Genomic DNA, 144,179 nt, shown 5'->3' on the forward strand with positions numbered 1-144,179 from the left:
AGATAATATCGAAGGCGTATTTCATGATGCGGGTCTGTTTGAACGTAGACCTTTTTCTCTTAGCAGTATTAAGTTATTAGGAACGTTCTGCCATCTGTTAAATATGTTTGGAAGCTACGAAAGGTTAGAGAATCAAAGAGTATCTAGCAGAGAAGAGTATTCTTCCGTGATCAAAGGAAGTGTATACTCTCTGGCTTGACAGGTAGTAATCATCACATGCTTGCATGCAATGACATTATTAAGGATGAAAATCACATATCCCAGAATATTAATGAAAGTATTGGTCGCCTAGCAACCTGCTAAGCACAGAATGTATTGCGGGTTAGTGTAAGCGTTCGCCTGCAATTATTGGAGTGATCATTTAACGACTTGATGTTATGATTACTCAAAGTTGGCTGAACTTAGAAACCTATCAACGCCTCATGATTCACCGGCGGATAATTCCGGAGATAATAAAACCAAAATGAAGCAAATCGGTCGAGCAGAACGGACGGACATATTTGCCGAGGCTGTTTCTAGTAAACTCTAATATATTGATTAATAAGAAATATTAAATGCGAGGGACATACCATGGGATTTTTTGAGCGAGTATAGGCCCTGCATGTTTCCCATGGAATAACGACAACTGTTACAAATTGCACCAATTACTGCCACTCGATGCATTACCGGTAGTTACATTTTGCATCATTAATGTAGAGTTTTATATAGTTTACATACATCTTCAAAAATGTTCGCCGAGCTTGATATCTGCAGTCACTTAAGTGCGGCCAGTATCCAGGAGATAGTACGTTCGAACCCCACTGTCGGCAGCCCTGAAAATGGTTTTCCGTGGTTTCCCATTTTCACACCAGGAAAATGCTGGGGATGTACCTTAATTAAGGCCATGGCCGCTTCCTTCCCACTCCTAGCCCTTTCCTGTCCCATCGTCGCCATAAGACCTATCTGTGTCGGTATGACGTAAAGTAACTAGCAAAGAAAAAAATATTATGGTCCGCTTCGATACACTTGCCCACACGGTCCCGCGCGCAGCGCTCTGCGAAATGTACCTATACATTTCTATCCGAAGGAAGTAGGGATTTCAAAACACATTTTGAGGTCCAAAACCCGAGCCACATTAATAAAGATTTATTTGCGACGAGTTTCATTTTCTTCTATTTTACCCTTCAAACCACAGGAACTAAAGACATCCGGGTGAATTGGTATGTGGTTTGGGTCGCGTTGCTGTGAATTTGCATTCGGAAGATCATGGGTTCGAATACGATTGTCAACAGCCCTGAAGATGATTATCCGTGGTTTCCTCTTTCAAACCTGACAATTAAGGCCACAGTCGCCTCCTTCCCATTGCTAGCCCTGACCTATCTTATTGTCGCTTTATGAGTCTGAATTGGTGCGACGTAAAACCTATAGAAACATATGAAGCAAAGCGTTTTCTAGAAATAACTTTCAAATTATTGTAATTTTGTAAATAATGTGAAGTGGGCACAGATGAATACACTTGTTTAAATTTCACTTTTTGCTTAAAATGTCACCCGGAATCAGCTCTGCAAATGACGGTAACTTCTCATTAATCACCCTGTAGTGCAGTAGCTAAATAAATAATAATATAATAATAGTATGGCCTCAGCTACCATGTGCAAACATTTCAATTTGACGCCATCTGGCTGTCTGCTCGTCAACATCGACGTTCCGTTTTACTCTAGACCCATTAGATGGCAGATCGAGTAAACCGAAACTCGCTTGGGTGTCTATGGCTGAGATTTAATGAATTTTGTCGGGTAAACACCGAATGTGTCACCAGAGATCTTTTACATGTCGACATCGTACGACATGAAATGTCTAATGGACTTTCTTCCGCCCTTCAAAAATCCGACTACCTCTGCCGGGTTTGAACCCACTATCTTGGGATCTGGAGGCCGACACTCTACCACTGATACTCAGAGGCAGCTGATTTTTATTTTATTTTAATACATTTGCTTCTTTATTGTTGATCCACACAGGTGTTCTGCTCTATTAGGTATTAATGCACCTTTGCTGCTTATCTCCTTACGCACGATTGTTCCATCAGATACCGTTGACTCTTAACGTAGTTGAAGAACTAGATAAGATGCCCACCACTTTCGCAGTTGACTGGAGACACTAATGAGTTTTGTCTCTATTATGACATAAATAGCACATAAAGAAACATCATAGGCGGAATTTTATTTCTCAGCAAATTTTACGATGCTTAAAAGTTTCACTTCATTGCACTAGAAAAGCTGCTTCGCACAATTCAGCGCCACATTCCGAAGTTGCTTGGATCATTCGAATACGTCTAAATCAACGAAAGGTGAGTAGGTATTGCTTGGCTTCTTGTACAGTACAATAGAGTCAGGTTACTTGAAAATACCGGCGCTTAATTTCATAGCACTTTATTACTAGTAAGTTATTAAAACTAGAGATGAAAAAAAGTAATAACTTATAACGTGAGGACTATTTATTATACGCTAAAATAGTCTCCTCAACTCATAAACCGTTGAAGATATTGCAAATCAGTCTTCTCTTTTGGTAATGTTAAAAATGGGTTCACAATCGAACTTGCAGTATTATACCTGTCAATATCCATAGAATTGGGTGCAGTATAGTGGCTTCGCTTGCTGAAAGACAGGTTGAAGTCTTGGGGAAGTTCAGTGGTCCCCCGATAACGGGAATACATGACGTGTTGATGTCTTTGTAATTGACAAGAAGAACAAGTCAGACTTCCCCATTGACCAAACCATACATTTTTAAAATTTTTTTTTTTGCTATTTGCTTTACGTCGCACCGACACAGATATGTCTTATGGCGACGATAGGATGGGAAAAGCCTAGGAAGGAAGCGGCCGTGGCCTTAATTAAGGTACAGCCCCAGCATTTGCCTGGTGTGAAAATGGGAAACTACGGAAAACCATCTTCAGGGCTGACGACAGTGGGGTTCGAACCCACTATCTCCCGATTACTGGATACTGGCCGCACTTAATCGACTGCAGCTATAGAGCTCGGTAAACCATACATTTTGCTATTGGCTCGTCGTCCAAGGAAAGAGAGATGAAGTACTCCATACGGACAGTTACTGTTACCAGGCTAACGACTGACAGCCCTGGAGCAACTCCAAAATCATTTCTAAATTTTTGTAAAGTTTTTTAACATCAGCAAGCAGTTTTAAAGGGATCCATATAGATCTTGCGAAACCATCTGTATGGTCTATGAGTAAAGAAAATATCTGTAATCTGGTTAATTATAAAAATTTTAGAAATAACTATTGACTAAATTTGAAATTGTTCCTCTTTTTACGTTCATCATTACTTCATGGCATCATAAGATATTTTTGTCCTTGGTATTCTTGGGCTTGTGACAATTTGCAGTGACAGAAAGGAGAAATAAATAAAAATAAGGTAGGCCTACTAATTTTGTTCTTTTAAATTCAACTGCACTGTTTTCTACACTTACCCTCTCGCTCTCTAAGAATACCATGATCTTAGCGTCGGTCTGAAGGCTTTTTTGCTTGTTGATCCCGAGGATTACCCATGCTGGATTGGCCTCGGAGTGGAGACAGACTAACAAGATGCCCCCCGAATTGCCTGACAGGTCTCTACGATCTCTTTCTTCATTGTTATTTCTTCCTTTTATACTTTAACCTCCTTAAATTTAATTTCTTTTACTGTCTAGCCAGCCCCTGCTTCGGGTGGTAGTCCTCTGTTCGTGGGGCAGTGGAATGCATCCGCGGTGTCGCGGGAGTCGACTAGAGAGACGAGCGACTCTCAACTCCGGAGCGTTGGTTGGCTATCGCTGCTCCTGTAGTTGCATCTGGCATTCTTTCCACTTGCTTTTGCCAGGCTCCTCCTGTCTGACCTCTCTTGACCGACTCATGTTCTTCTCCGACCGGGACGGTATTAGGCTTAAGAAGCTTAGGGATTTCACGCCCTTCGTAGCCTTCCCTTTGCGTTGCCGATACATTCATTCTTCGAAGTGTCGGACTCCTTCATTTTCCCTTACGACGCGGTATTATTATATTTTCGTGTAATATTAACCAGTTTTTGTTTGCTTATGTTATGCTATCCTATTCGTGAATAAATGCAACTTTAATTTAATTTCAAACATTCAATGACATTGATTATCATTTGGTGGCCATGATCATTAAGGCAACAAGCCTACATGGTCGGTGGCGGTGCTTGGCTCGTTCAGGTCACGTTGGTGGAACTACTTTTACCATCGAAATGTTGGCCGGCAGGATAGAAGAGGTGGTGGTATAGAATTTATATTCACTATATTGTGTGCCTAAAGCCTGGGCAAAATTCCAAATCGTTCATGTGGAGTGGGGGTATAATATAACGCTGTTGATTGTGATTCGTCTGACCGTTGGATACGTAAAGCCTTGAGCAGAACCCTTGGTGTTATTTGACAAGTAGATTCTGTGTCGGCACTGGGTTTCACCCTCTCCCTACATCATCATCATCATCATCATCATCCTACATCCTGACGAGCAAGTCGCCCATGGGAGTTAAATAGAAAGACCTCCACCAGGCGAGCCGAACATATCCTCGGGCACTCGCGGCACTAAAGGTCTTACGATTAATACAGTAAATAAATAAATAAATAAATAAATAAATAAATAAATAAATAAATAAATAAATAAATAAATAAATAAATACATACATACATAAATAAATAAATAAATAATACTACGTTAAACAAATCGCAATAGTAAGTTTATGGTTTTATCACCTCCTGTGACAGTTGAGTGCGTTCTTAAATGGAAGTGTGGTAAGTTATAACAATTCTCCTTGTGCTCTCAACACAAAATATATGTCCACTGTAAACATAGCCTTCTTTTGACGACGGTTCGTACTAAAGTAAGTGGTCAGATCAACACTCAAGCTGAGTGGCTCAGATCGTAGAACGCTGACCTTCCTAGTTGAAGGTAGGGGGTCGAACCCGACTCAGTCTGGTGGTGCAATATTGGAAATGCATTCAAGAAAGCCCCTAAAAATACACATGTCTGCTCTAAAATCGGTACACAAAATAGAGAAGTAGAATGTGGGACTGAAAGACATCGGAGTCCGTGAGACATCCGGATCATTAAATGCAACACTTGCAGCAGACGCAAAGAGAGTATCCACCCACAGTAGTCACACATAGAGCGAACCTGGCATGTAGTCCGTTGTACGAACGCTGAATATCCCACGATCGTTATACTTCTTGACGTAGTTGCGCGATGGTCGTTGCCGAGGCTGGGCTGGACGTCAGGCGCCGCCCATACGCTCAATAGGGTTAAGGTCTGGAGATCTGGTGGGTTCAGGGAGCATTCATACACCGACTAGAGCACACGTTTTAATTTATACAAAGTTATCATAGTGTATTTACGTACGCACTGTAGAAGCGGTGAAGGATCTCTGTATGTTATTACGCTCATGTTTCATGCGTAACGTGTTTCTTGGCTGCCTGTAGGGCGGCCCATGGTTAGTGAATGAAGCATATTTCAAAAATAATTGGACAAATATTCGTTTAGAGAAAGAGGAATTTAGAGATTGGAATAATTTACCAAGGGAGATGTTTGATATAATTTCAACTTTGATATCACTTAAGAAAAACTAAGTAAAATATTGATGGGTATCTGCCACCTCATTGACAGCCCTAAATGCAGATCAGTAGTGATTGATTGATTGATTGATTGATTGATTGATTGATTGATTGATTGATTGATTGATTGATTGATTGATTGATTGATTGATTGATTGATTAAGTTCAATTTTCTCCAGAACTACTTGTTGGATTTTGAAAATAATTATACCTGTGAACTTACAAAGTCCAGGACTCGAGCGCTAGGTGAAGAATATAAAGTAATTCCATTTAATAAAATTAAAATGAAACCATTATTTAGACAGATATTGACACTGAATAAGAACTACAAGTTCGATTATGAGCCCCTTGGTAACATTACTAAAAGTGAAATAGATTTTTTATATCTTAAGGGGTTTGGGAGTTCACTTATTAATTTGTCTCAGGGGCCTTAAACATTATATATACACAGAGACATGTATACAGATATAATGTTAGAGAATAAAGCAGTGCATTGCACAGACCAGTTTTTCATATCAGATGTCTTTTGTCCAAAACTGTACCACTTCTATGGCATTATCAATAAATTCGGTTCCCAACTTGAAAATGGGCATTACGGTCACTGGCACGTGGCAAAGCGTATTTGCATGATTTATCACAAATATGAACAATTCACGATTCTAATTTTACCGCGAATTTTCGAGGAAAATGTTCGTTTCTACGAAAATAATCATTGTTACGATAAAAACGAAAAATGGCATGTTTCTTAAAATTCATTTGCGTATTTAGAAATAATATTCGTTTTAAAGTTATTATTTATTAGCCGTAAAGGGAAGGGAAGGCACGACTCGACTACAAGAACTTATATTATTTTTGGGGGGTTTCTCCTTTGCTTCCGTACCCAATGTTACTCTTTTGTTGTTCTTATAGTTTCATAAAGCGCAGATTTGGTGAGTCGAGAATGACAGTCCAGTCCTGTTTACACAATACACGACGAAGAAATTAAATCTAATTTCCAAGAACATTTCCAACATTTCTGACAAGTTGAGAATTATTTCTGGTCAACTTTATTAGAACAGTATGCTCCCGTCTTTCTGGCCGAGATGGGATGAAATCGTGAAGTTAGTGTTACCTCTCAGGCTAACGAATTAGAGAAATATTGTTTCGTGCAAGTGGTAATTACAGTACCAAACACTGCAATGCAAAAGTAGAGTGGATAAAGCGCGATTCATGTGATAAACATATTCAAGTAAAGAACATTTAAATCGTATTCAGTTAACGAGTTCACAGAACTGCTCCGAAAAGATAGTAATGTTGAAGAAAGTCTTCAGGCGCAGAAAAGTTTAAAAAAGAAGAAAAATACGAGTTCGTAATGGACACAACAAAAATGTTCCTCAAGGTGTGCTGCATGTTGTCTTTTTTTTTTTTTTTTGCTAGGGGCTTTACGTCGCACCGACACAGATAGGTCTTATGGCGACGATGGGATAGGAAAGGCCTAGGAGTTGGAAGGAAGCGGCCGTGGCCTTAATTAAGGTACAGCCCCAGCATTTGCCTGGTGTGAAAATGGGAAACCACGGAAAACCATTTTTAGGGCTGCCGATAGTGGGATTCGAACCTACTATCTCCCGGATGCTGTTGTCATTTTAGAGTTGTATATTACGCCATTTAACTGTGGCCTAGCCAAGGGGAGGGGTTGGGGTCAGAACCCTCTTTGATACAAAAAAGAAATGCAAAATTGAATATCAAAACGAGCTTCTTTTAGGTTAGTGGGAACGAGATACTTCCTAATTGTACCACTGTTAGCGCTATATTTACACCTCGTGTATCTGTAATATGATCAAAAGTAATTGACAGCGACGGTCGGTTGAACCCCCCAGCCCCACCCCCACCCTTCTTACTTTTCTGGCTACGTTACTGGTATTTGATAAAGGCCATTTTAAAAATAACTAAAGGAAAGTGCAGAATGGAAATAATAAAAAACAGTTAATTAATATTTATCGCGTAATTTCCTGCCATTCAAGCGATAGTTGTTATGCGACCAAGGACAAACAGACATAAGAACATTTTTAAAAAAAACTTACCTTCACAATCCAAAAGGTCGCGAATGCGTGTGAGCGAACAAGGCCCAAGAGGTCTGATGAACCATCAGAAGAAAATAATTCAAATATTCTGACTTAAATAAGAAAACTATATGAGAAAGTAATAACTTTAATAGAATGAAATAAATTAATGAGGTTTCCAGACAATCTTAAGGTTCAAAAGAAAAAACTATCATGAGTTCACTTAAGTTCAAATTGAACCTTTACGGTTAGTACAATAGAAATAATAAATTATTTCCCTTTTTACACACCCACTTCTAAACTAAACATCAAACAGATGAAACTAAACCATAATTACTTGAGTTACAACCCATTTATCAATTATCAAAATAACCGAGATTTATACTTTTACAGTTCTGTGATCTTAGATCACCCTTGATTTTAAACTTTGGGAGCCGAAAACAGTCTATTATGGCTATCTCAAAACGAAATAAGGCATCCCAAACACAACGGTCAGCAAGATGAAGTTCCACGAGAACAAGTCTCAGAACAATAAAATCAGAAGAAAATTCAAGCGATCTCCAAACGGCAAACTCTCCAGAAATAAATTATATTTAAACATCAGTTATGCAGACCACAGTAGAACCAACAATTTCCAACTTACTCCCATTGGCAGTTACACAATTAAGCTTCGAGGTTACAATTTCGGGAAATTTACAACAACTTTTCATTTTCCGATGCTAGACATCATTCACAAGAGAGAAAACGCTCCCAGAATCAATTAGACCCAGTACAGGTTCGTTATTAACCTCGATCTGAATCATAGAATTCTTTAATTTCATTTACTAGTCACCGTGAATTATTCGTGTTGAAATCAGGACACTGTCTTTTTACATGTTGTCTAGAACCACAAATAAAACAACAGATGCTCTAATTCTGTACTATACCACTTCCATTTCTAGCGGAAGGGCACTTGTTCCTGAGATGGTCCCTCGATCCGCACGCTTAACATTTGTTTCCTTGATCGTCGGTAGAAGTATGAGAGGAATAATACGTGGAGTTACCGGGAGGAAGGGGAGGTGGATAGTTAACATGACGTGATTCATCACCATACTTAACATCTTCGGCAAAGGAACACGCCTCCTTCAACTCGGCCAAAGTAGTGGGAGTCCTAGTTAACGGCAAGAAGGATCTGTACCGTGGAGCAATTCCCTTACGAATTCTAGCCACCATTTCATCTTCACAGACAACAATTTGGAAACTTCGCAAAAAACTTAAGGTCTAGAACGTATACTAACAAACTCTCATGAAGAAATTGAGTCCTGAAACAATATTTAGGTATTGAACTCTGTAATGCAAGAGATGGGATAAATTTAGATAAAGTCAGCTCATGAAATTCAGTTATACTTATATTGCTACTAATGGCCTTAGAAATTTCCTTCTTTAATATTCCCTCGCAGTTCAGGTCCAGGATTATACTAGAAATCCTAACAATTTCAACAGGGCTATCAATTAAGTAATACCTGGTTGCCAGCCATTGAGAATTTACACTGTTAGTTCCCTTCCCTGCCCCTTCACTATATTTATTTTGTTTCGGTGTTTTCCGAATTCGCACGTTCCTGATCGCCAGATGTTCATTCCAGGCTTGTGTCAAAGTCTTACACCTGTCGATGTCATATGTTACCTACACATGTTATGTGAACCTCTTACACTGATTCTGGTGGTTCGGTCATCTTCCACCTCGAATGCTAGCGCTATGCCACGTCCGGGGATCCATCTGGTGGCGAATGAACGTACCATTTCCACTTCTATTATAACGTCTAAATTAAAAGGGTCATTGTTTAAGAAGCCTTTCTCGTGGACAGTCGATATTTTCTTCTCATGGCTCAGAGCACAGTTCTCTGCGAAACGTAAAAAATTGCCTTATTTCCTTGACACGGCATAAGCCCAAACAGCCTATACAGTATCATGTCTGTCTTACTTAGTTGTTAACCACAACGCTGTAATCATTGACAGGAGGGCGACTCCAAGTCTTAAGAGGTAAACGCGTAGTCAGCGGTACGATAGACTTGCAGTATTGATAGAGGATAGATGTACAGCTGTACTTCCTCTTAAAACAGTATCACCACTATTACCATTGATGTGATTAGCGCGCAGAAGCTATATGCCAAGAAATACGATGATTATTTTTACTACTGCAGATAAATTCGAATAATAAATGACAGGCATGAGGTTACAGATCAGTTTACTAGATTGTGCCGAATAAGTGTACATGTTTCGCTACTGGAGTGTAGGGAATATCTATTATCGCTAATCCCCGCGTTGCCCTAAAGTTAAGAGCTCTTCCTGGCAACTGAGCTTGAAAAAAATTTCAATCACAGAACCTTAAACAACATAAAATATTACTACGATCACTGAACACATTTTAAACCGTAGATTATATTGAAGAAAATATTCATACACTTACCCTTGAAGAAAACAATTATCAAACAAACACACACACGAGTTTTTAATTCACTGCACACTTTATTCAAAGATATAACACCTTAGCTTTGTCTTCTATAATGTAAATTTAGAAAACTATGTTATTGTCTTTACACACGGGTAGTAACTGTTCTTTTCCTACTAGTTTATAGTCTCTAAGTTGTTTTCTACTGCTACACAATTTACAAATTGAAAAATTACCTGAACATATCATGATTACACACATAACAGATTTATAAACAATAGGCTACACGCGCTAACATAATTTGACTGTGCCCTTTTAATGTTAAAATTTTCTTTCTACGGACTCGACGGGCCTAGTCCCCACTCGACAAATAGTTCATTTAGTAAACTCTCAGTTGCGACTATTAATTTCCATTTTGCAATAAGAGCTCGGGCTGCTTTTCCCGTATCCCCTTTATATCTGCGAAGTCTGTGTACTGTTCTTCCGATACCTGTTTCTTCTAAACGCTGCACAGTAGCAGTTAAGTAGTACAGCTAGCCGATGTGAAATAGCAAACCTTCTAGGCTGTCTAGATATATTTCTATGCTCATTTGATGACATCTTACAGCTTCTTTAACGTCTGTCATTTTCTCTTCGTTTTCTTCTAAATATTGTTACTATTCTCGCCATGTACAAGACTTTAACAAGCTGCAGGGACTTAACGCAAGTAGCGGAGATACTTCATCGACATTGTATATGAGTAAATGTAACCGCTGAGTCAACTTCCGGATGTGATTTGTCAGCTTTAGTCTGACCTTGACGAGGAACATGCAGTGCACTTTTGTCTTACCTACAGTATCGATTCTAACAGTGTCACCTTGAATAATAATAATAATCATAATAACAATAATATGCACCCTCTGACAAGCGTTTGCTGGGGACGGGCCTTGGCCTACCAAGTGACCGCTGCTACCCCACCGGGGTCTTAGATAAGCCTCGAAGTGCCTTGTCCTACCAAGTGACCGCTGCTCAGCCTCGACACATCTCTAACCGCGTAGCCAATTCGCTTGGTATTACAACCGTCCATAGTCCGTGGATATTGAGGATTCGTAGGTGTTGTGAATATGCCTCGGCCAGAGTCAAGGGTGATACATGAGTTTCCACTCGAGGCATGGGCATTCGGTGAGAATCGATGTTCTATTTATATTTAACACAAGGCCCTTATTATCGTAACAAGTAATCGTTCATCTAACTATGTAAGGCTAAAATATGTCTCAACTAAATAAAGAAATATATCAAAATGTTAGTTTCTTGAAAGGATCTACCCAATTTAATGAAATCATAATAATTAGAAGTAAATGACAATAATATTTACATCGCAATGTGATTGGATAATATTAACATACATACATACATACATACATTATCATTATAGACTGTTATGCCTTTCAGCGTTCAGTCTGCAAGCCTCTGAGAATTTACTAAACGTCGCCACAATCCTCGATTTGCAACTAGTGTTGTGGCCTCATTTAGTTCTATACCTCTTATCTTTAAATCGTTAGAAACAGAGTCTAACCATCGTCGTCTTGGTCTCCCTCTACTTCTCTTACCCTCCATAACAGAGTCCATTATTCTCCTAGGTAACCTATCCTCCTCCATTCGCCTCACATGACCCCACCACCGAAGCCGGTTTATGCGTACAGCTTCATCCATCGAGTTCATTCCTAAATTAGCCTTTATCTCCTCATTCCGAGTTCCCTCCTGCCATTGTTCCCACCTGTTTGTACCAGCAATCATTCTTGCTACTTTCATGTCTGTTACTTCTAACTTATGAATAAGATATCCTGAGTCCACCCAGCTTTCGCTCCCATAAAGCAAAGTTGGTCTGAAAACAGACCGATGTAAAGATAGTTTCGTCTGGGAGCTGACTTCCTTCTTACAGAATACTGCTGATCGCAACTGCGAGCTCACTGCATTAGCTTTACTACACCTTGATTCAATCTCACTTACTATATTACCATCCTGGGAAAACACACAACCTAAATACTTGAAATTATCGACCTGTTCTAGCTTTGTATCACCAATCTGACATTCAATTCTGTTGGATTTCTTACCTACTGACATCAATTTAGTCTTCGAGAGGCTAATTTTCATACCATACTCATTGCACCTATTTTCAAGTTCCAAGATGTTAGACTGCAGGCTTTCGGCACAGTCTGCCATTAAGACCAAGTCGTCAGCATAGGCCAGGCTGCTTACTACATTTCCACCTAACTGAATCCCTCCCTGCCATTTTATACCTTTCAGCATATGATCCATGTAAACTACAAAAAGCAAAGGTGAAAGATTACAGCCTTGTCTAACTCCTGTAAGTACCCTGAACCAAGAACTCATTCTACCATCAATTCTCACTGAAGCCCAATTGTCAACATAAATGCCTTTGATTGATTTTAATAATCTACCTTTAATTCCATAGTCCCCCAGTATAGCGAACATCTTTTCCCTCGGTACCCTGTCATATGCTTTCTCTAGATCTATGAAACATAAACACAACTGCCTATTCCTCTCGTAGCATTTTTCAATTACCTGGCGCATACTGAAAATCTGATCCTGACAGCCTCTCTGTGGTCTGAAACCACACTGGTTTTCATCCAACTTCCTCTCAACCACTGATCGCACCCTCCCTTCCAAGATGCCTGTGAATACTTTGCCTGGTATACTAATCAATGAGATACCTCGATAGTTGTTGCAAACCTTCCTGTTCCCTTGCTTATAGATAGGTGCAATTACTGCTTTTGTCCAATCTGAAGGTACCTTACCAACACTCCACGCTAATTTGACTACTCTATGAAGCCATTTCATCCCTGCCTTCCCACTATACTTCACCATTTCAGGTCTAATTTCATCTATTCCTGCTGCCTTATGACAATGGAGTTTATTTACTATCCTTTCCACTTCCTCAAGCATATTTTCACCAACATCGTTTTCCTCCTCCCCATGAGCTTGACTGTTAGCAACACCACCATGATGATTTCCTTTTACATTGAGAAGATGTTCAAAATATTCCCTCCACCTTTCCAGTGATTCCCTAGGATCTGTTATGAGTTCACCTGAATTACTCAAAACACTGTTCATTTCCTTTTTCCCTCCCTTCCTAAGATTCTTTATTACTGTCCAGAAAGGTTTCCCTGCTGCTTGACCTAGCCTTTCCAGGTTATTACCAAAATCTTCCCATGACTTCTTTTTGGATTCAACAACTATTTGTTTCGCTCTTTTTCTTTCATCTACGTACAAATCCCTGTCTGCCTCGGCCCTTGTTTGGAGCCATTTATGATAAGCCTTCTTTTTACGTTTACAGGCTGCTCTCACTTCATCATTCCACCAAGATGTTCGCCTTTTCCCATCTTTACACACAGTTGTTCCTAGGCATTCCCTTGCTGTTTCTACTACAGCATCCCTGTATGCCACCCATTCACTTTCTATATCCTGAACCTGCTTACTGTCTACTGTTCGAAACTTCTCACTAATCATATCCATGTACTTCTGTCTAATTTCCTCGTCCTGGAGATTTTCTACCCTTATTCGTTTGCAGACAGATTTCACTTTCTCTACCCTAGGCCTAGAGATACTTAGTTCACCACAGATCAGATAATGGTCTGTATCATCGAAACATCCTCGAAAAACTCGTACATTCCTAAAAGATTTCCTGAATTCAAAGTCTGTTAATATATAGTCTATTATGGATCTGGTACCCCTAGCCTCCCATGTGTAGCGGTGAATAGCCTTACGCTTGAAGAATGTATTCGTAACAGCTAAACCCATACTAGCACAGAAGTCCAGCAAACGCTTCCCATTCCCATTAGCTTCCATATCTTCCCCACATTTACCAATCACCCTTTCGTATCCTTCAGTTCTATTCCCAACTCTCGCATTGAAATCGCCCATTAGCACTATTCTATCCTTGCTGTCGACCCTGACCACGATGTCACTCAATGCTTCATAAAACTTGTCAACTTCATCCTCATCTGCACCCTCACATGGTGAATACACGGACACAATTCTTGTCCTAATTCCTCCCACTGACAAATCTACCCACATCATTCGCTCACTTACGTGCCTAACAGAAACTATGTTCCGTGCAATGGTATTCCTGATAAAGAGCCCTACCCCAGACTCTGCCCTTCCCTTTCTAACACCCGTCAAGTACACTTTATAATCTCGTATCTCTTCATCCTTATCTCCCCTTACCCGAATATCACTTACTCCTAGCACATCCAGATGCATTCTCTTTGCTGACTCAGCAAGTTCTACCTTCTTTCTTCCATAAGCCCCATTAATATTGATAGCTCCCCATCGAATTCCATTTCGTTCGCCAAGTTGTTTCCAAGGAGTCCCTCGCCTGTCAAATGGGAGTGGGACTCCATTACTCCCATAGGTCCGAGGCTTGCTTAAAGTGTTCTGAGCTCGGTAAATTCATGAAGCAGGATGCTGCCCTACTTGCACATAGTCCAAGTGAGGATCTCTCCTCTAACGGGTTATGGACCACCGGTGAATTGTGTAGTCCTAGCCGCCTGAGCACAAGGAGGGCCACGACTCAGAATATGTCCGAGATGCCCACTCCCATTCCATAGCAACTGGTATCCCGACTCTCAGGACCACTTACTAGGCCACTCAGCCGTTGCCCATGGTTCACGAACTAGGACGTGACTACAGTAACCCACAAACATGAACCATGATAATATTAAAATGAAATCAAATTATTTTTTGGCTAATATCATTACAATTCACCATCATTAAAATTTAATTTAAAATCGAACATCCTATCATGATGAAATCAAACATGGTACTTGCTGAAGGCTTAGTGTCACTTATAAAATTACTCCATTATCATTAATTGTCCGTCCGTTATAAAATAAAATGAAAACCTTAAATGTCTCACTTATTTTTATCATTAATTTTTCCAAGATTTCATCTTTCAATGCCCTATCAATCTTATCGTTCTTCTCATAAATTGCCTAAGTGCTAATCAACCTAATCATCTTGAATTTCCTAATTATGACCTCTGATCAGCGTGGCCATCCTTAAATAAGCAATCATACATTATTTAAAGACATTATAACCGGATTAAATATTCAATCGAATAAGAATAGCAATTCCCAGGAACTCGCAACCGCCACCTAATAATGCACAATATCTAGCCAATACCATCATAATCAACGAGATCTGGAAATGATTAACAGCATCTGGTCACTCGCCGGAACTTTCCTCCTGATAGAAAATCGTGAAGATCTACCATCTACAAAGATGCATGCTACAAGCAAATACACAAATGAACACAACTTACACTACGCCAGGTAATAATAACTTGCTTAATATGACATTCCACTACATCCATGTTAGTGTTATTTAATGTCGAAGACCTTTTATCAATGGTCATCCGTTCAAAATATTCAGTATTCCTACCGCATCATGCCGCAAAATAATGTCTTGATGATCGTACATCAGTCTACACTCATGATCTTCGGACGTGTTACACGAGAAACATTAATGACAACCTTACTGCTTGCCTATCTCTGGATTCTCTCAATTTGCATGATGAACACTTAAATCTCCTTCTCAATCCTAGATTCATTGAAAATCTCGAGGATTGCTTATTACGTTTCCGTAATACCTATTCTCAACGAACCATTTTCTACAATAACTTCATTTCACCATCCAAACACTTTACTGACGAACCTATCCTTTATTATTCACCATACTTTCAGGCGCACCATGCTCATTCATAATTACTTACCACAAAAAATTCACAAGCATCTATCCGAAGAACTATTACCATCATTGCAAGACATATCACAATCTTCACGGCACCAATCTCACGAACTACTCGCAATTGTACAACGTACGCACATGGAATTATCACACAAGATCTTTTAAAATATATATTAAATCATATCACCTCACAAAAATATTCACGCAGTACTAGTATGATTCAAATTGTGAAGAAAACATCTCTTTATATTCACGGTAATTATAAGGAAACCCCGGGTAACTCACGACAAATATCCGTATTCTACAAGTTGAATCTCGCATAGGACAAATTATCTCAATACCTTCACATCAAACTTAACTGTAATCGCGAGTATCACTGGGCACTTGCGACGATCGCATTAGGTCATTCAAGCTGTTTCAATTAATGTCACTTCATTAAAAAATTAAATAAAATCTACTCTACTACTATGCGTTATACAAGATAGAATAAAGAAGATGAAATCTTGGGTACTTATCAGTGAAGATCACGTAACACTGCTCTCATCTCTCCATTTCATCAGTCTCAATTTGGCATCCATCTTAGCATCGTTCCGGACCTATTAGGACGCTAATCCTATTACGCCCACATGTCGGCTCTCATCATTACATTGTGGGAATAATCTTCAATCATTGTGAGCCCAAGGACCTGAAACTTGCATAAATAGAATTAGTACAATGATATAGGAGTTATATAATATTCCACTACTATCCCAAAACACTCGCCTTGTTTTAACAACAAATAATGAATCGTTATTTAATACAATATTATTATCTCCCTAATATGTTTTTCAATGTTTTTCCTTTAAATTCTACTACTCGAAATAACTTCTTAATGCGTGTTAATCACTCTTGTATCAACCTTCAATCTCAGTTTAGCTCTTTTTTTCTACAAAACAATCGTTCATAAAAACAAAAGTCCATTAAACATTGTTACATTCATAATATTGGTCCGTATTTCATATCTTCTGCTAAGTTCGTTAATTTATAACTTCTTTTCCATATGTTTTTGACATTTGAGGAATACACTCTGTGATAACGTCATCTCTTCTAATTAGGAAGTTGTACAAAGTAACACTTCACCATTTATTTGTCTTCATGAGGTATACAATCGATTTATTTCTTCAGCGCCTTCTTTATCATTTAACCTATAATGTTAAGTCATAGCCTCCGCCGCGTTATTGCTGGACCTAAATGTCATATGGTAGACTTGCTTCTTCTTGCTGTTGACAATGTAAACTTTACTTGCTAGCCTCTGCTTATATATTAAATGACATTTCATGACTGTAGGCATCCGATGATCACGGGGTTTTAAGCTTATTAATCTCAGTCCTCATTTTGTATCCATCCAATTTCTTATTTGAATGAGCGAGTTATTCCGGCTATTAGACACAATTAGACGTATGACAACTGGACCTGCAGCTGCTAGATGTATTTTCCGAGTAATTTCAGTTGATCTCTTCCTTAGCATAACCTTCAATGGCTCAATAACTGACTCGCATGCCATTGAACGGTTATAGTATAGGTGTGTTGTAGTAACATCAACACACGCACAGGTGTTTAGAACACAGAATGTTTGATTGTACTGCCCGACTGTCGTCCTAGGTACAGCGAAGTGGCTTGCCCTACAAATATGTGTTGTTGGTTTTAATGCCATTGCGATTCACCATAGAAAGCCCTAGTTATCATTATTCTGAATATTATAACAGCATTCTTTTATCTACAATGGCTTTCGGAAGTGGGATATATGTCTATCTGAATTTAATGGATCAAATTTACAGATATTAATCTGAAGATACAACTTTGCAGGTTCAATCCGACACAGATAGGACTTATAGCAACGATGAAACAGGGAAGACCTAGGACGGAAGCGGCCGTGCCCTTGATTAGGGTACAGCTCCAGGATTTGCCCGTTCCGAGTTCGATTTGTAAGCATCATCCCGCTATGGAATTAAACCCGGAGACCCTCTGAACTGAAAACTGCAACGCTGTTCATTTACCAAGGAAATAAGGCAGTCCACTCCATCGGTTTAATTCACGGTTCTTAAGAGAACAAGAACGGTGTTCGCTCCGACACAGATTGGTCTTATGGCGACGATAGGGACAGGGAAGGTCTAGTAATAGGAAGGAATCTCGTCACCTGGCTAGGAATAGGCTGCTAATAATCGCCATATTGCGCATTACTCCCTAGGCCGTCAAAGTAGAAAAATAAGTTTTGAATAAGCCAGGATCGAACATGCTAAGTTGTAGACAGATGACGCTGAGGTAATGGAATTTTGTCCTGCAGCCCCTCTAGATAATAATAATCTCAACTCGGTAGAACATTATTTTATCGGATTACATTTTTACAATATTCCTCTTTCTAATGAATGTATGTTAGCGAGCCAGTGAACAGTGCAGTGGAACGAGTGCGTAAGCAGAAAATTGACACCCGCTTTCCTGTGGCGAGGCACACATGTGCTCGCTCGGAAGGGGTCTCAATGCTCACCCCCGATATATATCATGCAATGAGCAGAACACTCTATTTATCCACTGAATGTATTTCAGTTTTAAACTAGATTACTTCCCTTTACATGTATGTATTGATAATCTCAGGTAAACTAATAAAAGTGTATGCGTGTATGTGTATCTAAGTTTTACTGTGCAGAGTGGTGATTATTAATGTTGTTTAAGAATGTAATCCATGTGAAAAATTCCAACACCTCAACGTCTTCGAAAACCGTGTAGGAACGTAAAGCCGATATTATCGATGTTTTCTAAACGTGATTGTAAATAGAAATACGACAGTTAGCAACCTATTATGCAGTTTTATTTAGTTTCTCGTAAAATGTGTGATTTACTAAAAATGTAAAAGCACGGAGTACTTTTGCTACCAAGCGACTGATGCTCAGCCTATGAAGGCCTACAGATTACGAAGTAATGTGTGGTCAGCGTACATCGCTTCGCACCGGTCCTTATCACGACACGCCACCGGGCAAGTTGGCCGTGCGGTTAGGAGCATACAGCTTATAAGCTTGCATACGGAAAATAGTAGGTTCGAATCCCACTGTCGCTATAGTCCTTATCCAGGAGATAGTAGAAGCTGGTTACATGATGTTCGATACCGTTGGGATGCAGATCTTGACGTGCTAGTAAATCTACCGACACGAGGCTGTCGTACTTGAGTATCTGTAAATACCACCGGACGGAGCCACGATCGAATCTGTCAAGAATACACGTTTTTTCCTCGAATTTTCATACGTTATCTAATGCAAAAATGCGGAAGCACCTAAAACTATCTTGTTAGTTCGCAACATATCGTTACTCCTAGGCCTTTCCTATCCCATCGTCGCTAAAAGACCTATCTGTGTCGGTGTGACGTAAAGCCACTAGCAAAAAAGGATCCCGTAACTGACCGAGGAAGGGGCTGCGCGGTTTGGGTCACGTAGCTATCACGTTGCATTCGGGGATAGCGGGTTCGAACCCCACTGTCGGCAGCCCTGAAGATAGGTTACCGTGGTTTGTCATTTTCACACCATGCAAATGCTGGGGATGTACCTTAATTAAGACCACGGTCACGTCCACTGCGCGGTTTGGTTCACGTAGCTATCACGTTGCATTCGGGGATAGCGGTTCGAACCCCACTGTCGGCAGCCCGGAAGATAGGTTTCCGTGGTTTCTCATTTTTCACACCAGGCAAATGCCGGGGCTGCACCTTAATTAAGGGCACCTGCTTCCTTACACTTCCTAGGCTTTGCTATTCCATCGTCGCCACAAGACCTATATGCGTCGGTACGACGTAAAGCAAATAGAAACAAAATATTATAATTCTCAGTCCCGCATAGAACTGTATAGTAAGCGTAAAAGTGCTTTGTATGCTAAGTCACATCTTGTTAAGTGACGAGCAGGCAGAATCTTACAGTGTAGCAGAAATGCGGACAGATATTGAACTTTGTTCGATACGTGGGTTATGCTAGCGACGTGCAGGCAGAATGTTCATATTATTTTTCTGAATGCAGTCTATCACTCACGTATTAGAGATTACATTTAAAACATGGAAATTAAAGTATACGGTGTGTATAAAAATACGATTCAAGTGTATAATTAATATTGTCGGGCTACTGTAACATATCTAAGACCCCGGTCGGGCTGAGCAGCGGTCGCTGGCTGCGCGGTTTGGGTCACGTAGCTATCAGCATGTACTCGGGGCTAGCGGGGTCAATCAATCAAGAAGATACCGCGCGCCCTCCTCCTCCTATCATGTAACCGATGTATGTTTTCTGTTCAGAATACGATAGGATATGTATGCTGTCTATTCAGATCTTTACTGTAAGATAAAAACTGTCCTTTGTAACAGGATTGAACCTGTACAGATGGTCAACATTCATTGACTTGTCAGATGGAGACATACAGCATTTGCTTGTCCTACAATAATTTCCATATTTTTGCGTGTGTGCTGATTGTATTTTGTAACAGGATTGAACGTGTACAGATAGTCATCATGTTTTGTCTTGTCAGTTGTAGATATACAGCATTTGCTTGTCTTTATTCAATTCTATATTTTTCCGTGTGTGCTGATTGCATTTACAACTTAAAGAAGTGCGTTTGTTATCATGTATGGCCTGTTTTAAACGAAGAGATTGGTGTTCGAATCCCATAATGCGTGTATTATGAGATTTTTCTAATGCTAAGTAGAAAAGGAACGGAGTTCGAATCCTAATCTTTACTGTAAGATAACAATAATATGTTCTATATTCTCTGTAACAGGATTGAACCTGTACAGATGGTCAACATGTTTTGTCTTGAAGGATGGAGACATACAGCATTTTCTTGTCCTTCATTCAATTCTATATCTTTTGTTGCAAGTTGTTTTATATCGCACCGACATGGACAGGTTTTATGGCGACGATGGGACAGGAAGGAGCTGGGAGCGGGAAGGAAGCGGCCTTGGCCTTAATTAGGTACAGCATTTGCCTGGTGTGAAAATGGGAAACAACGGAAAACCATCTTCAGTGCTGCCGACAGTGGGGTTCGAACCCACTATCTCCCGAATACTGGATACTGGCCGCAATTAAGCCATTGCAGCTATCGAGCTCGGTATTCTATATTTTTGCGTGTGTGCTGATTGCATATATAACTTAAAGAAGTGCGTTTGTTATCATGCATAGCCTGTTTTAAACAAAGAGATTAGTGTACGAATCCCATCATGCATGTAATAGAGATTTTATTATGCTGAATAGAAGGGGAACAGAGTTCGAACCCTACGATTTTTAAAATTATTTTACGGTAAATATTGTGTTTGCATTATAATTCAGTTAAGCTTTTCTGTTCATAACACGATAGGAAATGTATAATGTCTAATAATCAACATGTTTTGTCTTGTCGGATGGAGACATACAGCTTTTGCTTGTCCTTCAATCAATTCCGTGTTTTTGCGTGTGTGCTGATTCCAATCGTAAAGGAAAAGTATGAATATATATAATTGAAGAGGGTAAAAATATTACATTCTCCTTCCCGCATCCTCCTCCTACCGCTCCCTCCTCAATTGAAAAGACTAAAAATGTTTGCGTCACATCATATTGGGAGGTAAAAAGAACAAGAGGACAACGCTACACTATGCTTTCTAGATTAATACCATAACGTATGTCTGGTAAAAGGTAATATTTGACTAATCCTCTTATCCGTTATTCTTTGCAAACTAGACTAGGAGATCGTCATCAGTTAACTCTTTAAATGTATTATTTAAAATGTAATTTCTGATGTCGAGAAGGGCAGCTTGCTTTAAAACTATAATCCTCTCTCAAAAAATAGTGTCGGGAAGGGACGATGTCGAGAAGGGCAGCAAGCTTTAAAACTTTAATCCTCTCCCCAAAATGGTGTCGTGGGAAGGGACCATGTCGAGAAGGGCAGCTTGCTTTAAAAGTATAATCCTCTCTCTAAAAATAGTGTTCGGAAGGGACCATGCCGAGAAGGGCAGCTTGCTTTAAAACTTTAATCCTCTCCCAAAAATGGTGCCGGGGGAAGGGACCCTGTCGAGAAGGACAGTTTACTTTAAAACTATAATCCTCTCTCTAAAAATAGTGTCGGGAAGGGACCATCTCTAGAAGGGCAGCTTGCTTTAAAACTTTAATCCTCTCCTCAGAATGGTGTCGGGGAAGGGACCCTGTCGAGAAGGGCACCTTGCTTTAAAACTATAATCCTCTCTCTAAAAATAGTGTCGGGAAGGGACCATCTCGAGAAGGGTAGCCTGCTTTAAAACTTTAATCCTCTCTCCAAAACAGTGCCGGGGAAGGGACCATGTCGAGAAGGGCAGCTTGCTTTAAAACTGTAAAGGGCAGCTTGCCTTAAAACCCTTAAGTTAGGCCCCGTGGCTATGACCCGTTCAATTTTTTCAAAAATTCCGCAGCACTTCGGGAAGGGCAGCCTGCTGAGGAGGAGAGCTTAGGCCGCTCCAAGATGCCGACTGTCCACGTCGAGATGGGCATCTGCCCGTAAAACTGAGGTTAGGTCCATCCAAGATGGAGACTATTACGTCGGGAAAGGCATCTGCCCGTAAAACCGAGGTTAGACCCCTCCAAGATAGCCACTGTGAAGTTAGGCAGGCTCTCTTATGTAAAACCTACGTCGGGAAGGGCAACTTGCCGTAAATCAGTGAGGTTAGCCACGTTCACTTGTTTAAATTCCGCGCCCACGTGGTTAGCACCTGTCAAGATGGCAGCTGTCAAAAAGCACGTGGATTTTAAATTCCGCGCTCAAGTGGTTAGGACCTGTCATCTTGACAGCTGTCAAAAGCACGTAAATTTTAATTTGCGCGCCCCCACGTGCATAAGGTGGCAACAATTGAGGTTAGGCTCTGTCAAGATGGCAGCAGTGAGGTTAGCGATGATCACTTGTCCGGAAAAGTGAGGTTAGGGTCCGTCAAGATGACAGCTGTCACGCTGACAGCTGTCAAAAAGGACGTGGCCAAGCACGTGGCTTTGTTTACATGGTGACGTCACGGTCACGTGGTCATGACGTCATAGGGCCAATGACCTCGGAGTCAATGACTTCGGGTGCTGACTCAGCAGAAAAATGCTGACACCATCATTTGGTAACCCGTTGCTCTACTACTATTATTGTCTTGTAAAAAATATTCATTTACTTAATATTATTGTGTGTAAATGTATGGTATTAAAAATTAAAATGTTTTGACGAAATTATTTCTATATTTTCAACTATAACCACGATATTTTATTTATTTCTCACAAAATTTTCTGAAAAATAATACAAAAAATCCCCGGCCCTGCACATGTTCGGCGACCTGCACGAAGAGAGCGAAATGTGGATCTTCCTACACGCACATCCGTTTATCAGCGGGACAAAACTCGACAAGAACCCGGAAGTTCGATTTAAAGAAGACAAGCATCCTGAACGCCATGTGAGTGAAGAGACTGAGGGTTGTGTCGTGTAGATATCCACCTGAGTGAATGGCTATAATAGCAGGGAACAAAGTTCTTGACTGAATGGACAGCGTGCTTTCGGTTCAGATGACCCCGGGTTTGATTCCAGGCCTGCTCAGGGATTTCAATGTTGGCTAATTGGTCTAGCTCGGAGTCTGGGTGTTTATGTTCGTCTTAAAACGCATCTTTGTTTACATACAACACATCACACTATAAACCGCTACAGAAAACAAAATAGTAAATACATCCCTCTACATAGGGTTCACGTGAGGAAAGGCATCTGATAGTAAAACTGAGCCAAATCCACACTGAATTGAGAAAATGATTTCTTTACATCTCAATAGTCCAGACACCCTGCCCTTGTATTGACACGTATTTGCATTTAATCATGTAATTGATAGTCGTGATGCCGCAGCGCAGGTTAGTTGGCTCGTACAACACTATCCTCCTGCCACTAGAACTGACGAAACAGTTCAGATACCTGTCATCACAACCGACAGAAACATTGACGAGGACATCCAGCACCGTCTTATCGTAGGAAAGGTGAAATGGCGATCACTTAAAATTAAGGGTCGAATATAGCAGTTGGTGGTCAGACCTGTCCTCATGCAAGGCTCCGAATATTGGGCAAGACCTTATGTAGATGGTCGGTGGCCGTTACTCTGAGAGATCGATTGCTCTAATAGCGTCGCAGTCGGAAAAGAACAAGAGTTGACCAACGACAGTCGGACAGGGTAGATGAAAATGTGGAGCCTGTCAAAAGTAAGTGGAAGCAATACCAGGACTCAGCCAAGAACCCGTGGCCGCCAACCCACGCTCCCAAGTTGAGAACCTCTGGCGCCCCTTTTCGTCGCCTCTTACGAATGGCAAGGGATACCGCGGGTGTTAATCTACCGCCCCCACCCACTGGGGCACCATACCTGGTGTTATGGTATATTGTGGTATGGAAGGGGGGGGGGTCATAATACAGGCCTACGCTTCCTGATCGCTTCTGGTATTCGATTTATTCAGGGGAGCACGAAGTGACGTCAATTCTGCCCTCCGACCGTATTTCGACGCACACCAATCTTCCAGCACGATAACCTACGTACTCATGTCACTAGGGCAACACGGTGTGCTCTAGGAGGTGTACGAATGTTCCCTTGGCGCACCAGATCTCCAGACCTCAACTCCATTGAACATACGTGGGACATAATGGGACGACGCCTGACTCCCCACCCAGCCTCGGCAACGACCATCAGGCAACTACGTCAAGAAGTACAACGATCGTGGAATATTCAGCGTTCGTACAACGAACTACATGCCAGATTCGCTTTATGTGTGACTATTCTGGGTGGGTACTCTCCTTGTGTCTGCTGCAAGTGTTGCATTGAATGATCTGAATGTCTCACGGACGTGGGTGTTTTTCAGTGCCACATACTATTTCTCTATTTTGTGTATCGACTTTAGGGCAGATATGTGTATTCCTACGGCGTTTGCTTGAATGCATTTCCATTAGTGCATCACCAGATTGAGTCGGGTTCGACCCCCTACCTTCCTTTTTTTTTTTTTTTTTTTTTTTTTTGCTAGTTGCTTTACGTCGCACCGACACAGATAGGTCTTATGGCGACGATGGGACGGGAAAGGGCTAGGAGTGGAAAGGAAGCAGCCGTGGCCTTAATTAAGGTACAGCCCCAGCATTTGCCTGGTGTGAAATTGGGAAACCACGGAAAACCATTTTCAGGGCCGCCGACAGTGGGGTTCGAACATACTATCTCCCGAATACTGGATACTGGCCGCACTTAAGCGACTGAAGCTATTGAGCTCGGTCCCTACCTTCAGCTAGGCAGGTTAGCGTTCTACGATCTGAGCCACTTAGCCTGAGTGTTGATCTGATTACTTTCTTTAGCACGAACAGTCGTCAAAAGAAGGCGCTGATGACAGTAAACATATATTTCGTGCTGGCAGCGCAAGGAGAATTGTTATATTGGTATAATTTACCACACTTCCATTTAAGAACGCACTCAACTGTCACAGGAGGTGATACCAACCATAAACTTACTATTGCTATTTGTTTACCGTCGCACAAACTTGTGCAGATTTTCGCGACGTTTGAAAGCCATCCCCGTGGTGTAGGGATGATGCCTGCCTCTGGGCTAGAATCCCCGCCAGTCCAGGAAATTTAACTATGGACTAAGGGCAGGAACATGATGCACTCACGTCATGAGATCAAGGCAGGATTTGTATGACACGAGAGACAGTGGACCCGATGTAGAAAGCCAAGCAACGAAGTTGACCATGTGACATGCCGCTATCTCCAGAACATCTGGCTGGGCGCAATCATCTTGACAGTTCAAGGCACCAATGGGCTATTGTGCTGCGGATTTGTTTGGTTTGTATATCGGTTAAGAAAGGCTCAGTATTGAAACAGTATTGGCCCTAGTCTATCCCACCAGTCACTTGGTGTTCATCTTCTTATAAATTCATAAATTGCCTTCTATTTACTATAGATGTTATGTACATTGTCTTCCATTTGTCTAGGACGTTGAATCTTCAAGTGCGCCCCTGTGTGCAGCTTATTTCGTAATACTTGTTCATCATTCTACACCTACATATTAAAAATCCTGTAATGCCGGCAGAACACTCATTAATTTGACGCACCACCAACGATTGCGAGTCACTAAATAGAAAACATGACAGTCTTTTCAACACCAGCCGTATACATATTTTTCACTTCACTGAATTTCTCAAACAAATAGCAAGTGATGTCTATTTGTAATTTAGAGCCTGGAGTAAAGCAATAAATCTATTTTTAGTAAATAATTATTGTTACAAAATAAAATACTAGCACTTCGGCAACAACTGATTAATTGACTTGAGCTTGTAAGGGCTCTTTATTTTAAGTTCGTAGCTTTTTTAAAATACATTTTAAACTTCATGAAGATGCTTTTTTTTTTTAACTGGATTGACGAGTAGGAATTATGCAGGTAAGCCTATATTAGAGACAAGAATTAACCTGGTAGTCATTTCTGTTGTGGGCTCAATGAACCCACAGGCCCATGCGCCTTTCCAGAAGTGGAAATCTCGATTCTAAATTTTTCGACTTTATGAACAGTCTTATCTAGACAGTTAGCAGAAGCGGACGTGCTGAGTCGGGTGTGCCGGTACAGCGGGAATGGAGTGCGAGCGGTGCGTGGAAAGAAGGAAGACGGGAGTGAAGAGGAAGATGATTGGTGTCGATCAATATCGGGCAGTTATCGGAAGTTGGCAGGGTCGAGGGAAGAAGAAAACAGTCAGGAGTGAAGGAGATAAAGTGGAATCAAGATTGAAGGGTGAGATGATATTGGTGTCAACGGTGATTATGCTACTGCTAGTCATAGGGGGTGTGGAAGTAAACCCCGGACCGACCCCCAATGGCAACATGAGCTGGGAAGATGTGGAGGTAATAAGGAGGGTGGTTAGGGAGGTTGTGGAAGAAGTATGCCCACATGAGCAAATTAAATATATGACGAAGGAACAAGTGAAAGAATTTGAGAATATGAGGCAATGGATACAGGGAAAAACAGACGAAACAAGGACCAAAGTAGGAATCAACGAGACAGAAATAGCGTCACTCAAGGAGAAAATAAGGGACATGGAGGAAGAGGTGGTGAAGCTGAAGGCTGAAATAGAAAGCAGCTACCAAGAACGCAAGAAGAATTGCTTATTTATAAGTGGAGTGCCGGATGAAAAAGGAGAGGACAAAGTGTTGACTTCATGAAGGGAGAATCAAACCCATGGCCTTTCAGGTGAACCAAGGACGCCCTTACCACCTCAGCTAGGCGTAGAAAGTTAGGGGAAATGACCGTTTCTTTGAATGAATTGTCTACGTAGTGACCTTAGATTCAGAGAACCCTGGGTTCGATTCCCGGTCAGGCTGGGGATTTAAATTGCATATGGTATTAATAATATTTCTTTCTTTCTTTCTTTCTTAATCCGTTCACACTCCAGGGTTGGTTTTGCCCTCAGATTGAGCGAGAGATCTCACCTCTACCGTTTCAAGGGCAGTGTCCTGGAGCGTAAGACTTTGGGTCGAGGGGATACAATTGGGGAGGAAGACCAGTACCTCGCCCAGCGCCCTCACGTTCTATGCTGAACAGGGGCCTTGTAGGGGGATAGGAAGATTACCCTTCTACTCGGTTGACCTCCCGAGTCTGAGTGGACCCCGTTCCAGCTCTCGTACTAGTTTTCAAATTTCATGTCAGAGACGGAATCGAACCCAATCCTCCGGGGGTGGCAGCTCATCACACTAACTACTGCACCACAGAGGCAAACGGTATTATTAATAATAATATTTTTTCGTCGCTCTAAATACTTGCACGGTTTTCAGAGACTCCGAGATGCTGGAACTTTGTTCAGCAGGAGTTCTTTGACGTGCCAATGAATCTACCGACACGAGGCTGACGTATTTGAGCACTTTCAAATACCACCAGATTGAGCCGGGATTGCGTACGGTTAATTCATCTGTCTCGAGGAACGGGGGTGTTCGTTTTCATCTTAATAGTGGTGGTGATTTTTTGTTTTAAAAGGAAGTACAACTAGGCAACTACCTTCTTTTTCGTCTACACGTGAAACATCACACTACCATTTACCATAAAAGCAGACACTGGGTCGACGTCAGGAAAGGCATCAGGGCGTGAAACTCACTCATATTTACATTAAGTCCCGAACCCAGGAATTCGACAAAAGGCCAGAAGTAATAAGAAGAAGTAGAAGAAGAAAGTAAGGAGAAGTACGCAACAGTACAACAAGTAATATTTACAAAATTTCCATGAACTAAACTCCAGGTCATTGCATGTTTCCTGAAAGTTAATGAGTTGAGGCCTGTTACGGAACATAAAAGGGACACTAATATACAATTGTTTTTGAAAATAAGATCAAGGTAGTATGTATAACATGCTATGAAACACAGTCACGTGTTCTTTGCTCTAATGCACTATGTAGAAAACAGTCTCGAGTGTATAACCTGCTTTAATTAACGAAGAGTATATTTGACGGGTGACTGAAAACTCTCTTCAAGGGTCAATACACGTATTTCTGCCGTCCTGAAACAGGGGTGTCCTTATCTATCCTTTGGCAGCAACATCTTCCTCCAGGATGTTATAGCGTAGACAGTGAGGTATCCCATCAAGGTGTAGTTTCGGAAGTCCGTGGTTCACATCATCGTCGTGGATGCATGTAGTTAATTCACACGGACCTTCAAAATGAACGCCGTAAGTATAACAGTCTATAAAGATGTTCTATGTATGTATGTAGTGAAATATTTGCTGTTTACCCGACATTACATTTTAACTCAGCAATAGATCACCCTATAGGCATCCTATTCCTTGCTGTCTGGTAGACCGAGCGAGTTGGCCGTGCGGTTAGGTGCGCGCAGCTGTGAGTTTGCATTCGGGAGATAGTAGGTTCGAACCCCACTGTCGGTAGCGCTGAGGATGTTTTCTCCGTGGTTTCCCATTTCACACCAGGAAAATGCTGGGGTGTAACGTAAAACAGATTGTAAAAATAAAAAAATGTCCGCGCCTGTGGTGTAGTGGTTAGCATGATTAGCTGCCACCCCTGGAGGTCCGGGTTCGATTCCCGGCTCTGCCACGAAATTTGAAAAGTGGTACGAGGGCTGGAACGGGGTCCACTCAGCCTCGGGAGGTCAACTGAGTAGAGGTGGGTTCGATTCCCACCTCAGCCATCCTGGAAGTGGTTTTCCGTGGTTTCCCCACTTCTCCTCCAGGCGAATGCCGGGATGGTACCTAACATAAGGCCACGGCCGCTTCCTTCCCTCTTCCTTGCCTATCCCTTCCAATCTTCCCATCCCTCCAAAAGGCCCCTGTTCAGCATAGCAGTTGAGGCCGCCTGGGCGAGGTACTGGTCATTCTCCCCAGTTGTATCCCCGACCAAGAGTCTGAAGCTCCAGGACACTGTCCTTGAGGCAGTAGAGGTGGGATCCCTCGCTGTGTCCGAGGGAAAAGCCGACCCTGGAGGGTAAACAGATGATGATGATGAAAAAGAAAAAATGCTATCTGCTAGAAAAACAGAAAGTCGAAACTAACGCTCGGCCAGCCTAGGCGGCATCATGCTCTTTAAGTTGCGTTACGTCGCACCGACGCAGATAGATCTTATGGCGACGCTGGGAGTGGGAAGGAAGCGGCCGTGGCCTTCATTAAGGTACAGCCTGGTGCGAAAATTGGAAACCACCGAAAACCATCTTCAGGGTTGGCGACAGGGGATTTCGAACCCACTGCTTTCGGAATACAAGCTCACAGCCGCACGTCACTAGTCGCATAGCCTACTAGCTCGGTCACGTCAAATAAAAATGTCTTTAAACGCTAGCTGATGCTATACGATTATTATTTGTGTCATTATTATTATTATTAAGGGGCTGCTTGGCCGAGGCGGTAAAGGCGTGCTCGGTGCGCCCGGAAGGACGTGGGTTCGAATCCCCGTCAGGAAGTCGTAAAATTTAAGAAACGAGATTTCCACTTCCGGAGGTGTATATGGCCCTGAGGTTCACTCAGTCTACACCAAAAATGAGTACCAGGTTAATTCCTGGGGGCAAAGGCGGCCGGGCGTAGAGCTAACCACTCTACCCCATCACGTGCCGTGGTTAACAATGGTGGAAGCCTTTACCTTCCACTCCTCCAAGGGCCTTCATGGACTGTGACTTTGCTTTGCTTATTATTATTATCGCCATTGTTATTTTTCGGATTGATACAGTGCTGAGGAACTAAATGGAAGATGCGTGGCTGTAACAAAGGTAGCACCCTCGCATTTCCTTGGATTTGAAATAAATAAATAAATAAAATAAATAAATAAATAAATAAATATATAAATAAAGAAGTAAATAAATAAATAAATAAATAAATAAATAAATGGATGATAATAGACAGAATACTTAAATGAATATATCTTCCACGTTTTCTTCCACTTCTCTCATATTCTGGTAGAGTTGCGAGTAAGAACTCTGTCACACGTATGAACTTGGTTCTGTTTTGCAGCCAGATGCCCTTCTTGACACGAACCCTATAACGAGGGATGTATTCACTGTGGCCTGTTTCTGTGGTAGTTGGTGGTGTGGTGTGCTGTATGAATATAAAAAGGAATGTGTTGGGACTAACATTAAAACCAAGTTCCCAAGTCACAGGAATTAATCAGACGTGATTAAAATCTCCAACTAGAATGGAACTCGGGACCCTCTGGACCGAAGGAATTGCTAAACATTCAGCCATGGAGCCGGATTAACTATTCTTTTTTTTCTATTTGTTTTACGTCGCACCGACACAGATAGGTCTTATGGCGACGATGGGATATGAAAGGCCTAGGAATGGGAAGAAAACGGCCGTGACCTTAATTAAGGTACAGCCCCAGCATTTGCTTGGTGCGAAAATTGGAAACCACGGAAAACAATCTTCAGGGCTGCCGCTAGTGGGATTCGAACCCAACTAACTAAGTAACTAACTAACTAACTAAAGCATTCAACCTCAATCAGGCATCAATAAAAGAAATTGCAGTGACTGCCTTCAGTGATTCCGTCTAAATCCTGAAGAATCATATTTCCCAAACTTTTTAATGCAACTACATACAGTTTATAAAATGTGTTAACCAACTCACAATTAATTTTAATATTCATATTGTCTTTTTGATATACATTGTCCTCAGGGGTAATCTCCAGTTGGGGAAAGTCGAATTATATAAATACATAAATAAATAGATAAATAAATGAATATAGTAAATAAAGAAATGGCGGCCTCTGTGGTGTAGTGCTTAGTGTGATTAGCTGCCACCCCCGGATGCCTGGGTTCGATTACCGGCTCTGCCACGAAATTTGAAAAGTGGAGGTGGGTTTTATTCCTACCTCAGCCATCCTCGAAGTGGTTTTCCGTGGTTTCCCACTTCTCCTCCAGGCAAATGCCGGGATGGTAACTGTCTTAAGGTTACGGCCGCTTCCTTTCCTCTTCCTTGTATATCCTTTCCAATCTTAACATCCCCCCCCCCCCACAAGGCTCCTGTTCAGCATAGCAGGCGAGGCCGCCTGGGAGAGGTACTGGTCATCCTGGCCAGTTGTATCCCTAGACCTAAATTCTCAAGTTCCAGGACACTGCCCTTGAGGCGGTAGAGGTGGGATCCCTCTCTGAGTCCGAGGTAAAAACAAACTCTGGAGAGTAAACAGATAAAGAAAGAAATAAAGAAACAATAACCGTCTTACTAATAAAAAGTCCTTACACAGTTGTTTAACACTTGTATAGTTATACAGTGAATAAACCCTGTATAAGCTTTTATATTTTTCTTACTAATAAACGTGGTATACGCATTGTATTACTATACAGCACGTATACACTCGTTCCAAGGCGTAGGAGTCTCTTCCTGCAGTTCACTGGCGTTTTTCGCACGTTCACCGCCTTTATAATCGCTTCTGCTGGTTATCTACGAGCAAAACTTTCCGGAAAGTCGCGCAGTAGCACGGCATATCGGAAAGGCAGTGGCAACACAAAATGAGACAGCCGGAAAATGGCTTATACTGATAACAACATTTCTCCAGCTTGCTTGTGTAATGAACGCCAAAAAATAAATGGAAAAGCTTAAAAAAAGATCAATACCTCCTAACTGGGATAGTACGGAAAACGTAAGCAATTGTAATTGAATCGGCGAGTTGAAAAGTGTACACATTTCAAAATCCTTACTTTTCAGGAGAAAGGAAAACCTGTTTTATAGCTAAAAGGTTTGATCAAAAATGTTTCTATTAGGCATTTATACATCATATTTCTGCGTATTCAACTACAAAGTATGGAAATCATATTACGTACGGTTTTCAATTTATACCATTTTTTATGTCGAGGAATATGTCCCTTTTTTATGCTCAAATTTGATATTGTAGAGGCAGATAATGTATAATGAACTCGCAATTTCAAAAGTCTATTAAGCAGTAACACATTATTACACAAAAATACGCCCAACCATCATTTCTTTTATAGTCATTCATTGTCATTCCGTCTCTTTAAAGTGTTTTACTTTACGAAGATGTCTAGCCTCCATAACCTCTGAATGGTTTATGTCTTCTATGTTTAAAATACCGTGAAGATCATCGTTATCTTCCATTCTTTCAATGTATGTTCAATGTTAAATGGATAAGTCGAATATTTCACCACGATTATATTACTGTAGACAATAAATACCACGAAAATATACTGCACACTCGTTCCTTTTTCCGCTACTCGCTGCTATACAGCGCTTATACTGTACAAGAGTCCTGGTCTGTATAAGCAATTCAGTGAATAACTATAACAGATGTATACACAGGAGACCTACACACGGTTTATTAGTAACGAATTTCACATAAACGGTGTATAAACCTTGTATAAAAGTTATACACCGTTTATTAGTAAGACGGTAAATATATCACGAAGGAGTAGCTTCGGGTGTCCGAGGTTCATATTGTCATGGATGCGTGTAGTTAACTGACAGCAGCTTGCGGACTGAACACTGAATAGCATAACTGTCTATAATGAAAATATATGCGTGCATGTATGTGAATGGCGTACATATTTCTTATGGACTGTTATTTCAGTGTTCAGTCTGCAAGCCATAATTAACTAAGCGACCCCACAATCCTCTATTTGCAATTAGGGTCATCACCTTGTCAAATTCCAACCCTCTTATATTTAAATAATTAAACGTTCAGTCTAACCATGGTCAACTTGGCCTTCCTGTGCTTCTTTCACTCTCTTTATTGTCCAAAATGATATTTAGCTCTTATTTCTGCTTCTCCTTTGCTGGCCTATTTCCTAATTATCTGGGGACGGCACTAAAGTGGATTAAGCTCAGATTTGCGGCCGGGTGTCACTTTTTTTTTACAATTGGCTTAAAGTCACACCGACACAGATAGGTCTTATGCTGACGATGGGATAGGAAAGGCCTAGGAGTGGGAGGGAAATGCCCGTGGCCTTAATTAAGGCACAGCCTGGTGTGAAAATGGGAAACGCGGGAAACCATCTTCAGGGCTGCCGACAGTGCGGCTCGAATCCACTATCTCCCGTATGCAAGCTCACAGATGCACGCCACTAACCGCATGGCCAACTCGCCCGGTTGTGTCATTGACTGAAGCCAAGGAAGAATGTATACACTTCAGCGTGTTTCTGTAGTGGCTGGTAGTTTGATGTGCTGTATGTAAATAGAGATGTCGGGTTGACTGGCTCAGACAGTTAGAGTTGCCATTCTGTGCCCAACTTGTAGGTTTGATCTTGGCTCAATCCCGTGGTATTTGAAAGTGCTTAAATACGTCCGCATCATATCGGTAGAAAATTCGTGCGGGACAAAATTCTGCACTTCGTTATCTTCGAAATCCTTAAAAGTAATTAGTGGGACATAAAACCAGTTAAGGCTTTTTTTTTTTGCAATCTGTTTTACGTCGCACCGACACATATACTTCTTATGACGATGATAGGATTGGAAAGGGCTAGGAGTGGGAAGGAAGCGGCCGTGGCCTTAATTAAGGTACATCCTCAGCATTTGACAGGTGTGAAGATGGAAAAAATACCGAGCTCGATAGCTGCAGTCGCTTAAGTGCGGCCAGTATCCAGTATTCGGGACATAGTGAGTTCGAACCCCACTGTTGGCAGCCCTGAAGATGGTTTTCCGTGGTTTCCTCATTTTCACACCAGGCAAATGCTGGGGCTGTGCCTTAATTAATGCCACGGCCGTTTCCTTCCCACTCCTAGCCCCTTCCTGTCCCATCGTCGCCATAAAACCTATCTGTGTCGGTGCGACGTAAGGCAACTTAAAAAATGGAAAACCACGGAAAACCATTTTCAGGGCCGCCGGCAGTGGGGTTGGAAACCACTATGTCCCAAAAACTGGATACTGGCAGCACTTAAGCGACTGCAGTTATCTAGATCAACACAAACACCTAGTACTCGAGTTAGAGATATTAACCGAACACGGTTAACATTCCCACCCAGCCGCGAATCGAACTTTAGTTGCTAGTTGCTTTATGGCGACGATGGGACAGGAAAGGGCTAGGAGTGGGAAGGAAGCGGCCGTGACCTTAATCATGGTTCAGCCCCAACATTTGCCTGGTGTGAAAATGACAAACCACGGGAAACCATCTTCAGGGCTGCCGACAGTGGGGTTCGAACCCACTATCTCCCGAATACTGGATACTGGTCTCACTTAAGCGACTGCAGCTATCGACCTCGGTGCGAATCGAACTGGGGCCTCTCATCCGAACGCTGACTGTTCGTCCAAGAAGCCGTTTTATAACCTACAATAAATCTATCTATAATATTATAAAACGAAGTGTTTGTCTGTCTGTCTGTCTGTCTGTCTGTCTGTGCGCGATGCCCAGCAAAATCTACAGCCCGTAGAGATCTGAAATTTTGAACATCTGTAGATGGAAAGGGGTCCGAATGCACCTCGAAGCCGGATTTTTCATTTTCGCTTTTGTTGGTGAGTTATGAACGAAAAACCATCGGAAAACGTGCATTGGGATATGACAATCCAACGTGCTGTCACCAAGATTAATGCATAGAGTCGCTGTCGCTAGGCAACGTACATAAGATAGGTAGAGAACACAATATGCAAGGAGCCATTTTACGTCCAGGACGTAGGAAGCTGTTCTTGGTATTATATGGTATGAGGGCATATGACGGTGTTGATGATGATTCGTCCATAGGATCGGGACGTTAAGTTTTGAGCTATTCGAGAGGAGTGGCATATGTGCCGGCGCCGGGTTTCATCCTCTTCATTCTTGCTATCATATATCATGTCATTCATTTCTTTCAACAAGCAACTTTTACAAGAATTACCCGATGTTCTACACAGTTACAAGTCTATCGACTACACGGCTGTGCTTCGAAAGACTTGGAGTCACCTGGAGTACCCTCGAACATCTTAGAGCGGACGATTGTGGCACCAATTATCCTTCTTAAGAATAAGAATCCTGCCCTCTGCTATGAACACGACTCTGAAACTGATGACTAATATTATTGAAGCCATTCTCATGATTGGGCATGCCGCGAGCGAAGTAATATTCATTCCTCGGATTCGAATAATATCTTCGGATATACAGTTTAAGTTTAGATCTCTGCAGTGTTCAAAATAAAATTTCTCTATGTAATAAGCATAATCTTCTTCTTCTTACTGTATATAAAAATCGATGTATGCGTGTGTGTAAATGACACATCTCCTAAACCACTGGAGCAATTTCATTCAAACTTGGTACACTTATGACTTACTATCTGGAGACGAGCACTGTGGGGGTAAAGCCATCCGTAGCTCCCTTAGGGGTGGGGGTCAGGGGGGGCAAGGTATAAAAATAATCGAAAAACGTGCCAAATCCACAGTTTTCGGGGTCGCTGAGATGAACAGTGACACTCCCCATTTTTCAAATGTCAAAGTTCAGCTCCCTTTTGCATTGGGGGCGAGGGGGGAGTGATAGATAAAATTAAACGAAAATAGTGTCGAATACATAGTTTACGGTGTGGCCGAAGTGAATTGTACACTCCGGATTTTTAGTATCAGAAGACAAACCACGTGGGGGTAAGACGGCCCAGGAACCCTTAGGGGCAGGGGGGCGAGGGGGCTGAGATATAAAAATCATCGAAAATAGTGTCGAATCTATACTTTACGGGGTCGCTGAGATGAACAGTGACACTCCGGAATTTTTTAAAGTCCACGTTCAGCCCCCTTCGTGGTTGGGGGGGGGGGCGATGGGAGAGTGATATATAGAAATAATAGTGTCGAATACATAGTCGCTGAGGCGAATAGTGACACTCCGAATTTTTAGTATCAGGAGACAAACCACATGGGGCAAAACACCCCAGGAACCCTTAGGAGCAGGGGGAGGGGCAAAGGGACTGAGATATACAAATCATCGAAAGTAGTGACGAATCCATACTTTTCGGGGTCGCTGAGATGAATAGTAACATTCCGATTTTTTAAACTCAAAGTTTAGCCCCCGACAGGGTGGGGGAAGGGGGAGTGAGATATAATAGTAATCGAATATACTGCCGAATCAATAGTTTTCCGGGTCGCTGAGATGAATAGTAACATTCTGGATGTTTAAAGTCTAACTTCAGCCCCCTTTGGCATAGGGGGTGAGAAAGGGTGAAAAAATAAATTGTCAGAAATGACCAAGATAATGGACGTGTTTATGTTCCAGTATGACTTTAGTATGACTTAGTGTACTAACTGGAAAACGTACTGTGGGAGTAAGACGCCCTTAGAACCACTAGGGAAGCGGGTAAAATATTATCCACACTAATAAATGGAAGTCTGTTTGGCGCGATCTATATATACTGTACTATATATATTAAGGCATAAAAATGAAAACAGACGTAAATTAGTGAGACCATTCTAGGCATCTTAGAAATTTAAATGTTGGTACCAGACAACCTGATGACTTCAGGATCCCTATAAAAATCTCAAATTCTCATAATTCTCTGAGGGATACATGCTGGGAGTTTCAAACCTGCATAAGAACACAGTCGGTGATATTTATCCAGAACCTACAGGTTTCATAGGCTTAAAAGTTTCCTTAAAGTCCTGATTTTTAACCCACTCCCCCATATCAAGATCGCAGCACAATCTCCCAGACTAGTTAGAAAACTGAAATTTTGCAAAATTATAGCTTTAGGATGTAACCGACGGAAAATTCACGAGATGTTAAAAACATTTATTTTTTACTCCCGAAAAAATCGAAATATGGAGGCAATTTTAATGACGGTGCAGTCCTTCCTTTCGATGTATTTCGTGGCTAAAAGGTAAGTCGTATCACAAAATGGATGGCACAATCTCCGTTCAATTTGGAGTGATCTACAACTTCGGTCCTATGACCTTTCGTCGTATCTCTATCCCTTATACATTAAATGTTTCTCTATTTCTGGATTTACCTAAATTTTGCACTTTGTACACGTACAATTAATGGTATGATTCACTTATAGGAAAGATGGGATCATCAAGTTCTACACGAATATTGGCCCACCCAGTAGCCATATGTGAGCCAAATTGTATGTTTGAAGCTGTCGCATAGTATCAGAAAAGTAATTCACTGTGTGAAAATCTTACACAAATTTCACCCTATTCAACGTCTCTAAAACATAATGAATTGTGGTAGACAAGTGCACCTGTCGTTATCATCACAACTCCACAACTCGCACTTTACATTGGAAACATCGTCTGCGGACCTCCCTATGTTTTTTCTCGGATAACGCCAATTTACATGCAATTTAAAAATTATTATTAACTTCATGTACAGTAATTTACTTCGATATCCGTATACAATCTGGAATACCGTAGCGAAGCACGGGTACAATTGCTAGTAAATAAATAAATAAATAAATAAATAAATAAATAAATAAATAAATAAATAAATAAATAAATAAATAATCCTAGGGGCTGCCTGTCCGAGGCGGTAAAGGCGTGCTCGGTTCGCCCGGAAGGACGTGGGTTCGAATCCCCGTCAGGAAGTCGTAAAATTTAAGAAACGAGATTTCCACTTCCGGAGGTGCATACGGCCCTGAGGTTCACTCAGCCCACACCAAAAATGAGTACCACGTTAGCTCCTGGGTGCAAAGGCGGCCGTGCGTATAGCTAAACACTCTACCCCATCAAGTGCTGAGGTTACGAATGGTGGAAGCGTTTACCTTCCACCCCTCCAAGGGCCTTCATGGCCTGTACGGAGGTGACTTTTGCTTTAAATAATCCTGGATACATGATTCACAGAACACGTTTTTATAGCAATGAAGTGACAAAACCGCCTAAATGTGCATTTGTATTCAGAGCGTTTTATTATCCGACTTAATTCTCTCTTTAGATGAACTTTCGCTTGTTTCAAGTAACAAATAGCAAGAGATTACGTTTGGACATAATTGTTTTATTAACCTTAATTTAGAAAGTGTTAGTAACTATTGCTACTATTCTTTTCTTAATCCGTTTACCTTCCAGAGGTGGTTTTTACCTTGGACTCAGTGAGGGATTCAAACTCTACCACCTCAAGGGCAGTGTCCTGGAGCATGAGACTATGGGTGGGGATACACCTGGGAAGGAGGACCAGCATCTCGCCAAGGCAAACTCACCTGCTATGCCGAACAGGGGCCTTGTGGGGGAATGGGAAGCTTGGAAAGGATAGGCGCGGAAGAGGGAACAGGCGGCCGTCGCATTTATTTGGGTACCATCCTGGCATTTGCCTGGAGGAGAGGTGGGTAACCACGGGAAAGTACTTCGGGGATGGCTGAGGTGGCAACTGAACACCCTCCACCCCAGCTCTACGCACTTGACTTTTCGAGGCTGAGTGGACCCCGTTCCAGCCCTGGTACCACTTTTTCAAATTTCGTGGCCGAGCCGGGAATCGAACCCGGGCCTCCGTGGGTGACAGCTAATCACACAAACCACTACACCACTACACCACCGAGGCAGACTGCTACTATTTCTGTTGTATTCCAACAGCAATTATTATTTTTATAACGGCGTTAAAAATCTTCAAATTTTGAAGATCAGTGCTTCTCAAAGGATGTACCTCAACACGCCAGTGTCCTTCGAAATTGCTTGGCTGTGCCGCGAAGTGTGTAATGTAATTGGGAATATAGGAATTCATAAAAACAGACATGCGTGTTAACATTTTGGCAATGCTATTTATTAACCTTTGATAACCGCAAAGATGTAGTAGTCGGGCTGAGTAGCTCAGACGGTTCAGGCGCTGGCCTTCTGACCCCAACTTGGCAGGTTCTATCCTGGCTCATTCCGGTGGTATTTGAAGGTCCCCAAATACCCCAGCCTCGCGTCAGTAGATTTACTGGCACGAAAAAGAACTCCCGCTGGAGTAAATTCCGGCACTTCGGTGCCTCTGAAAACCGTCGAACTAGTTAGTGGGACGTAAAGCCAACAACATTAAGTAGATGAACATTCTAAAGCAATGGGCGCTGAGTCAGAATTTTCCCACGATGTTATTGACCAATAGTTGAGAAATAAGGATATGTAGATTCTGGAATGAGGTCATTGACCCCTATTTGATTAGTAAGGCTATCTAGGTTCCAGACCCAAGAACGCGGAATAACGTCATAACATTTCGTACGAGAGCAAGCCTAACCTCACAGACACCATTGGAGGGGCTTAATTGGTTAGGGAATGATCTGGGGGTGCTTTTTGGCACCCTAGGTGAGGTTATGACGTCATACGCATACGTACGAGTGCAATACTAACTTCACTGACAAACCTGGAGTGCTTTTGGCCGCTAGGTGAGATTATGATGTCATACAATTACGTACGAGGGCAATGATAAACTCACGGGCCACTTTGGAGGAGCCCAATCGGACGGGCCCCATTGGAGGAGCCGAGACAGAAAGGTCACTGACTACTTTGGAGGAGCCGAATCGATCGGCGCCCATGGAGGAGCCACAAATCTGTTAGGTGACCTGCAGATTAGGTTAAGACTTCATTATGACGTGTTAACCTAAGCTTGTGCACGAACGCTAACCAAACCTCACACACAGGTTCCCCTTGGACGAGTCCAATCGGTTAGGAGACTGGTAGTTTAGGTTATGACGTGTAAACCAAATCTCGCTACGAGGAACGCCAACCTAACATCAGACGGGTTCGTCTTGGAAGAGCCGAACTAGTGAGGTTACTTGTGGGTGTGGTTAACACGTGTTAACCTAACCTTGATCACGAACGGTAACCTAACCTCTCACACATAGGCACCTTGTCGTCTCGCCTTTGTGGAGTGACGGAGCTGTGACGTAATAAGCACGGGCGATTCAAAAATGTATGTTTATCATTATATAATTGAACGCGCAGGCCTTCTCCTGACCGAGCTGTGACGTCACAACGAGGGTGATTCGAAATGCGGACTGCTGGCTAAGGGTGCATGACGTTATAAACTAACGTGTGTCGATTCGTTGTCCCGTTTCTCTATGGTGTCAAATTTGTGGTGATATGAATCTGTCAAGTTCGACTTTTTATAACCGGGTGCCGTTCCTGACGTCAACCTCATCGGGGAAGATAATATTATGAAACGAATGACATGATATATGATAGTAGGAAGGGAGAGGGTAAAACCCGGTAGTCCTTCTCCTGTCGAATAGCATCCAGAGGACTGTTCAAGGCTTTACGTCTCCATCCAACGAGCAAATAACCAACAACACTCGTCCTCCTGCTCCTCTCCCTCCTAAAACGCATCTCTAGTTAGTTGAGCACCTATGGCAGAGTTGACTCCCTTTCAGGCCTTGTACCAATTTTCACATTGCGTAACAGTGCTGGGAATCAAACACATTGTACATACTTTATGTGTAATTCTATTATAGCGGGACGGAGCATGTGCCATACTAAGATCACACTGCTTTAACATGCAGCGATCACGTCGAAATTGTCATGCATGTTTAGAATTCTTCGTTATGAAGGTCACTCTCTAGTGAACTCAAGCACTTATATATGCTTAAGTGAGAATATTTCCTTTAATCTCTAAGAAGCTCTGATAGAGAGTAGAGCGCTTTATTCCATCATGACAAGAACATTAATAGTTGATGTACGAAGATTGAAAGTGAACGGCAAAAGATTTGTGTTCAAATAGGTGGCTGCTTAGGATTGCACTGTGTTGTGGGTGCTAAAACTCGCCAGTTTAGTATTTAGCCCACTTTTCCCTTACCGTTTGCAAACAGATCAAGACAAGAAACGGACATAATGGATAGAAAAAATTTAGGTCTGTTGTGGGAAGGAAAAGGAATACCCCATCGCTTTCTATCTATGATCATGAAGGCTCATTTGTCAAGAGCAGATCTTGTTCCCTTAAAGGGTTGTGAAAAGGAGGAATGATTGCCTGAGTGCCTACCATCAACATGTGAAATTATCGATATTCATGAATTAGGATGCCCATAATTTAAAACTCTTCTCAAGGAGCACAGTGAAGAAACAATTAAGGAGTCTTCACGCCATGTGTGCATGCTCTTTGATTGGTTGTGTGGCAGGGCATGCCGGAAGGGGAACAATATATGTAAATTGCAGTGTCGAAATGACAACAGTGGGAAAGAAACATTTGTAGAGTAAAGACATCATGTAATTTCTATCTGGTACTAAATGTAACACAGTGGAAAAGGCAATCGTAAAGTTTTATGCTAGCAAAAATAAACTAAACGCTTTTACTGAAGAAGACTTGAATGCGTTACCAACGGAATTTTTGATCAATGTAGCAGCGAATGGTTTAAAGAAGATCTGGGATAACGTGCCTCGTGAGTGAACTCAAGATCCTGTTTTGTCAGAGCTTCAAACGTGTACTTTAGGTCATGAACAAGTGAGTTTTACTAAGAGAACTTCAGTGAGACAGTGTCGTACCTGTCAACTCATTAAACTGAATCACGGACCTAAAACTAACGAGTTGTCTTCGCTTATAAACACGTATTATAACTGCAAAAAGAGTAAGCAAGCTATCGCAGAAAAAGGTGAAGAATCGTGCTGGGAGAAACGTGAGGAAGCGTGCTGGACATGAACTCATCAATAAGGTGATTGATCTTCTTCCTTTTGAGCTTCATCTTCCTAGTTACCAGTACTGTGGCCCTGCAACTTGACTTGAAGCCCGCTTGGCCCGTGGTGATCCTGGTAATAATATGTTAGGTGCTGCCTGCAAAGAGCGTGACATTACTTATCGTCAAAATAAACTTGAACTAAGACTTGTAGCTGTTAAAAATCTGCTTCGTAATGCTATGCAGCGTGTGACGTCACCTAATGCTACAGTTGCTGAGATGATAGCAGCACTTGTCGTTGCCGAAGCAATGAAAAGAACAATGTTACTGGGTGGTGGCATTAAACAGCGAAGACAAGAGAAATAATCTATGTAAGAAAGAACATAACAGATTTACTTCAAGAAAGAATAATGTATATATACTAAAATAAATACGATTTGTGAAACATAATGCAGGTGTTGTTTGATTTTTTATATTAATCCTATCCTACAACATGTCCTAAATTAACTAGTGGTAATAATGTTGATTTGAAAGTTTAAACTTGTCTTATGGAGTAGAAGAAAGGAGAGGTAGAGTTACCAGAATGAAAAATTTCAAGTTTTAAAATATATTTTCTTTATTAATCCATGAACTGAAGTTGTCATTAAAACCAAGCAATTTGGCATACAGTTTATTTCCACAACGGCGAATAACACGTTCGATTAAATAGTGACCAGGATATTTTGTTTTCTGCACTTTGATGTATAATCCTCCTTCAGTAGGCTGTCCTGTGAGATCGCGAAGTAAATGCGTAACTGGATTAGTAAGCTTAACACTCCTAATTTGGAACATTTCTGTGCTCCAGTTAAGTGTGTATCCTTTTGTAAAGATAGGCTTGTGTTTGCTGATGCGAACGAAATCACCTTTCTAAGGCGATCGAGGTGTGGATCAGCCGTTTTGATTACAAGTTGAATAGCATCTATGCGTGGTGTATTCTTAGTAACAAGTCATGGATTTGTGGTGACAGTGCGATGAGGTGCATCGCTGTAGGTAGACACGAGTCTAGGTAGCTGTTCAATCCAACGAAAAGAACCTTGAGCTATAAATCCTCGCCTCATCATTGTCTTGAGTGTACGATTAAATCGTTCTACAACACTTGCCTTGAGATTGCTGTACGTAGAGTAGTGATGATTGCCAAGTAACTTGACGTAAGAAGAAAAAGCTTTGTTGTAAAACACTTTACCTTGATCGGTTTGAAGAAGCTTTGTGCAACCATTTTGATTGTTCGACAATATGTTTAAATGCGTCTTTGACTTGATCTGCTGTCTTAGAACGCGCAGGTTGTGCAAACGCAAACTTACAGTTCACATCACGACAGTAAGTAGATACTTATACCCCTTATTGCTAGAGGCATATCGAATCATTTCTAGTAAGTCTGCTTGTCAGAGGTCACCTTTTCCGCGTGTAATAACGCGTCTGCGATAGTACATGCAACGAGCTGGTTTATGCAACTCGTGTGCGGTGCTTATCTTTACGGGTGAGATCTTCTCTTGACGAGCCATTACTGAATAAAATCTGCATGAAGTAATTCTCTCTCTATTTCTAGAATTGCTGATTCGTGACCTGTGTGACCAGCATCATGCGAAGCTCTTAGAAATTGTAATCGTTGTACGAGTAAGTTAGGATCATTTCTATCTTACGTCTACATACGGCAACAAATGCTTGTAGATAATATTAAGACCCCGTGCAGTCGGTTAATGTGACGGAAACAGCTTAGAAATAAACTCTCGATACTTTTGACACTTATTTGCATTTACAGTTTCGGCCCTCTTGTAATTACGACGTGTTCCGTCAGTAGCAAAATATATTGCTTCATATTTTTAAGATCATCTTGTGAAATTATATCCTGTCAGGTATTTGAGAGAGAAGAAGTTCCAAGAGTCGTTTAGTAGGTTTATAGGTAACACCATTTACGATGAGACTGTTGGCATTAATCTTAACATTTGCATTACCTATTCAGAATCAGTCGTCTTAATAGCGAGCAAGCTCTTTAAATTTTTATCGAATACTTTTTCGAGCACGGATTATACGTTTTGTAATCTCTTTGCTGGATGTCGCCATGATCGTGTTTTTTGTCAGTTTGTCCTTTAAAGAGTTTTCTATATAAGCAGCAAAGAGAGATCCGTAGGTATTTCGAATAAAAGTCTTAAAATGAGCACGATACTCTGGTGTGATTATAACCTCAGACAGAGAAAGATCATGTGTGTTAGTAGTAGCTGTTTCAGCAATAACATCTGTAATTAAAAAGGTAATTCGCTTAGATGGTGAAGTTCTTCTTCCTCATCCTCTTCTTTATCACTATCCTGCTTCTATTCTTCGTCTTCAGGCTTTTGATGTACTTGCATCTCTCTATCATGAGATGTTTGCATAGAAATAGAACTTGTAGTAGATTTTGGCAATGAAGTAGAATTAAAAATTTCTTTCTGTGGTGTACCTAGTTGCGTTTTCGAAAATAAATCAGTGTTCACTTGAATACCTTTAAGCTCTTTAAATTTTTGTCGAATATTTTTTCGAGCACGGATTTCATGTTTTGTAATCTCTTTGCTGGATGTCGTCATGATCGTGATTTTTGATCAGTTGGAGTCTGTAACTCTGTGCAGATGCATATACAATGATCGAAACCCATGCGATACCGTCCATAATGAACATCACTTTCTTTATGAAAAACTAAAAAGCCGTAATGATGTGATGACCAGCATGCAGCACACATACGTTTAAAGTCATTCAATGTCATATCAGTGTTAACATGATCATCATACACATGTCGCATATTGAGCTCATCTTGCCGAAAAAGCACAATAATAATTGCGTTGTCGCGTATCAACTGCTTTGGCACACGATGATAGGTTTGACATAAATAGATGCAATCTACATATTTATGTCGTTCCATACTAAAGTTTGCACGAATAACATTTTGCTGTTCTGTAGCGACATCATCAAGGATCATAAGAGAATTGGGAAACCACTTCATCCGATGATAGTACTTGCTCATGTGCATTAGATTGAAAATAAGTCAAACCATTTTAACCAGATCGTACATCACAATATTTGTAGAATAACATGTAGTGGTTGATAGAGTGACTTTGCGGAAACGTAAATATTTTCGAAGTGTATGCCGTTTAAAGAGGTAATGAGTGTGAGTAAAAGATTTGTCTTCCCGGATCCCGATGGGCCCGTTATGATACATCGAATTGTAAAAGGAAACAACGTTCCATGATGTCTTTTAGTAGTTGTACTAGAACTAGGTAAGATATGTGGTACTATGTCACTAAAAGGTAGTGTGTCTTGCTGCTTTATAATCTTCATTATAACTGAATAATAAAGTATCCCATATATATATATCAAAGGAAACAACAAGTAACTGTCATTCATAAATCGCACTTGACGAGTAAAGTCGTGTACATAATGGTGAAACAACGATATACAAACGTTATGGAGAAGAATACAAAGACTGTTGGATGTAAAGAAGTTGCAAAGCCCTTACTAAGGCACTACGCGCAACAAGAGCGAGAATTTCTCCAAAGTGCAGAGCAATGTTTTGTAAACATGCACGAATTATTTCTGTACCAAAACGAGGAGGATTTCTTCCTGCCCTGTTTGCTGAACTAGCTGCTTTACGGTCTTTGCTGGGTGGTGCTAGTGCCGTAGCAAAAACTTTTAGGGCTGTAGAAGAAGCGAAGCAACATTTGAAAGAGAGTGAACGTCATAACAAGACAATGGAGGCAATTGCATTACGAGGCAAAGGCGTACACGCGAAGCTAGCACCGTACAAAAAAGGGCTTAGCATCTGCTGAATGCACTGCCACATCGAGCTCTGACCCACGAATAAGTTTTTTCGTTTGCTAAACAATTAGGAGTTCTTTATTTTCGCGGTGTGTACATGGGCGATCAACTACCAGTATGCCCACTTGAACGCGAGAGTGCTGTAATTAACGTGGACAGTAGTCACGAACCTGAAACTCATTACGTTACCTACGTAAAATGTAAATCTAAAGTATGGTATTTCGATAGCTATGGAGACTTACCTCCACCATTCGAGCTCATAGGTGATTTCGGAAGCAGTGCAGACATTGTTTACAATAAAAACCGTGTGCAAAAATTCAATACATCCATGTGCGGATGATGATGTCTTACGTTCTTATATCAAACCCAGACAGTAGACAAAAGAGCATCAGTGATGACCAACGGTGTAACAACTTTCGCTGTACGCGCAGAAAAACCTTAAACAACCGTCTACTTTAATCCACCGATCGAACTCGGTCACCAGCCACATAGCCTTGGACTTACGTCGTTTGAAAGCTTCAATAAAATCTATAATGTGCGTGATGGTGTGAACAAGGTTTATTACGATGAGTATGTGCTAATGCTACTGTCAGGCAGTTATTCAGTAGACGATATTCGTGACTGCATGGAATCTATTTTAAATGAACAGTTTAGTGACGAGACTCTTTGTAATAATAACTAGAAGTAATCAGTTACTGCGGGCAACATCGCACATAAATGTCTTATTGAGTCTTCATTCAAGATTGACTTCAAATCACAACCTGTTTGGATTGGACCATTGCTTGGAATTTCACCAAGAGAGCTCATGCTAAACGTACGTTATGGGCTTGATTAACCTATAAAACTCTTCGGTGATCATCATGCAAACGTCACGTGTAATATTATTACAGTCTTGCATAGTACTCAACAACCTTCACACGTCCTTGCACGACTTTATTATTACAGAGGATCGTGGATAAACTATTCGCGAGAAATCTTCAGTAGTTTTTAATCATCCTGTGTCTGCAAAACACATTAGTAACATCACTCTTAGGCTTATGAATAAACGTGATCAGCTCATTCATTTAGAACGGGACACGTACGTAGCTTACAAACTTCGTCTTAAACCAGTATGAAAAATCTATGAAACACGGTGTACATTCAAGAGACATACTACATGTTTGCGAAGACTCAACGAGTTAAAAGATGACCATAAACAGATTCTCCAAAATTTAGGTTGTACGCTACTACATCAAAATGGAAGAAATGTTAGACGTTATGAACACAGTAGGAACTCATGAAGATACAGTACAAGTGAGTTTCATTCTTATCAACCTTTTACCTTTGATCTCAATAACAGTGATGAAATTCGCTCTATCATTAATCAGCAAGATATAAACACCGTACCACACGAACGGTATCTCAATACTGAAGGACGCTTAGATATGGCAGATGGAAGTGGATCAAGATCATATCAACTAAACAACCATGAACTAGATTTTCCCTTTTCTGAAGCACATTATGAAGTAAATAAGGGGAAAATAGATAGTTGGAAGAATGTTGGTATTACAATTGAAATGAAGCTCTACCCTTCTTACTCCGAAGACCAAAAGTAGTTTAGTGGGAAGTAAAACAAATAATATTATTATTTATTTATTACTACCCTTCTTATAGTGACGAAGAAAGTAATATTTTACGGATGACAGGATGGTGTCCGAAAGTTAATAACAACTGGAGGATTAATCAGGACGATACTATTTCTGGTATGTTACCATAAAACATATTCTCGGCTTTGCTGATGATTTTAGACGTATTATAATCATCGTAAAACCAGAGTTAATTCTGATCCGTGATCGAAGTGATTACAGTTCTCTTAAAGCAGCAGAATCACCAGTAGACTCGAAAATTACTCTCATCATATATCGTGGAGGACTCCACATGTAACTTTATCTTATCAAGAAAAACTTCGATTGCTCACGATTGTAGAAAATGATACACCATTACGTATACGTTTTCGAAGTTGGGAGCTGCATGAATATCCTGTGTTACCACCTACAAACAAGCACAGCTGGGCTGTTCAAAAGTCACGTTTCAATGAAGCCTTTGTATATTATTTGTGGATTTCAAACCCATCGTAAATTAAATCATGGAAAAGATAGCTCACAATTTGATCACTGTAAATTGAGAAATATTAGACTATATATTAATGTAAATACGTATCCGTATGAAAACTACATGTTAATTTTGAGAAAAATAAATTTGGGATGCTCTATGGCATGTCTTGTAAATTCCAATCATTGCATTATCAGAAAGAAGACCGTCCCTTATTTTCGCCTGAAGAATTTAAAAATAAAACACAGGTTTCAGTTATAGACTGCTCCTACTATGAAGAATCTATAAAAGAATCTCCTGACGATATTCATTTAGAATTCGAAACATCTGGAAATATTCCTGCTAACACAACAGCCTATAGTCTTATTATTCATATGAGTGATGCCACCTATCAACCACTAACGAATATTGTTACAAGACTATAAATAAAGATAGCCCTTCATCATGATCATTAGTGTGTACTTCACCGTACACTATTGATGGGGAAGAAGAAAAATACTACACCTTTACAGACAATCGTCTTGATAACAAACAAAGCTGTGAATGTGCATCCTTTTTGCCTACCAGCGAATTCAGTGTCCACCACCAGGATTTTTATCTACGTACGCTGCTCATTTCGTAGAAGCTTTCTGGAAAACCGTACCTCTCCACTGTAAGATGTCAGTCGATGTAGCTTCATGCAGACGCTGTTGACGACCTTTCGAGCATCGAAGTGAAAATCACATCGAATGCGATCGCGATGGATCTTATCCGAAGATTGTAAACAGTAGACAGTGTATGGATGAACTTTCCCCTTCTTTACAATACCAGATAATGATTCAGAAAGGACCTAAGCACATGGATGACGTTAAAGTAAGAACTGTATCAACTTCTTTGCGAAGCATAACATGCATAGTGTAATATATTTTGAAAACTTAATTTCATAAACAATAAATGTTTTGTTTAATTTGAATGTTGCCGGGGTATTACAAGTTTGGAAGCACCTATTCACAGTAAGATGTTAAGGAGTACACCAAACTTTTCGGCAGCATAACCAAGACTGTAGTATAATCGGTATTAGTTTGTTTCATTTTATAAATAATTACACTGTAAATATTGTATTAAATTTGCAATATTCTACTTATTGCATTCCCTTCCCCTCCTCACACGTATCAAATGTTTTCCTAATCATCCCATTTCATTTTTTGAAAATGTAGGCTGAAGAATTTCTAGTTCTGAGAATTTACAAAGTACAGAAGGCTGAAGTATTCAGTCAGCACTATGTAAATATAATCGAACCTGCAAAGTTTGCGACGGAAAGTCAGCGTCTCAACCGTCTGAGACATTCAACCTGGCAGGGTTAAGGTAGGTGGTGGTATACAATTTCTAATTACTAGATTGTGTACCCAAAATAGACTTGATTAAATTCCAGTCCTCTCCGCAGTGCTTATATGGAGTAAGGGCATATAACCCTGTTGGTGGTTATTTGTCCGTTGGTTGGAGACGTAAAGCCTTGAGCAGACCTCTCGATGCTATTCGACAGGAGAAGGCTACGTGCCACTACCGGCTTTTACCCTCCCCTTTCCTACTATCATGTCATCCACTTCATCTTATTATAAAAATCCATCCTAGAAGACTCATTTCACAACAAACCCGACACCGTAGAGAAACGGGACATCGAATGGATACAGGTTATATTATAACGTCATGCACCCTTAGCCAACAGTCCGCATTTCGGATCACCCACGCTGTGACGACACAACTCGGTCAGGAAAAGGTCTACGCGTTCGATTATGTAAAGCATGCATTATTAAATCGCCCGCGCTTATTACGTCACAGCTCCGTCACTACACCAAGGGGGAGACGGGCAAAGAGCCTGTGAGTGCGTGAGTAATCCGATTTACATTAACTTGCAAACTCGCCGTCAGAGTGTGCCTTAAACTGATGTGCATGCGCACTAGCTATGCCTCCCTGTTTATGTCTCTAGCGGGATCTGAGAGTCTCTTGATTACAGTAACTCACGGAGTAGCCGCGAGAGCGTACTGATTTGTCTGTAGCGCCATCTGACAGTCATTTGTCACGCTCTTACGTCACAGCTCTGTCAGGAAAAGGCCTGAACTTTCGGTTATGTAAAGACAAGCATGCATTTTTAAGTCGCCCACTCTTATTACGTCATAACTTCGTCACTCTTCCAATGGGAGACGACAAAGAGCCTGTATGTGCTAGGTTAGGTTACCGTTCGTGACCAAGGTTAGGGTACCATACGTGTTAACTACACCCACTAGTCACTTCACTAGTTCGGCTCCTCCAAGAGGAACCCGTCTGAGGTTAGTTTGGCGTTCCTCGTAGCGAGGTTAGGGTAACACGTCATAACCTCAACTACCAGTCACCTAACCGACTGGACTCCCCCAAGGGGAGCCAGTGTGTGAGGTTAGATTAGCGTGCGTGCGCAAGGTTAGGTTAACACGTCATAATGACGTCTTAACCTCATCATCAAATTACCTAACCGATTTGTGGCTCCTCCATGGGCGCCCGATCGATTCAGCTTTCCAAACTGGTCCGTGACCTTTCCAACTCAGCTCCTCTAAGGGGGCCCGTCCGATTGGGCTCCTCCAATGTGGTCTGTGAGGATAGCATTGCCCTCGTACGTAAGGGTATGACGCCATAATCTCACCTAGCTGTCAAAAAGACTCAAGGTTTGTCAGTGAGGTTAGGATTGCCCTCGTACGAATGCGTATGACGTTATAACCTCACCTAGGGGGTCACAAAGCACGCCCAGATCATTCCCTGACCAATTAGGCCCCTCCAATGGAGTCTGTGAAATTAGGGTTGCAATCGTACGCAAAGTTATGACGTTATTCTGCGTTCAATGGTCTGGAACCTACATAGCCTTACTACTCAACTAGAGGTCAATGACCCCATTCCAGAATCTACAAAGCCTTACTACTCAACTAGGGGTCAGTGACCTCGTGGGGAAATTCTGACTCAGCACCCATCTTTTAGAACATATATAGCTCATCAACTATATTATTGTAATTATTAAGATGAAGTAAAGTCAAAAAATTATAATTTTCTGTCAGTAATATCATTATCGTTGCACGATATGATCATCAAGCTCACATTGACACACATATTGCCCTCTGCCAAACTCCATCAAGTTCTGGTAATGCAATATAATGTGTCTAAGTAGCATATTGTATGTTCAGCGGCCATCTCACATTGTTTTGAATGACTATCAAAAGCTCTGCAGATATTATAGAAGCAGTGATGCAACAGCATACTGACGTGTGCACCTTTTGTCTACGTAGAGTGAGTGTTGCAATACTTCAGGGTCATTGAGGAACTATAGCGGTGTTCGCAACACTGCTGCTTGAAGTCCATCGTGTCTCCTTATATCTTTGGTTAAGAATGGCATTACCACATGAAAGTGAAAGCAACGCATTCTTCGGAATTCGGTAGGTGATGCGGAGCTGAATCACAAGGATAGTGTGCGAATGATTCCTTATAACATTTTCGCTATAAGCGTCGTGTCGGCACTAATGGACAGGGTTGGCCGTTGTGGATGGTGCAGATCATTTTAATTCCAATGATTTACATATGTATACCAAGTTGCTTCAGAGTGTGCAACAATTTTTTGTCAGTGGGTGTACTTTTCAGCATAAAAAGAAAATCTAATCACAGACTTTGTAGTAGTAATGGTAGTAGTTGTAGTAGAGTTTCCAGCAATATACTGTCTTCTTCGCTTTTTCCTTCTTCGCCTTTTCCTTCGTCATCTTTTGTCTGCAGGTTTGTGGATATGGCCCAGCTTTACGCTTAGATGCCCTACCTGACACTAACCTTATGTGGAAGGATGTATTTACTGTTTCCGGTTGGCAGTGGGGTGTGCTGTGTTGTATGTAAATGAGGCCATATGAATCGAACGCCACTACGCTTATCATTCATCCAAGAAGCAGCACTAAATAAATTCTATACCACATGATTTACACTCTTTATAGTTTACATATTTCAAAGTTCCATCCGTCCAGTAGATGGAGGAGAATTTTTCAGATCCATAATATGTGCTTTTCGAAACCACAAATGCTGGAGCATGGCATTGTATGGAAGTGAAACATGGACGATAACTAACTCAAAAAGAAAGAGAGTAGAAACTTTTGAAATGTGGTGTTACAGAAAAATGCTGAAGGTGAGATGGATAGATCGAATCACGAATGAAGAGACACTGAATCGAATTGGTGAGAGGAGATCGATTTGGATAAATTTGACGAGATGGTGGTGGTGGTGGTGATTATTGTTTTAAGAGGATGTACAACTAGGCAACCATCCTCTATATAGCACTAATCAGAGAGAAAAAATGGAAGGGATCCGACACTTCGAAAAATGAAGGTATCGGCCGAAGGAAGGCAAGGCCCACGAAGGGCACGAAGATGAAAGACTCCCTAGGCCTCCATACGTAATACCGTCGGGGTCTGAAAAGAACAAGAGTTGACCAAGGGAGGTCGGATAGGATAGATGAAAGTGAGGAGCCTGGCACAAGTAAGTGGAAGCAATGCCAGGACTCAGCTGAGGGCCACGTGATCGCCATTCCACGCTTCATAGTCAGAGTCCCTGAGGCCCCTTTTAGTCGCCTCTTACAACAGGCAGGGTATACCGTGGGTGTTATTCTACCTCCCCCACCCACAGGGGGATAAATTTGACGAGAAGAAGAGGTAGAATGATAGGACATATCTTAAGACACCCAAGACTTTTGCAGTTGGTTTTTCAGGGAAGTGTAGGAGGTAAGAACGGTAGGGGTAGACCAAGGTATGAATATAGCAAACAGATTAGAGCAGATGTAGGATGCAGTAATTACGTAGAAATGAAGAGATTAGCACATGATAGGGTGGCATGGAGGGCTGCATCAAACCAGTCTGTGGACTGGTGACTGAAATATAAACAACAGCATTTTTGACTACAAATGGTTCCTAGAGGTAGGTAAGAATGACTGGAAAGAAAATATAGTAAATTAACTCATTATTTGTGCATTCCTGCGAGCCTCCGTGGCTCAGGCCGCAGCGCACCGGCTTCTCACCGCTGGGTTCTGTGGTTCAAATCCCGGTCTCTACATGGGAGATTTGTGCTGGACAAAGCGGAGGTGGGGTAGGTTTTTTCCGGGTACTCCTATTTTCCCCTGTCGTCTTTCATTCCAGCAACACTCTCCAATATTATTTCATTTCATCTGTCTCTTATTAATCCTTGCCCCAGGGGAATGCGACAGGCTTCGGCAGTCGGCATAATTCACACCCTCGCCGCTAGATGGGGATTCATTCATCCCATTCCTGTGCCGGTCGAATGACTGGAAACAGGCTGTGGATTTTCATTTTCATTTGTGCATCCCTGATTGGACAAGGACTAAGGCTTTAATTTCCGAGTATTTCAATCACAATTAAATGCTAGCTATATTTTGAGTTATTGTTACGATTATGTAATTCTCAATTGCGTTGAAAGGACGCGGCTGATAAAAGCGCCTAATTGTCTGGAGAAACAACTTAAAACTCATTTCATTAAGTAGTTAGCGCAACTCGATGCACACGGTCCCTGCTAGTTCTGGCGGAAGCTACAGTACTTGGTGCAGGCGCTGTAAGTAATACTTGAAACAGGTGGTAAGTATATACAAGTTTTAAACCCGACATAAATGATGATAATAATGTTTTTGCTTTTCACGTCCCACTAACGTTTTACGTTTATCGAAGACGACGAGGTGCCGGAATTTAGTCCCGCAGAAGTTCTTTTACGTGCCAGTAAATCTACCGTCACCATGCTCACGTATTTGAGCACCTTAAAATATCACAGGACTGAGCCAGAATCGAACCTGCCAGTTGGGATCAGAAGGTCAGCGCCTCAAACGTCTGAGCCACTTAGCCCGGTGACATAAATGATAATATAATATTTTACACTTTACATTTCGACACTAGAAACTTTAAAATAGAAATCCCCAAAAGGCGAACATGTCGGATTCCTTAGCACCATCGACATTGGTACTGTCCTCCCCACACGAATGTGCTGATTACAGGGTCGTAATAAAGTCTGTCAACACAGTCATTTACAGCACTAGTAACCCATAGAGCATTCGGTTAAAAAGTTTCATCCATTTCATTAATATCTGACGGTATTCTGTTTGCGAAACCTAGGAAGAATTTAATTTTCCCACCTACTTTGTCCCTTCCCTTTCTTTGCCCGATACTTATGCTGCTGAATTCTCAAATTTGAGAGAAACGTTTACCGTATCTGTATTATATACAATAAGAGTTTTGCCTGTACATTCCTCAGAATTAAAAAATTGTATTTCTATAATCGGTCGTATACACAGTAACAAGGAAATGCATTTATTCCGTCATCCCTGTCTGTCTGTCTGTCTGTCTGTCTGTCTGTCTGTCTGTCTGTCTGTCTGTCTGTCTGTCTGTCTGTCTGTCTGTCTGTCTGTCTATCTGTCTGTCTGTCTGTCTGTCTGTCTGTCTGTCTGTCTGTCTGCTCGCGCATCACAAGAAAATGGCTGAAGAGAATTTAATGAAAATTGGTATGTAAAGTCGAGTTATGAGGGACTACACTCTAGGCTATACAATATTTTATTCACGCTGAACGAAATGATAGTCTAGGGGAAGGTCTAAAACTCTGTTCCGGTACTCAAAGATCTGTGTTATAAATGGTCATGTCGATAAATATTACATAACTAAAGTTATAAAAAATTAAATTTCCGATCATTTATATATTTTTTACCGTAACGGCAATGATAACAGAGATATTCATGAATTTCGATTTCTATTGCTAAGTCCATACTAATACCGAGCGACGAGAAAATGGTAGAACAGAATTTAATGAAAATCGGTATGTAAAGTCGAGGAATAAAGCACCACAGTCTCAGCTATAAATAAATTTACTCACGCTTGATAAAATAGTAGTCTAGGGGAATGTGCCTTAAATTTAATTTTTTTACACGCATGTTATTATTCAATTTAAGTTGCCGGGGGCATGATTAGCTAAGTGGCTTAGTTGCTGGATTCCCACGCGGAAGGCTGAGGTTCTAATATCGGTCGATTCTGGGTAGAGATTTTCATCTCAAAATCACGTGATGCCAGGACGGCCATCCGGTCTTAAACCCCCGGTCAAAACCAAAATGAGCCTAGGTGATTCCAGCGACCCCAGAAATAACTGGGATAAACTGAAGAATTGTTTTTATTATGGAATTTAATAAAATCTTACTCACAGCATGAACAGGACTTCATCTAGAATTCTGTATAAAATGTAGAATTCCGTAGTGAAGCACGGATACACCAGCTAGTCCTTTCTAACTGTAAATCTACTTTAGCTGTCACTTTGAAATGATTGTGTAAAGGCTCATTCCATCCGTATAAAACCTTTTAAATTAACAGCAACCTTTTATTATTATTATTATTATTATTATTATTATTATTATTATTATTATTATTATTATTATTATTATTATTATTATTATTATTATTATTATTATTATTATTATTATTATTATTATTATTATTATTATTATTATTATTATTATTATTATTATTATTAAAATCAAACAGTCGTATCAGCACACAAGTATTCGGTTCAAAACCGGTTTCCGAACACTAAGGTCCATCATCAGTGATCAAATTTACAACATACTAATCCACATAAGTGTGTCATCAACATAAAATGGAGTCCACATGAAATGAACATTAGAAGGGTTAATTATGTTGAGTAGTATGTAAACAGAAAGACAAGTATTAAGGCAAACACCAACGCAGGTGCAGTACCTGCGTAACAACTAAACAGCATGGGTCGGTAGATGCAGAGTGCGTCTCGGCCCACAAGTGGTCGCGGCTGGTCCGTGGTCCGACAGCTCTGCACTCCTAATGGCCAACCGAGCAGAGGAGGGGAGGCCACGGCTCTATCGTGGCTCTACGCCTCTGTATTCGGAAGACAGGGAGGGTTTGATCCCCACCGTCAGCTGTTCTGAGAATGTTATTCCGTTGTTTTCCATTCCCCTGTACTAAGGCGAATGCCGGGAGAGTTCACGAACGCCATACCCACACCTTCTCCGAACATCTCCTTCACCGTATCACATCTTCTTGGCCTCAGAGACGGCGTTATCGTCTAGGAGGCCCGCCGTCCACTTCAGAGACTTGAATGAAAACATTTTAGCAGTAGTAGTAGTAACAACATGTCCAGCCGGCCTTTCTAATGTTCATTTCACCTGGGTTCCAATTTATCTTGACGGCACACCCATCTTTTAAATGTTTTAATCACTATGTTGGACCTTATTGTCCGAAAACCGGTTTCGAACTGAATACTTGTGTGCTGATACGACTTTTTGATTTTAATATTATTACAAGCATCAGCGCTGTTTTTAGCATAATTGGTTTGATATTTTATGAAAAACTAAACCCCATCGCACTACAGCCCTTGAAGGGCCTCGGCCTACCAAGCGACCGCTGCTCAGCCCGAAGGCCTGCAGATTACGAGGTGTCGTGTGGTCAGCACGATGAATCCTCTCTGCCGTTATTCTGGGCTTTCTAGACCGGGGTCGCTATCTTACCGTCAGATAGCTCCTCAATTCTAATCACGTAGGCTGAGTGGACCTCGAACCAGCCCTCAGGTCTAGGTAAAATCCCTGACCTGGCCGGGAATCGAACCCGGGGCCTCCGGGTAAGAGACAGGCACGCTACCCCTACACCACGGGGCCGGCCTTGATATTTTATAATGTTCATAAAAGCATCCTCCATATCAACGTCCCTGAATATATTAAGAAAGCTCTAAGGTACTATTCTAATTTAGAAACCTTTGAGGAGTTAATAAGCTGAGAACTTTTATTAGGATAAAGTCTAATCACTGCATTGTATTTCTACATTTCGAAGCTTTAAGCCTTAGTCTAATCAACAATACGCAACAGCAAAGTTTCTACTATGTTGTAACATTCAGTGCTATACATGGCTTATTTACAGTATTTCAAGTGGTAATTTCTTTGAAAATTATTCCCGTCCAACTAAATTTTGCACAGAGGGAGAATAATTTCCAATATAATGTTTGCGCTTTTCAATAGTTTCAATTTTATTGATCTGGCCGCAATTGCAGATGACCGCGAGAATGCAGAATGCAGTACCGGTGCTAAAGAATATTTCTAAATTAAGAGCCGACAGCAAAAGCGAGCAAACGAATAGAGCAAAAAAATGTGATTAGCAACACAATGAACCCGTTAATAGGAGTCTGAATTCTGAGTGAGTGCTGTAAGGTCAATGGCACTGATGAGTGTCTGCATTCCTAACCACAAGGACGCCTGAGGTTCACATAATTCTAAAACAGTAAATTACTGTACGATACTAATTCATAGTTTGCGAAATCCTGATTAGATTTAGACTTAAACTTCTTGATTAGATGTTGATGATGATGATGGTGATGATGATGATGATGATGATGATGATGAAAATGCTTGTTGTTTAAAGGGGCCTAACATCTAGGTCATCCGCCCTTAATGATACCAAATTAGATGAAATGAAATGACAATTTAAAAGGTCAAAATCATCCACTCACCAGAATAAAAAAACCGTCATGATGAAGAATAAATGGATGGGTATGAATTTAAAACAATCAGTGGATCCGACCCGCAATACCCCACTTTCCCAGAAACTATCACAAACAATAGAGTTACTGACTAAGGGACTGTTTCTAAAGCACAATCCTGAATCTAGGGTGCTTGTTTTCCAATGAGGTCCAAATGCAGGTCAACAGACTCTCATAATGGTACTTATCGCTAGTAAAGTAGAACCATGCTATGTGTCATGGTACAAATCAAAAGTAATGTAGACTCACGGTGGTCCACACACTATGGTACTATTCACAAGTAGTGTACGTCGCACAGGTAACGCAGACCTATGGTGTTTCTCACATAGAAGGAGGGAACAGACCAAATATTAGAGAAATATCTCCCAACTAAGAAACCGTTGGTTCTTGACTGAGTTATTTGAGGAAGACTTCTCTGAACCTCACTACAGCTACTTACTCGAACGTTTGGAACATCCCGGATTTTCAGCATCATTTGTAATATCATTAGAATTCTCCACCATTCCAGAATACTGTTAACCAGGTACTTCTGACAATAAGTACCCATTAAAACTCAGTTACATCAAGGTTAATCACTAGGGCCCGGATGTTTATGGAGTTATAGGTTAGAATGCAAACTTACTGAAGCGAGTAATAAGTAGTCTACCCGCACAACGGTAATGCTATGAGGTTTGCATAAACATTATTGGTTCGGCCCAATTAGAACCCCTAGAATTTATGTCACTCCCACTACACTACGTTCGAGCGGGCTAGTCGACATTTCCTTATGTCATGCTTGATTAATCCACTCTCGCATATAAAATGAACAATGAGATCAGGGGTAACATAATTTCTAGGGGTTCTAATCGGCCCAACCCCTAATGTTTATGCAAACCTCATAGCATTACTGTCGTGCGGGTAGACTCTATTTATTACTCGCCTCAGTAAGTTTGCACTCTAACCTATTACTGCATAAACATCTGGGCCCTATTTAATCACTAAATTTATTCCCTATGGCGTTGAGCTCATCGTATGTTCTGCTCAATATTAAAATAGGAGGATAATGTGGGGGCTAGTCCTTTCCTATCCCACCGTCACCAAAAAACCTATCTGTGTCGGTACGACGTAAATCAAATTGTGAATAACAAAAAAACAGGAAAGTTTTAAATTCGAAATAATTTCTGGACAACACTTGTGATGACAGTGTTCACTATGTGGAAGATTCAATGTATCGTGCACATTGGTGTGAGGTTTTTTAAAAGGAAGTGCAGCTAGCTAATCATCCTCTGTGAAGAATTAAGTTGAGATAAAAATTACAATAGCATTACTTATTATACGAGGGAATTTGAAAATTAATTAAAAATAAAACAGAAATACGAAAAGGACACAAACACATAGAAAGGGAACGTTAAGTTCCCCGAGTAACAGAACACTTGAAATGTATATAAGTTATGCTTGATTAATCCACTCTCGCATATAAAATGAATAATGAGATCAGCGGTATCGACTAGTATGAGTTCGAGCAGGGTGAGGTGCCGTCTTAGGAGAGAGAGTTCGGCGCTATCTATGAGGATTAGTGGCACGGTAAATTCGGCTTGGAAACCAGGCGAAAGTGATTTTGATGCCCGCATAGTACAACCTGATTTGAAGGTCGTAAACTCCGCTACACTAGTGGGTGTTTCGAAAAACAGATATCAATAGACAACAGAGAACGTAACGAGTCGATACATACATGAAGAGGGCCCGGATGTTTATGCAGTAAAAGGTTAGAGTGCAAACTTACTGAAGCGAGTAACAAGTAGTCTATCCGCACGACAGTAATGCTATGAGGTTTGCATAAACATTAGGGGTTCGGCCCATTAGAACCCCTAGAATTTATGTTACCCCCACTACATTACGTTAGAGCGGGCTAGTCGACATTTCCTACGAAGTAATTTTGTTACTGAATAATTCTGTTAGAAGGGAATGTCGACTAGCCCACTCTAAGGTAATGTAGTGGGGATAACATAAATCCTAGGGGTTCTAATGGGCCGAATTATGCAAACCTCATAGCATTACTGTCATGCGGGTTGACTCTACTTATTACTCGCCTCAGTAAGTTTGCATTCTAACCTATTACTACATTAACATCCGGGCCCTATACATGAGAATGTGGTCTCGTTCGTGATGAACGCACCTGTTCTCTTATAACGACACAGTAAAAGCGACTGCCACTATCAATCATAGGACGCTCTCCGACCTTATGCTTCTAAATTAGGTCTGAAGTTTTCAGATTAATGCCGTACTATTAATACTAAAACTTGCAGACACCCGTGATTTATGTGGAATTTACTTCACGGTGTCGAACTTAATCCTTTGCTGAAAATTTATGTCCTTTAAATTACTACTTTGATAACCATGAGGTCGAGTATATAATAAAATAATGCAATAATTATTTCTTGTTCTTTCAGGATGTCGACGATGCGACTTTCCATTCTGCCCGTAGTCTGTATTCTGCTGGCACAGAATCGCGCTGTTGAAGTCAAGGAGATGCCATCCCTAGAGTCGTATCCAGTGAACCCAGGTAAACTCCAGACCACCAAGTGTGGGAATCTTGTAGATTATGAGTTAATGCATAACAGTATTATAGTCCAAGTTCCTGCACCATACTAATTACCACCGTCAACATTATTTGTTTCTGGTAATGGAACAAAGCCTGTAAAACCAGGATTTATACTGTCGAACCTTAGTGTAACGAAATTATGAGGTGATATTGGGGCTTATAGCTCGACCACTGTGCTAATTAGTGTGCAAAACGTAATTGGAAGTTTGAAACGAAATTTTGGATCTTGAATTGTTGATAAAAATTACACTTCTCTTATATCAGTTGTAGAGAAAAATGTCCGCCTCTGTGGTGTAGTGGTTAGTGTGATTAGCTGCCACTCCCGGAGGCCCGAGTTCGATTGCCGGCTCTGCCACGAAATGTAAAAAGCGGTATGAGGGCTGGAGCCGGGTCAACTCAGCCTCGGGAAATTAACTGAGTAGAGGGGGTTCGATTCCCACCTCAGCCATGCTCGAAGTGGTTTTCCGTGGTTTCCCACTTCTCCTCCATTCAAATGCCGGGATGGTACCAAACTTAAGCCGACGGGCGCTTCATTCTCTCTTCATTGTCTATCCCTTCCAATCTTCCCATCCCTTACCAGGCCCCTGTTCAACATAGCAGGTGAGGCCGCCTGGGCGAGGTACTGGTCCTCCTCCCCAGCTGTATACCCTCGATCCAAAGTCTCACGCTTCAGAACACAGCCCTTGAGGTGGTAGAGGTGGGGTCCCTCACTGGGTCCGAGGGAAAGACCAACCCCGGAGGGTAAACATATTAAGAAAGAAAGAAAATATAGAATCATAAGAAGTATTTTGAAATTTCCTTATAAAGCGTACTGAGTGTACTCGTAGATGCGAATTGTACTTTAAAGTGTATGGATCTGCAAATTCTTGAGAGAGTTATAATTAAACCAGGTGGCCTGCCAGCGCCGTACTTTCTACTTGCAAGTGTTCCGCATGCACTGGTGTTGAATGGGATGTCTAATAACTGGTTTTCACAGGGGTATATTACTGCCTGCAGGCAGATCACGTCAAAATACGAAGATATAACAAGCGGACGGCGGCTCGCTGCATGTTCTTCACCGCCATGCGTCTAATGCGCCCCCTTGCATTATTAAGCCTAGTTTTCTAACACATTGTAAAGCAGCACAACAACTGTTGCCAACATATCGTCAATGGCTGATGTGTTCAGTAACAACGAATACACAGACATATTTCAATCTATGCAGCATCTGGTCGGAATGCAGTGGAAAGTCGCAGATGATAGGCGCAGTAGTTTCCAAATAGAAATCTGCTTTCTGTACACATATTTCATCAAATGAGGTTGTAATTAAGAGCTAATGGATCATTCAAGGCACATGCCACATTCAAGCAACGGGAATGCAGTCAAAACTCGCAGGGGATATGCGCAGGAGTTTCCAAATAGCCGCCTGCCTTATGTACACGTATTTCATCAAACGGAGTTGCAGTAAAGAGTTAATGGATCGTTCAAGGCACATCGTAAGACATTGGCTAGTCTTGTAAGTAACATGTTGAATGACAGAAGGTTCCAGGTCATCATTGACAGTGAAATCATCAAGCCAAGTAAATTAAGCAACAGACTTCCTCAAGGATAAGTGCTTGCCCCACTCCTGTTCAGCCTGAATATATCAGATTTACCTTCCACAAATCCAGGAAATTTGGATACATTGATGGTTGGTAAATTGTTGCTAGAGATCCATGCTTTGAGAGAACAGAAGAGATGCTGATAAACGATCTCTCTGTTCTGGGAGACTACTTCCGAAATTGGAGACAACACAGTACAACTAAGACCGAAATTGCTTGCTTCCACCTAAACCATACAGTGGTAACAAGTGGACTTGCAGTTTACTTTAATAACAACCTCCTTCCCCACAACAGACATCCCAAATATTTGGGTGTAACACTGGACGCAACACTGTCATTCAAAGAACATCTACGAACTACTGCTACCAGAATGAATACAAGAAACAATATCCTGCGAAAATTATACTCATCTTTGGGTTTAGTTTATTCGGTCGCTGAGTATTGAGTTCCGGTGTAGATAAATAGTCCTCATGCAAGATTAGTAGATGTACAACTGAATAGCACTATGCGCATGGTTACAGGAACAACTATGTCAACTCCCACACAATGGCTTCCTATTATCAGCCACATCCCTCCACCTCATTTGCGGAAACACGACGTTCTGATAAGAGAATATCGGATGATCCAGACCAACAAACAACTCCCTCTTTATGATGACGATGCCGATCTACATGTGAAACGATTACGTTGAAGACATCCATCTGTCTGCACAACGGATTCAACCTGGCTGACAGATGGTCTCATGATTGGAAATCGTTTGCCCCTCCAGAGAGTTCAGATATGCCCTGCAAACTTAGAAGGTGCCAGGTTCATTCAACCTAGAAATATTTGGTCGAAATTAAATAGAATTCGGAACATTCACGGTGTATGTGGGGATCTCCTGTACAAGTCGATGGAAAAACATTCACTATGTTATGAGTGTGGCGTTGTAAAACAGACTGTTAGACACATAGTTCAAGAATGCCCACAAACATCTTACAGTGGTGAATTAAGAGACTTATTCCTATAACACCACAGGCAATTCAGTACATTTGTAATCTTGATGTAGAATTATAAATAATTTTCATGTATGACATACGATAAATAAAACCACATACAAGCAATAAAATGCAGTGAAAACACGCAGGTGATATGCACAAGAGTTTCCAAATAGCTGTCTGCCTTCTATACATGTATTTCGTCAAACGTAGTTGCGATTCACAGTGAATAAATCTTTCAAGGTGCATACAACATACAAGCAAATCTTGGTAGAGCATGTGCATAAATGAATGAGCAATTAAATTGAATTTTCTGAACCTTCGGCATATTTACAAATGCACCCTGTTACTGAACGTGTGTAGTAAAATTACTGTTATTTTGTTTCACATTCGAAATATAGCACGTTGCAACGCTCCTTTGTAAACCAGCGATTAGTCAACCCATTCATCACTGGTATATACAGGACACATATATGTAGAAAGTACGCGGTTGGAGTGGAAAACTTGATCCCAAATCTGTGCAAATTTTGTCCCTGTTGCTTCTTGTCCATGCCAGAGTAGGCTATACTGAGAGTAAATTGCCTTCGTTTAAGAACGAATGGTATGTCTGAATTTTCTGATCTACTCTTGGGTTAAAATACTTTCTTTCTGAAGCTGAGCCCATCAGAATATCTGCATGAAAAATATTTTTTCTAGCTTTACCTTAAAAACGTTCCATTTCACTAAACAGCATTAGTATTTAGATTTTGAAGAAGAATAATACGATGCACTAAACTTCTATATATAACTTGTGATGCTGCATACCTGAAGGTTGAAGACAGTTAAAAATGCAATAGTATAATGCACTACTTCATAAACATCATTGTATTCTACAGAGTCAGTTGTAATGTACATTATCCCTTAGCAGACGAATTTTTTTCTTGTGTAGTCCTGAACTAGCCGTATTTTATTCTTCAAAAAACGCTATATATTTACAATGAAGATACAATGAATGTAGAAAGTCTGACTCAACATTATGAATTAATTTATCAGTCTAGATACACACTGTAAGCAATAAACATGTAGTTGAAGGACGGTTTGACCCTTTCCTACTTATATTTCTTCTCCGTGTAGTACTTTTCGAAGCAAATTTCAGGATGAAATCCAGGTTTCTTTGTGCAGGCCTTGCAAAAATACACTGTTTCTCTTCTTCCGCTCTTTTCCTGCCTGTTGCTGCACACTGCACAATCTTTGGAATTTCTCTTGGTGTTTGAATAGATGAAGTGAGGCTTCTCATTCAGCCGTTCTTCTTCGTTACTGGTTGATGGTCGTCATCTCTTGTTGACATTTTGGTTACGGGCATCACCAACCAACCCATACTTCATTTGTCCTTCCATGAAAGAGCAACCATGTTATTCTCCTTCCTGAATGCCACAACATCATGCTTCTTCATCTCCTTCAAAGCGGTTGATTTAATTTGAGTTGGCAATCCTTTTCTGTCTGTATTCAATGCTCCCGTAACGTGAAATCCTAATTTCAGCAGTTCCACTGCCAGATCAAAACTGGTATAGAATCTATCGGTGTAGATATGGAAGCCAGCAGTACCATTGATATTCTGAAGTATCTGTTGGCATAACTGAAGAACAATTCTTGTTGTAAACGGGTGATTCGAATGTGTTAGTGGATTTGTTGTGAGAGCACCGTAGTATGGAATGAATGAGCATACAAATGCTGCTACAAATATGCTCAGTCGCCACTTAGTCGTTTTCTGGGGATTGTAACACTTGAAAATGACGCGTCCTTTGAAGCCCATCCTACTTTCATCTATAGAAATATTACGCACTGGAACATAATACTCTTTAAATTTCCCTTCCAAATACTTCACTACATTACGTATTTTGTCGCCCTGGTTCTAGTAGCAGAAGGATTAAGAGGGCATACTTGAAACATCCAAAGATGGTTAGAAAACGGTCTATGGAAAAGACATCTTTGAAAAATGAACATTTGTCTACCCAATCTTGAGCAAAGTAATCCTTTATATCTGGTTTAGGATTTATGCCCATATTGAGTACTACACCGAGAAAATCCATCATTTCTGCGATTAACATCAGTCCAAATGCCCAGATGCTCCTCTCCTTCAATGGTGTATTCATTTGTATCTTTTCTCTTGCATAGCGGTTAGTCTCATCAACAATTTGTTGAATCAATTCTTCCGTAAAAATAGTGTAAAAATTCAACGCGTGTAGATGGTTTCTTGTCTTCGGGAGGTGAGAAACCACAAATCAAAGTGTGTGGTTTATTTACAAAGTTCGGATCAGATGGGCGATATACTCTCCAACCATTTTCTGGTTCACTACTATTTATTGCTCTCATTCTCGCTTTGAACTACTTCCATTTCACTAGAATTGTCATCACCACTCTCAGAAACATCGAACTCACTGTCCATAACTGATAATTCTTCATCACTGCTGCCAATTTCATCTTAAAAACGAGCTGTATCAGACGAAGTAGCACTAGCTAGTCTGCGCGCCGCCATTTTCACAGCCCACTAATGTAAACATCAGCTCGTTCTTCATTTATCCGCAAAACTCGTAAACAATAGTTTTAACACATCTAGAAGGCTGTGACATTCTTAAAGGTTCTAAACAATAACTATAGATAGCAGCAGCACGCATAATAGCTTCACACGCGTATATATTTACTGTGGAAATATCTGACGGGTATAGCCCGACATACGTCCAGAAGAAGAAACTAGGATGTCGGGAAATTCCCGACAGTCGTCCACTGAGGGTTATTTTGTCGGTAGCCGGACAATTGCGGTCACTGATATAAAATTGTGCCCACTCACAGAAATTCCCCAGTTTTCGCAGGACATTTGCGGTCACTGCAGAAGGGGGTGGACCTCATTAGCTTAATCTCCGCCTGAGCTCCTGCTCGCTCCTTGCAGATCAACATTTTTCTCTCGCGGGCATTATCTAGAGATTGATGCCTTCAGCCGCAAACACCATTCTATACCGAAACTTCCTGGTGTGTGTACTGTATTTACTATTGTGTGCTGTAATGGAGCTGACAGTTACAAATCAGGTAAATCGTTGTGCACATTACAAAGGTTTTTATGCCTTTGCTGGCAAGATGTAGTGTTTACAGTGCACTATGTCTTCTGGTATGGGCTAGAATAAATTTGTTACTTTCATTGACCAGTCTCAGTCTCATCCTTGGCTTTGACAATATGAAAGTGAGCGAGGTATGAGCGATGCTAGTAATACCATTCCTTATGCAGCCAGTCCCTGTTATGAATGGTGTGAAAATATCGCTCATAGGGTCGGTTGGTGCATGCATTTCAGTGGGCTTCACAGACTGATATGCAATAGCAACTTCTGGCTCAGCGAGGAAAGCAACGGAAAACTACCTCACTCCTCATAAAGTACAGGAAGAGTAAACCTGGTGTCTTCACCTGTGTGTGTCTGAAGGAGAAGAACAAGTGTAAAGGACGGCTGAGGACAAGAGACGAAGAAATACTTCATACCATCGTTGATCAGTGTTGACCACCTAAAGAAGCGGCCTTCACAGAGAAAAGACAGGCTCAAGAGGCAAAGAAGAGAGCAAGAGAAGAAGCGACTCCACTATCACAGATTTACATGCAGGAGTTGGGTGATACGCACAACAGGGGCTACGACTCAGTAACTGATATGGCAGCTCAAGAAACTTTAGAAAGAACAATGCGTAGGCAACTAATCACGCACGCAGACTTCAAGTAGAGCCAAGAACACATGCTCGGATAATTCTTAATGAAGAGGCGTTAAGAATGGATAACGGCAGCCCGTTTCTTTTAGCTGATGACGGCATGGGAGAAAGAATTGTAATTTTTAGTGCCGAAAAAGGTATTAGGCATTGTGCGAAATTTTTTATGGATGGCACGTTCAAGAGTTGCAGCAAACAGTTCGCCCAGATATACACCATTCACGCAGACCTTTGAGGCCGGAATGATGAAAGCAACGTTTATCCAGTCGTCTGTGCGTTCCTACCTAACAAAAAGAAAGAAACTTATATTCGTTTATTTTGGAAGCGGTTCCCCAATGGAATCATAAGAAAATCACTATTAACTTCGAAGCAGCTACGATATCAGCCATACGAGAAGTATTTCCGTCAGCAGAGTTAAGTGGCTGTTTTTTCACATGAAGTAATGTCTGTGGAGAAAAGTACAGGAACTTGGCCTAACGAGCGACTACAAGCAGAACGAAGATATACGTCTCCACATCCGAATGTGCGCTGCTCTGGCATTTTTGAAGCCAGATGACGCAAGTGAGGAATGGCTTGTGATACATTCTCCAGCTCGTTCTACAAGAAAACTTACTGGCTACTTCGACTATTTTGGAGACGTATGGCTTGAAAACAGCGAGATACCAATCACTATGTAGAGCTGTTACAAGAAGCGACATCGAACAACTGCTGCTGTAGAGGGATGGCATCACAAGATCAACTCTTTAGTTGGAAATCCACATCCTCGGTTCGACGATTTGATGGTTTGTTTAAAGAAGGAAGCAGAAGCGACGAACTGCATGTACCTGAAACTGGAGCTCAATCGTGAATGTAAGAGGAGGAAGACGAAATATGTGAAGAAAGGTGACAGGATTAAAAAAATCCTTAAGAAACATGAAGAGACCAGCGACATCAGGTCCTGCTTAAAGGCAATTTCTTACATAGAAAAACTAGCGTAATATTCTTTCTGCTTTAGGTATCACTAATGTAAGTAGGTATGTACAAAGGAACAACATTGTAACGACGCTTACATAAAGCCGACAAAAATAATTGACGAAGCATAGTTACAAGTGATTTTAAACACGCCAAAATGACTTTAATACCATCATTATGCCAGTCCAAAGCCTGGATAAAGTGTGATGGGAATCAGCATTTTAAAACATATAATTTACTGATGACGTTATTATTGTATGCACTCGAGTTTGGAGGTTGTGACCTCCTGTGGGTGGGGGACGCAGACGAATAATACATCCACGGTATCCCCTGCCTGTCGCAAAAGGCGACTAAATGAAGCCCAGGGGCTCACAACTTGGGAGCGTGGGTTGGCAGGATCGAACTGCCAGGTTGGAGCCAGAAGGCCAGCCCCTCAACCGTGGGAGCCACTGAGTCCGTCATTTCTAATTCTTTCCCATCCCATTCTCTCCAAAAAATATGTTAGCGTGACGTTAGACTACCAGAAATAAATAAATAAATAAATAAATAAATAAATAAATAAATAAATAAATAAATAAATAAATAAATAAATAAATAAATAAATAAATAAATAAATAAATAAATAAATAAATAAACGATGGATTAACTTCTGTTTTTTCTAAAAAAAGGACTGGTGCCGAATAAAACAGTGTATTTTACCTTAGCCTACCTTTAATTATTCCACGATAAATAAACAGGAAACTTATTTTTGGAATTAGCCTCTGATGTTTGTATACAAAAATTCGCTTTGTGGTGTATTAGAGTTCAAATATCAAATATATCAGCTTGTATATCTACGCGACTGTTTATATCGTGGTAACCACGGGACCTTTTCGTGATGGTGGTGATTAATGTTCCTGTGAGAAAGTTGCACGGTGCAATCAACCTCCCTTAAAATTAACCAGAAAAAAGTCGAATAGGTCCGACTCACTTTTAGGGAAAAAGAACGGGAAGGCCACGAAAGACGTGAAAATGTAAGACCGCCTGGGCTTGGCAAACATCGTACCGTAAGGGTCGGAAGAGAACAAGTGTTGACCAAGAGAGGCCGGATAGGAAATAGAATAGAATATATTTAATTATCATCTACAGAATTGTACGTTACCAAAAACATGACATGACTTGTTATTCTCCTTCAGACACACCCAGGCGACGATTTCATGTTGACTTTCCCTATACTTTCTGCACATATAACCATTTGCCTTGTTAATAACTGTCAAACCCATTACAGCACACAGCAGTAAATACACCTGGAAGTTTCTATACGGAATTGTGTTTGTGTCTAAAGGTATTAGTCTCTAAATAATGCCCGCGAGAGAAAAATGTTGATCTGGAAGGAACAAGCAGGAGCTCAGGCAGGTTAGCGGGGATACCCTGAGATTAAGCTAATGAGGCCCACCCCTTGCTGCAGTGACTGCAAATGCCCTGTGACAACTTGGGAATTTCTGTGAGTGCGCACAAGTTTATCTCAATGACCGCAAATGTCCGTGATTTTGTGATGACCGCAAATGTCCGTGACCGCAAATGTCCGGACACCATTTTGTCAGGTTTCAGGATGTTCAGAACCTGTTGATAATGTTAACTTGACCTGTTGCTTTCGTATCTGTACCCCTCCTGTCAGAAAATACAGAGAACATTCTTTGAGCTTCCGAATCTAAATCGCCTATTAACACTCACTCATGCCACAGCCCTTGTGACAATGACGGGCCAATTTTCACAATATTCACCATGGTTTTCATTATTACAATCTTTGTTAAATAGTACATCTCATCAGCTAAACAAATTTACCGTGGTAGGTAAAGTCAATCCCTTACATCCGTATTGCCTCCGTAAATGTAATGACAGATCTATCGTATGATATTAAAGCCCCACCGCCTCAGTCTCTTGCTTTTATTTTACAATTCATACACAATATTAGGATGGAATTACTCCAATTCTTTGCTTACTGTATTCTCCACTGTATACTTTTATTTACTGCATCACAACTGTTTCTTTTCTTTTTTTTTTTCTATTTTCATATTTCTAAAGCATCAGTTTTACACTTCTCGATAAATTAAGCTTCTACTGAGGACGTATAATTTGAACTCCTTCAACAGGACTGTCGTCCACTGCAATCATAGCTTTTTGTTATTCTTTTTTTATTTTAAGAAATCTTATACATATTTGATGTTTCCACGTCTCTTTTGTCATAAACTTTTCTCTGCTTTCTTCTCTAAACTATCCAGGCCTATAACCGCGGATGATTTGGTCTTCGTGATCGTCCTTTACAAACACACACATTAGATTCTGAAGTTATTCTACTGTTACACCGACTAGACCTTATAGGCGCTTCATAGTTTAAGTCTTCCTAGATTCCTGTTCAACGATCTTAGTAACTGGAGGCCATACCGTATTTTCTTCTATTATCTGACAGTCATTTTAATTCATGATCTCTTCTTCCATATAGGTTGTGTAAACATGTATGTACTGCATATTTCTTTGCTATATTATTATTATTAAATTTATAATTCTTGTATTACTGTCTCTATAGGTGACACATAATCAAATCAAATCAAATCAAATCAAATCAAATCAAATCAAATCAAATCAAATCAAATCAAATCAAATCAAATCAAATCAAATCAAATCAAATCAAATCAAATCAAATCAAATCAAATCAAATCAAATCAAATCAAATCAAATCAAATCAAATCAAATCAAATCAAATCAAATCAAATCAAATCAAATCAAATCAAATCAAATCAAATCAAATCAAATCAAATCAAATCAAATCAAATCAAATCAAATCAAATCAAATCAAATCAAATCAAATCAAATCAAATCAAATCAAATCAAATCAAATCAAATCAAATCAAATCAAATCAAATCAAATCAAATCAAATCAAATCAAATCAAATCAAATCAAATCAAATCAAATCAAATCAAATCAAATCAAATCAAATCGAATCGAATCGAATCAAATCGAATCGAATCAAATCAAATCAAATCAAATCAAATGAAGTAAAATGAAGTAAAATCGATTTACCATATCGTCACTGTGAGAGAGAATACGAAAGACGAGTACGAGCTTCTCACAAACAGAAGTTGAAACTTTTCTTTCAATATGTTCTTTATTTATTTATGAAACTGGATGTTTAAATATTGGACTTGTGCAGCTTCATCTCTAATATTAAATTCTTCGTCCGAGTTGGATCACGTCATTTTTCTGTGTACCTTGTGTATAGGTTATCGACGTTTCTTTATCGAAATTTTCCAGCTGCCAGGGAAGATAGATTACCTCAGAGCGAGCAGCGGTTCATCAAGTTATTTTATAAATAACTAGCAAATGTACCCGTGCTTCGCTACGGTATGCTACATTGTATACAGATATCGAAGTAAATTACTGTACATACAGTGAATAATAATTTTTTAAATTGCATGTCTCTTAGCGTTATCCTAGAAACAGCATGGGGAGATCCTCATACGTTGTCTCCAATGTAAAGTATGAGTTACGGAATTGCGATGACAACGGCAATCTCACTTGCCTTCCACCATTCACAATCGAGTTGGAAAGTTTACATTATAATGACAGGCACCATTGCCTAATGCGCAGTCACAAACGATTTGGGAAGTTTTCGTTAGAATGGCAGGCTCCCTTTCCTACTTCCAGACAGATTACAGTTGAGGAGTGTTTATTTTAATCTTAGGCAACTTCCCTATTGCCAGTCAAAATTGAGCTGTGACGTTATCAATATAATGACAGGTTTCTTTTCCTACTGCCAGCCATCTTATTGCCAGTCATACCGAGTTGGTGAGTTTCCATTAATATAGCAGGATACTATGCGTAATGCCAATCACATTTTAGATGGGTATATTTGTTTATAATGGCGGACACCCTTGCCCAGAGCCAAACACAATCGGGTAGGTGACTTGTGAACAAATCTGCATGCTCCCTTGCCTTTTGCAAGTCAAATCGAGTGGGGAATTGTTCATTACAATGGTAGGCGCTCCTCACTGATGCCAGTTACACAGGGGTTAGGGTCAGTCAAAGTTGATGTCGTGAGTACTGATTACAATAGCAGACACACCCTTTCTCGATCGCTACAAATCGACATCAATGAATATATATAGATCGACATAGGAATATATATGTGTGTGTAAATTATTGCAGACCTTCATTTACAGATTAACTGCTGCTAAACGGTAGGTCATATCTGCAAACGGATTGTACCATAAGACGCCGTATTTAACGGTCTAAGTGGCTTGCCCTACGATATTTTTTGATATTTCATCTCTTCATGGGTCATATTGAGTGAGAAACGTTGAAAAGGGTGAGATTGGTCGAAGTTTGTCCTACAGTGCATTAGTTTTCGGATAATTATGTGACAGCTACAAACATAGAATTTGGCTCACATATGGCTACTGGGTGGGCCGATGTTCGTGCAGAATTTGATGATTCTGTCTTTCCAAAATGATCCAAAGTATGAATTATGCACGTAAAAAGTGCGAAATTTACCTTCAATTGAGAAATAGAGACAAATCTAACGTATACTCAAATTCAGCCTAGATTTTGCCATCCGTTTTGTGATAGGACTTACCGTTTAGTCACGAAATTCCTCGAAACAAAGGTGTGCATTTTCATTAAATTTGCCTCCATATTTCGATATTCTACGGGGATAAAAAGTGAAAAATTTTAAGATCGTGGAATTTTTCCGATGGTTACAGTCAAAAAAGTATAATTTTTCAAAGATTCAATTTTCTAGTATGTCTGCTAGATTGTTCCGCCGTCTTGACTTCGGGGGAGGGGGTTAATAATTAAGACTTCCAGGAAACTAAAGCTAAAAAGCTAGAAAATATACAGATGGTTATTATTACCCTTTAAACGGCTAACTGGAAGAACATTTCGCGAAAATAGTCAATGTGTAGACACACGGTCGTTACAATTTTATTAATATAGAGAGATAAGGAATCTGCTCCGCGTTCAACACCTTTTGGGCGATGTCCGCTGGACTTAGTCTGCAAAACCTACCATCCATGATATCTCCCTTATTAATCTTTCTATTGAAAAAACTCGCGTGAGAAAATACTTTAGAAATGGATTTCCATCAAGGTTGCTCGATTTTCAATCACATTGGTCTTGCGCATATAGTGGGAGAGTAAAATCACTGTTTCAAATCCCTATAAACCCCAAATCTATTCCGGGAATTTGAAATGCTATGGACCCCAAAACCTACCTTTGGACAGGTGGATGATAAATATAACATTTGTTGAAATATCTTCAGTAGTTTTGAATTTATAAGAAATACGCTTTACACGCACCCGCTTTTGAGTTAAATCTGCTGGGACTTGTGCTGAAAAAGCGTCCGTTAATGATTTTCCCTCATTAATACTCCAATCGAAAAGATGCAAATGAGAAACAAGTTTTTGGAATTGATTTCCATCAAGGATGGTAGATTTTCATTAATTTTGGATGTGCAAATTTTGTGGGAGTGCAAAATCATGGTTTCGGTTTCAGATAAAGCCCCAGAAAACTTAGGTATTCAGAAATAATTTTGGCCTTAAAACCTACCCAGGGACAGGTGGATTCTAACTATCCAGTTTGGTATAATTGTATCCAGTAGTTTTCAAGTTGCAAGAACTCAGAAAAACATACATCAAGGATAACCAGATGGTCATTATTACACCTGAAATGGATGACTGTACGAAAATTTTGACAAAATAATCAATGTACAGACACACGATCATTACGATTTTATTTATATAGATACTGTAATGTATTAAAAACGTGTAAACCTGTACATAATGTACACAGCATAACAAGATGATCCAACCAGGGTGAAGAGCGTAATCAATCAATCAATCAATCAATCAATCAATCAATCAATCAATCAATCAATCAATCAATCAATCAATCAATCAATCAATCAATCAATACTGATCTGCATTTAGGGCAGTCGACGAGATGGCAGATTCCCTATCTGTTGTTTTCCTAACCTTTTCTTAAATGATGGCAAAGAAATTGGAAATCTATTGAACATTGAACATTTATTGAACATTCAATAGACCGCTGAAGCTTGAAGCTTGCTCGATCACTCCTAGATGTTAAATTTCGTTTGTTGTAATTGAAATCATCGCCAGATAAAGTGGATCAGACCAACCGAATAGGCTATGCGGGTAGGGTAGTGTACCTGTAAACTTGCATTCGAGGGATGGTGTGTCCGAATATCACGTCGGCAGCAAAACTGGTTTTCCGTTGTTTCCCACATGAACACCAGGCAAATGTTGGGGCTTTACTTTAATTAAGACCACGGCCGCTACCTTCCCAATACTTGTCCTTTCCCATTCTTCCGTCGCCCAAAGCTTTGGATTATTAGTGTGATGTTAAATAAGTAGGAATCTGCAGCCAATTGAAATACAGATAAGGGAGAGAAAATGGCGTTGGGTAGGACATACTTTAAGGAAGCCCGGCGGAGCCATTGTAAAGACAGCGCTGGACTGGAACCCCCAAGGTACTAGAAAGCGCGGACGTCCGAAGAAGGCTGGGAAAGGGACCATCGAAATGAGTGTCTAGCAGTGGGAAAGACTTGGAACGAACTGAAGAGGTTAGCCAACAATAGGAACAGATGGAAGTGTTTCACGGAAGCTCTATGCTCCAGGAGGAGCAACAGAAAATAAGTCAAGTAAGATATTGCCGGCTACATTATCAGGATAAATGAAATGAACAAAAGCAGCAGGAAATAAAGCTATGTTACTGGAAACACACACGGAAGGCTCAATAGCTCAAATCTCCAAATCATATGATAATTCACCTTCCTTTAACATGCGAAAATAAAAGCAGGTCGAGGCGACATTGTTAATATGAAACAGAAAAATTAAATCTACCGGAATAAATAATTATACCCTTCACTTTACAAATTTTATACCCTTCAATTTCCCCTGCACTAGTATGTTCCTAGTTCAGTCAGCACACAAAACGGTTCGGATATCAGAACAAATATATGGATAAAACAGTAGCTAATAGCACTAGGAAAACAACCGCGCTCTGCTACCAAATCACTATCGCACACCTTCAGGGTATTTACGCGTGATTGTTTTACATGACACGGGACATATAATAAACAAACATTCTCGTCAAAATACAAGAAATGAAAGCGCACTTACCTTAAGTCAGTCCCAATTAAAATGTCGTTGGACAAAACAGGACAACAAACCAGGTCCAAAGAGGTGAGGCAATTCAAGTAATTAAAATTAGGAATCTGAATCACTGACTGAAATGAGAACACTAGTTAAAGAGAAAATTTAAAAAAATTATTTGTTTGAAAAGAATTAAATTTACAACGCCAATCAATACCCTTGGTAATTATCAAATGAAATGGATATAATTTTAAAATCTTCAACCTGATTTTCTTTATAATCAACAAATAAAACATTTAAAATATATGTATTTACAGACACAGATGATCCGGTCAATTATTCAGTAAAGTGCATTTCTTCTGATACCAGTACAAGTTATTAGTTGAGTTGAAAACCGCCTCTGTATGCGTTTCAATATAATTGTGAAAAATAAGACGGATAAACTGATGCGATCAAAGTAAGAAAAATGTCAAGAATTACGTTGAGCAGAACTAAACAATCATATATCATGCAGCACATGAATACAATTCAAAGTGTGGAAATTAAAGCGACGGTGAAATGTAATATGGAATGCTCCAAATATTTATATGATTCAAAACTGAGCAATTCAACTAAAACCAAATAGCACTTAAACAGATCCAGACATCCACAAATACAGTTCTTTCAGAATCAGAACAGACGAACAAAGACTCAATCGTCTAATCTCATATGTCAACAAATCAAAACAATAGGACACGCCCCCAAATGCAAATCGTGGAAGCCATGGCAACCCGATCACGTGACATAGAAGAAAAGAGACATGGCGTAACATATAATAATTGAAGCTAGGTACAAGAAACTATTTTCAACTCATTCTATTTGAAAGTAACCTTTGGTGATATTCAGGAAATAAAGATGAAAATCAAGTAACCTAAACCACCATCGAATCAATGTAATAAGAAAATAAAATTGCCAAGGTAATTAAAAAAGAAACAACGTTTACATGGCCCACCTATACAATACAATGTCTTAAAACGACCTCAAAAAACTAGAATCTGCAGTACAGATAATAACAATAATAATAATTTTGAAATTTTAATTTACAGAATAGGTTAGAGACATTAAGTTTAAAACAGAATTTCTTGTCGAGTAAGTTACATTCTTATTATTACGACATAAATATATCCTTCAGAGAAATTTCATACATTGTTATCGAAAAATAGTACTGCATAAATTACAATTAAGTGAAGCCCATATTAAATTTCTAATGATATCTGAAGTATTCCGAAAGTCGCGATCAATTTTAAGTAAATGAATACGGTTTTTAGTCCACCACCACTTCTTGTCTATGAAGGTTATTTAGCTCCAGAATAATTTAGGATTTTCATGCTTTTCCGGACACAATAACTCGTGGTCACCAAAATTCCATATAGAACAAGATGTTCAGATTACTTGAATTTATGATTAATCCATCCAAGCTCCAAGGGAAGGACTAACTACAATATTTACAATTAAAAGGTACACAATAATTTTTAAAAAATCCTTCCAAGAGTATTCAAGGCATATCGCCCTGGACTCATTTTTATCACCCAGGATCTTCAAGCACTCCCATCTCCCACATTTTCTTAATCAAATGAAACAAACTTGGAGCTCTCGAGTAAACGTGCCGCTTTTCTACTCACACAGGCAAAAACAACCGAAATTCACACCATTGTCGACAGCTAGTTTAAACTCGCTAGATGACTGTTCTGGTAGTTGCGCGACTAACCGCTAGATTGCGCCAAAGTACGGTCAACAACACCTGTCGTTTAGCGTTCAACGAAAATTATATAAATTAATAACACTGTAGGACAGAAATTAAAACGCAGTAGGATGAAATGATAGGAAAATTAAATTGGGCCTTAAGGCCAACCAGGTAATAACACATGTAACTAATGTTTACGGACACAAGATTTCTGCCAATGTTTTAACACAAACTTATCAGTTCCAGCATGGACCAGCATGCCACATTTGTGCTGGCTTTTCTCGCGCGGATATTAACCTGTAGTCTTGTACCTTTAATCAATTACCGGTAAATATATCACTTCGACAAATATATTGCCGACATTTCCGTATTCTCTAATCATTATTTCATGGTGTTTCGATATACCTTTCCGGCAGTGTACTCTAAAATTAAAATCCCAGGGACTGTGATTTAATTCCATTCCAATTAATTATACTTAGGCTATACCGATAATTAAAAATCACTAATATATGAGGGAAGTTCTCAAAGTAGAACATTTGAGCGAAACTCATACTTGGGGTGTGCTATGGAACGCGTTCTTAGGAGATGGCAAAACCTGACCTCTTCCAATATTTCAGAAAACTTTATTTGAAGGAACTACTTGTAAGTGTCGGAAAAATGAGTATATGACAGACTGGAAGAGTGAAAGGAAACATATGAGCACAAGAATGAGGGAGTGAATGAATGAACTGTGAGAAGATATGCCTGCATGTTTATTTTATACATTATTTATATCTTCGTCTACCATATACAAATTGTCAATTATTTTTCACTTTAAGCATAGCTCTGGGAATATTTTTCGTTGTATAGGGGGCTCACCATCTTTCACGAGATCCTTCATAATTCTATTCAGAATTTTGGTAAATGAAACATAGTAAACATTAAAAGGGGAGAAAAGTAAAAGTTCCCACTATCCGTAACGTCGGCACTTGGTGGGGTAGAGTTGTTAACTCTTTGCCCCCATGAATTAACCTGGACTCATTTTTGGTACAGGCTGAGTGAACATCAGGGTCATGTGCACCTCCGGAAGCGGTAAGCATTTTTTTTAACTTTTTCAACTACCTGAGGGGAAAAGAACCCACGTCCTTCCGTTAATCGAGAACGCCTTTACCATCACCTCGGCTAGGCAGCCCCTGAAAAGTAAAACATTGTTGTAATACTAATAACTACCGGGTAGTTCAGAGAATACAATTAATCTCACGAAGTTCTCCTCTCTGAAACTGAAGACAAGCAAGCGGGGTGTTTGTGTTCATCAACTTGCACTACTAAAGGAATTGAAGCAAGTTGGTCGTTGAAGGTGACATGTGTATTTGTACCAAAAGCAGGAACTCAGAATGTCGCTAAATTATATGAAAGCTTATAAATATACTCCCCTGATTATCAAAACTTTGTTTCGTGACATCAATTTTGAAACTTTTTTGAATGTAGTGTTTAATCGTTCATCATAGGCACATTCTACCTTAGATTACTCGTGACAAGAAACACAAAAACAACAATTTCCTTACACAAAAATACAAGCCTAAAATAAACTCTTTGTAGTGACGTGATTTGAAGTCGACCGCCTATAGGTCCTTCTGTAACGATACAAGACAGCACGGCGTAGTAACAGGAAACAACGGAAAGAGAGACAAAAGTGCAATTGTTCTCAAACACAAACATAAAATGACTTGGCAGTTGACAAAAATAATCACTGAGCAATAACACATGAGTTGAAATGAATAAACTAATTTAAAAGAACGTTCTATGATCTTCAGAGTCTTCTCTTGGCGAAAGTAAAATACACTGCCTGACAAAGAATTGAAGAACCCAGAAGGGAAAGAGGAAACCAAATTTGCAAAGAACTTGTCAGTACAAGCCTACTTCTCAGTAAAGCATTGCACTCCCTCTGGCCTGGATACCTGCACTGATTCGGTTGGGAAGAGTGTCATAAAGCTGTTGTATCCTCTCTTAAGGCAAGCTGGCCCACAACTGTTGTAACTAGTCCTTGATAACCTGGATTCTGGCACTGGGATGGAGTTGACGTCCGAGCTGCTCCCACACATGTTCTATGGGGGAACAGATCTGGGGATCTTGCAGGCCACAGGAGTACCTCAACATCATGTAAACAGTTCATAGAGACATGTGCTGTGTGTGGACGAGTATTGTCCTGTTGGAAAATAGCACCATGATGCTTTCTCATGAAAGATAACACATGACGACGCAGAATATACGTGACGGACCGTTATGCCGTCAGAGTTCCCTCAATCACTACAGCCATGACCTGAAACCATACCCAATGACTCCCCACACCTTGACGCCAGGTGTTATATCGCTGTGCCTCTACAAAACATTGGAATTAAGAGACCTCTCCCCAGGTTGCAGCCATACCCGCAGACGATGGTCATCTGGGGTAGAACAGAACCGCAATTAATCGCTGAACACAATGCAATGCCATTCATCAGGGTTCCATGCTTCCCGGTCACCGCACCACTCGAAACGCGGCATCTCCGTGTCCTTCACAGGGATCACTCAATATCTGATGCTCTTCATACCAGGCCTTGTAACAACACTAAACGTGAACAAATCTAATGCACTCTTGAGGCTGTTCTCTAATCATCTAATCAACTCCAATCAGTTACACAACCACTGATGGTGTGTACGTGTATGAAGTTACATTGACATCCGACCATTTCTTCTGAGTGCTTCAATACTTTTGTCAGGCAGTGTATCTTGAGGAAGACGATATTTATTCCGACGTGGAAGTGATAATCGTTTCCCAAGGGCAAAGAACACAACACCAGGCACTTTTTGTAGCTTCTTGAAGAACTTCTCGCCAAGTGTTGGGATCATGTATTTCAGCTGAAGTTTAGGATGTAATTGTTTGTTTGGAACGTATCAAGGAGCATTGGTAATGAGACAGAGAACGTTATTTTCGCCTGACTGTGATTCGAGCCATACCTCCCGAGACTAAGTGAATAAAGTACGTAGCAGAGATTTGTGGAGAAGATTTTTTGATATTTGCTTTACGGCACACCGACACAGATAGGTCTTATGGCGACGACGGGATAGAAAGCGGCCGTGGTCTTCACTAAGGTAGAGCGTTTGCCTGGTGTGAAAATAGAAAAATGGGAAAAGTATCTTCAGAGCTGCTGACAGTGGGGTTCGAACCCACTATCTCCCGGATGCAAGGTCACAGCTGCGCGCCCCTAACCGCAAGGCCAACTCGCCCGGTTTGCAGAGAAGTACTCCACCTTCAAATTTAAGGGACGATTTCCTGTGTAGGATTGCAAATAATTTTTCATAACTCTAAATTTCTGATTTTGTTTTATTTCTACGGTAAACGAGATCAAGGAATACTCGCAGGTAATTGATGAACTTTGGAATCAGTGATATGACTGTTCCGTTTAGGATTACAGGGTCTCTCATATAAACTATGACCGTCGAAATGGCGTTTTTATTCTCCGATAAGTAAGCTCTAGCAAGGGAGGCGCGCGGCTAGTTGTTGACCTTGCAAACAACCTGCACGTGTTCGAACTGGCAAGCAGTTTGAATCTCAGCTGTTAACATGGTAAGACAGTTATTATTTCAACACCGTATTTTCGTATGTGAAAGGTCTGGTTTAATCTTAATGATCATGTAAACAGTCATAACTCTCGCTGTTCGTGTGCAGAAAACCTAATGGTGTTTATCATGTCCCTCATTATGATAGGAAGACTGGTCTTTACTGTGCTGTTAGAGCAAGACGAATAATTGGGCTTATTTTGATCGAGACGTCAGTAAATACAGATGACACATTGACACCATTCTTCCATCAGTTAACGGAAGAAGAAAGATCTCGAGGGTGGTTTCAACAAGATACAGCTCATACAGCAGAAGATTCCCTTCTTACAATCTCGGAAGTGTTTGCAGACAGGGTGGTCAGTGCTGGTCTATTTCCCCTCGTACTCCACATCTAACAGTGTGTGATTTTTACTTGTGGAGTAAACTGAAAAACAAATCATCACGCATTGGAGGAACTGAAAGAAATCATTATGAATGAATTCAGAAACATTACAGGGGCACAACTCACTCGCGTCATCCAGAATGTGGTTACCATATATAATGCCTGTACAGAGACGCTTTCAGCTTCTTTTATATGGTAAGGTTTCATACAGGATTGTAAACACGCTTAAAGCAAGGCGGCCGAGTGCGACTTAATTTCGGCTGAGGCAGCTGCCGTAGCGCAGAGTGCCAACACTGTGCGTTCCGTTTTAGTTTATATGATAGACCCTGTATTGGTTTAGGAGGTAGTGGACGTCGAGGAGTAGATATCATGATTTCGCATTTCGGTACATTGAATGAAATAATCCAGTCCTCGGACCTAGCTGATATGGTTGGCAGGGAATCTTGCAGGCGGCGTGTGACAGTTAAAATGTCATGGTGTGATGTAAAAATAGCGGTATTATCTGCTTACATCGCTATGTTGATGAATAGAGGCGACGGAATATCATATGTATAAATGTTGAAGAATGTTGGACCAAGATGGGAACCTTGAGGGACTCCGGATTTGATGGTTTTGAAGTATTGAACTCGTGGAGCTGATGCGTACACTAAGGGTACACTGGCTCAAAAATATATAAATTATTTTTTATTGATAATGTAGGGTTCCAATTAATTGCAACTCGAATAGAAGGCCTTTGTGCCAAAACCTTATCAGATGCCTTTGTAGAATCTAGGAATGCCGCAATAGCATGATGCTTGATCACGAAGTCTCGTGAAATATGTTCCTTAATACATAGTAGTTGGTGAGTAGTCGAATATCTCTGACGGAAACCAAACTGATGATGTGGAGAGGGAACTGTTTCTTCTAAGGAATTATTTAGGCGTTTGTTGATTATTTTCTCAAATAATTTGGATAATGCTTGTAATAAACTTATTGGTTGCTAGATATTTGGTAGTGATGAAGGTTTTCCAAGTCTGAAAATTACTATTACTCCTGCGTGTTCCCACGTGTCTGAAAAGTACCATAGACGATGATGTGAACTGAATATAGAATTTATAGTGCTTTTCGAGTGAGGTGTTTCAAGGCTATGTTAAGGATGAAATAATGTGCTGTAGCTTTCGTTATGGCATGTTATTTATGAGACCTTGGGTTTTTCCCGGCGGGGTGAATTTGAATCTTTCCGAAACTGTAGGGTAGAATGTTGGAACATCTTTGACTTCACTGTTACACTCGTGGTTGATTGGTAGGTTTGGAGTGAAGGCAACTTCAAAAACATCTGTGAGTATATCACATTTTTACGGTGTTTAAATAATGGGTATCAGCTACTTTCAAATTTTGAATTATGGTTGGTTCATATAGTATTCGTTTGGTTTCTTTCCAGAGTGTGCACAGTCTTCAGGCGATAGACCGGAGAGATGATTCTGTTTGGATGCATAACGAGTTATCTAAAGATGTGCGCACTTGTCTGAAGAGCTGGTTTCAGCTATGATGTTGCCATGATAGACGCTAAACCAACCGGTAGACTTCGAATTTTATATTTGACTTTGAGAAATCGTAACATTTTTAGAGGTTAGGCTGTGTGATTAGTTGTGTTTTATTGTCCCCTTAGGGATAATCTGGCTGCTTTAATTGAGGTACATATGACAGTGGTGAAGTGGCCAATAGCAGTGTCGATATTTCCACTGGTTTTAGGGACACATACTTCGTTGAAGATGAGAATCAAGCTACTGTTTACAAACGTACCATTAAAAAACGTGAGTGAGCGAGGTTGTTGAACAAACGTTTCAGCAGAGATTGCGTTCTTATTGGGCTGTGATTCGACTCCATTTCAACTATAGAGGTAATGTAAAGCGGGAATGAACATTCTTTTTTCGTGAGGTCGATTTTTACGATAACTGGCTGCTGGTTTAAGTCTGATGGGTGGTGGTCTGCTTTCTTGGATTAGCGACGTGGATAGCATTACGTTCAATTGCTGGTAACAGTTATCTACCATGAAGAGTTGTTACACGGTCATCTCAATTCTCGTTCTTACTATTAATATCACTCCCATTAATATGATTGGTAAGTGCTCTTGAAAAATAATCGTATGTCTTCCACGTGGAGACAGGCTTATGGAGGTTTATATGCTGATATGACGGTCAAGAAAGGTCCCTTGCTTAACTCAGTTTTAAAAGTACGATATTATATAGTGGATAGTTGCAGTAAGAATACTGAGTGATGTTTAAGCTTTTCTTTATGATGATTCCCACGCCACAAGGAGATCAGTTCTATATACATTGTATTCAGGCGCTGTAAAACGTTCATCTTCAGATAAATGTGTTTCAGAAATGCAAGCTACATCGATATCATGGCGAGACATGAACTTCAAGAAGGAGGCACGTTTGACCTTAAAATCGTTGGCATTCCAGTTTAATAGTAGTTGTATTGGCTTTACATCCCACTAACTACTTTTATGGATTTCGGAGCCACCGAGGTGCCGGAATTTAGTCCCACGGGAGTTCATTCATGTGCCAGTAAATCTACTGACATGAGGCTTACGTATTTGAGCACCTGCAAATACTACCGGAGTGAGCCAGGATCGAACCTGCCAAGTTCGGGTCAGAAGGCCAGCGCCTCATCTGTCTGAGCCACTCAGCCCGGCCGTTTCAGCTTAGAAATGTGAGAAGGGAACGCTTAGGATTGGAGGTAACTGCCATTATTGAGGAGTTCTGACAGTAATTTGATAATAAATGACTGAATGGTGTAAGAAGTGATGTATCTGTTGAACACTACTGGATGATGCTTCACAATGAGAAGAATTAATCGCTTGATTCTGAGCAGCATGTACTGGGGTTTGTAGCGAAGGTTGGGAAATAGACCGCTGCCATGCTGGTGTTTTAGGGGTTTGAACTGCTGAGGGTCGGGATGGCAGTGGAGGAAAGTTTTAACATTATTAACAGGTACTAGAGAGTCGATACTGCTAGTCTGGAAGCTAGTGAACAGTGGTGTTGGAAGGTAAGTGTTTTCGTGCCTGAACTTGTTCGTTATATTTCTATTACACCATCTATAATTTGAACACCATGCAGATGATAAATATACGTATTCTATTCTATAGACAGTATGGGTAAGGCTGAAGTGTGCAGGATGCTATTGGCCTCAATTGACGCATTTTAGAGGAACATAGTTTGTTTTAAGGCATACTAATAATGAAGAATATTAGGGCATTTGACGCTGCATGGAATTTGTCCACGAAAATTTTCAGTATGACTAAACATTTGACATAGATGCATTATAATGTATCTCGTGCTTTGCGACGAAGTTCAACCGACATAATGGTACGTTCAGTAGCAGCGATTGGGAATTAAAAGCGGGAGGGGGTGAGGGGGCTGTTGGTATATGCATGAAAACTGGGGGGGGGGGGAAGCTGCAATGTGGTAAATTTGTTTATGCTCCCTGGGAAGATTTCCACAGTTTGGTAAAAGCTTACCAACTTAAGTGCGGTAATAATAGTTTTTGAGATTTAGATTCAATACTAGACTATAGAATAAAACTTTCACCAAAGGAAAAATATAAACATGTTACAATTAAATAGAAGTACGGCATGATTATGCAATTAAAATAATTTAGTATTTGACTACACACTAAGAAACTAATAGTCACTAAAGAGACTGCCAGATAGGGGAATGCGCATGCAAGTCAATGAATCATAACTCAGTGTCCATGATCTAAGTGAAATAAACATACCCCTGTTACCCTTTCGCACAGCACATACAAAGTCTCCACTACTTGCTGTGGCGCTATGCAAATCGGTTAGCTGCCACGTGCCACGTGCGTATTTCAGCTGATAATTAAAGAAAACAAAGTAAAGAATTAATGGATAAGACAACAGGGCTTGTACAAATTGCTTTTTTTTTTTTCAAAAATAGTTCCTAGTTTCAGCCTGCTAAAATTGAATAAAAATATTAGATAATGTTTTCCTCCACAAAGTGTGTGTGTGGGGGGGGGCGACTGGCCTCCTCGCACCCCCCACCCCAATCACCGCTACTGGGCAAGTTGTATGACTGTTAATTCACAATTTCCTTTTTGTATCTTCAATGTCTTTGTCTTTGTCAAGAAGGCGGGTAGATTTACGTACAGATAAGTTAATGTCTTTTAACTCTGACTGAAATTCCGAATCAGTAACAGAGTATGGAACATTACGAATTATTACTTAAAATGTTTTGGTTGTAAGATACTGGAAGAAATGAAATTAAAGTTCTGATACTTCTAGAAATTTGTTTACAGAACGGTAATCACTAATAGTAGAAGTATTTTGTTTTGAGAAATTTCCCGCCCTGTTTTGTAGTACAATTAGTGCTGGTAACGGTATTTAAGTCGTTAACAATTTGTCGTTAATAATTCTTTACTGTTTGAAGAAAGGTTAGTGGCATGTTAACTTCAGGTGTTAATGGAATAACGTCACCGTCTGTACTGCTAACATCCACATGTCCATTATGAACAGCTGTAAGATCTACTATATATTTACTGTTTAATCCTTCTACTGATACAGTTTCTATATATTGGGCGTCTGAAAACTGCTGTCTTATTGCAATTGAGGATCGCTAGTAGCAATAGTTTCATACCCTTGTATTACAAGTTTATTCTACATAATCAGCCATCTGGGTATTTATAATTCACCTAACATGTTTATTGAAAAAGGCATTTGTTCAATATACCACCCAGATGATAGGAATTATTGGAATTTGTGTAATAATTGTGTTTTCCATTGTGATGCCTTGTATTTCTGATATCCATTCTTCTATTTTTAGATGAAATATTTTCATATTTTTCTTTTTAAAACTTCTTACCTAGGGTCTGTAGATAACTTTTGTCTCACAAATGCAATCATCTTGCAGATTTCCCAGGCCAATGCTTTGTGAAAAAAGAGAACAAGGCGTATCCTGTGGGTTCCACCTGGTTTCCTGAGGGCGAATGTAGCTCTCATACCTGCAAGGAAGTGAAAGGGACTACAGCTCAGATAGACGTGACTTTGTGAGTGCGCCTTGTTTGTTTACACGTACAACACAATTTTATGTACTATAAGTATGTATATATGTATTTTTAAATCATTTATTAACAGCATGCTCCATTACATAAAGTAATATTACATGCTTATACATCAAATAATGACAATAATAACTAATGCCCTATATACTATTAGTGTAGTGTTATTTGCTTTACGTCCCACTGACTACTTTTGACGGTTTTTGGAGAAGCCGAGGTGCCGGAATTTAATCCTGCAGGAGTTCTATTGTGTGCCATTAAATCTATCGACACGAGGCTGACGTCTTTGAGCACCTTCAGATACCACCGGACTGAGCCAGGATATAACCTGCTGAGTTGGAGTCGGAAGGCCAGCGCCTCAACCGTCTGAGCCCCTCAGTCCGGCTTATAGAAAATGAATTATATATGTTTTTTGCCAATATTAACTGCTTGTAAGATGTCAACATTTATTTTGTTTACAAATTTAGAACATTTATTTAGGTATTTGTACACGAGTTCGTATTTCTCCTCCGATCAGTGGCCTACTGAGTTCATAACTCTTCTACAGAGTTCACCTTGTTCGGAGATGAGTAATTTGCACTCTCTAAAGATATGGTCACTCTCTGATGATTTTTTTGTATGTTTTTGTGTGAGTGCATATATTCTATAATTCTCTATCGTTTCACCGACATGAGCCATATTTTCAATAGTAAACTTTCTGGAGCCGTGCGGAAATTACAGCCTACATAATATTTTTACACATTCTCCCAGTCTTCTACCGTTTGGCACAAGACCATGGAATTGGTGACGCATAAAAATGACTTCGAAGGGCCAAAAATGTTCACTTTAATTATCTGAAACTAACCACAAGTTTTAAGAGTACAATTCTGCTTCGAATATCGTTGGAGGTATATGCTGCATAACTCAGGAGACTCACAAGGAAGAAGACATTCAAACAAAAGTCAGCACCATCCTTGCCTTAATAAAAGGTGATTATAGCTGAATCAAGAAGTGATCGTACACTTCAAATATCAGAATTTTACATTTTTAAAGGCTAAAATTCACTTCTAGCAGCAGTGGCTGCTCGTCAAGTTGAAAACTGGGTGTTCGCAAAATTTAACAGTAGGTAACATATTAAGTAACTTCTTTGTCATCCGCTTAAAATCACTGTGTGTGAAGGTATCGCCTTTTAATATTATATCTACCGAGTTCATTGTTGCCTTGCCTGATCAAAATAAATCAATCTACATGAAAACGTAATTGACAGACATGATTACTCCTACTTCTTCGAAGCCAGGATGTACACAATGGCACCCTGCACAATAACGGGAACTCAGAGTATGATATTGCGGGATACTGAAGTCTAAAACATATAGGGCATAAGGCCGTAAAGCTAGACCAAATCCATATGTAATTCTAACCCCAACAAGAATGAACAAAATTCCATGAAAATATTCGTAGATTGTAGTGAAATTTTCACGTGGGAATTTCACAAACACAAGTATTGTGGAACCTAGGAGTGCGAGGAGGTGGTATATCTAATAATTTGTACTATATTATCGTATTATAAGTTCTTGTGAAGATAGTTTTAGTGATACTTAAGAAACAAATATAGAATGTTTAAAGAGATAAACGTGAATATATATATATTTGATTCCATGCGTTGAACCTCAACTCTACAGACTTTCAACGTTTCAGTTTCTGTACACTGACTTTTCTATAGAAGTTGGTGAAATTACAATTCTCTTCGATAATGTTCCTAATTTCTACCGTCATATTCCCCTGAAATTCCTCTGTAGTGTGAGGATTATTCTTGTTAACTTTACCTTTTTAGATTTTCCCGCAAAAGAAAGTCACACACGGTAAGATCGGAGAAAAGTTGGGTCCATATTACTTTATAAATAACCCTGTCACTGTCACCAAAATAATGTTTAAGTTGTGTAAGGGACGGCACAATGGACTGTACCAGGTTCTTGCTGTAAATGCACGATTTTTTCTGTTATCATTTAAAATCATTTGAAAAAACAATATGAGACTCTTTGTACGGTATCTGTGTGCATTTATTGGTATCATTAAAAATATGGGCCCTATTATTCACCTTGCATTTACAGCACACCATACGCCTACTTCTTCCTGTAGTGTAACTTCATCATTTAATCGGGAATTATTTGTGCTCCAAATCTATTGTTCTGTGAAGCTACGTAATCATGCAAACGAAACCATGCCTCATCAGAGAAAAATATTAAATGCATATCAATATTTCCATCAACATTGTTTTGTAAAACCCAATTACGTGCGGAAATTCACACGTTTTCATCATCACGGGATCGTCATTCATGCACAATAGTCACTCTATAAGGTTTTAGGTTAAGAAGTTTGATAGCCGCATGGATAGAGGCTTTTGGAAAACCAATTTCCTAAGCAACATCCCGTAGACATTTATTTGTAGAGCGCAAAAGCGATGCACCGATTTCGTCAATTTTTCCTTCATCAAAAATATTCGATTCGGCGTAGAAACTTCAGCGTTTAGCGACCCTATGCTTAGTTTATTAACAAGAAGCCTATGAGTTTCCCTACCTGGAATTGAAGTACTAGGGAATTTCAGGCATAGGGGAAGGGGGGCAAGATGGGGACGCTAAGAAAAAAGCAGTTCAAGTGCGTTATACATGTGGAAAAATCATAAATAGTTCCATTTTGTTGCGTCACTGTCTGTTTCACATAGTGCACTAAATTCTTTTTTGAAAAACTAAACACAGAAACTCTACAAAAAATCGTGCATACTACCAATGTGGGGCAAGATGGGGTGCTACTATTTGTACATGTCACACACATAAGTAACGTTTTCATCTTCGTCCTCTACACCGGCACATGCGCAGTTAGCCTAACCTTGACATTTTAAACACTGAACCCACTCTTCTGTCGACTCAGAAAACAAATTACCACAGAAATTGCATTCAGCGTCGCCATTTTCTTCATCTGAAGAACTTTCCTTCGCAACGAAGGATGGTCTTCTTTAGTTTCTTCTTGCTGTGCTGAAGGTTCAGTTTTCTTTTGCAAGAAAGAGCACTTTTTTCTGTTAACTCAATCAACTCGTTTCTGTACGGTGATTCTGTCATAATTGCAGTTTTGCCACGACGACGACCATTGGAACTCTGCTTAGCTGTCGTTACATTGAATTGAATTGAATTGAATTTATTGAACTGAACATAACAGGCTTTCGCCCAGTTACAATGTTCCAATAAAATAAACACTCACAAACTATTTATAGCTAGACACTAACTACTTATTACTTAACTACTTCTAAATCTACTTTGTAGCATCTTGCACATGGGCGGATCGCCAGCTCCACATGCAACACACCACCTAACTAAACTGACTACTTTACTACATGAATATACTACTTAACTACTTCTAAATCTACTTTGTAGCATCTTGCACATGGGCGGATCGCCAGCTCCACATGCAACACACCACCTAACTAAACTAACTACTTTACTACATGAATATACTACTTAACTACTTCTAAATCTACTTTGTAGCATCTTGCACATGGGCGGATCGCCAGCTCCACATGCAACACACCACCTAATTAAACTAACTACTTTACTACATGAATATATACTAAATCTATCCTAAATCTGTCTGGCCGCGACATCACCCCTGGTGAGGAACTGCTACCACCCTTCCCTGGGATGTCACGACCAGACATGTCTCATGAGGCTCGGAAACCGATACCTCATAGAACCTTTAAGCTGTCAATGTTATTTCCTCACCACTCCTTCCTGTAACAACCCACATGTGTGCGGATTGCCCAGCTCTACATGTAGGCTGTCACACCTGTATTTCACTGCCGAGACAGATTCCATAACTCGGCTCATCTTTCACTGTCTCATTGACAACTTACTTCCTCTAACCTAACACTATTCACTACTTTACTCTACATTACATGTGCAGACGTACCGAATCAACACTTTAGCTTGAGATAGGTTAGACCTATCCCGCCCTCTTCCAACTCTACTGTATGTCAGCAGCCAAAAACATACAAACTAACAAAACCAAACTAAAATAAAACCAAAATAAAATAAAATGGGCAGACAAACAACCAACAATCTCATTAGAAGGTATACAGTACGGCTTACATATCAATGAATTGAATCTACTAATTAGAAATATACAATTTCTAAGGAACAAAGAGACAAAACTGAACAAATATTTTAAAAAAACGAAACATAATACTAAACTTATAATTATTGTCGCCCTTACTTATTAGTGAGTTATGCTATATAATGTTCCATATCTGTGAATAAATCGAATATATTAATTCCACACGACCGATTGAAAACAATGGACGGACATCACCCCCTCCCCCTCCATCCAAGGATGGCCACCACTACGGGGGAGAGGCCGTCCGATCATCGCATCCATCACTATCACATGTCACTGGTTCTGTTCAGTTTCGAACTGTCACTTACTTGTAACTTGTACCATATTCAGTTATAATCTACTACCATAGACATATTCATTAATAGTTGCTTACATACATCCTTGAACGTAGCTACATGTAATTATCTCTGTTTTCTTTACATTTTTTTCCCAAATACCTCTCATAATATTAAATAATTTGCCTACCTTTCCCGGTTTCTTCCATTCTCTGCTTAATAGAGTAGAGAGTGTGTACAGTTCATTTTCATTTAGAATTTTATCCAATTCTTTCCTTTCTATGTATTTCTCTCTAATGTTTCTTGTTTCTTTGCAGTCCTTAATCAAATGAGCCACTTCCATATTTGAATTACATAAAATACATTTATTTTCGTCATTTTTTTCTCTTAAAGCTTTATTTTTATACACTCCCATCAGCCACCAGATTATTCCTCTCATTACCCTTTTTGTTAACATTTGTGTCCTTATTGTCATATTCTCACTTATTTTACAAAATCTATTAGTGTTCTCTTACTATTGCATTCTGTCCTAATTGTTTGTCTTTTTATATCTTTCACTCTTTGAACTACTTTCTTATGCAATCTCCTGTCATCCCTTTCAATATTAGTCAGCCAGTATGATCCCATTCCTATGTACTCTAGAAGCTTCTTCACCCCATCCACCCAATAGCCTTCGTTTAAATGCTTCATTTGGTGATGGTAGACTAAGCCTAATGTTTCACCACCTCCCCCAGTCTTTAATCTCAACCAATACTTGACTATTCGCTTAGCAATCTCAGCTCGCATACTCACCCCTTCACACATCATTCTTACTCCACTGTTTGCAGTACAGTTAGGTAGTCCCATAATTATTTTGGTAAATTTGCTAACGATTACATCTAAAGCTACAATTCCCTGATCTACTCCCCAAATTTCTGATCCATACAGTACTTTAGCTTTAACTATTGCATTAAATATGTTTTCCTGGATTTTGTATTCTACGTTGGGCATCTTTTTATCTAATATTTTGCTACCAGCCAAGGCACTTATTCCCCTCATTTTTGATCTTTTTATTTGGTCAGACCAGTTTCCATTACTACTTATAATCGTCCCTAAGTATTCGATTTTTTTTTACCACTTCTAACTTTGTCCTACCCATCCACCACTGTTCACTCTTAGAATGCTTAACACCCCTTTTACAGACCATTACTCTGGTTTTCTGTGGGTTAACCTTTAAATTCCACTCTTTGCAGTAGTTCTCTACCTCATTAATACTATTTTGCATCTTGCTGGGTGTTAATGCAAGTAGAATGATATCGTCCGCAAATATTAGGCCTGGAATATCTTGGCACTCAAGACATGGAGAAGCTCCTTTTTCATATTCTTTCGAGTGGAAAATATCGTTAACAAACAATAAAAATAATATGGGGGAAGTTTACACCCTTGTTTAAGGCCCACTTTAGAAGTTATCTCTCCCACTACTAAACCATTCTTAACTTTGACTGAACATTTAAATTCCGAATATATATTATCAATTGCTCTTATAATTTTAGCTGATACTCCGATCTGCCACAACTTATGGCCAACAGCTTTTCTACTCACCGAATCAAAAGCCTTTTCTAAATCAATTACGGTAATGTACAACTTGCCTCTTTTCTTTCTGATATATTTATCTAATATTGTTTTAACTACCATTATATTGTCACTAGTCCTCATTCCATTTCTGAATCCTGCTTGTAATCTCGACAAGATCGAGTACTCCTCTGCCCAATTCATTAATCTTTTTGCCAATATCCCTGTGTATATCTTGCTTAAAGAATCTAGCAACGTAATCCCTCTATAGTTACTTGGGTTAGATCTCTCTCCACGATTCTTGTATACAGGACAGATGATACATTCTTGCCATGATTTAGGGAATCTAGCTCCCTCGAAGACCTTGTTAAATATTTTGACTATACTAGCAAGGATAAAGCTGTTTTTGCTTGCTTCCTTCCAGAATTCATTGTTTATTCCTGAAATTGCTCCTGCTTTCCCTTTCCTCCCTTTCTCTAATATTTCTTTTACTTCAGCGGCTGAAATTTCCTTATCTAAATCGGGCAGGGAGCACCGCAATCCTCTCGAGATTCCCCTCTTCTGAACATCCTGTTTCCAACTATCTTTACCACTTAATAATTTACTGAAGTAATTTATCCATTCTCTATGGCTTATATTTACCTGGGTTATATTTTTTCTATCCTTACAAATTTGATTTATTTTAAGCCATACCTTCTTAGTATTATTATTCAGAGCCTCTCTGTTTAAGTTGTCAGTTTGTTTCTTCTGTCACAAAACTTTAGTTCTTACCAATAATTTTTTATACTCTTTTCTTTTGCTACAGAATGCAATTCTTGGTTCCTGCCCGCCTATTTTCCTGAATGTGTCTAGGGCTTTCATAACTTCTGATTTTTTTTGTCTGCATTCTTCATTGTACCACCCACTATTTCTTTGTATTCTTACCTCCCGAGCCCGCATCTTATGTCCTGCCATCAGTATTGAGTTTTCTAATAACTTTTTCGCCTCGTCTATTTTATTATCTTCCATCGCGGACTTTATTCCTATCTTGATCATTTCAAAGGATCTACCTTCAAAATATTCCTTGAATTCTGCGCTGAGGTCTTCTCTCCATATATATTTTGTCACTGGCCTCTCTTTAATATTATTTATATAATTCCCCCCAGTATTCTCTTCCGTGCTTACCATATTAATAATTATGGGTAAGTGATGCGATTCTCCCCAACCTTTAACATTTATCCTCTTAACGAGTGGTAATGCCTCTCTAGAATATAATACTAGGTCAATTGCATTACCACCCATTTCTGTTATAAACGTTAAATTACCCAATTCATCTCCTGGCCACCACCCATTTAAAATATAGAGTTCTTCTGTACCACATAATTCTAACAGTTTTCCACCATAGTTATTGCAAACTTTATCTTGACTAATTATTTTTCTAATTATTATTTCCTCAGCCTTTTTACTATAAATTGGTTTTAAGTCTGCAATCCTCGCATTAAAGTCCCCCATTATTACAATACCTATGTCTTCATATATATTCCTTAATCTGTTTACTTCTAGTGCTAATTCTGAGAAGAATTCCTTGTTTGCCAATGTCGAGTCCTCGGGAGGATTGTATACAAAACCGAAACATAGATTAACCTCCCTGTTCTGTTTTACTCTTGTTTTCACCCAAAGTATTTCTTCAATATCTGTTTCTATTATTTCAATTTTCTCCCTTATTTCTTCCCTTATCAAGGTTAGAATACCACCGGGATATCTACCTTTACGAGCATTCCTGCCCCTTGCCTTACTATACGTTTTAAAACCTTCAATATGTACTTCATATCCCGGTGCTATCCAACTCTCAACAAAGGTAATGGTGTGCATTTCTGACATTAACAATTTCACCTGTTCATTTCCTAACTTTCTCAAGAAACCTTCAATGTTGACCATACCAATATTCCATTCTAGTTATTTTTTACTTTTACTCTCAGACAAGTTGCTTGTCTTACTTCTAGTTATTCTCTTTTTCTCCAGTTCTATAATACTACCCTCTGGTGAAGTAACTATTTCTTTGTCTAAATTGTTTTTCTGTCCTTTGCCCTTTCTAATCCATAAGTCTATTACACTCAAGGATTTACCTTTCCCAGCCAGAGTCTTGGTTCTGTCATCAGGTGTGCCGCTACTTCCTGGATTCGTGTCGACTCGGCAGTCAGCTGGTTGTCCATCCTCCTCCACTAGGTGTTCGTCACTCTGCCGTCTTCTGTTCCTCTGTAGAGTATGCAGATCGCTGTTGTCATCAGATTGTACGTTATCAGCCACTGTGCAGGCAGCTGACTGGCACCTTCCTTCCTCTACAGGCCGTTGCACTTCCTGGTGTGATGAACTCAACTGTCTATCCATTTCTCGTAGCTGTATAATTGACCAGATATGCGACCAGTTACTGTCGCCTACTATAAGACGTTTGCCTCTTATGTATGCTTTTAGTCCATAGTTCCTAGCTTTTACTAGGTGAAATCGCAAGACTCTCTGTTCCATGATTGTCTCTTTATCCATATCTCTTCTTACCCAAATCCTTTCTCCTTTCAAGTTCTTCTCATTGAGGATAATTTTGTTCGCCTCCAAAGCAGAAATCAACTTCACCTTAATAGGTCTTTTCCCTTTGACTCTCCCCAGCCTATAGATTTCATCAATATCTTCTTCTTTACAATTTATCTTGATGTGGTTATTTATGATATCGAACACTTTATTCGTTAGATCATTCAAATCCTCCTTTTCCTTCTCTGGGATGCCGTATATGAAAATATTTTTTCCTCTTAGCGTCTTGGATAGTCATTTTCTGTTGCCACTTTAATTTATCAGTTTCTCCTTCCATCTCCTTCATATTCGACTTCAATAATTCTATTTCCCTAGAGTTTTCCACCACTTTTTCTGTCATAATTCTTCTCTCTTCTTTTATACAGTCTTTCATTTCTGTCATATCATTTCTCAGCTCGCGAATTAACTCCCTCGTTTGCTCACACTGGCAAGCATCTCTGACTATTTCTCTAATCTTATCTATGTCCTCCCAGCTCAATGAACCCGTTGGTCCAGGGTTCATTTCTATGCCTCCTATTATCAGAAGAATTGCCACCACTGCTGCTACCATCATAGATCCCTCAAGCCCAGATTTTCGTAAATGCACCTTATCACTTGGCGTACACACACACTTCACTCGCCCGTGCCATCGACCTATGGCCGCGCGATATTGCTCTATAGCAATATTCATACTTCTCACTCAGCACTCACTGCACAATACAATCTCTCGCTTCGCTAGCTCGATTACAACTGTGCTGTCGTTACATGTAGTATTGGTGGAGTGTCCTTAGGTGACACATTTATAAATGCAGTGGTTTCTTGTCTTGAATTCCAGAAAGAGCAACTAGGCATCGCATCACCCTTGCTTGCAAGAGGTCCAGAAGGTGTTGAACTGCTAGCATCTTCAGTTACTTCAGGGGATGGTCTGTCAGTTGTCCTTGAAGGCAGGAAATGGTTTTCTTGTTACACCTCAGCGTCTATTGGCCATATGCCTGTGTTTTTAAATCCATGTATGGCAGTTGTCATTGTAACTGCTCGTAGAAATGCATTCCCTAGGAATTTGGCGATCTGATACATGGTAACGACACGTCCTAGATTCGACCGCAGCCAGTTCGTTGCCTCAACATCGTTATAGGTGCTGAGAGGCTGGAGGCGATGTGTGCAAAGTGGCAGGAAACAGAGCAAGATAACTCCATTTTCTCGAGCCAGATCTACTCAATGTTCTTTGTATGTGCCGCATAACCATCCAACAGCAATAGAACAGGGTTGTCTGTAGAGGCTTGCGTAAACTGGACAAACCGTTTGAACCACTGAACAAATATTTTAGACTGCATCCAGCCAGAAGGATGACATTCTCCCTAAGCTCCAGGTGCACAACCATCCAGTAATTCGCTTTTCATCCTCTGCCGAGGAAAAATCATCATTGGGTGTATGTAAGTTCCCGCTGCATTGAAACAAAGTTCAAAGTTCAACGATCACTGTTTGTCCTCTCTCAGCCAATGTGAGCGCCCCAACTTGTTTTCTACCCTTCGAAGATATGACCTTAGATTTCGTCTTTAGAACTGAGGACACACTCGTTACGTCACAATTATACACTCTATCTGGAGCAAACTTATATTTATCATACAGCTGGCCTAAGAGTTCAAAAAATTTAGAAACCATGACTTTGTTGAAGCCCATAGCTCTAGCATCTGTAGTGGCTTCCGGTTTTCGAAGAGACAAATCTATATGTCACCCCATAAAACCTTTCAACCAGTCTAATCCAGCTTCCCCCTTTGCGTAATGAAACCTATGTTTCTTGCCGTTCTTCACTGCTAACTGGTAAGCAACCTTTCGAAGATCAGTCGTGGATAGTCCAAATTACAAAGCTTCCATTTCTTTAAGATAAGCTACCAGCTCCTGTTCCTCTTCAAGTGCAAATACTGGTTGATACTGTCCCAAACTAACCTTGAGCGCCTGTCCGGTTTTTTTAGTTTTTTCGAAATAAAGCCACCCTCCTTTCCAATGTTGTTTGGGGAACATTAAAAGTTGCAGCTGCCGTACGATAGCCCATAATCTCTTTCACGACTTCATCAATGGCACTTCGCATCGACTCTTCCGTCCACTTCTGTCGTTCTGTCTTTCTTTTGTAGGTCCGTACCATTTTCGCTAAAAAGAAATGACACGAGGAACTCTCTTAATTTTTGCTACTTTGAATTAATTTCTTATTAAACCGGTAGGCCCTACGTTATTCCATGTCGTCATGGCAAGCATGTGTTTTTTCAATATTACATACAGTAAGTGGACTAATTTTATCTTATTAGGACTAAACGCTAATTAAATTGCATTAAAATGCTAGGAATAAATGATATTCGGGTAAGGGGAGATAACAAGGAAGAGATAGGAGGTTATAAAGTGTACTTGACGCGTGTTGAAAAGGGAAGAGCAGAATGTGGGGTAGGGCTATTCATCAGAAATGCTATTGCACGCAACGGGAAAACTGGGCAAGAAGGGGTGGGGGTTTCTTTGTCTCCATGGTGCTGCCACTGGCCTGAAAACTTGCATTTTTCAGTAAAAATGTTACTAAAATTTAAATCTATTCCCATAACCTTGAATTACTAATGTCAATCTTAAGTATTTCACCATAATAAACAATCAGAAGGCTCGTAGATGGCATAATGAGCAAGAATACAAATTCATTTTTATGGTAAAAATGTGTGGACTTTTAAATGACCGATTTTGTGTGACCTCCTGACAGGCCGAGTGCAGGTCTTTGAAGTCGACCGCCGTGGGCGACTTGCGCGTCGGAATGTTTGTGTGTGTGTGTGTGTGAGAGAGAGAGATGGTATGGATGAAGATGAATGAAACTGGGCAAGTATGTCGAAGGAAGTGGCTGTGGCCTGTCAGAAGGTACCGTCCCAGCATTTGACTGGTGTTGAAAATGGGAAACCATGGAAAACCATTTCAAGAACGGCCGACGGTGGGGCTCGAAACCACGCGTCTACAGAGTCAGGAGAGAGCTTGGCCCCATGACCTACGCTGCGCTTCAGCCAGCGTAGCCACTGCTGTCGGTAATGACTGATTGAGAACCCCACTACCCTTTGCATTCAGTATTTGATCCCTGGGCCTATACAAAGGGCCATAATTTATAAAAATGAAGTATGACTAGAAATATTATAAGTACCTACAACGGAAATACTATTTATCCTAAATGTAAAGATTACAACTGTGGTAAGATGGGGAGTAGGGCTAGATGGAGACTGGGGCAAGACGGGGACGTCATCGAGACTAACGAAATAAAAATATCTTCATTCATTTATGAATTACCTCCACAAGCTCAGTCTATATACAGTACATTAAGCTACAGTCTAATGGATAGTGTTCAAGAAAAAATGTATTGCAATTCCAGCTTACCTCATCAAAGTCCAGAGGATACAGATGTATAAGATCACAGCGGTGAGAAACAGTAAAATGGCCACTCCACGCATACAGACCGCTCACACTGACTGGAAGTCGTACGAACTGTGTAACCTTCATCTGCCCTTCAAGCTATTTCCGTTTCCAGGTCAGTGGCAGCACCATGGAGACAAAGAAACCCCCACCCCGTCTTGCCTCGTGTCCCTGTCTTGCTGCCCTCCCCTGCCCCTACATTAAAACTCTTTGTTCAAGCGTGAACATTTAACTTTTCAGTACAATAGATGAATTTTTTTATTCGCCACGCTAATTAACTGATAATTCACACACACACACACGCACACGCACACGCACACACACACACTGAATTTAAGGACCTTACGTTGCACGATCAAGCGAATAACTGAAAGACACACGTGAGTGGAACTGGAACTGTGACCTTCACTACGGGCGAGCTTCAACATGCTTCTACCCCACGCAGCTCCATCATCTACCGTTAGAGATGTGTGCGCTGTTCCGGCCCGAGGTCGAGCTAACCATTCTGTGCACTTCCGGCAGGGCTGCTTCCAGCTTTCTTAACTGCGTTTTGCGCGAGTTAAAGGTGTATTTATTGCTCTACTTGGTCATAGTTTGCATGATAGGAGTTTGGGAGCCTCAATGTTTACAGCGAACTTTCCAACAAAGTTGGAGGTAGGGGGGGGGGGGGTTGTGACAAGGCCGAGTTTGGTCTCGCCCATCAACATCATCATCATCATCAGAGCTTGGTCAAGTCCCCTTTTAGAGCAAATACCTCCCCCATTGTCTGCCAGGTTCTTCTGTACTATCACCTATGATATTTCTAATAATTGTAATTTCTCTCCACATTTTTGAAAGTATATCAGCACCTCTGAAGCTGTTAGGTGTAACCTATAATTTTCCACTTCATGAATACCTCCTAACAATCACCCACTTTAAACATAAACATTCTGATGAAAACATGGATGGCCTTGATAGGTGTATTCTTGTTACTTCCACGGTATTAGATTATTATTATTATTATTATTATTATTATTATTATTATTATTATTATTATTATTATTATTATTATTATTATTCTGATATTGTTTTCCATAACCAATTTAGGAACGGTGAATGGAGAAAGGGCATGATCCCACGTACACCAAGATGTCTCCATCATCACTTAAACTGCAGTGTTAAATAAGCTTTCAGAATGTACTCGGGTACTGTTTTTTGTACAATTTGCATTACATTGCACCTACACAGATAGGTCTTATGGTGACGATGGGATAGGAAAGGGCTAGGAGTTGGAGGGAAGCGGCCGTGGGATTAATTAAGGTACAACCCAGTGTTTTCCTGGTATGAAAATGGGAAACGACTGAAAACCATCTTCAGGTCTGTCGACCGTTGGGTTCGAACCCACTATCTCGCGAATGCAAGACGGAAACAATCATCCATCCTCCCACAGAAATACTTACACGAATAAAAATGTATGTACAGCAAGTTTCGAATATACATTGCCTCTTTACAAAATGTTACGCTCACGAGTTCTCTTTTCTGTGGTTCTGAGCAGAACCAGTAAAGAAGCCACTTTCATAAACTTCTGTTCTTGCAGCTGGAGGGAAAAGGGACACACCTACATCTCTTTGAACGGAACATTAGTTTAGCTCTAGTTTTAAATCATGGAGGGAAATATTCTATAACACAAACAAAGAATGTCTTTTTGACACAATGACACGGTTAAAGGTGAATCCCTGAGTCCTTTTCTAAGTTTACACAACCAATGTTGAGATTTGTTTCCCTAAAATATTTATTCATACAGTAGGAAGAATTCACTGGAGGATAGTCAAAACTAGCATATCACATTATCAGAAGGAATGTTAAGTACTTTCCCCGAAAAGTTGAAAGCGACTTTATTATCATCCTGACAGTCTCCAAACTCTGCAGGGAATGCACGCAAAACACCGTTATTACCCTCATTCTATACACTTTCTACATTAATAATAAGCTAAGAAATTACAGTATATGCATGTATACATTTGGTCTTCCGGATGTCGCGGTTTCCCATTTTCACACCTGGTGACTGTTAGGGCTGTACCTTAATAAGGCCATGGTTACATCCTTCCCGCTCCTAGCCCTTTCCTATCTCGTAGTCGCCATAAGGCTGTCTCAGTCGGTACGATGTAAAGCAAATTGCAAGGAAAAAATCTTTCATAATGTAGTTTATGTACTTCAGTGTGTAGGCTGTCCCGCTCCATGGCTAAATGACTGGCCCAAGGGGTTCAATTCCCGTCAGAGTTGAAGATTTTTACCTTAATTGGTTAATGCCGATGGTTCGGGGGATGGGTGTGTGCGTTTTCTTAACCATTACAAATCATCATAGGTAGATCCCCATCCTCACAGACGTGCAAGTCGCCTATAGGCGTGAGATCGAAAGACCTGCACCAGGCCTATCCGGAGCCCACACGCCATTACATTATAATGTGTAGGCTATAACTGGAGGACACTTAAGGACAAGCTAGATTTGATCCCACGAACTGTCTTCTTGATGTTGCAGATGCGACGATGTGGAAGCTGAGAAGCCCTGCCACGTGACCCGAAACAAGAAATTGAAGTTCCCGAAATGCTGCCCAAAAGTAGAGTGTGAAGGAGGAAAAGGTGCTAAGAATGGTTCATAAGATGTAGATATTAGGATATTAGGATTACTTCAATATTTTGTCATGAATTTCCATCTACAGAGCTGACAAATTTGTGTTCTTTATTTGAAGAACTCCCATGTTTGTTTTACGTTTTTGTCTATAATTTATGTTTTCATAATGATTTTGGTAGCACACTTCGAATAAAACTAGTAATTGCTAACATAAGATTATGTATGAAATTCATTTCTATGGGTTTGTTCGTATGATTGTAACGCAATGGCAGTCTGCTATAAAATCACTCATCACCTATCCGTAGAACTATCTTGCAGTGATATTTTGTATTCTTCTTCGAGTTAGAATAATGCAACATACTTTGTTTGTTTGTTTGTTTGTTTGTTTGTTTGTTTGTTTGTTTGTTTGTTTGTTTCTAATTCTTTCATTTATGATGTAGAATACGTTGATAGTTTCGGAACCATACTTGATCTCACGATCGTTTCAAAAAGGTGAAAGTTTTTTACATCGAAATGTAGACGACAAGTGTGACTACAGTGTTCTATATCCCAATCTGTAAAGGAAGGACCAGTGCACCGAGTAACAAGAGTCTGATCTCCATATGACGTCATCGGCTGATGCAATAGCGCTATCATGTTGAGAAAATATGTTCGCCATGCTGCGAGGCTGACAAATAGAGTAGCTCTGGATCCCGGCGTGGTAACACATCGTGTAAGGAGCCGTTTGACTTGTCTCAATCTATATATATAAAGTAGCTTGTCCTGACTGACTGACTGATTCATCATCGCCGAGCCAAAACTACTGGACATAAAGAAATGAAATTTTGGGCATAGATTCATATTAAGATGTAGGTGCTCGCTAAGAGAGGATTTTTGGATATTCCGTCGCTAAGGGGGTGAAAAGGGGGGTGAAATTTTAAAATGAGTGTGTCTATATCTCAAAACTTTAAAAGTTTACAGATGTGAAAATTGGTATTTAGAATCTTCTTTAAAAATAAGGAAACACGTATTTTTTTGTTTTCAGACAATCCCAATAGGAGGGGTGAAAAAGGGTGAAAAAGGGGTTGAATGCCTTTAATCCGGATACGCTACTTATATCTCAGAAAATGAAGATATTACAGACCTCAAAATTGGTACTTTTGATCGCTGTGAAAAATAAAGAAACACATATTTTTTTGCTTTTGGAAAATCCAATTAATGCGAGGGTGAAAGGGGGGGTGAATTTTTAAAATGAGTGCATCTATATCTCAAAAGTTTTAAAGTTTAGAGATGTAAAAATTAGTATTTAGAATCTTCATTAAAAATAAAGGAACACGTATTTTTTTGTTTTCGGAAAATCCCAATAGGAGGGGTGAAAAGGGGTGAAAAATGGGTTCGGAAGCCTTTAAAGAGAATACTTATATCTTAGAAACTGAATAGATTACAGACCTGAAAATTGGTATTTGGGATCTACTTTAAAAATAAAGAAACAGGTATTTTTTCGTTTTGGGAAAATCCAAATAATGGGGGGTGAAAAGGGGGGTGAATTTTTAAAATGAGTGTGTCTACATCTTAAAACTTTAAACGTTTACAGATGTAAAAATTGGTGTTTAGAATCTCCCTTAAAAATAAAGGAACACGTATTTCTTTGTTTTCTCTAAATCCCAATAGGAGGGGTGTAAAAGGGTGGATAATGGGTTGAATGCCTTTAATGAGGATACATATATCCCAGAAACTGAAGATATTACAGAACTGAAAATTTGTAAATGGGATCTCCTTTAAAAATATAGAAACACGTATATTTTTGCTTTTGGAAAATTCAATTAATGGCGGTTAAACAGGAGTGGCAAATTGGGGTGAATTTTTTGAAAGACTAGGCCTATATCTACAGAATATCTGAGAAGCGTAAAATGTTACAGACGTAAATAGTGGGTGTTTGGAGTCTCCTGTAATTGTAAAGAAACATAGGTGATTTGTCTTTGGAAACTCAACTTAAGGGGAACTAAAATGGGGTGAAATTTTAAAATGAGAATTTCTACAGTATATCTCAAAAAACTTAACATGTACAGAAGTGAAAAATGGTCATTTTTTTATCCTATTAAAAATAAAGAAAAGTGTATTTTTAGTTTTCGGAAATACAACTTGGGTAGTGGGGGGTGGGGGGTAAAAGTGACTGAAAATGGTGTTGAATTCTTTTAATTAGGCTACTGATATCTCAAAAATGAAGATGTTACACACGTGAAATTTTATTTTTGGAATCTGCTTTAAAAGTAAACAAACACGTATTCTCGGAAAATCCAATGAAGGGGATTTGGAGTGTTAAAGGATAGAAAAAATTAATTGACTTAATTGTATGAGAATACATACATCTAATAAAAACTAAAGTTGTTACAGACGTGAAAATTGGTATTTTGATCTCCTTTAAAAACAAAGAAAAGCGCGTTTTGGGGGGGAAACAATCTTGGAGGGGGGGGCGGGAGTGAAAAGGAGTTGAATTCCTTTCATGAGGACACATAAATCAAAAACTGAAGAGGTTAGAGTGGTGATAATTGAAATTTAGAAGATCCTTTACTATTAAAGAAACAAGTATTTTTTGCCGGATAATTCACTTATGTGGGGGGGGGGGGGGAGTGTGAAGGGAAGTGAAAAAAAGTGAATTATTTTTATGGGGATTCTTATATCTCAAAACTGAAGGTAATACGCGTGAACATTGGTGACTGCAATCTCCTTTGAACATAAAGAAACACACCTTCTTTTTTTTTTTTTTTTGTGGGGTCGGTAAATAAACTTAACGGCGGTGGGGTGTAAAAGGAGGTGAGACCAATTGATTTTACTGTTCGTAATGTACTTATAAGGAGCCTCCGTTGCTCAGTCGGCAGCGCGCTGGCCTCTCACAGCTGGTTTCCGTGTTTCAAATCCCGGTCACTCCATGTGACATTCGTGCTGGACAAAATGGAGGCGGGACAGATTTTTCTCCGGATACTCCGGCTTTCCCTGTCATCATTCATTCCAGCAACACTGTCCAATATTTCATTTCATTTGTCACTCATCGATCATTGCCCCAGAGGGGAGCTTCGGCAGCCGGCACAATTCCTATTGTCGCCGTTAGATGGGGCTTTACTCATTCCATCACTGATCCTGTCGAATGATAGGAAACAGGCTGTAGACTTGCGATGTACTTATTCTGATCATAAACCGATCATTTTTAATCTTTCCTGGGTTCTTTTTCAACAGCCATATTTTCCTTCGGAGAACGTTCTTAGATTAGAGTAGATTCTCCTGGCATATAAATAAAAATTTAAACACATTTGAAATAAACGATAGGAATGAGATTAGCCGTCAAATTGTTCACCTCTATAATAAGGTCAATAATACACGGAGGTATGTCATTCGTATCGCCAGAAATTCCGCACACTTGCCTACGTGCAACAATGGTGATGGTCACATTGTTAGCAATGACAATGGCAGCAGATGTATTTTACCGCCAAGTAGCGGTCTTGCATATTGCTGTGGGGTCCAGAACATCAATAATAATAATAATAATAATAATAATAATAATAATAATATCCTGGACCGTCGTCAACATGTGCGGACCGTGCTGGAAACGGGTCCTGGACGGGTAATGACTACGATTGCAGTCCGGCCGCCGGTTTAGTACCGCCAAGGCACCTAAGAGGACACCACGCTGGATCTCCTCAAGGATTTGATCCACATAAAAAATGCTTATAGGAAAGCATGGCTAGAGATTTAGGAACCCAACTGACCGGGTGGAATACCTGGACCTAGCCCGGGAAATACGAAATCGATTGCTGGAAAGAAAGATTGAAAAATGGGAGGAACGTTGCCGTAATCTCTCAGTAAACGAGTCAGATCACGAATATCGGCGGGTTGTATATAAAACGATAAGCATTCAATTATAAATTTCAGTATATTACCGTAGCGAAGCACGGGTATCTTGCTAGTAATTTATATAAGTATACTGCGATAATAAAAAATTAAAGTGAACTTTTGAGGAAATTGTGGTGCGAAAAAGTGGGGACATTTTCAATCTTCCACAAAATGTCGTGACATAAGGGCAATAAATTGCTTCAGAATGATCGAAAACGCATTAGAGAGTATAGAATGGTTTATCAGAATTCCAAAAAGTCCGAAATCACTTATGTGGACGTCAAAATATTTTCTGGAATGTCTCATAATTAAGGGGTCCGGAGTTGTAAGACGAGTTCCGCGCTACTGGAATCCTAGCCGGGCACATCTACTACGGAAAAATGTCAAACCCATATGATAGTATCTGTCAGCTTGGATTCAGGAGATAGTGGGTTCGAAGCCTACTGGTGGCAGCCGTGAAGATGCTTTTCCGTGGTTTCCAATTTTACACCGGGGAAATGCTGGGGCTGTACCTCAAATAAGGCTGCGGTCGCTTCATGTTTACTCATAACCCCTTCCCATACCATCGTCGCCATAAGACCTGTCTGTGTCGGTACGACATAAAATAAATTGTAAGTAAACAAAAAAAACATTTAGTGACTACCGTCTATTTCTCCAGGGTTTTGGCTGAATGGCTCAGATGGTAGAGTGCAGAAGGGTATAATCCTCGCTCATTTCAGTGGTTTAACTGCCTGTCGAGTATCATCGGTCATTAGAGAAGTCGGAATGCCGAAGTTTACCCTGTAAAGGTGTTCTACAGTTATACTTCCCAATCTGAGTGCCTTAAAAGCCAATTGACTTCGCCGCGATTGTATACTGAATCTTGAACAATTAATCAACTGCAGTATGTATGCAGTCAGCCCTTAACATAATGCTAAAAGGATATACTTGCTATATACTTGCTATACTTGTATGTTACCACTACGACTTATGGAAACCGCCCTTCTTATCACTGTTGTTTTACAAAAATCCTATTCTTGCAGCAAATCTCACTTCAACCACAGAAGGATCCAGCAGCAAAAACACGTTGATCAATCGTGGGCATGAGATAAACCTCCATTTGTTGCAAGTTCAGGAGAGGAATGTTAATAGATTTTTTTTTTTTTTTGCTAGCTTCTTTACGTCGCACCGACACAGATAGGTCTTATGGCGACGATGGGATAGGAAAAGGCTAGGAGTAGGAAGGAAGCGGCCATGGCCTTAATTAAGGTGCAGCCCCAGCTTTTGCCTGGTGTGAAAATGGGAAACCATGGAAAACCATTTTCAGGGCTGCCGACAGTGGGGTTCGAACCTACTATCTCCCGAATACTGGATACTTGCCGCACTTGAGCGACTGAAGCTATCGAGCTCGGTGATGTTAATATCTAATATGGTAATGATGATAATGCTTGTTGTTTAAAGGGGCCTAACATCTAGGTCATCGGTCCTAAAAACCTAATAATATTACCATTAAGTGTGAGAGAGGGGCTGTGATGAGCGCAGTGGCTTACCTGCTGGCTTTCCGCCCAAATATCCGAGGTTCGAATTCCGGTTGATCCAGGGTACGAATTTTCAACAGAAAAGTCACGTGGCTTCAGGAAGGGCACCCGGCCTTACACCCCTGCCCAAAACGAAAAATAAGCGTGTATAGCTCCAGGTAGAAATATCTGGGATGAGCTGAAGAAAGTTAAATGTTACCACTAAGGTTCTCTGTTCTCTTCAATAAACATTCATGTCATTATAACGGGCAATTAAATTCTAAGATTGTTCATTAGTTCAAATAAAAAAATACACATTTCCATTAAGAATGTCATTCATCCTCAGCGACTCATAAAGATAAAATTATTTCCCGTCGGTAATCTGGACTGTTATGTTTAAATGTTTCTTTGTTTCTTCTTCTTTTCTCGATTTGGGTGAGCAATTTTTTATGCAAACGTGTGATCGCAGGAGTGCATAAAATGTGCTAATATCGTTTGTGCACAGTGAGTTACTATGAGCTACTGTCCCTTTCTGTCTAAGAGATAAGTGTTACATTCACAAACTAGAGTACTCTAAAAGCGACTCCTCGCCGAGTGATTTACTTAGCTGGAAATGAATTTGATTTCCCGTCATGGAGTCAGGGAGTTAGAGAAAAAAAACGAACTGCACTTGTAGAGAGGTACATGGGACTGGACTTTATTAAACCTACAAGAAGAAGGAATATATCTGGGGACAAATGTGGCCGAATATAGGTGATAATAATTAGTTCCGTTGTTACAACTTGAATAAAATAGCATAAACCTTTCTTAAATTAGTGTTTGATTTGTTTAATATTTTCTAGAGCAATATGAATATCAGCTGTTATACAAATTTAACTTCGAACACATATTACAGGGGTTAGAGGATGACTGGGAATAATTTTGATGATATTCCTATCTTAAAACTAGGCAATAGCTTTTACAGAAAATGAAATTATTGAATAACTACATCTGGATGGCCATTGGACTCATCTATGTGAAATAATATGTTTATATTTGATGTTATTTCTCCTGAGAGTTTGACTCCTGTGAATAAAGTAACGCTGGCGTCTAGTATATTACAATATTGCAGTTGTTTGAATTTAATTTGTGAAAATACTGTACAATTTTAATTCTACGTCCTAAAAAACTCCTATTAGCAACTCTTAATAATAATAATAATAATAATAATAATAATAATAATAATAATAATAATAATAATAATAATAGTAATAATAATAACGGCGTGTGGCCGCGAAGAGGTCTGGTGCAGGTCCTTGGAGTTGACGTCGTATAGGCGACCTGCGTGTTTGTAAGGATGCGGCCCTACCTACAACGAATTCTAAGACTGAAGACGGCACACACACCCAGCCCCGGAGCCATCGGAATTAAACATGATCCGGCCGGAAATCGACGCTGGACCCCTTGTAAGCTAACCATTTAGCCATGGAGCCGTACCATACATGTATGAGTAAATACAATAACATTCAAGTTTCCAGCAGTAACGTTCACATCAGGTAAGATGAATATAAAATACATTTCAAGGGCATAAACCTCTTATAGCTCTATTCGCCCATTTTCTTTCCGTATTGTTCTATTAAAATTACCTAGTTTCAGTTTCCATCAATTCTCCTCCTTCATCTTATTTGGCTTTTTTCCTGCACCCTGATGGAGTTGCGACTGTGAACCATTTCGCACATGTGGACTTGACACTGTTTTATGGTCCGATGCCCTTCATAACGCCAACCCTACGTGGAGGAATGTACTCCATGTCTCTGCGATGGTCAGCAGTGTTCTGTTTGCATGAAGAGGATTGTATTGGAACGAACACAAGCACCCAGTCCCCGAGTCAGAGGAGTTAACCAGTCACGATTAAAACTACGATCTAGCCGGAAATCGAACCCGGGACACTCTGAGTCGACCCTTCAGCGAAGTAGTTGGACTTAAAGCAGTCTTTAAAAAAAATTTTACGAAGTGGGGAGTCTCGAACGGTTATCATTGCATTATCTACTGTCATTTAGATGCGAAAAGTTTCGCTCGCAGTTTTCTGAAAAGCTGATAAAACGTTAAAAAAACTCTCTCTTAGTTATCCAAAAAAGTACCTGCCACTTAACTGACCAAGCTATCTATAATGTAGTTATTGTTTCGCTTTAACAAAAGTATGTACCGTTACATGACAGCCCCGTGGTAACCCATTTCGGTACTTCCAGGAAGGAGCTAGTGACCCGGACGACCGGGGTGGGGCCGACCTTTCCGTGTTTTTTTCTCGTCGGTTGGATTACCTGTGAGTTTCTTGGAGATTCAAGGAGAATGTTCCGCCTCTAGTCACCTCGCGAAAATTCTGGTTCACATCGCCCAAGTTATAAAAATGGAGGTTATCCGCGGATAGTCAGTCAGGGTTGGGTTCCGTGCTGAAGTCAGAGTTGGGCTCCGTGGTGGAGTTTTAGTCAGTGTTGTTACTGGACTCGGAGTCAGTGTTGAACTCCGTGGTGGAATCAGTGTGAGACTTGCTGTGTTGGGGTTCGGCAGTTGGGGTGAGGCCGACAGTGGTGTAGGGTGTCGCTAGTATCACACCGAGGTCTGAACGAGAAGCTCTTGTGGTGTCAGAGAATGCAGTGGATAGGTGGCCTGTAGACAACGGAACGGAAGAATGTGTACTACCTGAGAATACAGTGTGTTTGTGCATTTCTGTGGACTGAGGCTCGCCGTGAGTCAGCGAGAGAAGCCGCTATCGTGAGTGCGAGAGTAAATGGGCCTGTGTTAATGTTCGCTGTTGTGAGTATCGTTCTGCTGTTGAGTACTGTTGAGCTGTTTAGTTGTTCACTGCATGTAACCGTGTAAATTACTGGCCTGTCGCTGGAGCTGAGCCAAGGAATAGCCGTCGTGTGTTGTGCAGCTCGTAAGCCTGTGTTCAGATCCAGTGGTCTACACACAGCTGCTGTATGAGGGGACTGGATTTGAGGAAGTGAAAGTAACGATTAACCGTCCCCAGCTATAGCAACGGGCCGGACAGCCTACTGTACCGTAAGGAAGAGAGACTTATTAATGACTAGCAATTGTAAGTGCAGCCATTAATGGCTGATTAGAATTGTGTGTGTGTGTGTGTGTGTGTGTGTGTGTGTGTGCATTTATTGGGTCATACTGAAATAAAAAATACTGAGTTTTATTCGTAACAGTACTGTACTTTCCTTATCACGACTCATAGGCTCATGGGACCTTTCGTCATAAATTAATTAATTAGAAAATAAATAAATACAGAAATAAATACATAATAATTATTAATGTTATTATTTTTACGTCCCACTAACTACGTTTACGGTTTCCGGAGATGCCGACGTGCCGGAATTTAGTGCCGCAGGAGTTCTTTTATGTGCCAGTAAATCTACCGACACGAGGCTGACGTATCTGAGCATCTTCAAATATCACCGGACTGAGCCAGGATCGATCCTGCCAAGTTTGGGTCAGAAGGCCAGCACCTCAACCGCCTGAGCCACTCAACACGGCAACAAAAAAGAATACACAAACTGACCTTTTGTAGGAAGAATATTGTCTGTTACAAAATGGAATTGTGAAATTCAAAACTCATAAATGTTTTGACAAAAAGCTTTTGGATAAATAAATCAAGCAAGTGTTTATTTTCTGACCGTGCCAACTCATATCTCACTGCATAGCCTTTCGCTTGTATCACAGCATCAGGTCTCGCAGGTAAATAAGAAATAAGGGATCTAACTTTGCCTTTAGGGCTTTTTGCACATTCATATTTCAAACTGTTGAAGAACACTGAGATAGTTTTGTACAGTTCTTTCTTTTAAGAGATTATTATTCTAATTCTTGCATTTCTTTCTTTAAATTATAAATAGCAATACAGTATGTGTTTCATAATAGTTTAAACTGTTATACAATTTTACAGGAGCGTTTATAGTTTCAGCTCGCTGCATTTCTCTAAACTGTCATGTTGGTTCTGTTTTATTGATTGATTTGTACTTTTGGAAAGGTTAATAAAAAATAATTGTGAAAAAACCATTTTCGAGGAATATTTTTTTCTAACATATGGTAAAATATGCTTGTTCAAAATATCCTTGTAGTACGGATCATTCATTATACCATCGATGCGCACTAATGGGCCTACGCCATTAGCGAAGAAGCATCCCCAGACCATGATGTTCCCACCTCCATGTTTTACATTAGGAGTCTGGTGGTATTCATGGTATCTTTTATTTCTAGGTCGACGAACATATTGAATACCATGTATGATATTTGATTTCGTTGCTCCATATACCCTAGACTCCTGCTGTGTCCAGCTACGGTGCTCTTTGGAAAAGCCAAGTCTCTTCTTTCTGTTGCGTGCACTTATGAAGGGTTTCTTGCGTGAGCTGTGAGCTAACAAATCCTGAACTTTTAACCTAAGTTTTACAATAGATACATGGACATCTACTCCTTAATTCTGCATCATATCAGCAGTGATATATGGAGCTGTATTTTTATATTCTGTTACTGATTTCCTTCTAATTAGCCTTCTATTGTGTCTGTTGTTTTTCGAGGTCAACCTTGTTGTACTGTAGTTTATTGTGCACGTGCCATGTAGTGTGTACAGTTTTTCCAGAAGGTACTACAGTAGTTGTCTTGATAACTTACGTTAAACGTACGAACAACCTCTTCATGAGATCTCATCTTCTGCATGACACTTAGGGCAGGGGGCCCTATATCCGGACGATTCAGATGTTTTTTTGATATAGCACATAGCAGTGAATATTTCTACTACTGAAATAAGTTAAATATAGTTTCATATTATACAGTGAGATTTAATGATACTAGTGGGATTATTAACAGTTAGATAATATTACATACTTACATAAAGACAATATTTTAAAAATGAATTGAAAACGTCTGATAATAGGAACAGATGCTCTTAAATCCGGACATCACTGAAACATAGTGTGCCATTTCCCGGACATCATATTTTTGCCAATTACGGCGGTTTTGTTCCCCACTATTCAACTTAACACGTGCACGGTACATTATTATTTACATTTCATATTGTTTTACAACACATTTCCCACACATAAAATCACACTTTCAGGCTGTTCCCACACTATTTCGTGAAATAATATCTGTCACTGACCGCACTGAATCCATAATCCCATTCGTGCAGAAACGTCACTGAAATTATCAACACCACGAAAGCACATGAATATGTATTGTCCTTATCATTTTTTATTTTTTCAGGACGGGGTTGAGGTAGAGCCTCATTTCGCCTCCATCTTGAACACCCCTCTATAACAGAAGCTGGTCATCCCTCAGGGTCATATCAAGTCTGTCCTGTTAAAAGTGCTAAATTGCCTGATAACGGTACCCGATACGGATTCAGTCGTCGAGAACGCAAAACACAATGGACTTAGAGTATAGCTTTTGAAGATGCGTTTTCCCTGTAACTGTTTATTCCTCATTGCACCTGACATTCGAAAAAGAAGCAAGTGAGAGAAGTCGTGTGGTTGCTGGGTAAGGGGTGCGAGAGGTAAGCATTGCTACCACGCATGTGTGTGTCTCAAGTCCCATGGCCTGACAATGAACACCTGTTCCGCCCATGGTGACTTCTGCGAATATAGGTGTTAGTGTGATGTTTTAAAGTGGTAGTAGGCCTACAATTGTGCCTTAGTTACACATTTACTATAAGTACTGCATAATAAGCATCTTAATAATGAACATTGATCTGATTTTTCTGTCGTGACTGATGTTTGTAATGAGTACAGTACCTGTTACTCCTGCCGTACCTACAACCTGCCACGACTTCTCGTTAGACGCAGATAGTATCTTGCGTTTAATGTGTAATTTTATCATCTCAGAATGTGTCTACAGTACTACTGTACTGATATGTGAAGAAAAAGTCAGACCCCCTTTATCTTGGGTACCCGTCTAAGTTGGATTGATAGTTTGAGAACCAAAGTTATAAAACATGAAAGAGTAATTATATTTAATACTTATGTCTTTATATATTTCGGTGGTCTATTTAACCTGTACAATTAACCAGCTTTGAATATGCCGTTTTGGTATCTGGAATTGGAAACAATCGAGCGTCCGGAAATAGGAACAAGTCCGTCCAACATTCAAATTTCGTTCCATGATCACATGTGCCGTGACCTACATATTACCACCCTCATTGCTTGGTTAAACCTTTCGTCTTCAATACTAGAAATTTTCTTACTCCCAGATTTGAATTTTTTTTTAAATTTAAGTGGAACGAAAGATAAAGAATAAATATACAGTCAAGGAAAAGACTAGGAGGCGCCTCTTACCGTCTTTCTTTTGGTATTGGCTGGAGCAAGATTCCTGCCATTCAATACTGTTTCACTCTACTGTAAGACGATGCTGCCATCTAGTTAACTGTTTCGAAAACACAACTGACGCTTATTTCGAATGTAAACAACATAGAGGTTACGAGTGTCCGGAAAAAGGAACTGTCCGGGTATTGGCCCCCTATCCTATCTATCACTGCCTCCTTAAACTCTATGGAGTACTCTTTACGCTTAGGAGATGGTAATGGACTAGTTAATTATTTTCAATTACCCTGTAACACACATACATTGACAATTGAGAATGACATATCTAAAAAGTTCCTGTCAAAAGTCTTTTGAACTTTTGTACCTAGACTTGCTGAATCTGCTGTGTTGTAGTAAACACTAAACACTGATGCTACCCTTCAGCCTTACACACTAGAGCTGGACCGTCTGTGCATGTGCTGCCATCGTTTAGAGGTCGAACACAGTATGTCAAAAGTCTTATGACCGCTACGGTATATAAAATTATACCTGTTCATAACGGATATGATAAATGTGAGCTTGACAATTACAGACTGGTCTCCATTGCTCCAATCATAACCAAAATGTTACAAATAGTTTAAAATAAGTCATTGAAATTCGTACAGAGCAACAACTTCTTTAATCATTGATTATATGGCCTTTTAAATACCTAATTCAAATACATACAACTCTGATGGAGATAACAATGATTTAATTACAGGAAGCCTATTTTAGATAAATTATCATCTGCCTTATATATCGATTTCAGAAAGGCATCTGTTACAGTTAAACACAGCATTTAACTTAGAAACCCGGAAGCGGCGGGTTATAAGACATATCAAATTAGATTGGTTCAAAGATTATCTTACAGAACATACGTGGATCAGTATATCAGTTGCATGAAAACACATCAATTTTCAAATTATTGCACTTGGTGTGCCACAGGGGTAAGTTTTAGGTCCTTTGCTCTTTCTAATTTCCATAAATGGCACTGGCCCTTTGAACCTTAATGGTATATTATTGTTATTTGCAGATGATACAAAATTCTTCTATACCAGTGACACTATGCACGGTATACAAAAACAATCAGTATGATATAAATGTAATTCAAGCCGGGCTTTATAATAATAGGTTAATAATTAACTTGACCAATGTTGTTACATTGTATTCCATAATCCTAGTTTGTCCTACGTTTAGGGTGTTCCTCTGGTATTTTTGGACAGTTAATACCCCGAATACAAGCAACTAAAGACTGTAGATGAAACATTACCAGAGTATAATCATGGTTTACTTCTTTTGCAATTTGATTTACGTCTCACCGACACCGATAGGTCTTATGACTATGGTTGGATAGGAAAGGGTCAGGAGGAGGAAGAAAGCTGCCGTGGTCTTAAATGCAGCCCCAGCATTTGTCTGGTGTGAAAGTGGGAATCCACGGAAAACAATTTTGAGGGCTGCCGACAGTGGGATTCAAACACACACTATTTCCAGAATGCAAGCTCACAGATGCCGACCCTAGCCACACAGCCAACTACCTCGGTTTGTAAATTCTATCAGTGACAAGATAATTCCAGCTATTGGTATGTTAAGCAGTTTAAAACACAAAATTTACCATGTTGTTCAAAATTATAAACAGTTCAAACTACAGCAATACAGCATTAAAATAAATTCAGACATACACAATTACAACACAAGAAACGCCCATAAAATGTATCATAAAATGATTTACTCCTACAAATACTGTACCAATTCATTATGGTACAATTCGACTGCTGTGTTAAGCTATATAACAAAATGTCTGAAGCTATACAGACTAAATAAATGAATAAATAAATAAATAAATAAAAAAATTTAGCAAATTTTTAAAATTCATTGTTAAACTGCCATTAAAGCAATGCAAACTGTACTACACATTTATGAGCCTGTGCCTTATAAAATAAATAAATAAATAAATAAATAAATAAATAAATAAATAAATAAATAAATAAATAAATAAATAAATAAATAAATAAATAAATAAATAAATAAATAAATAAATATTCTATCTCATTATCTTAACACTTATTATATATCTCATTCTTGCAAGTTTCATTTGCTTCCAGCAAACACTTTATTGGTGCGATATTTTTATTTACTATCTACCAAATGTAACCGCCCTTCCCTAAGGTATTCTACATTGTGTATGGATATTGAAGTGAATTACTGTACACGCAGCGAATTAGATTTTTAATCGCGTGTGCCTTTACGTTATACGAGAAATAGCATGGGGAGATCCCCATGTGTTTTTCCCAATGCTAAGTGCGAGTAGCGGAGTTGTGATGATAACGGCAGGCTCAATTGCCTACTGCCATTCACAATCGTGGTTGGAAGTTTTCATTATAATGGCAGCCCCCTTGCTTACTGCGCGGTCACTATCGATATGGGGAGTTTTCGTTAAAATGGCAGGTTCCGTTTCTTACTTCCAGACACATTACAGTTCAGGAGTTTTTATTATAATGGCAAGCACATTCCCTACTGCAAGTCAAAATTGAGTTGTGCTGTCATCATTGTAATGACAGGCCCCTTTTCCTAATGTCAGTTAGCTTACTACCAGTCACACTCGAGTTGGTGAGTTTCGATTATAATAACAGGCCACTTTGCCTAATACCAGTCACATTTTAAATTGGTAATATTCTTTTAATGTAGGGCATCCTTGCCTGATGCCAGACACAATCAGGTAGGGAAGTTTTGAACAAAATTGCATGCTCTCTTGACTTCTGCCAGTCAAATCGACAAGGGAATAATTCATTACAATGCTAGGCCCCCCTTACTAATGCCAATTAGACAGGAGTTAGAGAAGCACCCCATTCCTACTGCCAGTCAAAGTCACTTTGGGAAGTATTGATTACAATAGCAGACGCCTTCCTACTGGCAGTCGCTATAGATTTGTATAGTATTAATTACAATGGCAAACAACCCCCCCCCCTCTTTATTGATCGCCCTACAAATCGACTTCAATGAAGATATATAATTCGACATACGAGAATATATGCAATTTAGAATATTGCAGATATTCATTTACAGTTTAACTGCTGCTAAACAGTGAATCATATCGACAAACACACTGCACCATAAAACGCCACTTTTAGCGGTCTAAATGATTGATCATATGACATTTTCTCGTATCTCATCTATGAGGTAGATTGAGTCACTAACAATGAATAGGGCAAAATTTGGGTACAGTTTTCGAACTTCTTCGATACATATGTGACAGCCAGAAACATAGAATTTGGCTCACATATGGCCACTGGGTCTACCAGTAAACATGCCGAATTCGATGATTCTGTCTTGCCTATTAGTGTGTCAAATTATGAATTATACGTGTAAAAGGTACAAAATTTACGTACGACCGAGAAATACAGCCAAATCTAACGTATAAGAAATCGAGATACGACAAAAATGTCATGAGACCAAAGTTGTAGATCTCTTCAAATTGAACGGCGATTGTGTTATCTGTTTTGTGATATGACTTACCGTTTAGCCACTAATTACCCCGAAACGAAGGTCTGCACCGTCATTGAAACTGCATCCATATTTTGATATTTTCAGCGGCCAAAATGTTATGCATTTGAACAGCTTGAAATTTTTTCTCGAACTCAAGTGTCCAGGTTTCTTGAATACCACTCGCATATATACGGAGTAATTAATCAAGAAAATAATACGGTTAAGAAAGCTGAAATTAATATAAAATAGGATTATAACTGAGGACAGCCGGATAGGACAAATACAGTATGTAAATACAAAGATGTACTGGAAAATGAAATGTCACTCACTAAATTGTGATGATATGGGTTACGAATATCAGAAGTAGGTAACAGAGGAGAAATATAGGCGCAGGGATTCTTAGGTAAGCAAAAAGGAAGATGACTTTTGATGTTATTGCTGATGATTAAACCATTCAGTCGAATCCGACCATCGGCAATTCTATGAATTAACGCTTTCGAAGTTGTCCTGTTCCACACTGCCTCCTTTAGTTGTACGTGTTGTTACTTAAGGCTAAGGAGGCAATACATTAAAGCGGAAAACAGAAGTAGAAGAGAGATACAGTAAAAATGATAGCAAATGCCAGAAAACACCTTACGCTGTAAAATAATGGGCTACACTCCCCGGTACTCTTCATATATTAACAGCCCCATAGTGCTATTCGAAGACGATTGTAACCTCTAATGGTATTCCACAAATATCCCGCAGAATGGCAACTTGACGTCTATCTCGCGTTCTACGTAAGGAACAACTCCGAGTTTAAAGGAATGTTGACGAAAATGGCATTACGTTACATCCCTGCTGGCAAGCAGCCAGAGGCGTTGCCTTGGTAACCGGTAGGTTCGTTGTCGGTCGGTCGAAGAAAGTAGTAATTTTCTCCGTCATTTGAAGAGTAAGCGAAATTATGTTCATAACAAAATTTGTTTAAATTGAAGGGTCGTTTCACATATAGTTGACGGATTTTACAGAAAATCAATATTATAAGAGAAAATGGAAGAAAACTGTTGTGATTTTCCTATAAACCCCCGTCTGTTCAGTGATTCATAAATCAAATGCATACCTAAACCTTCCCATGGATGAGTATACTCTAAATATGAAGTTTGGTAGATATCTATCAAGCCGTTCCGCAGTGATGGTGGAACAGACAAACAGGCACGAAAGCTAAAAAACACTTATAAGGTCTTGAGTTGACGTAAATAGGATAAATACCTAAAAAATTGACAAAACAAACGGAATCGCAGAGAGACAACCCCCTACAACTTTACTTATATAGATAAGCATAGGCACTTTTCTAAGTGCAGACCTTCATTTCGAGATTTGCTGCTTTTAAAAGGTGCATCATATCAAGAAATAGATTCCGCCATCAGACGCTTCTTTTAGTGTTCTACATGGCTGGTCCTACGACATTTTCTTGTATCTCCTATGTTTATGGGTTATATTGAGTTAGCAACAATGAATAAGGTGAAAGGTTTGTCCAGTTTTCACACATTACTTTATTTTTCGGAATTATGAAATTTGGCGAAAGGTTGACCACTGATTGTGTCAATGTGCCTACCGAATTTGATGATTCTATCTTTATTATAAGTGCGTCAAACAATAATATATATATATACCTGTACAAAGAAAAATAAAATTAACTTAAAATTGGGAAATGCATCTCTATCTAACGTATAAGGGATCAAGATACGACAAAATGTCGTAGGACCAAAATTTTAGATCCCTACAAATCGAACGGCGATTATGCTATCTGTTTTGTGGTGCGATTTACCATCTAGCCAAAAATCATCCCGAAACGATTTGCACCGTCATTGAAATTGCCTCCATATTCCGGTATTTTCAGTGGCCAAAATTTATCCATTTGAACAGCCTGGAATTGTTTCTCAAAGGGAAGTGTGTCCAGGTTTCTGGATTAGCACTCGCATACATACGGAGTAATTAAGGAAGAAAATAATACAGTTAAGAAAGTTGAAATTAATAGAAAGGTTTAAAACTGAGGACAGCCGGATAGAACAAATATGTAAACACGAAATGAATGTTCTGGGAAATGATATGTCCCTCACTGAATTGTGATGTTATGGGTTACGAATATAAGAAGTAGCCTGGTTAACAGAGGAGAAATATAGGCCCAGGGATTCTTATATAAGCAGAAAGGAAGATGACTTATGATGTTATTGATGATGATGATGTCATCCATTCAGTCGAATCCGACCATCGGCGATTCTATGAATTAGCGCCCCCAACTGTCCTGTTCGACATTGCCTCCTTCATTTATGCGGTGTTATTACTTAGGAATAAAGAGGCAAGGCAGAGGCAATTAATTAAAGCGAAACACAGAAGTAGAAGGTGAATACAATAAAAATTATAGAAAATGCCAGAAAGCACCTTAAAGTGTGAAATAATGGGCCACACTCCGCGGTACTCTTTAAACATTAACAACCCCTTGGTGCTATTCGAAGACGATGTAACCTCCAACGGTATTCCGCAAATATCCCACAGAATGGCAGCTTGACGTCTCTCTCGCCTTCTACGCAAGGAACAACCCGAGTTTACAGGAATGTTGACAAAATCAGATTAAATCAAATCAAAATACTTTACTTGCAAATGAGGTGTCTACCTCGGTGGCAAATGATACACAAAAATACATTGTTCTTCACAACTAAATTTTAAATTGAAAAAAAAACGGAGACATTTTTCCTAAAATACAGTATTATAAAATTTAAAATAAGAATTTTTCTATTGAATACAGAGCTCATCCCCAATAAATTTATATTATTTACAAAATTCTCCTCATATCTTCTGTAACTTACACACTAAATCAACTCATATACAGTATGTGGAATCAATTAAAAAACTATACAATTGCTGTAAGATTTAAATGAACTTCGATTTTTTAACGCATTTTGGTACCTAACGTGCATAACGACCTGCTGTGTCTTCCCCATAGACCCTTTTGCCACTGATTTTCACAGTTCCTGAAGGGATTTCGCAGCTATCGTAGTGGTCCCAGGGCCCAAGAAGTCCCCACTGTACTTCACCCCTACAGCCAGTCCCCTACTTCAGCTGTCCATTCTCCATAGGTAAGGGGATGGAATTAATTTATTCACAAAAATTCTTTATTTTCAATAATCTACACAGGTCGAATGCCCTCTAACAGTTCTTTTCTCTGTTGATGTTTATTATTTTCTTGAATACCTGTACATATTTTGGAAAAGGATCAAACATTTCTCCATATAAACTGTTACACTCGTTCACGCCCTTCCCAAAGAATAAAAATTTACCCCAATCATTTCTGCTAAAATTCCATCTAATTTTATACTTGTGATCAGCCCTGCCGATTTAATTATTTTCCAACTGAAGCCTCTAACGAATTTCGCCCAAGTTTCCTCTCCTGTATAGGCTCTATATAATCCTATAAGTCTTGTTTTCTCCCTTCTCTTACTTAAAGCTTCCTACCCAAGTTTCTCTAACATTTCCGATACACTACTTTTTCTGAAATCCCCTGAACAAATCTTGCTGCTTTCCGCTACATACCATCTATTTTTTTATTAGGTATTCCTGGTGAGGATCCCAAACACTGTTTGCATATTCCAATAATGGACGAACCATACTTAAGTAAATTTTCTCTTTTAATTCTTTGTAGCATCCTTTAAGTATCCCCATTATGACATGTAACGATCTGTATGCTTTCCCAACAATGTCATCAACATGACATTTTCAGTGTAAATTACTTTCAAATCTCACACCTAAATATTTGCACTTGGCATCTCTTGGGACAGCTACCTCTTCCGAAGTATATTTAAATTCATTTTTTAAGCTACTCTTTGTAAATGTTGTGATAATTGATTTGCCTCCATTAATCTTCACATTATTCTCTTCAACCCATTGTTGGATACTGTCAAAGTCCCTTTGTAATTCTGGACAATCCTCTATATTTGTTATTTTCCTATAAACAATTATGTCGTCTGCATACCATCTTATTTTTATGTTATATTATTCCCTAAATCATTTGCATATATTATGAATAGTAATGGGCCAATTATACTACCCTGTAGGATTCCCTTCCAAACTTTCTCTTCCTGTGATACATGATTTCCTACTTTGGATTTTTGAACCCTTGAATTTAGAAATGTTCTTATCCAACATATAACCATTATGTCCTATCCTGTTCCCTCCAATTTCTTTAATAATGTTCCATGTTCCACTCTGTCAAATGCCTTGGAAAGGTCTATGGCTACGAAGTCTAACTGGCCTTCCGAATCCAACTGATCTGATATGTCCTGCTGGAATCCCACCAGTTATGCCTCACAAGAAAATTTCTTTCTAAATCCAAACTGGCTCCTCACAAACCAATTTTTATCTTCATATAGCCCTCTGATGTACTTTGCTATTAAACTTTCCAGTATTTTACAAACTATAGTGGACAGCTGACTGGTCTGTATTTCTCAGGTTTCCATTTATCACCCTTTCCTTTATAAACTGATATTATTATAGATTCCTTCCATTCTTTTGGTATTACACTATCATTTATGATATTGTTGTTGTTGTTGTTGTTGTTAGTCGTTTAGTCGCTTTCAACTCTCCGTGACCCCATAGACCAAAGTGCCCCATCTCTTCCTGTCGTATACTATGTTCAGAAGTCTTTCTAAATTGAGAGCCGTGGCTTCCTTGATGCCATCAATCCACCTCATCCGTTGTCGTCCTCTTCTCCTGTTACCATCAGTCTTCCCCAGCATTAAGGTCTTTTCCAGTGAATCATGTTTTCTCATAATATGACCAAAGTACTTTAGTTTTTGTCTGAGTATTTGACCTTCCAGTGAACAGCCTGGGTTGATTTCCTGTAATATGGACTTATTAGATCTCTTCGCAGTCCACGGAACTCTAAGGACTTTTCTCCAACACCATAGTTCAAATGCGTATATTCTTCGACGCTCAGCCTTTCTTACTGTCCAGATTTCGCTTCCGTACATTGCTACTGGGAAGACCATAGCCTTCACTATACGAATCTTCGTTCTTAAAGTTACGTCTCTACTCTTGAAAATGTTATCAAGGTTGGCCATTGCCTTCCTCCCAAGGAGCAAGCGTCTCTTAATTTCACGGCTGCAATCGCCGTCAGCTGTTATTTTGGAGCCCAAGTAGATGAAACTAGGAACAACCTCCATTGTTTCACCATTTATATGCCAGAAGGTGATAGGTTTAGTTGCCATGATCTTTGTTTTCTTGACATTCAACTGTAGTCCAGCTTTTGCACTTTCTTCTTTCACCTTTATTAGCAGATATTTAAGTTGTTCTTCACTTTCTGCCAACAGGGTGGTGTCGTCAGCATATCTAAGGTTATTTATATGTATCCCACTAATTTTAGCTCCAGTTTCTGTTTCATCTAATTTGGCATTCCTCATCACATACTCTGCATATAAGTTGAATAAATAAGGTGACAATATGCAGCCTTGACGTACACCTTTCTCAATCTTGACCCATTCAGTTCTTCCATATAGGGTTCTCACCGTAGCTTCCTAATCAGAGTAGAGATTTCTCGTAAGGCAAATAAGATGATCTGGTACTCCCATAGTCTTGAGTACTTGCCACACTTTATTGTGGTCAACACAGTCAAAGGCTTGAGCATAGTCAATAAAGCATAAGTATAGGTCTTTCTGGAATTCTCTTGCTTTCTCCATAATCCAGCGAATATTAGCAATTTGATCTCTGGTTCCTCTGCCTTTGCGGAAACCGGCTTGTTCTTCAGGTAGTTCTCGATCTACATACTGCCGAAGCCTATTTTGCAGGATCTTGAGCATAACCTTACTAGCATGCGATATAAGTGCGATTGTTCGGTAGTTTGAACATTCTTTAGCGCTGCCCTTCTTTGGAATTGGGATGAACACTGAGTTTTTCCAATCTTTTGGCCACTGCTGGGTTTTCCATATTTGCTGACATACTGAATGTAGCACTTTCACAGAATCCTTTCCTAGGATTTTGAACAGTTCTGCTGGGATTCCATCACAACCACTTACCTTATTGTTTGCAATACTTTCTAGGGCCCACTTGACCTCAATTTCTAGGATATCTGGTTCTGGCTCTGACAACAGAGTAACTTCATCATCAGGAGTATTCCCATCTTTCCTATACAAATTGGCCACATATTCCCTCCACCTTTCTTTAATCTTCTCTGCTTCAGTAAGATCTTTTCCATTTTCATCTTTTATCATTCCAATCTTCGCCTGGAATTTCCCTCTGATGTCTCCAATTCTTATGTAAAGATCTCTTGTCTTACCCAGTCTGTTGTTTTCCTCAACTTCCCTGCATTGTTCATTCAAAAAGGCATTCTTATCTCTTCTAGCTAGTTTCTGAAACTCTGCATTTAATTTAGACATCTTCGATCTTTCCCCTTTGATTTTTGCATTCCTTCTTTCTTCTGCTATTTGTAGTGCTTCATCCGATAACCATTTGGCCTTCTTCTTGTTCTTTTTCTTGGGAATAAGTTTTTCCTCTGTCTCCTTAACAACACAGCAAACAGCAAACACAGCTCTTCTGGGACTTAAATCTAATCCATTAAATCTGTTTCTAACCTGTACTGTATATTCAAGAGGTATGATATTTAGGTCATATCTGCTTGATGGTTTGGCTCTGTCAATCCTTTTTAATTTGAACCGGAATTTGGAAATTAAGTGCTCGTTATCTGATCCACAATCAGCTCCAGGCCTTGTTTTGGATGACTGTACAGCGCTCCTCCACCTCTGACTACAAAGTATGTAGTCGATCTGATTTCGACATTTACAATCTGGCGAGGTCCAGGTGTATAGGCGTCGTTTGGGCAATTGAAACAGTGTGTTGGTAATGACCAGTGAGTTGTCTTGACAGAATTCTAGGAGTCTCTGTCCAGCTTCATTTGTTGTGCCAAGGCCAAATTTTTCCGTTACTCCATCTACAGTTTGATTTCCTACTTTGGCATTCCAGTCGCTAATAATGAAGACAACATCCTTCTTTGGTGTTAACTGTAGCAATTCTCGTAAGTCTTCATAGAACTGGTCAATATCTTCCTCTTCAGCTTCTGTGGTTGGTGCGTAAATTTGTATGATTGTGATGTTAAAAGGTTGGCCTTGAAAACGTACAGACATCATTCTATCAGTTTTAAAATTGCACCCCATTAGTGTTACGCACCCTGTTGCTAACTATGAGGGCAACTCCATTTTTCCTTTCGTTTTTATGTCCAGAATAGTAGACCATGTACTCATCTGTAGCAAATTCACCAATACCAATCCATCTCACTTCGCTTATTCCCAGTATATCGATGCCCAGTCTCTTCATTTCTCGTTTGACTATACCCAGCTTTCCTTGATACATGGATCTTACATTCCAAGTTCCTAAACAGTACTGTTCCTTGCAGCATCGCACATTTCTTGCTGCTTTTTCTTGCTGAAGCAGTTGGATTTCTCTGAAAATATCCTCGTTTGTGAATGAGAAGCTTCTTGTTTCCTTATGTGTCTCTCCTTCTCTATCTTCTGTTGCCGTGTCCAGCTCTTGATGATCTTCTACTGAATCTATGAATTTCCTAGTAAATGGATTTGCTTTCTCTTTATCTGTTAAAAAGTGTTCACCCCCTTCTCCCATCATTGTGGGAATTTTGATCCATTTTCCCTTTTGATTACTAACAATGAATACAGGTTTTTCCATTTCCCTTTATGGTCATTACCCTCATGAAGTATGCCATTCATGTAATTCTCTTTAGCTTCCTTCTTCACTCTATTAAGTTCCCTTATTAGCTGTTTTCTATTTTTTCTATTCTCCCTACCTGTTTCGGTTTTCCTGTTTACAATTTTCTATTCTCCCTACCCGTTTTGGTTTTCCTGTTTACAATTCTACAATTTTTTAAAATTTCCTTATTTCCCTTGTATAATAAATAGGGTCTCAGGTCATTTTACCCTTCCTAACAGGTGGAAATTTCTTCTCTCCTGCCCAAATGACTCCTTTAAAGTTTGCCAATTGTGTATCCACATTACTCCCTTCACTTATCCAACAACTGAATTGTAATTTAAGGTAAGTCACGAATTCTTCAACTTTAGTTTTTCTGTACAATTTCTTATCTTTTGTGACCCTCTTATTAAGCCTTTTTGGCACCAGTTCTACATCCATTCAATTACCTCAGTATTATCAACAATTTCCCATGGTTTAACCAAGAATACATCTAGTAAGTTATTGAGACGAGCTGGTGTTTGCACAACTTGTGCAAATCCACTCTCCCAAATTAACTTATTTGGTAGTTTTTGTTCATAGTCTACGTGCAGCTCCCTTCCATTAAACTTCAGGCAAGTTTAGATTTCCCCCAATTATTCCCATATCATTATTATTGTTTTTTATGAGTATAATCTGTTAATCTCTCAAATATTTCCATGTCTCTTTCCTCTCTTCCAGGCCTATATGTTCCTATAATTCCTACCTGCTCCATATTATCACAAATTAATTTTATCCCTAAGATTTCATCCCTTTCATCGGCAAACCATTCATGTGAGCAATATGTTTCCTTCACCAGAATAAACAGACCCCCCTCCCATTTTATCTCCTATGGTCTCTGCGACAGAATGTATACCTTTCTGTAAATAATTCTCTGTTACCCACCCCTTCTCTCAATCATGATTCCACTCCTACCAACACAACAATCTCATAAGATTCCATCAATGTACCGAATTTTAATTGCTTACTTACTACACTTTGACAGTTTACCAGGAGAAACCTCAAAACCCCTTCATCTATTTCCAGTAATTTACTATGATCTAGGTCATGTTGCCCCTCTGCCATACTAGAATTTTCTTTGTTATCCAAATGATCATCAAGAGAATTTAAACCATATTGTTTTACTATCGTTTTATAGGCTGGGGCTCTATGAAGCATTTCCTTGAGTTGCTAATTGATTGATATTTACCAAAATCCTTGGATGATTTTACCTTTTTCCTAAATAAGTGTTACCTGTGGGGTTATCTCTAAATTTGATCACCCATCGGTCTAGCACCGTAGGTTTTCCCCCGTTCTGATTATTATTCTCTCTAATTCTCAGCGGCATATTCAAATTCTCAATCAACTTTCCTAAACTGTCACACACCTGATTTTTCTCATGCCTGTTCATGTGAAAAGGCATTACGTTACTTCCCTGCTGGCAAGCAGCCTGAGACGTTGCCTTGGTAACCGGTAGGTTCATTGTCGGTCTGTCGGTCACGCAGTGCTCAGCATGATGTCCGCTGAAGTGGACATTTTCTCCGTCATTTGAAGACTAAGCGAAATTACGCTCGAAACGAAAGTTGTTTAAAATCAAGGAACGTTTCTCATATAGTACACGGATTTTACAGAAAAGCAATAGTGTAAGAGAAAATGGAAGAAAACTGTTGTGGTTTTCCTATAAACCCCCAGTCTGTTCAGTGATTCATAAATCATATGCATACCTAAACCTTCCCCTGGATGAGTGCATTCTAAACATGAAGTTAGGTAGAGATGAATCTAGCCCTTTCGCCATGATGGTGGAACAGACGGACAAACAGACAAGAAAGCTAAAAACCAAAAATAAGGAATTCAGTTGACCTAAATCGGATAAATATCTGAAACATTGACAAAACAAAAAGAAATTACGGACAGCGGCTCCCTACAACTTTATTTATATAGACTAACAAATGTACCCGTGTTTCGCTCCGGTGTTCTACATTGTGTACTGATATCGAAGTAAATTACTGTACATGCAATGAATAAGATTTGGTTAAATTGCATGTCTCTTAGCGTTATCCGGAAACAGCAGGGGAGAGGTTGCCATACGTTGTTTCCAATGTAAAGTGCGAGTTGTGGAGTTGTAATGATAACGGCAAGCTCACTTGCCTGCTGCCATTCACAATCGAGTAGAAAAGTTTTCATTATAATGACAGGCCCCATTATCTACTGCGCGGTGACAATCGATTTGGAGAGTTTCCGTTACAATGGAAGGCTCTCTTTCCTACTTCCAGACAGATTACAGCTGAGGAAATTTTATTATAATGGCAGGCACCCTCCCTACTGCCAGTCAAAATTGAGTTGTGCTGTTATCATTATAATGACAGGCCCCTTTTCTTAATGTCAGTCACACCGAGGTTGTGAGTTACCGTTATAATAGCAGGCCACTATGCCTAATGCGATTCACATTTTTGATGGGTAAATTTGTATATGATGCATGGAACACTTGCCTACTCCTAAACACAATCGGTAAGGGGAATTTTGAACAAAATTGCATGCTCCCTTGACTTCTGTCAGTCAAATTGAGAATGGAATTATTCATTACAATGAAATTAAATGTCGTATGGCTCATAATGCCGGGATATCCCAGGACGGATTCGGCTCGCCAGGTGCAGGTTTTTCTATTTGACGCCGGTAGGCGACCTGCGCGTCGTGATGAGGATGAAATGATGATGAAGACAACACATACACCCAGCCCGCGTGCTACTGGAATTAACCAATTAAGGTTATAATCACCGACCCGGCCGGGAATCGAACCCGGGTCCCTCTGAACCGAAGGCCAGTACGCTGACCATTCAGCGAACGAGTCGGACTATCGTTACAATGGTGGTCCCTCCTTACTAATGCCAGTTACACAGGGGTTGGAGAAGTACCCCATTCCTACTGCCAGTCAAAGTCGGTGTGGAGAGTAATGATTACAATAGCAGACACTCTCCTGCTGACAGTCACTATCGATTTCTAAAATATTAATGATAATGGCAGACACACCCTTTCTACATCGCTACAAATCGACTTCAATGAATATATATAGATCGGCATACGAAGTATAGTATATGCATGTTTAGAATATTGCAGACCTTCATATACAGATTTACTGCTGTTAAACGTAGATTTCCATTAAATTGATTGTATATATCTTGTGGGAGTGCAAAATCACGGTTTCGGTTTCGGTGTCGTCGCGATTGCGAACAATCTTGATTGCGGACAGTCGCGATTGTGGACACAAAATATTTAGGAAGAGTGCCAGGTCGTTCCAGGGTTTTCCCCTTTCAGTTGCGTCTTTATTGTGGACAGTCTCGATTGTGGACACACCGTTAGTATTCTCGATGTGCCTATTCCCTACAGATAAGCCTTCGTGAAATAAAGTATCTATACTACTACTACTACTACTACGTTTTCATTCCTCCCGTGAAGGGGGAGGCGGGCCTCTTAGACGGTTACGCCGTCTATCAGATCGGGAGATTCGCCTTAGTGCAGGAGAATGGAAAACCACGGAAAACCATTCTCAGAACAGCCAACGGGTGGGCCAGGCATGAAGTCCAGTCCCTGTGCCCCTGTCCCGTATCCCGAGTGCAGAGGCGTAGAGCCACGGCAGAGCCGTGGCCACTATTCCTCTGCTCGGTTGGCCGGTCAGAGTACAGAACTGTTGGACCACGGACAAGCCGTGGCCTCTTAAGGGACGAAACCCAACGGCCGAAACCCACTCTGCATTTACCGACCAATTATCTATATTGTACTTTTATTACTAGTGCAACTGGGTAAAGGTTCATTGTTTGTTACCGCTAACCGGGACTGCGTGCCCCTCTTTTTTAGAGCACCTCGCTTATTTCCGAGGTAGGCCTGCCGTGTAGCTCCGCACATGAAGTTAAGGCCAGGGGTTCGGAAGACCTTCGGGCATCATGAACCAGCACGGTTAATCGTACTCGGCCTTTAAAATAATGGATACCTAGTCCCATAATTAACTGCTTTTTGTTTTGCTTTGACAGAATAACTGTTTGCACTTTTTAAGAAGTTTGTAGTTTTATGTTGGTGTCACTTTCACTACATCGCAGGTCCATATATATCGTATATAGTTGGGTGAACTGGCTGCTTACACTCTTAAATGTACCGTCAACGAAAACAACGTTTTGCCTCGCAACGTTTTCTTAGCTAAAGAAGTGGCGAAAATTAACATTGTGTCACCTGTGCCGTCAAATATTTTCAACAACCTCTTCACTGACGATGATTTCTGACGCTAACTTCGGTTCTTTCTGCACTCCATGATCCTTATTCCTTCCATAGTACATTGAATGTTCAATGTTTTCAAACTGAGAAATGTGTGTTACAAGTTCGTTTCCTTTATTATGCAAAATTTGAAATTATTCAGAATAAATATGAGGTATACCTAGGTAGAAGAACTAGGCTCTTCTCTAGCCCGTTTCTTTGCATGAAATATTGCTTTATTTTACATGCAAGTGAGCCTCATCAAGTATACAATCACGATTTACAATTCTCACGACTTCATTACCTAAAATAAGTAAGCAAATATATAATATTTAGTAATAAAATATTAATAATAAAAATAACTAATATTTAATAATAAAAACAATTACTTTGGTTGCTAATGAATACAATCAAATTAAGTTAAAAACATTTCTACGCGCTTCATAACACGTGCAGACACTTTAAGTTTGCCATTCTGGAAAAAATGAAATTGGATCACAAATAGTAAATATAATGTATTTTAATATATTTGAATTTATAGTTGAAATGAACCAGAGTTGAAACTCAATAGAGAGGTATACATATTCATTTTTTAAAATCTGATAAGATCTTTAGTCAATAATTTTCCTTTGCACTTCTTCGTCCTCTCCTTCAAACAAATCCATGTGGTAACACCGTATTTACTAATTGTAAACTGTCTGTGACTATAACCATGCAATAAGGCGCATGGCTTACCTTCCTCCGTCTCAATAAATTCCATAATAGCACAACGATTAATGAGCAGAAACAAGCAAACGAACTAAACATTCAACGCAGTGGTAGAGCTAACGTTCTGTATGACAACTAGAGCAGAACTGGGTTGGTAAGATGGGTGGACACCCCTGGAACGAGCTGACACTCTTCCCAAATATTTTCTGTCCGCAATCGAGACTGTCCGCAATTAACACTGCACCTCGGATTCATATAAGCCCGAAGTCACTTCAGGGGTTTACAAACAATATTGGACACAAAATCTATCCAAGGACAGGTGTATTCTAAATATGAAGTACCAATTTTCACATATGTCACATTTAAGTTTTTGAGATATATTGTAGATATGCTCATCTTAAAAGTTCACTCCAACCCACTTTTCAGTCCTGTTTACTCCCACAAGTAATTTTTCCGAAAACAAAATAATACACGTATCTTTATTTTTAGAAGAGATTAAAAGTACCATTTCATGTCTGTACCATGTTAAGTTTTTGAGATATACTGTAGATATGCTCATTTTTTTAAATCACTCACTTTTTCAGCTCCTCTTAAGTGGATTTTCCGAAAACAAATGATCTATGTTTCTTTACTTTTACGGCAGATTTCAAATAACAATTTTCACGCCTGTAACATGTTACGTCTCTGAGATATACTGAGAAGGGAACACATACATGTCTTACACTCGGATCCGGTTGAAATTGGGTATGAATATTCGTGGGAGGCTGTAGAATGCTCAGGTGAAACCTACATGTGCCCAACGCAAGTTTGAACGCCAACATTGAACAAATAAATAGTCGAAAATTTAAAAGTGGCGCGGGAGTATTGGGGTGCGGCGGAGAGGTAGGGGGGAGCGAAGCAGCGGACGTGGGCTAGCCGGGCTGTGTCGAGCCGCGCCAGCAGCCAGGCAGCGTATAGTCAGGCTGCTCGCTCGAATCGAATGAATGACCAACCCTCCCCTCCGGCCCTTCGGCCACTCTTCTTTTCTGCACCGCACTTCGCACATACCTCGTAACTTCCAGATTAGAAACTTTAAAGCAGATCAAGAGGTCCACATTGATTAGTCGTTCGATGAGACAACGTTCTTACAATGACAGGTAAAATCTGACGTTCTTATAGTCATTTTTATGAAAGGTGACTGTATATTAACTTTAACCGTGTATGGTAAAAAATCGATTTTTTACACCTAGATACAACAAAACGCCCACTACAGAAGTCATTTAATCCGTGGAACGTAGTAGTGTGCCTTCAGAATTGTTTTACAGAATGTGACAAAAAAGACACCCCGTTTTCTGAAGATGAAAGGAATTCGGGATTGGAATTATATTGTAAGTAGATCAATCTGTTTAAATATATTTACTTTTAGGAGAAAAACAAGCGTTCACAGGAACTGCGTTCTTGTCTCCGTTTTACAGGTCTAATTGCCGACAGGGTTTTGGATACCGGTGTGACAGTCGAATAGGATGGCACATTGGATATGTCAGATGATGACTTTGTTTTCGAGGAATACAATATTTAAACACCGATACTCGTCTCGGAAAATGTTGCTCCTAACCCTGCATCCACAACAACGGCTGAACTATGCCTAATCCCATATAAGAAGAAGGTCGTCGAATGTTAGCGAAACAAAGGTGGGAAACAGAGGAGCTTCGCATCAGTGAAACACATGTTTTGTAAATTAAAGTGCCGGGAAGAGCTTTACAGGTGTGAGCAACAATTGGAAAACGGTGGCACAATGGGAGAAAAAAAAATGTTACGAAAGAAGACTTCTCAAAAGTTCAAAGAAAGTAGACAACGAAACAAAATTGTTCAGGATATAAATATTAAAAAATGGGTCTTAAAGTACGCTCATCTAGTTATCTACGACACGTTTCGAGCGTCTCATTCCTGGGTATGAGTTTAAAAAGAAATTTAAAATTGGATCAAGAAAGATTTGCAAATTCGTATCTAAAAATTACCTATTTGAACAAGAAGATACTAATTGTAACAAGACGCTGTTTGGTTTTCATGAAGGGTTCCATTCTGGCAGGACCCATAATGAACGAGGAGAAAAAGTCGTATTAGCGGAAGCATAATGTATGAATTCGCTAACTCATAGCTACACAACACAGAAAATAATTTCGGCAGATGGACAACTCCTGCTGAAGTTGCTTGGGGTGTTGAAAGAAAAAATGGAAAATTTGATCCTAGTATAGAAATAAACTATTTACCGCAACAAATGTGTACACTTTGCCATCAAAGTCCAGAAAGCTGACCAAAGAACTTGTACAGAAATGGTTACGGAATGTTTATTGTGAGCTAGTACCAGAGTACAGTGTTTTAGTTCTCGATTCGTGGACTGGACAGAAAGAAGAAAGTATTTTAAATGCTAAAATTGCGAGTAAGAACATCATTAATTTTCAAACAATTTCGAAAGGAGCCACTGGACTTATCCAGCCGTTAGATGTTTTGGGCTTCCGCATTTGGAAGCAATTTATTCGTATGTTGTACGATTTAATTTTGTTAAACTCGTTAGAAATCAACGTACATTTAAGGAGCAACCTTTTAAAAGTGCAATCTTTGACGCACAACCAGTTCTCCTCTCCGCACTTTCGTAGCATGTGGCAGTTCAGTTGGTACAAATATGGCTATGTTAAAAAGAAACCTTCACAATTTGTTAATCCAGTCGATTATTGTTTCAAAGAAGAGCCTTCCGATGATCAATGTAATACTTGTGAAAGCGACAGCGCTGTAAGATGTGCATTGTGCACACAGTATCTGTGCCTTGTCCACTTTTTTGTAAACAATCACTATTGCACTAATTACAACGAGTAACAAGAACTCGGGCGTGAATATTTCAAACATTATCGGCATCGTTGTATAAACATCGTCCTTTGTACACATGTTTCATTTGATGTTTTCATATTTACGTTTCGCACATCTGATCGGAAAGTTAAGGGGAACGCGTTAACTATACTTTGCCTGACTGCCGGCGCAGCTCGACACAGCCCGGTTGGCTCACGTCCGCTGCTTCGCTCCTCCCTACCTCTCCGCCACACCCCGATACTCCCGCGGCACTTTTAATTTGATGACTATTTATTTGTTCAATTTTGGCGTTTAAACTTGCGCCGGGCACATGCAGTTTTCACCTTAGTATTCTACTGCCTCCCACGAATATTCCTACCAAATTTCAACCGGATTCGAGTGCAACATGTGTATGTGTTCCCTTCTGAGTATTTTTAAAAAATCACCCCGTTTTGTCACTCCTGTTCACTCTCCATTAATTGGACTTTCTAAAAACCAAACCTACGTATTTCTTTATTTTTAAAGGAGATTCCAAATACCAAGTGTTATGTCTGTAACATCATCAGTTCTTGAGATATCAGTATCATGAAAGGTATGCAACCCCTTTTACACCTTTTTCATCCCCTTAATGGTATTTTCAAAAACAAAAAATACGTGTTTCTTTATTTTTAAAGGAGATCCCAAATACCAATTTTTATGTCTGTAAATTTTAAGTTTTTGAGATATAGATATTCTTATTTAAACAATTAATCCCCCTTTTCACCCTCTTAGCGACGGAATATCCAAAAATCCTCCCTTAGCGAGCACCAACATTCCAATATAAATGTATCCCCAAAATTTCGTTTCTGTAATGAGGTCTTATTGAAGTGCTCATTTAATTAATTATTCATTTATTTGAGAGTACAGAGAATATCTCATTTTATTGCGTCTTGGTGACTTGCAGGGACCAAATACATTCGCAATACATTTCAGAATTTAAACAGGAAGCTTGGAGCCGATAGTCTATTTATTCGCAAGCTATATTAAGAAGGAGGGATTTCTACATGACGCAACCGACTTTCACTTGCTTGGTTCAGAACAAGGAAATAATGTAATACAACGGTGTCTGTGATGACGAATTAATAAAACCGACCAGCGCGTGGGCTAGCTACCCCATTGTTCGGCAGAAGTTTTCGAAGGTTTAACGCAGTGAGAGAAAGTATACTTACTCCAGTGCGGTGTCAGGGATTAAGTGTCTTTATCGTGTCGAGACTTCTAACATTTAGCTCTATACGCTCAGGCTGCACTTAATTACTCATGATTTAACATTAATAAATTTGCATTTAATATATTCGAATTGCAAAAGGAAAGAACAGTTTCCGAGATGATCATTTACAAGCATAGATGCCTGTCTATTTTAAAGTAGATTTTTGGAGGACACAACACCACTGTTTCTAGTCCAGCGTTTGTGTGCGGTTTGCAGATGTTTGAGCTGTACATAACACAGTCAAAGTATGGAGCACGCGGGGAAATTTGACTTAGTTACGAGGTTAGGTAAGCCAAGAGGTGTCCCGCGGCCGAATGGGAACTGGTTTTTCACGGAAACTGGATATTACCTCGACAGTAGTAGATAGTAACTGGCAGGTTGTCCTGACCCAGTTTTTCAATACCATGAATGAACGGATGTTTTAGTCAAGATCCGAGCTGACAGAAGCAGAAAGACGACGAGACCACATTTTTCTATGCCAGGATAGAGAATGAAGGACTGATCCAGTTCAATTTTGAGAGCATCACAGTCAATATGGTTGGCTAAAAGGATTGGGAACCGGCTGTCCATAGACAGGCGGCCAAATCAAACAAATAGATGAGTACTAGATCTGCAATGTAATTATGTATGTGTGCGCGTGTTTTAATGTAGCCAAGGGTATAGGTTAGTTTTATTATTTAGTTTCAGTAGGTTTATCTGTTGCATGAAAGGACTACGTCCTATTTCAGTAAATGTTAGAAAGATTGTAATGTAAATAACTCTAAAGTACATGTGGACCATTTGCATGAGGGCACAGCTTGCTTTATATTTTATCAGATTTTATAACTGAGTGGTTAGCGTCATTCTTTTTACAAGTGAGTTTGTTGCGTTAGCCTCTTTTTTTATTTGTTTTCTTTTGATGTTTGAGACGTAGTGAACGTCTCGAGGCTTAAATGAAAATGTAAAAAGGATTTAAATGAAAGTCAGAAAGGACTAGATTCAATTGATAATGGGATTTCAAAGTGTACGAAAGCATGCCGTCATGTTTTCCTTGATTATTGCATGAAGTGTGAATGAGAATGTGTGGGATGGTGGAGATTGGATCCGCGACCCATATTAGCGTCATCTTCATGATTATTTGAATATAAAGATGAGTGTGAATTAGTGATTAGTCATTAGTTTCGTATTCAAGTTCTTACTATTACAATCATTTTTCTTCAAATATTATTATTATTATTATTATTATTAATACTATTTTCTCAAGTTGACAGGATAAGACATTTCAGTAACTTTCAGATTTTCAGACAGGTTTATATCTATGTGGAATTACTCAATTGATAGTTATTGTATTATTATAGAGTTGGCCATTTTATATTATATTATCATATTATATTATTTATATTATATTACAAGCGCGAGTGCTCTGATTTGTGACCAGCGCGGTGTTGTTTCTTTTCTTGAGACCGATTGTTAGACGACGTTATTTATATTTGTATCAGTTTTTGCAACTTTAGGACATGTGTTTCATGTGTGTGTGTGTGTGTGTGTGTGTGTGTGTGTGTGTGTGTGTGTGTGTGTGTGTGTGTGTGTGTGTGTGTGTGTGTGATGGTGAATAAGAGGACGCGTTCCTCTTTCTTATTAAAGGCCTGCATTTTCATGATTGAGTAACTTGCTTCGGGTAGATTTGTAAGCAGCATGTTAGGGGTTGGATCGCGGATGTTTCTGGTATTTCGCTGCATATTTTGTGAGACTGAATCTCCATTTTTGAGTCATTCCGCCGTGTGGTTGGCGAGAATGATGTGTGTTTCTACCTAGGAGAGTTTATTTTAGCGGCCTATAGTTGGTGTTTGTCCATGCCACTATGGTTGATGCCGAAGACAAGATTTTTATATCACGACGTTTAGATTTACTTTTATTTTATTATACGACCGCGCTGAGGAATATTTGTGTCATGTAATCTTTTCAGAGACTAACGTTGATTTTTGGGTTGAAAATGAATGCCTATTCTTATTTTCTTGAGTTTTGTGCCATGCAATTTATTTCAGGAATCCACGTTGACTTTTGCGTGACGTTGTAAAGTCCACCTGATGATTGATTTTGTGTCATGTAATCTATTTCAGGATCCTACGTTGAATAGGAAGTGATTGCTCAAAGTGTAAAATTTATCTTAACATTTTCCATCGAGTTTGTGAGTGAGTGAGAGTTGCATAAATGCAGCATGGTTTGCTTGTTGAGGCCTGCAAAATATGACAACATATTTTTGTGCTTTGATTTGTGTATATTTGCCATTCATGTGATTTTTATTGGTACGTGGTTTTCATCCACAGTATTTTGTTGTGCTCATGAGTCCACTCATGATCGAAGTGTATATATTAGTAGGATGTTTTGCCACTCAGCGTAGATTTATTGTGTATAGTTAGATTAGTTGTTTCTCCTCAACGCGATTTAAAACAGGTCTTTATGTTAAGTTTAGGGACCCGCACTGCAATGTCAAGTATGCAGGAAAGGGTTATACTCATCTACAGTCGAAAGAATCAACAAAACCAGCCAGAGGCGTGGTGGGAGCACGCAAGGAAAGTGTTAAAGTGATAAAATTCAAGAATACTTCCTCGCTAACATTAAGTATGTCTGTCGGCATACGCTTGTTTATATGTAATATATTTTGATTCTCAAGACGAACTCTATAAGCTGAGAGAACGAACTGAGTCATGTTATTCTCTTATCAGATTTGATGATTTTTGCTATTGTTCGCATTTTCTTGTTTATTTTTGAATAAACATGATTTCCTTTAAACCGACGTCATGCTTCGCCCTGTATTATTTATAGCTATTAGTTGACCTCAACGTGTTCAAATTAGATATATGTTCCCCATCAAATCATATGTTATTTTATATACCGGGTAGTTCACCAGCCCCTTATTTTTTCGGAGGTAGGTAACCCAACTAATGCGTATATCAGAATCATCAGAAAAACATTAGTACCTGCTCATTTATGGCCTGAGTACAACCTTACCTTTTATATAATGCTCGCGAATATGGTAGAAATCAATAGCGACAGTTTTATTTCTATTATTTAAAATATAATGAATGTATAAAACGATTACAGCTGCGAATAACATTGTCTTACGTTTGGACAGGAAGTGTCTGTAAGAAATACAACGTGCTAACTATGCCTTTGTTATTTTGATTTTCTCTGCCTCAACCTCATCCTTAACGTTTTCAATATAAAAATGACTGAACGAGCCGATGACCTAGCTGTTCGGCCCCTTTAAACAACAACAATCTTCAACAAAACGAATGAAGAATGAGCAATGTAACACCATTCCTCTTTCAATCCGTCCTTATGATGAATGGTGGGAAAATGTTTCTCATAGGGTTGGTTGGTGTATGCATTTAATTGGGCTTGGTGGTGGTGGTGGTGATTATTGTTTTAAGAGGAAGTACAACTAGGCAACCATCCTCTACATAACACTAATCAGAGGGAAAAATGGAAGGGATCCGACACTTCGAAAAATGAAGATATCGGCCAAAGAAAGACAAGGGCCACGAAGGGCGTGAAATTGAAAGACTCCCTAGCCCTCGCAAACCTAATAGCGTCGGGGCGGAAAAGAACAAGAGTTGACCAAGGGAGGTCCAATAGGATAAGTGAAAGTGGGGAGCCTGGCGCAAGTAAGTGGAAGCAATGCCAGAACTCAACTGAGGGCCCCGTGGTCGCCAGCCCACGCTACAAAGTTCAGAGCCCCTGAGGCCCCTTTTACGACAGGCAGGGGATACCGTGGGTGTTATTCTACCGCCCCCACCCACAGGGGGAATTGGGCTTGGTAGACTGATATGTAACATCACCTTCTATCTCTATGAGTAAAATAACAGGAATCTACTTCACTCATTACTTCTCCAGCAGTGACACTTGGCAGCTGATGGTGGATCCATTGAGGATCCATCCAGTTGTCGGGCTGAACATTTCGACTTATAGATTGGGCGTAAATCTCTCTCATGAATACGTTGTTTTAACAAAATATTATGGCTTCCGACTAAGGTAACTGATAAATTCGGGGAACTCAATCGTAGACACTTCACCCCAGTGCGACTTGGGCTCATTAGCTGGAAATATTATTTTGTGATTATATCTTCTCTCCTTCAACAGTGAATAGTCAGAAACAGTAAAGCGATACATTGTTCCTTACCCACTGTTCAATGGTTGCCTGGGTTACGTTCTCGTGACCACAAAACCCTGGCAAATTATACGTCCATGGTTTGGATTTATAAGTTTTATTTACTTTTGGATATACTTTTGGTTACTTTGTAAAGGAATGCTTTTTATTCTTTACCTAAGTTTTTATTATTTACTTTCTTGATTGTGGATAGTTTATTTTTATTGATTTATTTTTTATAATGGTTTTACCTAAGAAGCAATACGCCTCTGCTGACAAGGAGAAGTCTAATACTAATGTCAGCAAGCCCCATTTGTCAGTAACGTTCGATTTACCCGCCAGCGACACTTCGCTACTTCCAGAAGTTGGCAGTGTTGGCAGTATATTACCTTTCCTTCCTTCCTGGTCATTCGGAAGAAGCAGACTTGTCGGTATTTTGAACATCAGCACAAAGAAGAATCCTGTGATATTTTTTGCTTCTGGACACCTGGGGGTCATTTACAACTATGAGACGAACAGTACGAAATTCATCCAGGGTCATCAGAACAGTATCACCTCAGCATCTGTCGACATCTCATGCAAATGGCTTGTCACTGTAGACGCAGAGAAGGGTAGTTCCTTGGTTGTATGGGACACTGAAACTTTACTTCCCATCCACACTGTGTTTAGTCCAGCAGGTGATGATGGTATTCGTAATGTCTGTATTAGTCCTGATGCAAAGTATATAGCCACTGTCAGTGCAGGGGAGCCTCAAATCTTATCGTTGCGATGTTGGACATTAGGGAAGGACGAACCTGACGATTCAATCGGACTTCCAGACACTTTTGGGAAAATTCGACGAATAGTGATTTCTCAAGACACACCTGAGTACATTCTACTGACCTGCGATAACTATGTCATATTTGCCACTTGGGGTGGAAGTAAATTGTATTTCTTCGTTCCTGAAGGTAAACAAACTGTGGGTCGCTTCACAGAGTCTATCTATCTTGAAGGGACACACCAGGCGGCGACTGCTTCGGTGAGTGGCCACATCATGATCTGGAGTGATGTCAAATATGCAAATTCATACATAAAAAGTGAGCAAATCTCCAATAATAAGTCTTTGGTAAAGACCATAAAATTGGAAAAAGACCCTATTATAGCTCTGAAAACAGTGAAAAATATTATAGGGATCGCCAACAGTAAAGGTCAACTTCATTTCTACGACCAGCGTTTCCATTTACTGTACTGGTATAGAAATAAGGAAGCCGGTCCCTTGAAGGCCCTTTATTTATCTATGAATCCGAAACACTGCCTAGTGCGTGATAATGAAGAAGCGTCGATTAACAACTTGTTAGAGTGTGAAGAAGAAAATGAAGAATACGAAGATCGCACATCTGAAAATGAGAAAATTCTCAAAAATTTGCCATCTGATGCCTCTCTTCTGAGGAAGCCATTTCCACTAATACAATTCATCGCTGTCAATAATCAAAGGGAGGCTTTCTTGATAAACCTTTCAGAAAAAAGTTGTCGGAAAATTCTGGAAGAGAACAAAGGCAAACTGACGGCAATAGATACACACAAAGAATTGCCATACTTGTATATTGGCAGTGACGAAGGATCATTGTCTCTTTACAATTACATAAATAAGGAGCTGATCCACCACAAAGTCTTATTCCCCGGTAATGATGTTGCAATAACTTGTCTTAAATTCTCAACAGTCGGACGTTTTCTGATATGCGGCACGTCTAACGGCAGTTTATGGGCAATAGACCCTTTAACTTTGGACCTTCAAGAAGAAGAACCATATGATAATGGGACCTCTGCGATAACTCAGATTATTTTAAGTGATGATGGGAAATACATGGGTGTTACGGATGTTGCGAGATGTGTGCAGTTATACGAAATACCAGATAATAGTCGTGCTACTGTCTGGAAATTCTACGGGCGCCAGTGTGCCCATTATAAACCAATACGCACTATAATGTTTATGGAGGTTACTACACCTGAGAAAACTCTGAGACTGTTTACTCTGGGGGAAGACCGGGTACTAGTCGAATATGACTTTATCCACAATGGCAGTTTAAAAGTCACAAGCTCTACTCGAATTGAACAAATTGCTATCCCCACAGCTATGACAGAGTACTCCAAGTCGGAATATGAAAAGTGTATTCTAACGGCAAATAATGAACTTAAATTCAAATTGTATAATAAAGGTACTATTACGTGCAAAAAGACACTCCTATGCCCACAGCTAGATTATCCCGTCACCTACCTTCAGTTATTTCAGGGTAAAAAGGAGGAAGAATTAACCGAGTATTTACTCTTTGTCGCGCAGACATTCATAGGTATCGCGACATTGCCGCTAGATGGCAACCCCCACAAGTCACTAGCAGTCACTGGTCATCCGAAGCAGGTTACTCATATCTGTATGAGCAATAACAACGAGTTCGTGTTCACGATCGGCAAAGACGACGACTGTGTTCTCATGTGGACGGTCAATACTCCCGCTGTCGAGGTAATGTCGTATCTTGGGGGTGTCGGCTTGGATCCTTACTTTTGTCTTATTGAAGGTGGCAGAGAGGGCTGGCTGTTTCAAGAGATGCAAGATTATTTCTATTTTATACAAATTCGAGCCCAAGGTCAAAAAGGTCAAAAAGAATTTCGTCCAGGGAATAGTATTCCTATATGTGATCTCCAAGATATAGTTGTAGCGTTAGGGTTTTACCCTTCACTTCAAGAAATGGAGAATATGATTAATGAGGTAAGGTTTGCACACTATGCAGAAACTGGTCAGCTTCAAACATCGATCGAATTTAATGATTTTGTAGTGTTATTCCTTAACCACCGACCAACCGTTGGCACTTCGTTAGATGACTTAAAGAAAGCCTTCAGGATATTTTCATCTGATGAGAAATTTCTTTCTCGTGCTCAAATTATTAATATACTGACATCGAATGGCGAATGTTTCACTCGGGAACAAGTGCAGAAGTATTTTAAAATTCTCGCACCGAGGGAAGAATCCATCGCATCTGGTCGCTTGCACATCAGATCGGACGAAACTGACAGCCACATCGAAGAAAAGCAAATCATTCCAGACAAAGTTACCTTTCTGGAGTTTTTTAGAGATATTTTAGGGCTTTGTCCCAAACAGTTCCTTGACAGTGATACAGATGATATGCTTAAAGAATAAGCTATTAATTCCATGTTTAAGTGGTGTACTGATTATTATATACGGTACGATATGGAATACAATATTAAGAATTTATTTTAATTTAAAAAAACAACTTTTACTTCTGAGAATATATAGAGTTTAATGTTTGAGTCAGTCCACACAGCGAACCGAGATTTATAATGGAGTTGCCTTAACAAGGCCTTGGAACCGTCAGCCATACTGTTCAGCACCACGGCTCACTGGGGGCTGTGCGTGCTAGTTGCCTTAGCAAGGCCTTGGAACCGTCAGCCGTACTGTTCAGCACCACGGCTCACTGGGGGCTGTGCGTGCTAGTTGCCTTAGCAAGGCCTTGGAACCGTCAGCCGTACTGTTCAGCACCGCGGCTCACTGTAGGACTGTGCGTGCTAGTTGCCTTAGCAAGGCCTTGGAACCGTCAGCCATACTGTTCAGCACCACGGCTCACTGTAGGGCTGTGCGTGCTAGTTGCCTTAGCAAGGCCTTTGAACCGTCAGCCATACTGTTCAGCACCACGGCTCACTGTAGGACTGTGCGTGCTAATTGCCTTAGCAAGGCCTTGGAACCGTCAGCCATACTGTTCAGCACCACGGCTCACTGTAGGGCTGTGCGTGCTAGTTGCCTTAGCAAGGCCTTGGAACCGTCAGCCGTACTGTTCAGCACCACGGCTCACTGGGGGCTGTGCGTGCTAGTTGCCTTAACAAGGCCTTGGAACCGTCAGCCATACTGTTCAGCACCACGGCTCACTGGGGGCTGTGCGTGCTAGTTGCCTTAACAAGGCCTTGGAACCGTCAGCCGTACTGTTCAGCACCACGGCTCACTGTAGGACTGTGCGTGCTAGTTGCCTTAGCAAGGCCTTGGAACCGTCAGCCATACTGTTCAGCATCACGGCTCACTGGGGGGATGTGCGTGCTAATTATTATTACCTAGCTGTTACCCACGCCTTCGCTTTCGAGGATTTCGTAAGTTGATAAAAATTAATTGTTCCTCGGAACTACACTAAGACATTATCTGAAAATCCGTAAAGTATAAAAACTCGCCGAAAAATTGGATTTCATTTACGCCAGAACCTCTTTGTAAACGACGTTTGTGGCATTGCCTTTTGGGGCTAACATGACCATACTACTGGCAGAGCTGAATCTGGAACATGTGACATGGAACTCTAGATGTGAGAAACAGTCAAATAAAGGAGTTTCTTTATTTCTAAAGGAGATTACAAATGCCAATTTTTACACCTGTAACATGTTAAGTTCATGAAATATACTGTAGATATACTAATTTTAAAACTGCCCCACTCCTTGGCTGAGAGTTCATCGTTGAGGCCTTCGGTCCACAGAGTTCCGGTTTCGATTCCGGGCTGGGTCTTAATTCACTTGAGTGTAAGTAATTCTTCTTGCTCGAGGAAAGGTTGTTTGAATTTGTCCCAACAGGAATACGCAATAGTAATTAAATCCCTACACATAGGGTTGGCGTCAGGAAGAGCATCCAGTCGTAAAACAGCGTCAAATCCACATGTCCGACACAGTTCGCACCAGCGACCCGACATGTGTGGGAAAACCGGTAGAAGAAGATACTCATTTTAAAATATCACCTGCCTTTAAAAAAAACTCACCCCCTTAAGTGGATTTTCCAGAAAAAGTGCGTTCATTTATTTTTAAAAGAGATTCGAAGTAGGGCCTACCCATTCTAACGTCTGTAACATCTTCCGTTTCTGAGATATATGTATCCTCATATAAAGAATTCAACTCCTTCTTCACTTCTTTTCAACCCTCATCCCTTAAGTGGATTTTCCGAAAATAAAAATTCGTGTTCTTTTATTTTAAAGGACATTCCAAATACAAAATGTTATGTCTGTAACATGTTAAGTTTTTGTGATATATTGTAGATAATCTCGCTGCTGTAGTATACTGGATCTGATGTTGCCATGGTTACGGCAGTTCATTTCTTTATCCGATCCCTAGAGCAGGGCCTTGAAACATGGTTTTCGGGCCCGTAGGGCTTACTGAGTTTTTCTTTGCGTCAATGGGCTTAAAATGAGCTTTGCCTCGTCCTTGTACGACAAATTCGATATTTCGCCTATGTTAGCCTAGTATTTTTATATCTCCCCACGTCGCCCACCTACCACCTAGAATTGGTTTGAAAATAAAATATAGCCTATAGCACTCAAGGATAATGTATCTTTCTATTAGTGAAATAATTTTTAGAATCGGTCCTGTAGTTTCTGAGTTTATCCATTACATACAAACAAACTTTACCCCTTTATATATTAGTATAGATAAGTTTGTATTTACCCAGCGAGTTAGCTGTGACAAGTTGCCTTATGTAACCTTTGTTTATTATCGGTCTTCGTTGAGTGTATGGGTCCAACAATAGAAGTGATGGGAGCAGAAAAACCGGCATTGCTTTTCATCGATAAGTTTTAACGGAGACACGCTTTTTTTTCATGGAGAAAACGTCATTGTTTTAAGGTATTGATTGTTGTAGGTACCACGGGAATCCAGACCGTCGGTCCTTGCGGACGACGCCAAGTAAGAGGAAGAACTAGACACCTGGTGTGAATAGTATTATTTGAACCGAGCACTTTTGCCCTGACGTAGTGAATGAAATATATTATCCGGGCTTATCCCAGCTACTTACAGCCGTCAGCTCCTCAGGCAATTTGTATTTAGGACTTAAATTATGATTTGTACCTTTAAATGCGATAAGGAATGGTAAAGACCCCACTATATTATAACAGATAATTAAAGAGACTAAGAAGGAGGTACAGATTGGAAAGAAACAGAGTTAGAAATGGCTGTGGAAGTAAGGAGAAATTGAAGGAACTTACTAAGAAATTGAATTTAGCAAAAAACAAAAAAAACAAAAAAAAGGCAGCTAAGTACAACATGATGGTAAGCATAATTGGCAGTCATACAAATTTTAGTGAAAAATTTCCGCAGGTTCACCTACGGAAACCTTGTTACGACTTTTACTTCCTATAAATAATCAAGTTTGGTCATCTTTGCAGACACATCGGAAACTGCGCGAAGCAGATCCCGCGCACCGGTCCGAAGACCTCACTAAATCATTCAATCGGTAGTAGCGACGGGCGGTGTGTACAAAGCGCAGGGACGTAATCAACGCGAGCTTATGACTGGCGCTTACTGGGAATTCCTCGTTCATGGGGAACAATTGCAAACCCCAATCCCTAGCACGAAGGAGGTTCAACGGGTTGCCCGGTCCTTTCGGACTAGGAGGACACGCTGATTCCTTCAGTGTAGCGCGCGTGCGGCCCAGAACATCTAAGGGCATCACAGACCTGTTATTGCTCAATCTCGTGCGGCTAGAAGCCGCCTGTCCCTCTAAGAAGATGTGTTGTCGCCGGTAGCACGAACGGATACCGGATGCGACTATTTAGCAGGCTAGAGTCTCGTTCGTTATCGGAATTAACCAGACAAATCGCTCCACCAACTAAGAACGGCCATGCACCACCACCCACCGAATCAAGAAAGAGCTCTCAAACTGTCAATCCTTCCGGTGTCCGGGCCTGGTGAGGTTTCCCGTGTTGAGTCAAATTAAGCCGCAGACTCCACTCCTGGTGGTGCCCTTCCGTCAATTCCTTTAAGTTTCAGCTTTGCAACCATACTTCCCCCGGAACCCAAAAGCTTTGGTTTCCCGGGAGCTGCCCGCCGAGTCATCGGAGGAACTTCGGCGGATCGCTAGCTGGCATCGTTTATGGTTAGAACTAGGGCGGTAACTGATCGCTTTCGAACCTCTAACTTTCGTTCTTGATTAATGAAAACATACTTGGCAAATGCTTTCGCTTCGGTCCGTCTTGCGACGATCCAAGAATTTCACCTCTAACGTCACAATACGAATGCCCCCGCCTGTCCCTATTAGTCATTACCTCGGGTTCCGAAAACCAACAAAATAGAACCGAGGTCCTATTCCATTATTCCATGCACACAGTATTCAGGGGCAGCCGGTCTGCTTTAAGCACTCTAATTTGTTCAAAGTAAACGTGCCAGCCCACCTCGACACTCAATGAAGAGCACCGCGGTAGGATTTCATCGGGGTCCGCCTACGGCGCGCAGGAACCGCACGCGGATAACCACGGCGGCCGCGCGCTTTCGACTCGCCACCACCGGCAGGACGTCCCACGAACCATGCCAGTTAGACACCGACGAGCGATGAACCGACAGCGTGGGACACAAATCCAACTACGAGCTTTTTAACTGCAAAACTTTAAGAAGGGCGTGTATAGGTACTTTAAGGCAGAAACAGATTCCAAGTAGGGCCTTCCAGGAATCGTTAATGAACAAGGGGTGTGTGTATGTGAGGATCTTCAAAGCGCAGAAGTATTCAGTCAACTGTACGTAAAGATTGTTGTTTACAAGGATAATGTTCAGATAGAGGAGGTGACTAATGCTAAAGAAGTATTAAAAGTTACATATGATAACAATAGCATTTACATTCTTTATCCACATCTGATTTATTTACATATAATAGTTAATGCATAAAATTATTTCAACTCTTTAACAAATTAACACACAATTAGATACATAAAAACACAAACATTAACTGTTTTTACAACCTCCTATTGCCTAGTGTTCATGAATTATTTGAAGTCTCAGAATATCACAATAATGCCCATCTGTAGATGACAAGAAATGACAAATAACAAATGAATGAATCACACAAACGCATGTCACACTTTCATACAGTCCATCTTGATTTTTTAATTTACCCTTGGCACTTCCAGCACTTCAAACTTACAGAACACTACTTAGCTGCTTTACATATTCTCCCAAGCATCTCTTCGTTTTCAGACAATAAGACAAAGTGACTTATCTCGGACATTCTTTCGAGTTCACTTTAAGGCTCACAAGATTTCAGCACACAGTCCACATAACAACCTTACAGTAATACGACAGCACTGTTCAGTTGCGGTGGTTATAAACTAAATGTAGGGCGGATCGCCCATTCAGGAGCGATATGTGTTCGGACGTCCAATGATACACTTCAGCATCTGTTAAATTTATTCCATGTCGATCGAATCTTCGCAAAAGTTGTAAGTCGGTGTTGGATTGTATCTTTATGTTGACAGAAGTTGCACAAATCCGTCTCCATCATATGAATATGATGAAGTCTGCTTCTTGTCGGTATAATGTCATGGATTACTTGATACCAACTTTCTTTTACTGCGTCTGGAAGTATGCGATTGGAGATATTCCTCCATATTCGATTCCAGTAGTTTATCATAGCTCCTTTCGTTATGTTAGAGGCTAAATACTGTTGATACAGTATAGATTTATAAACCTTTTTCGTTGAGACATCTGGAGATGTGATGACGTCCTTTGGTATATAACTTAACTCGACTCACAGATATCTTGCGTGAGGTGCCTGATGATGTATGTCATAACAGGCTGGCGGATTAATGCACTGTTGAAGACTGCACCATCTCGTGAGGAAATTCTTCGATTTATGATCCCCTCCTTTGTGAAACAGCTTTAGGTTTCT

The 144,179-nt window shown here is 40.0% G+C and overlaps 1 protein-coding gene across 1 annotated transcript; it reads left to right on the forward strand.

Annotated features, from left to right (window-relative positions):
* Nucleotides 1-19,789: 19,789 nt before the first annotated feature.
* On the forward strand, nt 19,790-99,615 carry LOC136866825 (U-scoloptoxin(16)-Sm1a). Its single transcript, XM_067143933.2, has 4 exons — nt 19,790-19,897; nt 59,637-59,749; nt 84,763-84,898; nt 99,368-99,615. The coding sequence occupies exons 2-4, from the start codon at nt 59,638-59,640 to the stop codon at nt 99,486-99,488; spliced, it is 369 nt and encodes a 122-aa protein (XP_067000034.2). The 5' UTR covers nt 19,790-19,897; nt 59,637; the 3' UTR covers nt 99,489-99,615.
* Nucleotides 99,616-144,179: the final 44,564 nt, after the last annotated feature.

This window comes from Anabrus simplex, chromosome 1 (assembly GCF_040414725.1).
Source record: "Anabrus simplex isolate iqAnaSimp1 chromosome 1, ASM4041472v1, whole genome shotgun sequence".
NCBI classification, from domain to species: Eukaryota; Metazoa; Arthropoda; class Insecta; order Orthoptera; family Tettigoniidae; genus Anabrus; species Anabrus simplex.

What these genes read in the sequence shown, in the direction of transcription:
- LOC136866825 (XM_067143933.2), top strand. Translation starts at nt 59,638, where the DNA reads ATGTCGACGATGCGACTTTCCATTCTGCCCGTAGTCTGTATTCTGCTG. An exon ending in GTCGTATCCAGTGAACCCAG is followed by an intron (nt 59,750 to 84,762) that starts GTAAACTCCAGA and finishes ATCATCTTGCAG; the next exon opens with ATTTCCCAGGCCAATGCTTT. An exon ending in GCTCAGATAGACGTGACTTT is followed by an intron (nt 84,899 to 99,367) that starts GTGAGTGCGCCT and finishes TTGATGTTGCAG; the next exon opens with ATGCGACGATGTGGAAGCTG.